The sequence below is a fragment of the Hetaerina americana genome, unplaced genomic scaffold (genome assembly GCF_022747635.1).
Source record: "Hetaerina americana unplaced genomic scaffold, ioHetAmer1.1.p SCAF_2, whole genome shotgun sequence".
NCBI classification, from domain to species: Eukaryota; Metazoa; Arthropoda; class Insecta; order Odonata; family Calopterygidae; genus Hetaerina; species Hetaerina americana.
The window spans coordinates 109805042-109949220 of record NW_027286763.1 but is presented as its reverse complement, the minus strand read 5'-3'; the positions used below and the strand labels follow the sequence as shown (position 1 = coordinate 109949220).

Here is a 144179-nt window from a genome sequence, read left to right as displayed (position 1 = left end):
GGCCAAGAAGTCCGACACGACAAGCGCGGTGTGAGACGGCGCATTGTCGTGATGCAGCCGCCAGATGTTTTTGATCGCTGGCCGGACGCGGGCGACTCGTTTTCGAAGCCTGTCGAGCACTCTGCTATCATCCGAACACTAAGACGACGATCAGAGTTCAGTACATCGCGAACCTTTCGCACATTTTCGTCGGTGAGTGTCGTTGATGGGCGTCCAGGCCGTGGTTCGTCGTCGACCTCTTCTCTGCCCTCCACGAACATCTTGTGCCACCGAAAGATCATGTTTCTGGACATGGCTGACTCCCCGTAAGCCTGGTTAATCATACCGACAGTTTCGGTAGACGATTTCCCAAGCTTTACCGCAAATTTGATGGAATAACGCTGCTCCAAAAACTTCGGCATCGCGTTCCGTGACGTGGGTCGAGCGTGGAGGTTCGCGTTAACAGAGCTCCTCACTACACCACAGCTCAGAGCCGACTGCCTTTTTCAGCGTCGCTTGCCAACATACCCCCCTCAAATCGCAGCCCGTCAGAGCGGTGCTGGTCGCGCCTGGAGCAGCGGGAAAAAATCAGTACACTTATTTTCCGGACGAACCCTGTATACACGAAGGTCACTCTCACAACTTGGACCAGTCGAACGACTCACTTTTTACCACTTTCCTCTTGAAAATTTGTTTGTTTCCGTTTGAATTAATCTTTCCTCGGGGGGAATGGAAATAGATTTGGCACAATGGAAGCAATTTATTTAACTTAAGTCATTCTCGGCGTTTTTCTCTCGCTGGAAAAGAACTGCCAAAATTTAGGCACTCGTGTCAGACCACAGTGAGAATGAATCCTTATCTATCTTTTCCCGCAAACTTGGCTTTCGGTTACGCTATTAATTAAATGAAAAGCGGAAGTTTCTACTTCATAGTAATGCAATATTCCAACTATTAATATGGGTAATATTTTATGCCAGGGGATAATTTGTCCACTCCAGAACAGGCTCTGTTTCAAGTGTCTCTAGTGCTTAAATTTCCCTTTTTAGGGAACGTCTTGAGGTTCAATTGGAATACCATTTGTTTGTTCTATGAGAAATAGCGAGTAAATACAGGTTTAATATGCATGGTGCATTGGTTCATGTTTTGGATCAGTCGAATTTCCCTGAAATTTCTGTCAAATAGTAAATAATGGAGAATGTAGACCGAATTTTTTTAGTAGAGAAAGTATACCCGGGGTATTTTGATTAAATGGCGTCAATTTCACTCCTTAAGAGCAAATGAGTGCATACCTCAAGTGGTCATCAGTTGCCCTCCAGTCCTTTCCCAGCCCGTCAACATAAGAGATTCAGCAAAAGTGTCATCATTTTAGTGATATGCTGTCGTTAAGCATGAACTCCTCAAATATTACAGCTATTGTTAACCTGGAAGACGTTTTGATGTTCTCTGCGGGAAATTTTACGCTTTTAAATGTATGTGTGACTAACGTATGAATTAAAAAAAATTACTTCGCGTTTGGAGGAAACCTACATGGACACGTTGGAAATGCCCACTGATTGCTCTATTAGGAAACATGAAGAATGTCAATAAATCATCAGTTGGGGATCGAAATGGCTTACGTAGAGTTTTCTCGCCGAGAGGGTCCGGGCTCAAATCCTGGAACCAAAAAGTATATTTCAGTGGTATCCTGATCCCTACTCGAGGTGCTTTGAGGTATGGAGAGCACCTTGAGTGAGTACGCCGTACGTCGGATGGGACGTTAAACTGCGCGTGACCCCTTGGCGCCTTTCGTCAACAAGAGTAGGCCAATGCCGACGCCGGGTTTCTCTCCACCCTTCCTCCTTTCCCAACCATCCCTAATTGCGCAAATGACCTCAGCTGTCGGCGCTTCCGATAGCAAACTACAACTACAATGATCAGTTAAAACATTGAAGCACGAAAGCAAATGAATTGTATAATATTATGAAACAAATTTCATGGCTTGTTTTAGCCGTAGGATTTACATAATTTTCATGCAGTGACTTCCTTGGAATGTGCATTGAAGTTATTGATCACAGTGTAACGTTAGCCTGGGAATTATGTGCACTTAAGATTTTTTTAAAAATTTTAATTAACAAAGTTTAAATTTGCCTGTTCGTCTTAAGTTTTTTAATTGCCCCTTGGGAATTTTAATGCATACACTCCGGATGTGTGTCGACAGGGAACTGCTTAATGTAAGCTAATATCCTTGAGCGGCGGCGACTCCATGCTTACTCGAAGGAATGTTTTTCATTAGCATTTCGTCATCGCTTGAATCGCCACTCGGAACGTTTTTCTTTTCACGTTTACACTGAAAAGCATGATTATCCTCGTGCGGAAGAAGTCCGAATGTCTGGAAATAAGAATATTTCGCAAGGTGGGGTGGATAAGAAGCATCATTTAACGCGCGACCTTGATGCAAATTCCACCAGATTATGCATTGATTACCTCGTATTTGCATTGCTTTATATTTACATTTACAAACTTGCACTTATTACATCCATGCTCACGAAGCAATATGTCGAATTAGTGGGCAGGATGATTTCGAAACGTTGATCGCCGAAACGGTGACCTCATTCCAATTGAAGTAGGACTTTCAAAACATTCCTCTCCCCATTTTGTCCTGCAGTGCTTCTCCTGGCGAAATACTTCCTGTAGTACCCACCATTGTTTTAATTTATCTTGTTTCGTCTTTTTCTTCCCCTCTTCTGAACTTCCCTCCACGGTCGGAGAATTCCATCCGATCCTAAATCCAATAACGCAATAGGTATCGACATATTTTTCCCCTCACCACCTGACGTAAATGTTTTACGAGTTTCACCCACCTAGTTCCCGGAGAAATTTTGCATGAAATTGTTCGGAATGCCTTCCGTCAGAAAGCAGGAGGAGGGGGTGGGGGTGGGGAGGGCAGAGGAAGGAGGGAGGGAGGGACGGTCCCGAAACCCTAAAAACAGATGACGTCTGTTATGGATAGATAAGGGAAATTTGGATCTTAATGGGGTGTATGATAAGTTGCTCCGGTGCTTTCGGAGAAGCCCGCATGCCATTGGCTGTACAGTCCACCAATGGGAAACGACTGATTCGGCACCCTCTCTATCCCCCGCCCGTGTGGTGCAAGCCGTTTAAGGCCCTCCGCGCCCCCAGAGGCAGAAGTGGGGGGTGTGAGGGGAGGAGAGGGCATTTCCATTTGAGCAGCGATCGTTTTTTAAGATCGATGACCGAGGATCGACCCGAGGCCCACTGGCCTTGGAACTGGTGTCGCCCTCGGCTTCCGCATTTCCCGTTGCCCACGCCACTCACCCACCGCTACCTGCACCTCTCCTCATTCCTTCCAGCAGCCGCAGAGGGCTCTGCGATCCCGCTGTTTAAATGGCGATCAATTCTCGCTCACAGAGTAACTGTCAACACAATTCAATGGTATTGTATCTCATGGTAAACGCATCAGTGTCAACCGATTTATCACCGGGCTCAAATAGATGTATTTTATTGCAAATATAAGACGAAGATAGGGCTTTGCTTCATGTAAATGACGAATTTTTAAAATTCTGTTTGTGGGAAATATTGAAGTGCGGACATCTGGAATTGTTGTACGCGTACGACGTGTGTTCAGAAAATGTCGGGCATTTTTAAATTTCGCGGTTTTTGAGAGTCCGATTGTCTAAATTTTTTTATCCTGTTGTTATACATGCCCCTAAATTATGATAAAATTTTCAGCTGCGTCCATTGTTTATGCTTTGTCTTTGGCGGCCGCCTCTAAGGTTATACGTGTTTTTATGAGCTCGGCGATTTTCGTTTGTTAAAATAAATGGACCAAAGAATTTGCATCCAATTTGCGTAAAAAATGAAATAAAGTGAAACAAAGGGTGTGATGAAATAATAAAAAAGGCATATGCAGAATCTGCTAGTATGAGTAAAACAAGAATTTACGAGTGGTATTATAACCGTTTCCAAGATGGCCGTGAAGGCGTTGAAGATGACGAACGGACGCCCAAGCACATCAACAACCGATGAAAACGTGAAAGAAAAAGCGAAAGAAATGTTTATGAATTGATCGCCGAATCACAATAATCAGAGAAGTCGCCGATCGCATGTTGGCACGTATATCGATTGGCTCATGCCATGAAATATTTTCGAATATTTTGGGTATGAAACGCGTGACAGCAAAATTTGTTCCAAAATTATTGAATTTTGAACAACAAATACATCGGCGAATGGAAGTTATTCAATGGAGTCACAAAATTGGAATGGAGTCACAACGACGATGCAGAATTACTGAATTACTGTTATAACAGGTGACGAAAAATGGCTTTACGGATATGACGTCGAAACTAAGGCTTGATGCAAATTCTTTGATCAATTTTTTTTAACAAACGAAAATCACCGATCTCAAAAAACACGTCTAACCTCAGAGGCGGCCGCCATAGACAAAGTATGAGCAATGAAGACAGCTGAAAATTTTATCATAATTTAGGGGCATGTATAACAAATGATAAAAAAAGTTGACAATCGGACTCTCAAAAACCGCGAAATTTAAAAATTCCCGTTATTTTCTGAAAACACCTCATATTTCTTTTGCCAATTGCACAGTCGCTAATATAACTTGCGTGGTCTTAGCATCCCTGAGTGTTTAATTGCCAATTGTGGGAAAATAAAGCATTTTAAGGTACGGACATCTAGGATAGCAGTGTTTTTTTTGACAATCACGCATCTGCTCAGTTCATCTTCGGATCCCTTGGTTTCCAGGGTAAGCATACAAATTCGATAGGAGGGGGGGGGTGGGAAGGTGGTTGGGGCGAAGGGGGGAGAGGGGGGGTGGGAAGGTGGTTGGGGCGAAGGGGGGAGAGGGGGGGTGGGAAGGTGGTTGGGGCGAAGGGGGGAGGGGGGGGGAGTAGGACGGAGTTATATCCCAGCTTCAAGTCGCACGTTACCAAAAGGAAGGGCAGTCTGGACGTACCATTTTGATGGACGCCGTGCCACATTGAAAAGGTGCTCTCATTACGACCCTGAATGGGAACCAGAAGACGATTGAAATGAATCCATCCACTCGGAATCGAACCTTGCCCTTCTGCTGCCTGGGGATACACTTGAGATAACTTCCTCTCCGATGGGATTCCGAATTTCAGGGATTAATCTCCCCTTAACTCGCACCAAATGGCGTCCTACTTCCCCGACCAGTTCTATTCATTTCCCATTCGTCCCTGGCCGGATTCTCGGCCTCTCCACATCCTCAACGGTGAGATGCATTGGCTAGAAGTGATACGTCTTCCTATCGCATTGCGGGCTCTCCTAAGCCCTCCAAGTAATTAAATGAACCCGTTTACTTTGGGATATTTTTTTTGCCCAATCATCTTCTCTGGATCTGGATATTTTAAGTTTGCGCATTGAATGGCAACCCCGAAATTCTAGTTCAAACTCATCGCCTGAAAATTGTTGAGAGTTTTTTTCCCCCTCCCATTCGTGTCGACGGAGAATCGAGTTCCTTCGAGAGGCATTCCGAGCGGAAGCTTTTCGAGCATTCATTTACTACCATGCATTCTCTTTGGTATTATTTTACGGGCATCCTACATTTCTGCATAATGTATTTTCGAAGTAATTTTAATCAGGCTTTTCATCATGGCGCAACTTATATCTCAGAAATTAACTAGATGCATTACGATCTATGAACAATTAAATGTGCACTGCATACCATACCAAACTCCTATTCCCTTTCTGGCGGCAACCCTCCTCTCCTTAACATCGATGTTCACTCTATTGATACGCCCTAATTGTATAAATAAATAATCTTATATATATATATAATATTTATAAACTTATAATATATGATATATATATATATATATATATATATATATATATATATATATATATATATATATATATATATATATATATATATATATATATGAGATTTCATCAAAGAAATACGGAAGTGTTGAATAAAAAACTCGGACTGCAACAAACAATGTAGTTACACATTAAAAGAAACTGACACGTTGTTTCTTGATAATTTCGACGGAAGTTAGCTCCGTCTTTCTATGGAGAAGTGAGTACTATCGTTTCTTTCGAGGAAGACGGAGCTAACTTCCGTCGAAATTATCAAGAAACAACGTGTCAGTTTCTTTTAATGTGTAACTACATTGTTTGTTGCAGTCCGAGTTTTTTATTCAACACTTCCGTATTACTTTGATGAAATCTCATATATATATATATATATATATATATATATATATATATATATATATATATATATATAACATAACACAAATAGAAAAGAATAGACACATATAAAAGAACACTTACACGGTAAATTGTTCTTTTATATGTGTCTATTCTTTTCTATTTGTGTTATGTTGTGTCAGCCAATTATTGTGCCGCTCGTATGAGTTTTTCCGTACAATCGTTATATATATATATATATATATATATATATATATATATATATATATATATATATATATATAAATATATATATATCTCGATGATTTCGTCGAAGTAACACGGAAGTGTTGAAGGAAAAAAAACTTGGACGGCAAAAAACACTATAAGAGCACATAAAAAGAACACTCGCACGTCTTCTGAAGAAGACAGAGCTAAATTCCGTCGAAATTATTGAAATATATCGAGCGAGTGTTCTTTTTATGTGTTCTTATAGTGTTTGTCGCCGTCCAAGATTTTATATCTATATCATTACAAGGTAATCTACCAGTTAAGGTAGGTTTTTGGATGGACACAACTACCAAATAAATATTTTGTGACTCCTAACACAACAGAAAATCCCGCATCCTACTCTACATCAGGTCCCTCTTCATCTCTGAGCACTTTCTTCCTCCCTTCATCCCGTCCAACATCCCTATCCTGTTCCTTCCCTTTCCTCATTTGCCTAACATTCTCCCCTCTATTACAGTCTTCACCATCCCACTGCCGGTCAATACCCCCTTCATGCACTTTTCCTGCCTCCATAGCATTTCTCCCAACAAACCCCTCTCTTCGCCCACCATACCAAGTACTTCTTCATTTATATTCTTCTAAACGAAAAGAAAAAAAACAAACTTTTATGCAGTTAATACATTTATACATGTATATTATATGTACTTATATACTATATGCATGTTATATATTCATATGTACTATAAATTATGTGGGTCGCGGTAGTCTAGGGGGTAGAGCGTTGGACTGGAGGGTCCCGGGTTCGATGCCCGGGCAAGGCACTCTGGGCACCTGCAGCTCCACCCAAGTTATGTGATTTTTCGGGCACCAGATCTTCCTGGGAAACCATAACCGGCACAGGGCAAGGAACTGGCCCCCCTACCCTGTGGATGTGTGAATTTTCACACGCCGTATAGGGCTTAGTACTGGGTGATCTCTACCATCACCTACCAAAACGATCTTCGGGTTAATTACCGTGTTTATGGTTTTTTTTATTATAAATGATGTACGTGTGTATGTATATATATATGTATATGAGTATATATGTATATAATTATATATATTATATATATATATATGTATATGAGTATATAGGTATATATATATATATATTATATATATATTATATATATATTATATATATATTATATATATATATATTATATATATATAATATATATATATTTGTTTATATATATATATATATATATATATATATATATATATATATATAATATATGTATTAAATGCATAAAAGTTTATCTGTTTTTCTCTTTTCGTTTGGGAAAAACGTTTAGGGTTTTCGTAGCTTCTATTTATTGCGTTACCATGTGAAAATTTCGAATCATGCGCAATGCCACATTATTTGTGGATTAATCACATCCATTCCTTTCCTAAATACGGCAGCAAAAATACTGTCTCAGCAGATGAGTTTCCCATCGTCTAAATTACTCTTCGTGAGCACGAAAATAATGAAACCTTCTGTTATGTAGCGTTGGAAGGGGAGATATTGCTGCTACTCTCTTCGTCCCTTGGCTCTCGAATTGATTAATTAGGCGAAATCCTATTTAGGACGTCAAGTCGCCGGTGAAGAGTAGACCTACGATTGTTTGAGTTATCCGGGAGATATTTTTTTGCTGGCTAGACATTATTTTCCCTTAGTGGCAATCCAATATGAGGATTTTACCTTTATTCACATCTCGTGTGCTGTATAATTTATTGATTATGTATATTTATTTTTGTGTGGCTATATACAGATATTTCGAGTTGGGAATTCAAAAATACTCACGGGTGACCTGAATGGAGCTTTTATACTTTTCGTTGCTATTTTTTTATGTTATATCATGGTACACCAGAAGGGAGACAGAGACTCTATAAATTTTTAGCGATATCTCAAAAGACAAAAATCAAAACATTAATGCGGCGTTTGTCTTGGCATTCGTTTCTGCTGGTATTTTTTTTGCGTATTCCATCGCGTCACAGATCTGTGACGGGAACTCAGCCATTACTACTGATGTTATCTCGGCCGAAAATACCATTTAATCGCTTGGTCACTATATCTGCGGCGTTTCGTGATCGGCACATCCGGTACTACGTATCTACTTAGCTCACGGGAGTCGCAAAATTTCGTCGCCAGAAAAAAAAGTCAATCGATACATAGGGATGGAGATTGGAATCGCATACCCCGGTGGTAGATAAAAATTTTGGCTCGTGGGAACACAGGGGGAATACTGGGGGGCGTGCTTCGAACCCAGGCCGGGCGTAATGCGAGAATGGGATCTATTTCTAGGGGAACGTAGGGAGCTTGTTTCTCCTGGCGGTTGTCTCTCTCGTTATCCCTTCGCGGAGTTGATTTCTTGGGCGGCCAGTACTCCCTTCACTCTTTCCCCAAGCCTTGCTTTCAACTGCTGTTATCTGCGAGAAGGGGAACTCAAAAGAAATAATAAACCGATTATAGTTTTAATACTCATTTAGAACATGTATTGCGATATTTCATATAATGTGGTGGAACAATTTCATAATGACTGGAAAAAAGAAACTAGCGGAGTTTTCATGTCTTAATATTGTAGAATAATAGTTTTTTATATATTTCTGTAGAAAATTACATTCAAAATGGGAAATGGGTGCATTTAGCATCGTCGTATTAAGTTGGTTGACGATAAACTTGGTTATTGTAATTTCCACTTAGAAGGGATCTGTTAGTTGACGCTATATAGTCGTGAATTCCCTGTTCTATATCAATGTTAACATGTCCGTTTTTTATGTTTATGAAAAATAACATGTTTTATATCATGGCTAAGTAGATGATCCTTATCGCCTTAACGCATCGCGGCATTTTATTACCTCGTTGAAGAATCCATTCACTCGATTGAAAATGTTTTTGACGTGTTTTCACGCAACAGTTTATGTGGGGTATTAACGATACAAAATCAAATATACCAAAATCTAGTCATCCCGATTTTTTTATGCGCGAAATAACGTTCATTGAGTGTTGTATTGTAAGAGAACGATTTCATTGAAAGGGTATACTATATGTTTACATTTTGGTCTTATCATTTTGTGAGCCGTTTCGGTGAAATGTTTCCAGCTGAACGGGAAAAGACTCCAAGCGAAAATTTCTCCGTTGTTCTGCTAAAGCGATAAGTAAAAGCCTTCGCGTTTGATCGGATCCCACCATTCCCCTCTATATTTCTCTATTCTCAGGGAGTGAGACTTCCCGAGTCTTGCGTCATTGCATTCAATCGATGCCAGTGCCATCAACTTAAAACGACCAACGACGTTTTGTCACGGCGCTATCGTAGGAGTGCCAAAAATCTTTCAAATTATCGCGAATTATCTGAAGGAATTTGTAAATTTTCTTGTCAGTGCCCAAAAAGAGACAGTTTATAAAAACTTCAAACAGTGGGAGGTATTACTATTACAAATGGATACACTATCTTCAAGTGTAATCTTTGATCCTAATGTATGAAGTTCATGCTTTTGCATTTTTGTGCTGGAACCATGTCGTACAAAATCTATTCTATTATACTACCCTAAAATCCTCCACCAGAGGTGTGTGGCGAGGAGTTTATTGGGCATTAGGGTAATTGACTTTATCATACAGAGGAGGAAATGGTTAACATTTTATTCTCAATTATTTCGAGTGATTTTCGCGTTTTTTTAACTGTTTTAATCACCAATTAGGATTCCTCAAATAGGTCTTCCTGGTGGCTCATTACCCCTTAAATTCTCACCACGTCGTCTCATTTATGAAGTCGTGCCTGTGATCTTCGTGCATTCAGAGACTTCAACTTTAAGAGTTTCAATAATCGTCTTTCTCTCTCTGTTCTCCACGAACTAATGTCAACGAAAAGACCATCAATGTTCTGTTCAAAAACATAATGCGAATAATCCTTCTCCTCAGAGTCGGAGTTGAGTTGCAGAGCTTCGACTTCGGTGTTTTGGGTCTAGCTGGTCAAAGTGGTGGGGTCATGAGAAGAAGAACTGCGTTGGTTAAGGAAACTCTCAAAAGGAGGAGGGAATTGATGGGAGGGACGTTGAGTAATGATCTTGAGAAAAGTCTCTTTAAAACTTTGATATGGAGCGTGGTTTTGCACGTTGCTCTACTTGGTCGTTGAGTTTAGACGATGAGCGTAGATTTGAGGCTTTTGAAATGTACGTGTGTCGAGAAAGATGGAGAAGGCGAATGAATTGTTAAGCATTGTGGGTGAGGTGAGGGTATTGTTTGGGAGAAATCCTAAGGAGACGGGAAAGATGGATGGAGAGAGCATTCTGGTTGACGTTTGGACATTGTAAATTATGATATAGGGGAGTGCGTAAGGCAAGCGTGGGGTCTGAGGTAGGCATGTTGGAGGGAATGAAAAGGGGACGTGTGCAGAATTGAAGTAGGAATGCCGAATGTGTTTTTTTTGTCACGATATCCAAAAAAATGTATCGTTGTACCGTAGTGTAGTCCGTGTCCTTCCAGGATCTACTTTAAACGGTGTAATACCAATAATAATCCTTCTTCACAAGATTCCAAATGTTCGACGTGCATTCCAGTTGAGGTTTTACTAACGCGAAACAATACCTTCCCTAAAATTGGTCATTCGAGTGTTTCTTTTGGCTTTGACTGTCAAATGGTCGTCAACCATTGCGGAGTTTCTATGTTTCTCGCTCAGTAATATTATTATCGTCACACAGACTCGATCAATTCCTGCCAATAATATTGGTCGAAAATACCGTACCTACAATAAAACTTGAATATTATAAACAATCATTCAATAAGAGCTTTCAATGGAACTAATGGCAATTCTGGACTTGTCATCAGCCTGGGGTTATTAAGTAAATTGCATAGATAAATGTTTGTTATTGCATGCTCTTCTTTTCCATATTCATGCATTGTCGAATATCACGTTAAACTTCTCTTCTCCGTAATTATAAAATAAAATTGACGGAAAGGAAATCAAAGGAAGAGGGGCTCGCCATATTAAAAGAGGGGAGGAGATCGTTGGGGTAGCAGGAAAAGTGTCTGTAGAAGATAACGAGAGACCGTGGCATACTATTGAAGGAGACTCACATGGGGTAAAATAATGGGTAATCGAGATACGGGGAGGGAAAAAAATGAATTGAACGCCGGCCGACGTGAATTGATGGAATCTCTGAATGACGTGGAAGAGACTGCGTCATCGTGGAATGTTACAAGGAGGTGTAGTAGTTTCCAGCATCTGGAAAACATGAGACATTTTGATTTTATAGGGAGGTGGGAAGTATGCGGAGTCAGACTAATGTTTACTGTAATCGAGAGAGGTAGTAGTAAATTCTATCGGAGGCGAACGACAGCTAGGCTATTAGCGAAATTAGGGATGGTTGGGAAAGTAGGAAGGGTGGAGAGAAACCAGGCGTCGGCATTGGCCTTCTCTTTACGAAAGGCGCCAAGGGGTCACGCGCAGTTTAACGTCCCATCCGACGGACGTCGTACTCACTCAAAGTGCCCTCCACAAAGCACATCAAGTAGGGATCGTGATACCACTGAAAAATATTTGTTGTCTCCAGGATTTGAAGCCGGGCCCTCTCGGTGGGAAGCCTGTACGTTAGCCATCGCACCATCCCGATCCCTCTTGATTGAGGGTTTAGCGGAATGTGGTGTGAGGTTGTGAGCGGCGCTCAAGAAGTGTTTAACTCTTCTCGTCCATCAAAACCCAGAGTTGAACGGTTGACTAAGTACCATTAATCGTAGCTTAGTTAAGGAGGATGTCGGTGAAATATTACCATCTCCATTTCACGCTCCATCCAAACCCGTTTTCGACGCTTTCGAGGTAGCTACGAGGTCATGTCCGAGTTCCCGGATTGTCTCGGTCCTCTTCGAGATAGGTCTTTCGTTTTCTTCTCCCCCGGAAATAAGTTAAGAGTCGGCGGATTTTCGTAGCCCATCCGAGCGAGCGAGCATTTTGCCCTCCGCCGTGTCGAACACGCTCGCAGCGCCCTCGCGATTGGACGTTGCTTCTCCCCCTTGTCTCGCGCGCCCTCACCCCGACCTCCCGAGTTCAATCAGGACCTCCACTTTTAGGATTCCCAGGAGCACCATCCGGTCGGCATAACCCGCCCCGCATCCGAGGTCAAATGCGCACCATAGGATGGGAAGGGGACGACATCTCCACGCGAGAGGAGCGAACGCACGAGGAGGGAGGAGGAATCGGTGACGCGGACGCCAAAGCGAAGAATATACACGCAAGTATATGCTGATCCGGACAAAGTACAAGGATGCCAAGCAGACAAAGTAAGGAACGAGGAAGTAAATATATAGAAGAGCAGAAGAGAAAAGAGGACCATATGGAGAACTCTACGGCAAAGAAGAAATAGATGGATTGGACACACATTGAGGCACAATGGATTGATTAGGAATATAATAGAAAGAAAAATAGAAGGGGAGATTCGACGAGTAAGACCAAGAGACATGTAGATAGGACAAATTAAGAAGGATGTAAAACAGAGAAGGTATCAGGGATTAAGGGAATTGACATAAAATGGAGAGGAATTGAGGGCCGCATTAGACCAATCCTAGGATTGAAATAATGATGCTGATGAATTGCTAGGGAGAAATTGCTGGGAAAAAGTTTGGCTTAAATAAGTTTATGATTCAAAGATTTCTGAATTCTAAACCGTCCGTTAGGTAACTCCTAAATCATGATGGAGGATAAAACATCGGGTATTTTACTTTGACTAATTCCCTTTGAGCGATTACTTTTTTATGCGTCTCTGATCGATTCTCGCCAGTTCGAGCGTTGATCTGGAACCAGTGAGTGAGTCCCGGCCTTCATTCTTATCGGAAGTGACGATAAACTGACGAGCGGACAAAGAAATGGTGCCCTGTGTGTGCTCTTGCCTAGACAATGGGGAATGTGTTCTCTAGCGATGTGTATTTAGCGGTCAACTTCAACCCCGTTTAGGCATCGCGGGGGCCTTTGTTTGCGTCACATATCCTCCCCCATATTTTTAACTTATTCTTTTTGCCCCAGTCATTAGGAATCTGTGATTAATGTGTAGAACGCTATTGCGACTGACCCATGGCACAAAAACGACCCGTTTGCCAGTTAGAAGTAGAGCATTCTTGAACGATTGTCCAATTCGACGCACTCGTGTGCAATTTTTCGTAATGATTGAGAACTCTCTCTCACTAGCTCAAACGCCTCCCTTGTTTCTCGACCTTATTTTGTACGTTTCTTAAGCAATCATCTATTTCTCATACGTAAACATAATGGTTTCTGTTTGACCTCAGTGGATGAAGGAAGACATTTTTCGAAAAGTCGATGCCAGCAAACGGTTTTTCCGGGACCCTGTTCCCATTGGTTGACTTCTCGCGCGGAATCAATGCGGTCTATTGTGGCGATTGTGCGGTTTCCGTGTACGGTCGAAGATATGAATTATTCAGGTCAACATTTCATGAAATCTATAATTTTTTTCAAATAACTGCATTCGTATGCCAATTAAGAGACGCATATTTCACTGATGTTCATTAAAACTATTGCTCCTTTTCGTATAACAATTTATGCTTCGGAGTAATGCACTTTGAATAGCAATAAGAGTAATCACTCCAATTAATGTGGACGGCATCACAAGTACCATAGTTTCTTGAAGACGTATTATATCTCTTGGGTTGGTGAAGGCATCTCTGCGGGCATGTGGTTCTCTCCAAGAGCAGGCTGATAATTCAATGACGTCACGACAACCGCAGCGCACAGCAGCTCATGAAGAGGCGCCCATTGTATTCTAAGAATGCCGCGAACTATCAATGTGTATATTTGTCAAATATTTCATTTCGTAAGGGCTCAAATTGCCATTCCATTCGATTATATGTTTGATATTTCCAACCCAAAAACACCATGCCGTGAGTACACGAGAACTGTTCACCAAAGGGTGGTCGCACTTTAATTACAATACTTTCTCGATGGCGTTTCCTCGAAGACAACTTTTAAGTTTCGGACCATTATCATTCGAGCAACTCTTTATCATTTCTCTCCCTGCAATTCCCCGTGGATGGTACGTTACAGGGGGTCGTTGAGAAAATGTCGTAAGATACTCGTTGTATTTACTGATTATCTCTTCTGAGTGGTTATATGTATTTAATCGTTCAGCCCCAATTTATTAATACCAACCTTTAAATGTTTTGGGGGTAAAAACTGTTTCTGATTGGTACATTCAGACATTTTTTTGGTTTTAGAGGTTTTATTTCTTGAGATAAAGGCAAAGTATTTTTGTATATTTTCATTGCATTTCTTCCGTATATTTGGTTTGTTTGATATTGCTACATCGATTAAGTTTGTTTATTTTATTTTATTTGTCAATTAAAGTAATTCCTAGTTTATTATCTGGGATATATTTGTTTGTCAGAATGTGTCTATTCCAGTATAGTTTTGTTTTTTGATTCTCCTGTACTATTTCTGGGTTTTAGACCATGTAACCCCTATAAATCTTCTGTCAATTTATATTTTTTTACAAGTTCAAGATGTAATTGTTTACTTACGATATTGTCGTTTCTCTGGGTTTACTCGTTCGTAGCCAAGTTACTGCATCCACTTGTGATATGATCTATTGTTTCCTTTTGTGTCTAGAATTTCCTGCAGTTATCATATAAATTTTTTCATTACGTATTGGATTTACTTCGTTTTTTGTCCTGTATTGCATTGCTATTATATATCTCTCCGTTTCTGCATAAAACTGCCCTGTTGTAAGATGTATATTGGATAATAAGAATAATAATAATTATTTTTGTAATTATTTTTATATGCGTGGTACAATAATCCTTGATTTGACTGCAGTATTAAGCCAGCGGCAGCCGTTGCAAGTTTAAGCATGTTCAGTTCGCCAACGGCAACATTTGAGGTAGCACGCGATACACTCCACCGAAATGTTTATTTCGCCAGAATAAATCGCCGACCGATGTCCATGCACTTGCCGATACAGCATGCACACGAAGAGTCTCTTATTCTCTATATGACGGCGAGAAGTTGGATTTAAGTGCCTAAACATGGGAGACAATGGAAAAAGTGGGTGTACTTGGAACTCTGGTCACTGCTCTTACGGAAGTAAATATTAACACTTCTGTTGCTATTGTGGGAGAATATCTTCGAATGGCGATAAAAGCGCTGCCCGAAATATTGGAAATTTCATCGGGTGGCGCCCAAACGTTGGGAACAGACAAATTGCGCCCGCAGACGACAGTTTGATGATGCCAAGGTGACGCACCGCCGCACAGCGCAATTGTTTTCACCGAATGTCTCGCGAAAATCAATGGGGAATGTATTCCTCAGCCCATATACGTATAGACCAGACCTGTTAGACCCTTGCGACGTTTCTTCTTCCCCAATGTGAATAAATACCTTGAGAAGTGTTTTTAATTATAAGAAACAGGGAACTGAACATGCGTCGACTTGCAACGGCTCTCTTGGACACAATAATCAAGTCAAATCAATGAAAATCATATCACTCACATACAACACGTCGTGCGAAAAATATAACAAAATTAAATTAATGTGCGGTGATTAATGTAAGTTATGCGAAGAGCAAATTTTATGATCACTTAATTGAACAATACCCGTTCATACTTAAAGTGGAGTTAAATCGGAAAAACGAATGTTCATGTGATCGATATGTGCGCTGAGAAGCGCTCGCTGCTCAGCAAAAATATTGCCAGTGGAATTCTGTGGCGAAGGTTTGACATTCCAGCGAGCGATATTTTATGCCTCAGATGTGCGCTATTAAGTGTCGACTGTTTGGCGAAGCGTTATGGTGCACACAAGCAGTACGAATCATTTTGAAAGGCAGCCATTGGGTCCCAATGAAACATTAGCGGATGACTCCGTTAAAAGTTACTGTTGTGGCATCTTCCGCAGTTTCTTTGGAAATTAGCCATTGGGTTATTTTTCACCCGTGCGGGACCACCGGAAACACCCAATTCAAGTTCGAGGTGCAATCCTTTTTTTTAATTAAAGTCACTACCAGAGTCAAAGTATCTCCACATCCCGTCCGTGGCAACCCCAATTTATACGAGGTGTGCCCGAAATACTATCCGACCTGCATTGTTCATATCTCCGTATTGGTGCTATTCTTCATGGCCATCCGAGCCGTGTAGCATCCTTCGAAGTAGTCCCCATTTGATTGAACCACCCGCTCCCAGCGGTGCTTCCACATCTTAAAGCAGTCCTCGAACGCAGATTTTGGAATGGCCTTCAGCTCGCCCGTTACATTACTCTAAATCGTCGACCCGCTTTCCTTTGAGCGCCATTTCCAATTTCGGGAACATCCAAAAGTTGCAGGGAGCTATGTCGGGACTGTACGGAGGCTGGCGAAGCTGTGCAATCTACTGTGTTTCACCATAAATTGCTGCAAAAGGTTCGATGAATGCGCTGGAGTGTTATCGTGGTGAAGAAGCCAGTCACCAATTGACCAGAGACGCAAGGTGTCCGGCCGGTAACTGCGGCATTCAGGGAGTTCGTGTGGGAATATTGGTTACGCTCATACCCCGTAGAGCCAGCACGAGCGCTCTGGCGCGAAAATATGAACGCCGGTCGGATACTTTTCGGACTCACCTCGTACCTATGACGGTTTCGTTTTTTTTTATTTTCTCTTCCGCCCAATAGAAAAAATGGTAAAATTTTGTTCCCGCTCATTTTGTTTTTAATATTTTATAAACCATGGGAAATCATAAACTGTGGTATTTAGGGTTTTTCCTGTCGGTGGTGAAAAAAAATACACTCTTTTCTAAGTTAATTTATCTAATTCGTCTCGAAGTTACGTTGTCACTTCACGAAAGACTGACGCAGAGTTGAATATTATTATTTAAAGTTACACAGACTTTGAAGGTATTGCAATAATCATGCGGAAAATGCTGTAAAACTCTCTCAGAAAACAGAGATAAGAAAGTTTTAGGGCTACATGCAGCACCAAGGAAGCTTTAAGTAAATTATTTGTCAAGATAAATTTTATTTTCGTGTATAACGCACCTTTGGAGAATTCATACGAAGAGTGGGTACTTATGGTGGTTAGGCGTCGTCAATTATTCTGCCTGACATACATTTTATGTTCTGCGTCGGCCATAGATTTCTATCGGACACGTAAAAGTACACGTAACTTGCCGGAAAAAAATATACCTCTACCTTACTGTTACAGAGGACGAAATTTCAAGAACTTTGGTAGTAGTAGTAGTTTTTAGGGGAGGCGACCGACTGCTGTGGTCGTTTGCGCCATAGGGGATGGACAGGAAAGGATGAAGGGTGGAGAGAAACCCGGCGTCGGCATTAGCCTACTCTTTACGGAAGGCGCCAAGGGGTCCACAGCTTAACGTCCCATCCGACGGACGGCGCACTGACTCAAAGTGCCCTCCACAAAGTACCTCAAGTAGGGATCGAGATATCTCTGAAAAATATTCAACACCGCCGGGATTTGAACCCGCGCACTCTGGGTGGGAAGCCAGTACGTTAGCCCCCGCACCATCTCCATCCCCAAGAACTTTGGTTTTACCGTCTTTTATTCCTTAATACCTCCTAAGTTTCATGCATTATACCATTTTAAACCAGCTCTTGACGATTTGAGAAAAACACGAGGAATCGCTGAAAATATTGGTTGACTTAGGTCAGTTTTAATGCTTTAAACTAAGGTTAATTTCCCGTTCGCCGTTAAAAATTCGTTCTCTAATCCTCTTATGCCTTTGAGCTAGAAAGAGTACGTATTAAACGTCAGTTCACCAGGACTCATCCGCATCTAGAAAACACCTCGCAAGCCGCGTGTGACGGGGGGCCCCGTACGCGCTGTTAAGCCAGAATAATAGAGTCCAAAAAAAGAAAGTCATGAACCCAGGAAAAAATAAAGTCAAAAAATTTCATGCACGCATATTTAAAACTCTATCTATTTACGAGGGTAGGCTGAAAACTAATGCACACATGCCGGTAGACCACAAACAAAATGACCCTCATAAACACTCCTGGTGGCATGTGGAAGTAACATTCCCCCTCAACAAGCATACGCAAGTTTGATGTCGTTTAATTCATTCAGTGTATTATGAGAAGCGGAAGTATGGAGACGTGTTCTATTGCTATGTCAACGCGAGTTAAATAGCGTGCTATTACTGAGATTAATCGTCGTTTAAACGCTGTTTATGGTGACGATGCTGTTGATAGGTCTACTGTCAATTTACGGGTAGTAACATTTCGTGGTTGCGAGCCTGGAAAAGCCATAACTGTTGATGAAACACGCAGTGGACGTCCGATCACTGACACAGACGATAAACATCGCAAACTAATCGAATATTTGATTCAAAATGAACGGCGAATCGCTCAAAAGCTTAACGGAAACCATATTGGAATAAACAAGGAACGTGTCGGCCTTATTATTGATCAATTGACAACGCTCGCCCGCACACGTCGCGCGCAACTGGAGAGGCTTTGCGAAACCTGAAATTTGAACCGATTCCACACCCTCCTTATTCCCCCGATCTTCTGCCTTGCGTTTTTTCTTTTTTTTCCTCAACTCAATAGACACCTCAAGGGTAATCATTACACCTCGGACGATGAGGTGAAGGCAGCTGTCAAGTCCTGGATTCGAGAAAAGTCAGAAGAGTTTTTCAGTGACGGAATGAAAGAACTTGTTACACGTTGGGAGAAGTGTGTTAGCCTTAATACGGTGACTATGTCGAAAAATAAATATATATGATTTAGAAACTTAAGAATTGTACTTTGATGTACTCTTTTTGCCCGATCTTGCTATTTGTTTCTGTTCCAGCTCTACAAGCATGTCTGCATTACTTTTCAGCCTACCCTCATATCAATATCTATTTGCTCATATATGTACACAACCTCAGACACATATACATGCGGTTTTTCAATTGAATGCGAAGTGAATAAGATGATTACTTTGCGTATGATGAGAGTAGTCTTCAAGGGTAAATTCCACCGGGTCAACTATCGACGTTTCGCCGGCTGCCCTGCTGTCCTCTTTTGGGCTCACAACCCCTTAGTGTCTCGAATTCTCGAGGACGTTGGTTACTTCTCATACCAGAATGTGCTACGCCCTTCATATTTTCCCATCCTGTGAATTTATGTCTCGAAAAACTGCAAATTAGTGGGTTGCATGATTTTTAAGTGAGGCTACTCCTTCCTTCTGGCAAACTCAATGGGGCGAGAGTGATAAGGACCACCTCAATGTCGTCGCCGCTTAACTCTGAAGATGTGTTTCTTCGCAGAGGGTCGTCGCAGTCGCCTTTCAGATGCGGCGAGTTACCTGGGGGAAAGGGGCCGTGTCGTCAAGGGGAAAAACAGAACAACGTCATTTATGAACGACACGTTAGCCTCAGCATAGACTTTGATGTGGATTGTAGCATGACTTGATTCAGTATGGAATTTGAAGATGAATTCCTGAGCGGAGGCTTTTGAGATGTGCAGTCAGAGAAGAGTGAAGAAAATGAGCAAGGCAGTGGAGATGAAGGCAGAAGGAAGTGTTGGCGGAATGCGAGAGGGATTGGATGGAGGAGATAGTTGAACGCAGTTCAAATGATGTAGGCTGTTATGCTGTCAATAATAATTTTTAATACTCCAAAGGACATAAGTCCTTGGGAGCATTGTCCAGCATATCAACATGAATCAAAGTGCAAATGTCTCTATTGCATACAAAAGGAAAGAGGGAATCGGTTGCAGGAATGAGTATTCATTCGTTCCTTCGAGACCACAACATTGGTAAACGTAATTTGCGACCCATCAGAATCATTATCATTTCCTGAATTCATTTGCATAAATTGCTATATAATCAAAATGTGAGATCACATTTAGAAACTGTAATGGCTGGTGACCAGAGACCCTCTGCCGCACGCCATAGCGGCGGATTAGATGCGTAGATAATATGCAAATAGTGTGGAGTGTTACTAGTCTGGCGGTTCGAGCATTCGGCTCTCCGTCCGGATTCGAATCCGGGTGACGACTCCGGTCACTCCCTTTCTCCTCGCAAGCGGTGCGATTTTTCGGATACTTCCTGAGAAAGGATCTCGTCCCCACCCACCCCCTCCCTCCAACCCTGTTAGTTTTTGCATTCCGCTCGCTCACTCTCGAGAATTGTTCGAGCTCCGCACATCCAACCATCCGGTCTCCGGTCGATGACTTTGGTCGTCTACATATATGCTACGATAATTGCATAATTTACGAAGAGCGTGGATTCCATCTTAATATGATAGATCTGCCAATGGAGAATCAAAACGTGTGGGGGTGTGAGACATGTCGAGGGTGAAATATAAATAATGATGATGGGCGATTAAAAGAAAATATGAATGCCTTATCACGTGCGAGGTTTCCATGAAAAAGTGTCGTTAATATCGATTGAAGTGAATCGACTCGAATCGTATCATAGGTTTGAAATCTTAATAAATCCCCCAAGATCGAGTGAGGGCCGTGCCATTTCTTCCGGAGGTGAGTGTGTGTTGGGGGGGGGAAGAGAAGAAGGAAACGTGCGAAGTGGATTTTCCCAAAAGATGGAGAGAAAGCAAATTGGACATTTCCCCTCGAGGATCGTTTCGATTAGCAACGGGATTGGAATAAACCTCTCAAATCCGAATCTCATCCGAAACATCTCGGCGTCGAAAGTGATCCCATAATCGTGGGGGGAGGATATTTAACTTCGAAAGTGCATTAAAAGAATCGGATATCGATTGCAAACCCCCATGATGCTCGAGTGTCTAGTTATCACTTGAAATTAACGAATTTCTAATGGAAATTGGATTTTATGGGTCGTAGACTTGAGGAGGGTGAGGATTCTGCGCCGACGGAGGGGTAATATTCAGTAGAAATACGGAGTATTCAACCATGTATACTGTCCAACAATTTAACCCTTGCTGCCCGTATTTAAAAGCAGCATCAATTGAAAAGATCACCTTCGTCCGAGCATTACAAATACCAATCGTCTTGTAGATGTCCATGATTTCACGGAGAAACTCTAGTCTCTCCGTGCGTTTGGCGCCTTTATGAGAAAACTTCGTTATTTTTAGCGATCCCGCCTTGAAACATTTTCGATTCCACGACATCCGTGACGGTGGAGAGAATCCGATATTCGGTCTGGTTTCAACAGTAAAACGGAATACATGAAATGGACGGGCCACTTGGATATGACGAATTGATTTTTTTAAATAGGGATAATATTGATTTGAATTCCGACGCCGCCTTTTGAGTGAAAATTTAGAATTCGACGACGAGAAAAAGAATGGTATCCACAAAAGACTATTTCCACTGTCACTGCTCAAACCTTCGCAAAGCGCTGATATTTTCCTCGGATTCAGAGGCAGATTCCACTTGAACTCAAGCCAAGAGAGCCGCTCATTCTTGTCGAACCTATTTGCAGAGAATTTTCACCGAGTGCAATGGATCGGGCGAGGGTTTTACTTTCGTAAAAAAATCCTCACTCGACGAATCAAATTGCAGACCTAATCCGACCTAAGACCCAAGTGGCGTACGTTGATTTATTCCCTCGCCGGCATTCCCCTCTTTTTCCCTCCCGGGATTCGTGAGCTCACTCGTCCCCATGCATTGGCATGTTTGGCTTTCAAAGGTCTACTATGCGACACGCACGAGACGGCGAAGGGGCCTTGAATATGATGCAGGAAAGCATTTGAATGTGTATTGCATGGCGGTAGAAGGCATCAAATACAACACGCAAAGTCTGGCGCAAAAAATAACTGGAATAAATCTGGGGGGAAGACATTGTATTGCAGGTCAAAGTACGAATTGTTAAAATTCTTCAGAACTGTACCCTTTTATATGGACACACCAATGTCAGCACTTCTGCCACGCTTCTGGTACGCTTCCTAGAAGGCGTCGCCGGGAATGTCGTTCAGGCACCTCGCCACGGCCTCTTTGGCATAATCCAGTGGTCCGAAACGGTACTCAAAGGGGTCGTACTCAAAGGCCCATGTCCCGTCACCAGTAACCACCTATTCTAAAAAATTCGGCTCACTTTCACCGTGGTCCAAGAGGTCCAAGGCAGAGATTGTGACACAAGCAGGGGCCCTCTGACAGCACCTTGGGGGCCATCTTGGCACATATCATTCTCATGGCTAAATCTTCTGTGAGAATGTAATGCACTGTGGTTTCCTGAATATTGCACTCTTCTGCTATCACATCCTGACCCTGGGGGGGGGGGGGTCAATTAGAATCGAGCATGTGTCGCACTTTTTGCACGTTTTCATCACATTGTGTTGTTTATGGATGTGTCCAGGGCCGTCAGCCTCCTCTCTAGCCTCCCGGGACATCCTATGCTGAAGCACTAAACCATCACTTGGGACATTTCTTCATCTCCATAAGCATCCTTAATCATGGTCATCGTCTCCTAACCCTATTTTCCAAGCTCAATGTATATTGCTATCGCTCCATGGAAAGTGGCTTCGTGAATTCGTGGCGGGACCGTCGAACAGGGGTCCATTTTAGCTGCAATCCGCGCCCTGTTAATGGACGTGGGTCTCGTTGCTTTCGCAAGATCTCCCATTGCCTTTCCCACCATATAAAGACCCCACTCCAGCCATCTGAATTGGTGGCCATCAATCATTCCACTTATTTATGGGACAGACCAATATGATATGAGACAATCAAGCATGGCGTGGATAAATAAAAGAACGGCAGAAACAACTAATGACGTGAAATATGGTTGCCAGATCGATGCCATTGCATAGGTATTTGATGTGCCATCATTGGCGCTGGTCTGCCGGTTAAGGTGGGTGGGTTGTAGATGGCCTCAGAGACGAAGGGTCGCTGCATTAATCGCCGCCAAACGCGATGCTTCACCTGTTCATGCTAGCAGCCCAATTACCGCCGCGAACTATATTGCACCTTGAAATCCTTTCTACCTCCCTACATTCCGTCCAAAATGCTTGTTATTCTCCTCCCTCCTGCTCTTCCTCCCCATCTTACATTCTCCCTTCTATTACTCATCTTCAAGATTTCCTCCTCTCGGCCTCTCCATTTCTCCTGCTTTCTTCCTCATTTGTAATGCCTTCTTTTCTCCTTCTCCCGCCATTCCTAACATTATTCCGATTGATTTAATGTTTTCTACATTTTTATGCTTAATTATTCCCACACAGTCTTCCAACCCATGTTTCAGAAGTCTCTAGTCTACGTATACATATCCTCTTTCCCAAACGACCAAGTTTCGAAGGCATAAAAACTACTCCTCAATGGTGTCAAATGTGACTCGTCATTTAATCAGCAATTCACTCGTGGTATTCTCGTCGACATCTCCCTCCTCTTTGCACGCGATTTTCTTCAATGCTTCTCTTGGTGTTCTTAATATTTCACCAATCTTCGTGTAGCGCACTTTTTGAACAAGTCAAGACAACCCTTCCAATTCCTCTAATTAAAGTTCCCTCCAACTTTACATTTTAAACTAGCTTTCTAATTTCTCAAGAATCTCATTTCCAAAGAAACTGCGGGGGATGCCGCAACAGTAACTTTTAACGGAGTCATCCGCTAATGTGCATTTCAATGCAACAATGAATGATTTTTACACTCTAAAATTGTTGCATTGAAATGCACATTAGCGGATGACTCCGTTAAAAGTTACTGTTGCGGCATCTCCCGCAGTTTCTTTGGAATTTGTCAAAGTGAAAACACCATAAGTGTTTAAAGTTGGCTTTAACCTCGTGGACTGTGGCGCCTCGCGCACGACTACGAATGCATGTGACATGGTATGTACGGCATTTCGTCACAACATCTTGTTCCTTTAAAAACCCCTAAAATTTCAGAGTTTAAGAGGACGGCTCGATAGTTTAACTGGCTAAAGCCCTCGACCGGGCATTGAGGGATCCGGGTTCGAATCCCGGTCAAGGCGAATTATTTTTACACTCTGAAATCGTTGCATTGAATCTCATTTCCGTTCGGTGAACATCATCAAGTATGAATGTTGACATTTGAACCATAATACGAATTTCAAATGTTGCATTTCATTATTCTCTTATTTCACTTGGGCAATTAAGAAGGCATAAATTAAACGTAAGCCTTTGTTCGCACATCGTTATGTTGGTTTATGTTCTGTGCATCATTATGTTGGCAGATATATGTGCACTGGAACTCTCGCGGTGGTAAAACTATCATGGCATTTAGAGAAAGTGATTTCCCCTTTTCCGCAGAAAATTCAAGCATGGTTATTTCGACCCTCTGGAAACTCTTTCGGGACGCCCACGTGTGTCGGCAATCTCTGTGTTAGGGTTGGTCGTAAAAATCGAAAGCTCGACGGTTAGATGGTGGTGATGGACGAATTTGACGTTCGCTTGCAATAAAAAAAAATGCCATGTCAATGTAAGTGTATCGATCGACATCTTTTATTCCTTCGTATTTGAAAGTCATGAAAATTCATGCAAATATGATAATGTTATGATTTTTCAGGAAACGTCACCTTTCTGATGAAAAATGTGACCAAGAATGATAAAATAATCAATATTTTATGGTAAAAAAATAATAATAATACGCCTGAAAATTGTTTCAAAAAATTAAAAGAGAGGCCAACAAAGACAGGTGACTCAGGAGAACACGAGCCGAAAGACGAAAATCTTAATTTTGCCCAATCATATCAAGCCATTAGCGAAGTAACAGCGGAGAATTACCAATAAATTGAGAATCTGAAATGAGTGCAGTTTAATGGTGTGTTCAAAAACACAAAGTATTGGTGAAGCGATGGACTTGTCAGTCATCAATGTTCCATCGCAAAGCTCTCTTCCACTCCCACGCGTCCTATTCTGCGTTTGGATGACCCGTCGTGTCAAATTTCCAAAGCCAAACGCGCGCGCGATTCCCGAGAGGCGTCGTGAGCAAACATAATTTAAACTAAAATTATTCGTGGTTTGTTTTAGCTCTTAGATTTGATTACAATGTGTTTTGTCGTGATAATTTTAACTTTCCATTTTTTTCTACGTCTGCCGTTTAAGTCTTTCGCCTCTATTTTAACAGTTTCTAGAATGATGCGGAAGTCAAAATGCGTAGAAACATTTTCCCTATCAGTGAGTTTGATCCCATTTTTGCTGTATCGCTCATCATTTATTTTTTTACTCTATACGAATACAAAGAAGTATGTTTGTTAAATAAAAATTAAAATGGAATAATACTCTTCTTTTTACTAATCAATCGGTCGTCATTAGAATCTTGGCTCTCATTTCATAAAAGACAAAATTTTCGCCATAGCTTCCGGAGCTTATGAATGTTATATATTTTGGGAAAAAAATTACCGGCAAAATTTTAAAAAATTTTCCCTGGAAAACTTGGAATGTCCTGGAATGCTGTCCTTAGTTTGCTGTGGCCACACTCCGCCCATCACTCACTCCACGCACCCGCCTCAGAGCGATAAGCGGAGGTCGACGTCTCGCCGTAGAACACGGGGTGACCACGGCCTGTCGGCCGGCGCGCCAAGCAAAACTTGGGCGTCCGATTTCCTCTTTCCCCTTCCCGCCTATTCGGCCGCGGGTGAGTCGGCGGTGCAGGAAGGGAGACCTCGCGTTTGTTTCGTCCGTGCCTGGCGCCGGCCTAACCGCCCTCGATTACGGCGAGGCAATTGATCCCCCTTCGCCCCCCCCACTCTCGAACGTGATTGACGGTTGTCGTTCGATTCGTCGCATAAACCCACATTTATGGATCTACATCCACGGCATGAGCCGAGAGCGCGTAGCGGAGGACGTGGGGCGGGGGGGGGGGGGGGACGTACCATCCTATACGTCGTATGTTATTATGCGTAGCATTGGCTTGCTTGTGGAAGGGAATGAAGTGCTTTTTTATTCCATTCGTTGGCCAGCTCGATCTTGATTTTGTTTCAATCGCGAATAGTGTGAGGGAAGAAGTGCTTAAAGTTCTCGTTGATTGGATCGCGTCCTCTTATTTTACCCAATTGCGCGTTTTACGCTCCATGCCGCCCACAAAGGCGGCATGCAGAAGTATTGATTCTAAGAAGACCAGCCGTTAGCGTAATTCATAGCACATCAAACAAGAAAATTTCGTGTTCATGAACGTTTATTTCTCCGTCGTTGCGATCAAGAATCGTGCGAGGGGACAATGAATTTGTTGTATCGGTTTGTCCGAAATCCAATATCATTCAGCTCTCCATTGCGATTTCGTTGACCCATGTGATTTTGCCCTCTGATCATTCTTCCTGTGTCAGAATTGCAGGCATTGCGATTCACCCGTAGCCACTGGCTTAAGTCGTTCATATTGACCGGTGCCAATTATTCTTTCGATGTCACGCAGTTAAACTCGAGAAAGCCTGACTTTGCGAAAACTCTTTTTTTTGCGATTTGCACTCTTGGTGCCAAAAGGAAACTCCCTTCCTCATGTATCCATTAACCCCATCTCTCCATTTTCGTTCCCTTCATTGTTTTCAAAGACAGGGAATTTCTTTTAAATCAATCCGATTCCTAAATTATTCGCGAATATCTAGTTAACTTGCTAAAGGATAGTTCGTTTAATCGCTAGTAAGCAATCCTCATCGTGGATTATAATGCTGGCCGGCTTCTGCGTTGACCTTTCGACTCCCTGGGATTTTAGGTGAAGATGTTGGCCGCATCAAGCGTTCCATCTTTCAAACTGCAAGCGCAAATTCCGCTATTTAAGTCAGAATAACTTGTAGTTCAAAATAAAAATCTCCGCAGCCATCAAAGCGGAGCTTGACTTAAAGATGAGGGTCGTAGCTCGCCTCTTACTAAGGCGAGTGAACACGCAGAATAGGAGGGAAGTTCTTTTCCCGCCGCTGGGTATATCTCTAGCCCAGAAAAATCATTTAAAAATTAAAATTGCGTGTTCATATCGTTTAGCTGTTAGAGGCTTGCCCTATTTGTTTTTTTTAGTATTTTAATAATTTTTCTATGAGTAAACGAATGTACTTTGAGTAAAGAAATATTTAATTTCGACCTTCTTTTAAAGAGAAAGATATGCAAAGCTTTTTTCATATCTCTAAGAATTATAAATCAAAGTAATTTTCATAAATTAGTGCTTAAGAAAGATGGGGAAGCTAAACTACTACAATGCACCTCTGTAAACTATATTAAAATAATTTATGCATGATAGAAATGCGATGCAATAAGATAAGTAGGCATTTCGTTATATTTTCATGAATATAGCATCAAAAAAATTGTTGGTAAAAATATTAACAAATTCTCTATTCTCTGTTTCGGTTGTATTAAGTGTTTTGCAATTTTTTTATTTCGCCATGCGTCTAAATGGAAGAAAAATCCATTTCCGGCTTGACCGTTTATTTTTTACGTAGAGCAGGTCGTATTATTTTCCAGGTTACTGCTGCACTGGATTGTTTACGACTCTCGCGGGAAGGAGCTCATAAATAAAGAGAATCTTGACTAGTTTTCGTCGCAGGTAGAGAGATGTAGTATACTTAGTAATAGTAAGCGTTCTTTGGTGCGTAATTTATTAATTTGAACCAGTGCATTCACCTCGTCGAATTTTAAAGATTACATTAACTTTGCGAAGCATTATTTGATTGTGTCGAATCAAAGTTGTAGGTGTATGAATAAAAGTGGCTACGTGTTTGCGTATTCGTCGAGTAATTGGAGTTGCCAAATGTATTTTTCCGTAATTCGCTTAGTGATCTAAAATTATGCCATCAAGTTGTTACTTCATTGGGATTCCTGATACCTGATATACGTACCATTTCGTATTTAACCCACAAATCTATTATGCAAGAATATTTTACGAGCGATGTATTTCTTCGAGTTGTATTGTTATTCTATTTGTATCGCATGTCAGCAATTAGTGTCAATATGTGCAAAGATGAATTTTTTTAAAAATATGAGTTCGTTCAATCGTGGGCAATTATGTTGAATCGATTCCATTGAAATGCAAAAACTTGGAAATCCTGCGAAAAGATTCGTGGTTTCGAAGTTCAACATTATCGTCATCGAAACCTGCGTTGTGGTAAATTAACTCTTTATGTGGGATAACCAAGGGCTCGTGTTACCGTTCATTGAAAACCAATCAGCCTGAATTATTCATTGCATGTACATATAAGTGCGCTAAGTGAAAATCTAAGTTTAATGTTAGGCTCCAAGTTAAAAGTTAAAATTAGAGGTAAATAAAACTAAGGCAGATAGAACAGTTCATCTGCCATCTTGAAAATGTATTGGACAAAGATGGTCAAAGTAATGGAGACATTAGAAGATATCAAGAAGAATCATACCGAGAGCGTTAAGCAAAGACGTTTTCTCAAATGGGAGGGAATTGTTGACTGGGACGCTGGGTTAAGGATGCTAAGAAATGACTCGTTAAAACTTTGACTCGAAGCATGGTTTTTTACAGCGCCGATATATGGTCTTTGAAGCAAAATGAAAGGCGTGGATTGGAAGATTTTTGAGTTGCGGGCATGGAGAAGGATGAAAAAGATGAAATTAATGGAAAGGAACCACCCAGAGGGCCCGGGTTCAAATCCCGGCGGTGTTGAATATTTTTCAGAGGTATCTCGATCCCTACTTGAGGTGCTTAGTGGGGAGGGCACTTTGAGTGAGTACGCCGTCCGTCGGATGGGACGTTAAGCTGCGGACCCCTTGGCGCCTTTCGTAAAGAGTAGGCTAATGCCGACGCCGGGTTTCTCTCCACCCTTCATCCTTTCATGTCCATCCCCTATGGCGCAAATGACCTCAACAGTCGGTCCCCTCCCCTAAATACTACTACTATGGAAAGGAAGGCAAACGAAATGGTGCCAGCCGTGGTTGGGGAGGGAAGAGGCTTGTCGGGGGAAATCCAAAGGGGGCAGGAGAGTTGGATGTGGAGCATTCTCACAAGGGGAAATGGAATGTGGAAGATTGTGATAGAGAGGAGAGGGGTAGGAATAGCAGCAGGGTAGGAGTAATAGGATGTTGGACGAAGTGAAGGGAGGAAGGAAGGGATGGAGGAAGTATGTATTGTTTATTTTTAAGACGAAGCTAAGAAATGTAGCAATGTTCTGTCTGTCTCCAACCCACCTTGAACGGTAGAACACGAATTAATTCATACCATGGCGTGGATTCGAGTCACGCCACGAACAATTGGTGCACGAGTGATGATTTGCTCCCTGGGGCACCTGGTCAAAAACAAAGATGACCCATCAGGGTCGCAAACGCGTGCCACCGATAGACATAATTCAGCCTGGAAAGAAGAAAAAAGTATAGCGTATCAAAAAATTAAATTGAATTGAGTGTGATTTGAAAGTTTCGCATACAATTAATATTCGCTGCACTTATGTGAAGCTAAACTAAGCTCTCGTGCATTTTGGATATAATACGTATCTGGTATATATTGGTGCTGAAGTTTGTCGATTGAATCCTACCCGAGGTGTCTTTGCCGAGTGGGGAAAGACTCATAAAATTAAGGAATGCCCCGACCTAATGTTTCTCATACGTGCATTAGTTTACATTTTTTGACTTTTTTTTACATATAGGAATCAGCAGGTTTCCGCTGCTCCTCATTTGTTTGCGTCCCATCCCTTTCCATCACTCGATGGAAGACCGTCGAATGCAATGCAGAAGAATCACGGGAAGCCGGACTACAACGTGACCATTCTCGGGGGTTCTCTGATTTTTCCATATATGTACGTTATTTTTACTTTTATGGACTGGGAAAAATGATGGATATACTGTTCTCGGTGGTATTATTGCAACTTAAATGGGGACTAGCGCTCGGAAAATCTATCCGGGACCGGCAGTGCGGATTTTCATCAAAGAAAAAGAAGGCTGCGTTGGACACGCAAGGTGTTCGGGGATTGCGGAGCGCGTGCTCGACCGCCACTGCAATGTAAACGAAACTTTTAATCAGCGTGAACTTGATTGATGAGTATGTTGAAGAAAATAGGAATAGATTGGAGGGAAATGGAGGCTAATCCGCAACCTGTACATGTCTCAGAGTGCTCAGGTGCGGGTGGGAAACGGGGAGTCCAGATGGGCAGTGTTAGGAAGAGGTGTAAGGCAGGGTTGCCCATTATCACCGTTGCTGTTCAACCTGTATGCAGAGGAAATGATTAAAGAGGCATGGGAAGAACTCGAGGTAGGAATGAAAGTGGGCGGGGAATTAGTAAAATCAGTTAGGTTCGCTGATGACCAAGCTTTAGTTTGTCAGTCAGCCAAGGGGCTGCAAGCATTGCTGAGTGAATTGGAAATTCAGTGCGACAGGTATGGGATGAAAATCAATATTAATAAAACAAGGGTTATGCGATTTTCTAGAAAGGAAAAGGCTGAGCTAAACATTAAAATAGGAGGGCAAAAACTAGAGCAGGTAGAACAGTTTACATATCTCGGTAGTGTTTTGGACCAACACGGTCAAAGTAGTAGGGACGTAAGGAGGAGAATTGCGCTAGGCAAAGAGGCTTTCACAAGGAGGAGGGAGTTGATGACAGGGACTTTGAATAAGGATGTTAAGAAAATACTCGTATAAACTTTGATATGGAGCGTAGCTATGTACGGCGCGGAAACGTGGTCATTGAAGCAGGAGGATAGACGTACATTGGAGGCTTTTGAAATGTGGGTGTGGAGAAGAATGGAGAAGGTGAAATAGACAGAGAAGAAAACAAATGAGGAAGTACTTGGTATGGTGGGCGAAGAGAGGGGATTGTTGGAAGAAATCCTATGCAGGCAGGAAAAGTGGATGAAGGGGGTGTTCCCCGGCAGTGGGATGTTGAAGACTGTAATAGAGGGGAGAATGTTAGGTAAATGAGGAAAGGGAAGGAACAGGATAGGAATGTTGGATTGGATGAAGGGAGGAAGGAAGTACTCAGAGATGAAGAGGGACCTGATGTAGAGTAGGATGCAGGTTTTTTTGTTTTGTTAGGAGTAATAAAATATTTAATGGTAGTTGCGTCCATCCAAAAACCTAACTTAACCGGTAGATTACCTTAAAAAATATTATACAGGGTTCGTCCGGAAAATAAGTGTACTGAGCTCAGGAAAAAAAATTTATTACACTTTTACATATCTTAAGCTAATATTCCTCAAAATAGGACCCTTGTGAGTCGATACACTTGTTCCAGCGGCGTTCCCATTCCTAGAACGCTCCCGCGAAGGCATCATCGGGAACCTCTCGAAGACTCGTCGTCGACCTCTTCTCTGCCCTCCACGAACATCTTGTGCCACCGAAAGATCATGTTTCTGGACATGGCTGACTCCCCGTAAGCCTGGTTAATCATACCGACAGTTTCGGTAGACGATTTCCCAAGCTTTACCGCAAATTTGATGGAATAACGCTGCTCCAAAAACTTCGGCATCGCGTTCCGTGACGTGGGTCGAGCGTGGAGGTTCGCGTTGACAGAGCTCCTCACTACACCACGGCTCAGAGCCGACTGCCTTTTTCAGCGTCGCTTGCCAACATACCCCCCTCCAATCGCAGCCCGTCAGAGCGGTGCTGGGCACGCCTGGAGCGGCGCGCCCAGCCCAGGAGTCAGTACACTTATTTTTCGGACGAACCCTGTACATGCATGTATATATATATATATATATATATATATATATATATATATATATATTATATATATATATATATATAAAGTATATGGTGTATCGGTTGACTCTACAATGATATACACACACATATACATACATATATATATATATATATATATACACACCCAAACACGCACAATTATATATATATATAAGTATATGGTGTATCGGTTGACTCTACAATGATATACACACACATATACATACATATATATATATATATATATATATATACACACCCAAACACGCACAATTATATATATACATATATATATATATATATATATATATATATAAGTATATATGTACTAAATTCTGTCTAAAATAATTTTATTGCGCTCACATCCGTGGATTCTTGCCGAGGGCGCACCCTATGTTAATAATACAAATGCAGGATTTGACCTCTGTCCTCTGGGAGGGGTGGTCGGTCGCCAGAACAATCAGCCTTTTCCTCCGAAATTCATAAGATTTTTGTCAGATGGCGCCATTCAGCGGTAGAGTTGAATTTGGATGCGAGCAACAATACGGCGCGGAGAAAAGTCAGTAACCCCTTCGCTGCGGACTTCTCTTCTCACCCTCCTCGCCCCTCCCCCCCTATCCTCCTCTCACCCTCGCCGCCTCCCCTCCCGCAAACCCTGACCCCGCCCATGACATTGCGGTGTGACGTTGACCCGTGAAATAAGGACTCAAAAGAACGGGCTCCTTTGCCAGCTATTCATCAATCCCGCCACTGTGCATCCCGGACAAATGCGCGTCCGATGATGAGGAGACGGTCGCTCGACGGAGGCGTCTTGAAGGAAGGCCTTCGCTGAATGACGGCCCCTCCCTAGGAAATTGGCGAAAAATATAATCGGCGTGATTGCTAGTCTCCGAGCCGCTTAGTGATAATCCCGGCGTGTGGTCTTTGGCGAAACCGCGTCGTTATGGGCATTCAATTCCATTTTCTCGGAGTCTCGAGCCCGAAGGATAACGCCAAACCCTCCTCCCTTATTCTCCCCGAGGCGATGGGTTTTTGTTTCGCGACCTTTGTGTCCGCGTCACGTACTTCGGGGTCCCCTCTTCCCCTGACCTCAACCGTGGCCTTGGTTTGGTCTGCTCTGCGCGGCGAAAATTAGCCTCCTTCCCCCTTCCCCCCCCCCCCGGCATGGGAAAGGTTAGTGCCACAAGGGGTGGGGCGGGGCGGGAAGGGGAGTAGGGACGAGGTGTTGTTGGCCGGTTTCCTATCTTCACAACCAGCGGGAAATGCCTTCGGGGCTTTCTCGATCATCCATCATTCGCCCTTACGTGGGAACCGCCTCTACTGGTCTCTCAGATGGACCTCTTCGCCTGCCTGTCATTGAACCGTGTCTTGCTTGGCAGCGCCCGACGGATGTCGTAGGGCGAATTTTTCGCATTTCCAACCCCGTAGGAGTGTAACACCGGCATTCGTCGTAAGCATTCCCATTCTGTTGAGTGAGGAAAATGCCGAATGACATAACATTTTAAGAGATCCCCCGGCGGAAATCATTCGTCCGTACTCAGGACGTTCTTCCGTCCACTTTTGAAAACTCGTGAATGATTATACTGTCCACAGTCTCATGAATTGATCTCTTTCTTTCTTCTCTCTCTCCAACAAAAAAAGGGAAAAATTATCGAGTCGATCAAAGATCGGATTAGAGCATTTCGCAAGCAATATGAATGTCGAATACCCTTTTGCGTCAGTTCGTTGGCGTAGCGGTCGAAGGCCAGGTCCCGCAGGCTTCTCCCTAGATCTTTGGCCCACGTCCAGGTGTGTTAGTGGCACAGTCCACTTGACTTCATACTTCATAGCCGCCTCCTTCGATATCCCCGAGAGCCTTGTTACTTCAGGGTGCATCGTCATTTCGCGCCTTGGCCACCCCGTCAATTTACCCCACCTAATAACAACACCTCGTCGTCAATGACAGGGTGCAATTGACGACAAAGGGGCCTATGACCTTTGGGGACGGATAAGGGTTGTGCGGGTGTGTGTGTATATATGTATATATTTATTTATATAATATATATTTATTTGTGTATATATATATATATATATATATATATATTTATAAGAACACACACGATATTTCTTAATAATTTCAACGGAAGTTAGCTCCGTCTTCTTCAGAAGAAACAGTAGTACTGCTACGCTACTGTTTAGTACTTCTGTTTCTTCCGAGGAAGACAGCTAAATTGACTATATAGATATATATATATATATATATATATATATATATATATATATATATATATATATACATAGATGTGGGTCGCCGTAGTCCAGGGGGTAGAGCGTTGGACTACTGACCGGAGGGGCCCGGGTTCGATACCCGGGCAAGTCTCCGGGCACCTGCAGCTCCACCCAAGCTATGTAATTTTTCGGGTACCAAATCTTTCTGGGAAACCAAAACCGGCACAGGGAAAGGAACTGGCCCCCCTACCCTGCTAGTGTGTGAATTTCACACGCCGTCGGGCTTAGTACTGGGTGAACTCTAATATCACCTGCCAAACCGACCTTCTGGTTGATTACTGTGTTTATGGGTATATATATATATATATATATATATATATATATATATATATATATATATATATGGACCTTTGGGGGGGAGGGGGAGGCGAGCATCCTTCCTCTCCAGAGAGAGCAAGGGAGAGAAAGAGCACTTGAGACCAGCCATCTAGAGCTCGGTATATGCATGTGTGTGTGTGTTTTTTTCACGTTTTAATCGTATTCTTAATGGCATTTATGATACAAAGAGCGTCATGTACGTGCTGTCGGAGTAGTTCCGTAATGAAGATTGAGCTCCTAGGATCGCGTGGGGCTCAGTGGGAGGAGTCATCACGCGAGACGAGCCTCCTCGCGGCACTATGTAGGTTAACAGCTCACCCTCACACGATGCATTAACACCTTCTCCATGTCCGGGCATTGCACCCCCACCCAAAAGGTCCCCCCCACCCTTATCCCGCTCCATTTTACCTGCACCCCCCCCCTCCAATGGACGTATCTTGTGCATTCCATTTTGGAAATTGCGTTCAGCGCCGGGTGTGTTCGGGTCGGAGGGCAGGCGGCGTTTTTCAAGAGTGTCCCCTCCTCCCCTTTGGATGTGTCGCGGGGGCGGGGGAGTCCCCTTCCGCTCCCCTCTATCCCCTCCTCAGGCATCCCCCTCTCTGCGGGGTGGATGACCACACTTGGGATTATGTCCTCCGGGAAGATGCGCGGCCCCTGCGACCGATGCCTTTTTGACCCTTCAAGTGATCCTTCTGATGCGCAGGGATCGTGCCGTTGGCTTGCCGTCTCAGTCGCTGATATTGGCTCAATTCGGGTCGAAGGAGATCTTCGATACGATACGTAATTCTACTGTTTTAGACGCGATGGCCGTCTGTCCCACTCCATACGTGTGCACTTCTTAAATTTATTACTCTAGATATTATCCTTTATTGTTCTGTATCATATTTCGCTTCCATTATTGGAAAATATGAAGTATATTTGCTTTTAACTGGTCGAAATACATGTCACCGACCTGAAGAGTCGTATTTGATCCTTTAATCTGACATGTACCCAGTACTCAATTGTTATGTATAAAATCATGGATCTCTTTCTTGAAATGGAGCGAAATTGGTACCGTTGTAGTCCAGCATAAACTGTGTTTCATCCTAGTTATAATTGATCTCGGTTTTCCCCCAGACCATTCGCATTAAACAATTACTTCCGTTGCTTTAACTTTCGTTGAATAACACAAGTGAGAGCGCCTGATTGAATTCCGCCTCGACATTGTCACTGGAATCGATAGATTCTTCAATGAATTAATTCTGCAACGCGTAATACAAAATGGCAGATGTATCACAAAATGTCCGATTCAACAATCAATTGTTTCATTGTAGATAATTGTGCTTATCTCTGCATAAATATGTCAGAGTATATTTCTGTGCTTGGGTGTTTGAGGCCTCATGGTCAATCGTGGTTGGCTCATTTTTTCTTGTTTCCGAGTTGTTTGGTATGAATCAATCAACCAAGTGTCTTATCGTGCGAAGACAGTTACTCCCAAATGACCATTCTCTTGAGAAGCTCATGTTTTCAAAATTTTATTTTTTTAATCGCTGACCTATATCAATGCCCGCGTATGAAATTTTAGTACTCTTACGTTTATTTCAGGTTTGTGAAAATCATCGCCTTAGCAGCTTAGCTCTTCAAATAAGCCATAAATGTTGCTCAGATGAACCCTCAGGAAAGTTTTGCGGAAGTCTTCACATCGAACCGAGGAACTCAACCCTGAAATAATTGCACCATCGCACGATATTCAAGAGTAAATAAATGTATCCGAGCGTTTGTGAGAACCAAATTCATGATACGCGAGCATTTTGGCGATTTATCATCTCTCTTCTCTCGACAGCTCGCCCTTTCAATGCCTCTCCTTGATGAAATACTTCCCTGGATGTCTTCTGGTGGACTTCTGTGCATCGTCATTTGATTATCCTGGTACGGCATTCGTTAAACGTGAAACGGGATATTTAAAAATTTTTGAGGATATTAAATTTAACCCGTGAATCTAAAACGATGGAACTGCGCGGACGTGACACTAATTTTTCATCCGAGTACTTTGCGTAATTTTTCCAACTGAGGGGAACAGCGCAGCGTCTCTCGAGGAACAGACACGTCTCACTGCGACTCACAGCCGTAGTAGCCCCAGAATATAATGGACAGGAGCGCCTTTTGTTTCGTATCCATATTTTACGACGATATTTTCTCCCCTGAACGTCCTAAACGATCCCGTGTTATTCATTTATTTCTTTTATTTTTTTTTGAATTTTTTACATGTCTCAATACTTCGTTCCGCGAGTCGGAGGGAAAGCTCTAAATCCCGCCCGTAGCAACAACACGCCCTCCTCCTCTTCATCTTCATCCTCCTCGTCCTCTCCCTCATCTCGAGAAAGCGGAGAGGAGCTCTCTCGGGTCGAGATCGGTGGTGCTCCTTCCTATGCGTACATTTCGTCTCATTTCCTCTCCCTTTTGATTGGTCCTCCCGTGGACTTCGTCGGAGGAGGGGAAGGAGGAGGAGAAGGAGGGAGGAGAGGTGGGGGTGGTGGAGTGTGACATGCGGTGCGCGGGGTGGTTTTGGGGGTGGGGGAAGGATAGTGTGGGGCGGGCAGGTTGCGGAGTCGGCGCTTTACCTGTGCGATTCGTACCCTTGGCGCCGCCCCCCTTTCCTTCTCCCCCACACCCCCGATAGACGTGTCCTCCGTCTCTCCCTCTCCGCTCCTCCCTCCCCCGCGCACCAACGCCACTCACTCTCCGCTTTCCACTTCTCTTTCACCCCTTTCCCTTTTTCGCGGACCACGTGACTCCCTCGTGCTGCATTGCGGGAGGAGTTTTGAACGCAAGGGCTGGGAGGGAGATGTAGGGGGAGGTGAGCCGTCCGCAGCCGGAGTAGGCCCCGGGGGAGGGGAAGGGAAGGAGAGGGGTTGCACCGAGGAGAGGGAGGAGGGATCGACTGGAGGAATGCCTCTCTCACCCCACACCCCGCCCCCCTTCCCTCCCCCAATCCACCCAGCCTGCGTGCACTACATATACCTCCGGGCGCACCGAAAATAATGATAACAACGCCCGCCCACCGCCGCCGCTGTGTTCTAGGAGTGAGGCGGGGTGAGTTTTTTTTCACGGGAGAGAGAGAGAGGGGGGCGGGCGTGATCGATAGCGGTGTATGTGTGTGTGTGTGTGTGTGTGGCTCTTTCGTTCCACGCGATCGGGAAACAACGACGAAGGTCTCGCGAATTACGTCTCGTGGCTGTGGACCCGAGTGCGGCGGATCTTGATTTGCTTCCTCTTCCACGGCGCTCTCCACCTCGAGAGCTATCCCTCTCCCCCCCCCCCCGCGGGAAGAGGTGGTGGCATCGCCCTCACTCCCTTCGTTGCGTCCCGCCGCCGAGGACGGACGCTCCCTCTCTCGCGTTCTCTCGGGAGTGCGACGGTGAATAATCCATCACACACGCCGACGCCTCCTTCCTCCCCCCCCGCCCCGGGCCGAGCACGCACCGCGAGGGGGAGGAGGAAGGGGGGAGGGGTCGGAAGAGAGAGGGGTTTGACCCCCGTCGCCGGACACCCGAGGGAGGAGCAAACGGGTTTCGGCCTCTCTATCTCCCCGCGCGAGCCATGCAAGAAGTTCCGCCGCCGTTCGCCGTCGCGGGCCCGCCAGCCGGCTCGGCTTCGGATGCACGCCTCACGCTTCGGACGCTCTCCTCCTCCTAACTCCAGCTGGTCCTCCTTTCGCCCCATTCTTTTGTTTTCTCCCCCGCCTGAGTGGGGGGAGGGGGATCGGGGGCGGGGTTTGGAGGCGTTAGAGAGTGAGGGTGGGGTGGAGTGGGGTGGGGGTTGCCGGTTGCGCGACACACTGCTGGTCGAGAGTCACCCCTTCTCGGATGCCATCGCCTCGCGCTTCCAGCGACTCCTTTGCCGAGGTACGTTTTTCATGAATCCCTTCCCGCTGCCGTTTATGCGAGACAAAAAAAAGGCGCAGTAATGCTTCATTGTTCAGGGGATGTCTCGGGTTTGCCACCCGACTGCGGTTTTCCATGAATGGATCAGCTGTGGACTGTCTCTCCCTGCATTGATTTTCTTCCTCGACGAGGGTGAAATTTTCAGAGCATTCGTCGGGTGATAACTCGGCCGGGATCCGTCTGGGCTGCCGGTGTATTCCTTCTCGATCAAATTCTCTTTCGTTTCGTTCGTATGGTTGTGCGTTCGACTCGAGTCTGGGTGCGTGTTCATCGTCCCCCCCCCCCGTCTCTCTCTCCTGCCGCCGACATTCCTCCGTGGCATTGCGATTATTTCGCGCAGGAAAGCGTTGTGTCGCATGTTTTTGCCGTCTAGTCTTAAAGATGTGGAAGAGAGCACTTGTGTGCGCTTGAAAGTCGTTGTGGGAAAATTAGAATGGCAACTTGAGCTAGGGTTTTCAGACGTCACGGACGTTTACTGGTTGTTGGGGGGCAGTGGTCGGATTATTTGCTCCGCAGCATTCGTAGCAGTACTCTTTTCATCGAATCGTTTCCTCGAGTTGTGTCGTTCGTTAAATTCTCTCGAATCACTTTCGGGTGCAACGAAAAAGAAACCCTTTCAAAAGTGACCACCAAGGGGAAGATCCATCCTTTCAGCAGGTAATGTTTTTTGAACGAAATTGTTTTCTGTTTTTTGACCATTTCTCTTGTTTCCTTAACTTTCCATTACTAATCCTTCTTGACTTTCAGTATCTTCTTTAATTCAATTCGCGTTGTCCCATGAATGTGCGTCAATTTTTTTCGTCTTAAACTTTTCACTTTCTCATGATCGCATTTGTATGTTCAGTTAGGCCTAAGTTAATCCTGATATCGTGTTAGTGATTATGGAAACGTAGCACTACTCCTTTGCTCGTAATTAGCTTCTTCATAAAAGCCATAAGTTCAATTCTTTTGCAAATATTTAACTAGATGTATTAGTGCGTATGCATTGGATTACTCTAAAACTTTGTGAAGTGGTAACTGCGACGTTTAAAACTTCAACAACACTTCACTTTAAACATCAAGTCGAATTGACGAGTAGTATTGAAGTGCTTCAATCCTCTCAACAATGTTTTTCCTACGCTCATCGTCAACGGTGGAATGGAATTCTCAAAGGAAAACAGCTGATTTCAGAGAAAGAGTTGAGTTAAATTGATGAAAAATCATCTGAAATCTAATTATGTTACTCGTCTATTAGATTGGGAAGGGAGTGGAACCTTCTCCGAGCACAATCAGAAAAGGTAAGAGAGTGCGATTTTAAAAGTTGCATCTGGCTAACTTGTGTTCTCAAGCGTCGAAATTTCACGAGGAGTCAACGCTTCGTGAAATGCTTAGCCCTCGTTTTAGCCCCGCGCAGTATTGATGTTATTCTGAGACGTCCTTGCTTTAAGTTTACGTCGGATACGTACATATGTACGTCATCCCTGGAAAAGCGGAGAGGATTGAGGAAAATATTGCGTCCAGAAGAAGACATGTTTTGAGTTGTGTATCACAGTATTTATAGCACAAGCGAGAAAAATAAAGCTGGGAAATATTTTATTTATTGCCCTTTTAGCTATGTTATTACCATTTGGATTATTGCATGGATAATTTTTGCGGGGATAGTGTGCAGTAATGAGTTCGAGCCATGCTTCCATGCCTGAGACACACTGTGTTCCACTTAAGACTCATATCCTTAGCAGATCGATTCGAATGTTCTCAATTGCTCTTCGAGCATACATATCCGTTGGCTCGCGTTCTCGGCTTCCTTCTCGCACGGTGAACAGCAGCCTCTGTGTCAAATAACTGCAGTTTTGCTGAATTCTCGTCCGCCAAAAAAAAAAAATCGGGTATATTCCATCGTTTGCATGATCGGTAACGGTGAGAGCGATTCCGTCAACTTGGAACTTTTCTGGTAACTATATATATATATATATATATATATATATATATATATATATATATATATATATATATATATATATATATATATATATATAAAATATATACATTTATTTATTTATATATATATATATATGTATATATAAGGCAATCATTAGCCCGGAACTGCAGTGCACCAAAATGTATCTACGCTCCTATGGTTGGCACTTAAAGATTGAGAGGTTCCTTTGGTATTTAAATCCTTTCAGGGTTTTTGGGTGTGCGAATATTTCCGAATTTATGTTCGATTTTCCAAGGAGTCCAGTGCCGGAGTTTTGCCTAGAAAAAAAAAAATATATATATATATATATATATATATATATATATATATATGAGATGATTACAAAGATGGATGAGCGGCGAAAATGGAAGAATATAAATACAGAATTAGGCAAAATGAAGTACAAAGAATTGAACAATAAATTGAGGCGGGCAACAAATAAGGCAAAAGACGCATGGTGGAAGACGCAGTGCGAGGATATGGAAAGTCTCCAGAGGAAGGGCGAAATCGGTGCGCTGTACAGCAAAGTTAAATCGTTATCGGGAAGTAAGAAAGGAAGAGCTATGCTAATAGTTAGAGATAAGGCGGGTAAGGTAATAGTTGACGCAGGAAAGATCCAAGAGAGATGGAAGGAGTATATAGAAGAACTGTATAGTAAAGAACTCAGACCAACACAGTTAGACATTGAAAAAGAAAATGACGTAGAGGAAGACAGCTTAGGTCCAGGCATACTAGACAATGAGATAAAAAGGGCATTAAAGGAGATGAAACTAAATAAGGCCGTGGGGGTAGATAACATTCCCGTGGAACTTTTAAAATGCTTAGGAAAATGTGGGAGGAAGAGGCTATATGGGCTGATCCGTAGCATTTATGAGGAGGGAATCGGGCCGGAAGACTTTGTGAGAGCAGTTTTAGTTCCGATTCCGAAAAAGGTAAAGGCCACGTCATGTGAGGACTATAGGACAATTAGTTTGATATCCCACGCAGCTAAAGTTGTTCTCAGGATCATAAACAAACGGATAGAGAGTAGGGCAATGATTACTTAGGGGATGATCAGTTTGGGTTTAGGAAGGGGAGAGGTACGCGTGATGCCATTGCAGTAATGAGGTTATTAATCGAGAGGAATATAGAACACAACCAGGAGGTATTTGCCTGTTTCGTAGATTTCGAAAAAGCGTTTGATAGAGTGAATTGGGAAAAACTAATGAGTATATTGCAGAAAATAGGAATAGATTGGAGGGAAAGGAGGCTAATCCGCAACCTGTACATGTCTCAGACTGCTCAGGTGCGGGTGGGAAACGGGGAGTCAGGATGGGCAGTGTTAGGAAAGGGTGTAAGGCAGGGTTGCCCATTATCACCGTTGCTGTTCAACCTGTATGCAGAGGAAATGATCAAAGAGGCATGGGAAGAACTAGAGGTAGGAATGAAAGTGGGCGGGGAATTCGTAAAATCAGTTAGGTTTGCTGATGACCAAGCTTTAGTTTGTCAGTCAGCCAAGGGGCTGCAAGCATTGCTGAGTGAATTGGAAATTCAGTGCGACAGGTATGGGATGAAAATCAATATTAATAAAACAAGGGTTATGCGATTTTCTAGAAAGGAAAAGGCTGAGCTAAACATTAAAATAGGAGGGCAAAAACTAGAGCAGGTAGAACAGTTTATGTATCTCGGTAGTGTTTTGGACCAACACGGTCAAAGTAGTAGGGACGTAAGGAGAAGAATTGCGCTAGGCAAAGAGGCTTTCACGAGGAGGAGGGAGTTGATGACGGGGACTTTGAGTAAGGATGTTAAGAAAAGACTCGTAAAAACTTTGATATGGAGCGTAGCTATGTACGGCGCGGAAACGTGGTCATTGAAGCAGGAGGATAGACGTAGACTGGAGGCTTTTGAAATGTGGGTGTGGAGAAGAATGGAGAAGGTGAAATGGACAGAGAAGAAAACAAATGAGGAAGTACTTGGTATGGTGGGCGAAGAGAGGGGTTTGTTGGGAGCAATCCTATGGAGGCAGGAAAAGTGGATGAAGGGGGTGTTGACCGGCAGTGGGATGTTGAAGACTGTGATAGAGGGTAGAATGTTGGGCAAAAGAGGAAAGGGAAGGAACAGGATAGGGATGTTTGACGGGATGAAGGGAGGAAGAAAGTCCTCAGAGATGAAGAGGGACCTGGTGTAGAGTAGAATTTAGGGTTGTGTTTTGTTAGTAGTCACAAAATATTTGTTTGGTAGTTGTGTCCATCGAAAAACCTACCTTAACCGGTAGATAACCTTAAAATATATATATATATTATACACACACACACACACATGTATATATATATATATATATATATATATATATATATATATATATATATATATATATATATATATATATATATATATATATATAAAATATATATGAAAGGATTGAATCGCCCCGATCAACGCGAAGGGTTGATTACGTGTGGCCAAGAGATTGATGAAACGGAATACAGAATTTGGCGTGTTGAGGCGACGGGATCCGAAATTTAAAAATTTATTTTTTTTGTCCTTAGTCACGCTTTTCGCAGTGTAGCGTTATTTTCACCGGTCTACCTATGTCGTTCGGTTAACTCTAACTTTTCCGGCTGATCTAACAGATATGCCAATAGGAGGTAGCCAATCAATGCCGTCTTGGGACCATGCGGAATAGATAAATCAACTCCAAAAATAAATTTCCGCATTGATTTAATCCTCGGAAACTTGTGCTGATTCAGGCTTTAAATTCTTGGAAAAAAATCATGTTACCTTTCCTCCTCGACAATTAATGAGTTATAACCTTCATTTACGACTCTGTAGCTTAAATGTGGGACTGCGGAATTGCGTACGATTTTGCTGATTATCAAGACATATCCGGGAAATACGTTTAGTGAAAAAATCGTTGTGATTGGACTTATCAAAGTTTCCTACATATAAGCCATTGGTTAACCCGTGTCTTTAGCTCCCGAAAGCACGGGGTGAATAGGGTGTGCACGATCCATGTGGTGAATGCAAAGGTGAATTGTAGTTCAGTGCTGACAGGGACTAATGGCCCCTCTTTGAATTGGTAGGCGAAACCTGTGTCGTTAAGGAAATTGACCACCGGTCAGATCGATAATAGTGATAGGAATGCCTCTGCGCCAAACAAAATTTGTGGCCACAAGTAAAGGTGGAGAAATAAAATTATACCCTACGCTAATTGACGTAATTAATGGATCTACATCTACATCTACATCTACTCAATACCCCGCAAGCCGCCGCAAGGGCGTGTGGCGGGGGGTGCTAGGACACCACCCATAATTTAGAAAAGAAAAATAATTAAAAAAAAAAATCGCATGCAATAACGACAAAATCATATATAAAAAAAAAACATGGCATACATTCATGCATGAACACTTACACCCCACACACATGCAAACACTCAAACTACCAACTAACATACACATGCACCTGAAAGTATACCTAACATCTCTATAGTGTTTAATTTTGTTCCGACTTGTAAATTCAAAGTTTTTAATATTTCTAAAGTGACTTCGGTTTCTTGCTATTATGATTACTGATTGTTCGGGGAAAGAATGAGTATTTGTACCTATCTGTCTTGGAATCTATCTCCCTTAGTTTATCTTTGTGGTCTGATCGACCTAAGTAGTGTGGGGCCATTATAATTCCTTCAGTGTCATATTTAAACTCGTTTGTTCTGAACCTTTCTAAAAGTCTAAGCCTCGCTTGTTCTCTCCGCACTTCAAGTGGTTCCCAGCCTAAATCCCCTAAGAGACCTGTCACACTTGTGTTTTTATCATAACAATTTTTAACAAATCTAGCGGATTTTCTCTGGACTTTATCTAATTCTTTTTGCCAAATTTTCTCCCACGGATCCCAAATACTTGCGGCATATTCCAAATGAGGTCTAACTAGAGCAAAATAACACCTCTCTTTAACTTTTTCATTACATTTCCCCACCACCCGTTTTATGAAGCCAAGTTTCTTTAAAGCTGATCCGCATATTGTCCTGATATGTGCTCCCCATGAAAGGCGTGGTGTTAGAACAACCCCCAAATATTTAACTTGATTTGCCGTAGTCAATACGGAACCCTCTATTTTGTAGTTTATATCCTGTTCCTCGCTTCCTTTATTCCAAAATTTCAAAACTGCACATTTATCTATATTAAGTGTTAATCCCCATTTATTGCACCATCCCGAGATATTGTCTAAGTCTCTAGAGAGTAGCTCGCGATCTAGTTGGCTCCTTATTTCCCTGTATATCACCGTGTCGTCAGCAAATAACCTTAGATTGCTACTAACGTGTGTGCTTAAGTCATTTATGTATATTAAGAACAGAAGAGGCCCTATTACACTTCCCTGGGGGACGCCCGAAGTAACATCTCTCTCCGTTGAGCACAACCCATCTATGACTACTATTTGTTTGCGGTTTGACAAGAAGTCCCTAATCCAATTAATTATTTTCTCATTGATCCCATAGTATTTAAGTTTGTGTAACAATTTATTGTGTGGGACTTTGTCGAAGGCTTTTTTGAAATCCAGGAATACTGCATCGACTTGGGTGTTGTTTTCTCCCGATCTAAGTATATCGTGAATGAAGAGACCAAGTTGTGTTTCGCAAGATCTGCTTTTCCTAAATCCGTGCTGGTTGTGGATTAGTATTTTCCTACTATCAAGAAATTTCATAATGTTAGTGACAATAACGTGTTCCAATATTTTACAAGAGATCGATGTTAAAGAAATGGGTCGGTAATTTGTTGGTTTATCCCTATCGCCGCCTTTATAGATGGGAGTTATATGGGCTAGCTTCCAGTCGCGAGGCACTGAGCCTTCTTCTATCGATTTTAGAAAAACAATATGTAAAAATGGGGCAATGTCGTCAGCTAATTCCTTTAATATTCTAGCAGGTATTTCTTCCGGACCAGGTGCCTTGTGTGCTTTGATACTACGGAGCAGATGTACTATTCCCTGCTTGGTCAGTGTAAGATCGCTCATGTGTTCCCCGGGTGGGTGTGGAGGATCGTTTGGTGCGTTTGTGTTTTTGTTGTAGACGCTCTGGAAAAAATGGTTTAAAATATTTGCCTTTTTCACGCTATCTGTAATGATTTCTCCATTTTCCGTCTTCAAAGAGTGAACAGTGGGACGTTTACCCTGTATTTCCCTAACATAGGACCAGAATGACTTTGGATTTTCCTCAAGATATTCGCTTAGCATTTTAGATTTAAAAGAGTGTAGTGCTGTGCGCATAATACTTTTCGTCTTACTACGACATTCTTTTAGTTGCTGTTTGGATGTATTCATATAAACGATATCGTCAATTTTTAAACTCTTTTTAAAATTTCACTGTAGCTTTCTTTGCCTTCTTAATGCGATCTGACTCCCCCGTTGTACCATCTAGGTTCCTAACTGTCGCATTTAAGTTTGGACGGGATGTACGTCTTCAATTCTTCGCGTAAAATATTTAAGAAATAATTCCAAGTGTTCTCTATATTGGTTGTCAGGGTTTTTGTCTTGTATTCTGGTAATTTTATCTTTAAATATTCTCCTCGTCCGTTAAAATTTGGCTTGTTGTATAGGTATCTTTTACGCTTTTCTTTGTTTATTTTGACGAACTTAGTTTTTAACTCTACTAGAATAGCCTCTTGGCCACTGATTCCGTCTATTATTTCAATGTTAGTAATGATTTCGGGCATAGAAGTCGCAAAGATGTCTAGTATGCTTTGGCCCCGTGTTGGTGATTTAACTATTTGTTCTAAGGAGTGTTTTGTGAATATATGAAGGAGTTCTTGGCATGAATCTCTGTTTTTGGCAGATTTTCCCACGCAGTAGTTTTCCCAGTCAATTGACGGTAGATTTGTGTCACCAGCGATTATAGTAATACTGTTGCTTTGTCTGCTGCTGATAGTGGATATTTGTTCGTCGAGCTTGTGTAGGACATCTGTGTTAGAATCTGGGGGTCTATAAAATGAACACACGTATAGGCTTCTGCCGTTGTAGTCCTTAATGTTGCACCAAACGCTTTCTATGTCATCTACGTCGCATTCATATCGTTGGCTACTAAGATGTGACTTTACTGCAATGAATACTCCCCCACCCAACCTATTTGGTCTGTCCCTTCTGTAAATTGTGAAGCCGTTTGGAAAAACCTCATTGTTTGCTATATCTCCCGTGAGCCAACTTTCTGTTCCAACTACTATGTCTGCGTTTGTACTGACAAAAATATGTTCAATATCCGATATTTTGTTTCTAATGCTACGGCAATTTAATGTTATAATTTTAATATGGCTAATAACTTCTTGTTTTTCGGTTTTATGTACGCTAACAAAACTGTTTTGAGACGATTCGTGGTGAACAGAGACAAAAGAATTACATTCACTTGCATTGCTATCTGTTATGTATGTAGAGGCACCAATTTTATTAAATTTACGTGGGTTATATGTTGTTTTAACGCAAGTGCTTGTTTGTTCAATATTTTTGGGGATTTGAGAGGCATTACCTGAACTGAATTGACAAAAAGCGCTGGATTCTACTTTATTTTTCCCAATATATGACCTACGCTCTTGCCTACCAGCTATGCTAAACCCTCGACACGTGTTCGTGTAACCTACGCGCTACCAACTGCGATGCCTCGGCAGTATAATGGACCCCGGAGCGATTAAGGGGTACCCGACACGATGAGAGGACGGGCCTCAGATCAACGAAGTCCGCTCCGATTCCCCGGCAAAATCCCAGCAATCTCTCATTTAAACCCTCAATGCGGCTCCAAACGAGCCTTCCGCGGTCTGAACGCGGCACAATACTACATATACTTAATTTAATTGGGACCTTAAACTCTGCCTCGACTCGTTTCACCTCCGAGTGCATCTCCTTAAAGGAGCGCAGGATCTCTTCAGATCCATGTTCCGAGGCGTCGTTTGTCCCGACATGAGCCACAATGCGTAGCTTGGAGCAGCCCGTATTACTGACGGCCGCCTTCACCGCCAGCGTCGCCTGGGGTACCCTGGATGGATCCTTTTGATAAAGGTTTTAAAGAGTAAGATGTAGATGTCGGAAGGAGTGTATGCTGGAATTTCTTTCTCGGCGCGGGAACGCATTTTTAATTTGTCGTCCTTAAAACTCGCGACTCGACTGCCGCAAGAGAGAGTTTCCAACTAATGAACATGCGTAATTCCCACTCCTCCCGGCGCCGTGTTTTACATTCCACGCTATGCCCACGCACGACTCCGCGATCTAATATTTAAATCACCGCGATTAGCGCGCAATTAATTCCCACGCGTTGAAGTAAATTCCACTCCACTCTCACCTCGTCTCCAAACATCCCTGCACCCTTCCTCGGGCAAGGGGACATTAAAGGGTGTTTACGCATCCAGGGTCAGCAGGAGAGCGTGGTTACTGGGGGAAGAAGGTGGGGAAATCTCCGGTAATGTCCGATCATGAGTTTAGGGGTGGTCACCGGCTTGAGAGGGACGAGCGTTAGAAAGGATATCGTATGTAGTTAAAAAAAACAACAGAATATTTATTTGTTGAGGAATTTGTAAACTTGACCGTGTTTTTCTTATATATTCGATGTTTTCAGGTTTAACTTTGTGGAAATCCATTATCCCTGAAGTGAAAAATACCAATGTATCTTTCCACTTAATTTTCTATTGATTCTACGACTAGCTTCGACGCATCGTCGGTGTCAGGTGCCTGAGGATGACGCCGACAATGCGTCGAAACTACTAAAAAAGTAAGTGGGAAGATACATTACTATTTTACACTTCAGGGATAATGGATTTCCACAAAGTTAAACCTGAAAACATCTATTCGGAATGGAAAATAATAATCAAGGATCCGGAATTCACGAGGGCAAACCAGCACTCGGCGCCTACCTGCGCGTGTATCTGATATAAGTAAAATATTTTCAGTTTGTCACTAACTGTCGAGACTGAAGAGCCGTCGTGATTGTAAAAATACTTCTGTAATATCCTGTAAATAACGATTGTTTGTTTATAAAAGTTATTTTTTTTAATTGAAGTAGAAAATTCATTGGAAAATCATTAAGCACAATATTCCGAAAAAACTCATCTCTATCGCGGAATTTTATTCAGATACAAATTAGAATTGCTGTGGAATACCCAGAATTTTTGAGGCAATGAGAACAAGAAAATGAACGGCATGACTTTTGTTTAACTTCACCAATAAACGGAGCCAAACTTCATTCCCGGATTCCATTCTCATGGACACATGAATGTTGTGTTCGGGAGCGAGTGACAATTCTGCCAGCAATGAGGCAGACCTTTCGAATATCCCAGACAGTATCAAATGCCTAGACTATAGATCAATTGCATCGTGTGTGAACAATAGTGAAAATAAGATGAATTTTTGACGTGGAAAAAAGGTTTTCTTTTATTGTAATTCCATATAGTGAAGATGTGTGGTATTTAATTTAATTTTTTTTAAACATTTTTTTCTTCGCTCGGGCCTTCAACCAAACACAGCAAACATTCCACTTCCGGACTCCCTCGTGTGGATGTTGACTCACCATGTCGATGGGTGGTTTTTCCCTCGTGAACACCTTAGAAGTGCCCGCCACCACTTGCGCAGAACTTGGTGAGTGCTACGTGCTTGTAGAGTTTGAAGAGATTCGGCTATTCTCGTCTGATGCATCCCATCGAGTTTACCAAAAAAATCGTTTCCCAAGTCATACATTCCCATTCGTACCATACCTACTCAATAAGCTTGACGGGTCAGTTGATTGTATATATATATTCATTCACATGGGTATATATATATATATATATATATATATATATATATATATATATATACACACATATATATATATGAAAGGGAAAGGGATAGGAACACATAGAAAGGACGAACACGAGAGGTGGGGAAGGCGGAATCGAACTGACCACGAGCGTAAAAACATTTTCTTGACCGGGACTTGAACACCGGATCTTTCCACTTTCCGGGAGGATGCTCTAACCGCTTGAGCTATCGAGGGAACGTAATTTACCATGAGATCTCTTAGTCTTATTTGTCACCAAGTGCCCCGATTCTTTGGCCAAGAGATGGCGTCAGGGGGCTGTTTCACCAACCAAAGGAGACGGTCAAGGATTTCTACGCTCATGATCTGTTCGATTCCGCCTTCCTCACCTCTCCTAGTCGCACGAAGCCAAGTCAGGACTGTAAGGAGGCTGGGGGACCACCGGGGGTGGTGCTCGGGCCAGGAAGTTGGTAACGATGAAGGACGTGTGGCTGGGGTTATTGTCATGGTGGATCTTGACCGCGTCTTAGATGTCAGCCCTCACGCGCGTGACCCGGATGTTCAATATCTTGATCACCTCCTTCAGGTAAAAGGCTGAGTACGGTTTCTCCCTGCGATAGAAACTCAAAATTAAGGATTCCTCGGACGTCAAAGAAGACAATGAGCATCGTATTCATGCGAGACTTGCTCATTCACGCTTTCTTGGTGAGGGGGGATGACTTTGTGTGCCACTCGCTGCCCTGCCTTTTCGATTCTGGGTCGTACTCAAACATCTAGGATTTGTCTCTGGTTACGACAGAGTTAAGAAAGTCCGGTTCATTTTGAATCAAATCCAACAATTCTTGACTGCGCGAAACTCAGAAGTTTTTTTATGATCTTACATCAACACTTTCGGCACAAGCTTCACGCAGACCTTGCGCATTTCCATATCATCGGTCACTAAGCAATGTACCGAAAATGTGGACATGTGCCAGGGTGTCAGCAATTTGCTGGATGCTCAATCGAGGGTCGGAACGCAAAACTTCACCCAGGCGATTCTTGTTGGGCGTCCAGAACGGTGTTCGTCGGCGACCTACTCCCCCCTTGCCCTCCTTGAACGCCTTGTCCCATCTCTCGGACTGTGACCTTGAGATGCAGTCGTCCTTGAAGGCCTCTTGAAGCATCTGGAATGTTCTGGTTTCATTCTTTTCAAGTTGCACAGAAAACCTAATGGCGTATCGCCGTTCAAACGAACGTCGTGTCACAAAGTCGAAAAACACACTTCACGCTCGTCTTTCAGCTCAGACTGCTCGAAGCAAACTGGCGACCAGTGGCGTTGAAAGGGCAGATCCCACTCCACATTTGCCAACCAGTTTTACCGAACTGCCATGGATAGTTGCGGCAAAATAAAATAATGCGCATTACTTCCATAATGGACATGTATTTATCATTTGGACGGCACCGTAAAACATAAAAATATTAATAAAAAGACACTCTCATTTCAGTAAGTTCAACCTTTCGGCCTTCTCTGAGGCCTTCTTCAGGTCACTGCAAGGTTTCGGGCGCAGGGAATCATATGTATGTGTATGTATGTATGTATGTATATATATATATATATATATATATATATATATATATATATATATATATATATATATATATATATATATATATATGTATATATGTATGTATGTATATATGTATGTATATATGTATGTATGTATATATATATATATATATATATATATATATATATATATATATATATATATAAAAATGATATAATCATATATATTTGGCGAAGGGTTAATATAAGCTATAGTTCCACTTTTGTGTAGGTGATTAATAACCGACATGTGACACTGATATAGTGTCTTGGGCGAAATGGGAAACCAAACACAATATATTTGTCAAGTGGGTGGACGCCGAACGAAAAAGGATACTCTCTCTCTTTTAACACTTGCTGTTTTTGGACTCAGCTTGCCCTTAAATTGCTCAGCGTTACTCAATGGCTTTCGTGGTACAGGCAAGAGGTATTACAGCCACTCCCAATCTTCTCAAATTCAAGATCCAAATGCTCTAAATACTTAAATATAAGACTAAGAATAAGATGATAGGAAAACTCCTTAAATTATATCTATTATTTTATACGATAACAGGTATTTATAATTTAATTAAGGCGTAATTTTACTTGGCTCAAAATTTGTTCGAATTATTTCTGTCTTCAATCGTGGATGGTTATTTTCGGTGCGAAGTTGAAATCGAACTGTTTGTGAAAATGTTTGCGTCGTGATGGTCGTTCTGAATGCCAATATTCAGAGGGATGTTTTTTTTTTGAGGAAAAATGAAGTGCTTAGTCTTTAATGCTTGGTAATTTTTTCATGAATTGTGCTTAGATTAAAAAAAGGCGAGGATGACTTTAGCGTGAAAACTGGTCTGCCACAATCGTGTCCGTTTGTGTCACGTGAAATCACTTTATTTCTCGCCATTATCAAGTCTTTAGGCGTGCTAAATTTTAAGGAATCTAGAACGCGTTCTCAAGTTTTCTGCCTGTCGAGGGCAAACTACAAATTAGCGCCGCCCAGTGCTTGTTGGTTCGTCGTTTTCGGCCGCCTCTAAGTAGGCGCCTGGGAGCGGGGCGAGTCCCAATTCGCCCACCGTCTTCCCTCGCCACTACGTAAATCTTTAATGAAGAGAACTTCGTTACGCCTCTCTTGGATATGGAAATAGCAAGTCCTTGGGCGCAGTAACGTGTGGAAATTAATACTCTAGCGGTGAATTCCAGGACAACTTATAAAAATTGGCATTATTTCATTAAGTTGATCTTAAAAGCACACCTACCAATTCGCCATTTACCGTTCTTCGGTGCCAGGCAGATTATCTTAGTTAACATGCCGTAATTACATCGAGGACGCGCTTCGTGTGTCAATTTTTAGGGAAAAAATTTCCCCCAGTACCACTTGGCATAGTTTGCGTCGGTTTGTCGACAGAAATGTTCGCTCAGGTTATTCCAAATCCCAAAACTAATGTTTCAGCGTTCATAATTTAGCTTTCAGCTCAATTCAAATTTTTTTTCTCTTCAAAATATTCAAACATATTCCCTAACTTGGAAGTTGAACTTGTGGGAACAGTTTTCGTCATCCCAATTAAATTGATTAGATCCTCGAGAAATAAGAAGGCTGAGTCACCCGTCAAAGAAGTAGAGCTAAGATATAGGCGGGCTCATTTTATAGGTGGTGTTTTGTTTTTGAGGGGGGGCATAGTTTGAACGGCAGAGGAAGAATGCTTTGATGGAGAAAGGAATTCGGAAAGAGAGCGGTAAAATTAAAATTCAAAATTGGTAACAAGGACTGCAAGAGAAAGGCTTTGATGGGGAGCGCAGTGTTGCACAGTTCCGAAACTTGGTCCTCGTTGAAAGGGAATGGGAAAGTTATCGCAAGGTATTTGAGCTTTGGAATGCAGAAGTGTGGAGACAATAAAATGGATGTCAAAGGGAAACCAGCGGAGGAGTGTTGGTAAGGGAAGAGGGGCAGTTGTTGTGGAAATTCAAATAAGAAAGCGAACGGGCTATTTAGATGCTAAAAAGTTTACGATGAAAGGAAGATTGAACGCTTAAGAGGGAGACGAATACGAGGAATTGTGGATGACGCGAAAAGAATTAAGAAGCACGTGGGGCCTGGGGGATAAAATTTGGAAAGGAAAAAGAAATTTGAAGCCGGACGTTAGATTTATCAAGTTTATCATGATTTATCAAGAAGACACGTGGTGCAATATCTTTTGGTGTCCCTCCAAAACCTCCCTCTAATCGGAAGGTGGCTACGTGTAATTGACATTTATTTTTGTTTGAAAAAGAAGTGGTTAGTAAAATCCGACTCGCAAAATTGGAACTGCATCAAGTCCCTAAATTTAACACTAATTAATCCTTAACTTTATAGTGTTGACTCTCGTTTATTAATGTAAAATGATCAAGGAAATCGTTACGAAGTTCTTTCGAAAAATTTCCCTTCAAACATCTCCTCACATTAAATCAAAGATGGTGGCATAATCGTCTATTAATTAGAGGAAATTCATCCAGAAGTTGCGCGCGTTTTCGAGTTAGTCTGGGATACTGTGTTAGTCATGGTCGTTAATTTGATCAACGACTGTGAATTCTCGAATGGAGTTTTCGACGAGGCGTGAGAACCCATTCGCGGACAAAGAACGTGCGAAAAAATCTAAATAGTTAATATCAATCGCAAGAGTCTCACGATTAGTGGAAGGGTGCGTAGTTTTACTTCGATTCCATAACACCTGATGACTTAAAGGAAAAGTAAACGTTTTGAGGACAAATGCTCGTCGCGCGGACAATCGATGAATTTCATTCTGTGACCGTATTAATTTCCCATTGGTTGGACATGCGGTTTGGCCTGGCGTAGTCCTTTCTATGAAGTCATGGCTCTCTTGGTGTCCCGGCGGTTAAATGGAGTCCGCGGTGTTGGCGACCAACTGAGTTCATCGTCACGCTCTTACTATTGCATTTGTTTGAGTGGTCGGTTGGTAATTTAGGATAAAACTGGTGTTGGAGGCACAGTCTCCTAAGATGAATATATATATGTATATATATATATTAATATATATATATTAATAATTAATATATATATATATATAGAAAGATATATATATATATATATATATATATATATATATATATATATATATATAGAAAGATATATATATATATATATATATATATATATATATATAGAAAGATATATATATATATATATATATATATATATATATATATAGAAAGATATATATATATATATATATATAGAAAGATATATATCTTTCTCTCTGCTACATTTGTAATATTGAATATTTACTGAACATGGTATGGCTTTAACCAAATGAAAAGCAATTATGACTCGAGGACATCTGTAAGACCGTTACTTTACTGTGTAATTTAGGATGCATTTGATTCTACTGTTGTGGTAACGTAATTACAGAATTGCTGTTTCATGAAGAATTGAAAGAGGCTTGATTTTAACAGAAATTAAGATTTGATGGAAATTAAGGCTCATGATTGAAAGACTAATTTTCGAAGTAGCAGGTAGAATGCATCAATACGGAGGCAAGTGTACGGAAAATCAACCAATCATAGACATGAACAATTACGAGTTGTCTTCGGCACGAGCGTTCACAACTAATGAACATAATTTCCACTCCGCCCCTCGTGCTTATAAAAAATAAAAACCATGAGTTTCTATTTTTTATAACTATATCGCGCTAAAATGTGAAATAATACGCGATCCGAGTTTCAATGATTTCGCATAATCACATGGTGTTGAAGGAAATAAACATCACAATCATCTACAACTACATAATACCCCGCAAGCCGCCGCAAGGGCGTGTGGCGGGGGGTGCTAGGTCACCACCCTTTAAAAGGGAACATAACCACTTGGAAAATCAACACATACATGCATAATTATACCCACAGTGGAGCATACTGTAAATTCATGCAAAAATCCTTTTATTCGACATAGTGCACATTAGTAAATATTGTGCTAGAAAGGTGGACAAAGAATATTTTAAAGATCGAGTCTCGCCAAGTAAAAGTAGGTTAAAGTTCTGTGGGTCGGATTTGGAGCAACTGTTCATGTGTATGAAATATTGTCGTGATATTTTAATCTTTGGATACTTTATAGGTTACAGATATAGGTCAATTTTTTTTACGATTGTTTTATTAAATTTGTATAAATCTGAAGCGGAGTGATTCCGCGAAATCTGTTAGGTAACTTTAAATGTGTCGGTGGCTCGCTGGCGAAGGGTTCGAACCCTGCACACGATCGCCTCGACCTTGTCTTTCGTGCGATGGTTTGAGTCTTTCGCGGATTCCTTTGCCGAGAGACTTCGCTCGGATTGCCAGGCCTGAAATCGCTCGTCCCTCAGCCCGGACTTACAAATGTGGTATTCATTTGTGACGACAGGGACACACCATTAAAGGTAGCTCGAAAAATCCAGCGAGAAATCGGCTCGAGCGTAATGTCCCCACTCCTGGATTCCTTGAGCATCCCCTCACTCATTATCCGACGTCGAGTGGAACTGCTCCTACGCCGGCGGACGTGGGCGAAACGTTTGCTGCTCAGGGTGTTGAACCCAGACCCCCGTGCACACTTTTTTTCGCTCCGGAAGGCTGTGTTGATTCTCCGGTTACCGAGATAATTCGGGAAGGGAAAGTTGGCAGTGGGAGGTACGCACCCCGTCTTTCCGCACCCCCCTATCCCCCTTCCCTTCCCACCTCTTTGCCTCATCCCCCTCTCCCCCCGCCATCGGCCCCGAAGTTTCCGCGCTCGTGACAAAGTCATGTTCCCTTCCCCAAATCTATGACAACTGTAAACTTCTTTTTTCATCTCAGCCTCCCCTCCTCAAAAGCACTTCTTAAGCGATCTTGCCACGCCATTAATGATCACTTATAGCCCAGTCATGACGGCATAAAAAAAATGCTCTCCATGATATCGTTTCCGCTGAGCGCAGTTGCCCTGCGGCACCTGGCGTCTTCTTCTTGTCTACCAATCCAGTCGGTAAATTTTTCGGAGGAAATTTCTTGCGTAAAAATCAATTCCCTCGTTTTGCTTAGTCACAGCTGCACGATTTTTTTTGGTCACCTAATTGCTAAGTAAGATGGAAAAGTGCAAGAAATGTATATATTTGCAGTACGAAGCGTAGTCCCCTTCCACGCACTATCGCGTATCTCGTAGATATACAGGCAGCGTGATAAAAAATATAATAAATTGTATTAATAGGAGTTTTGATAGAAAACAATGCTGATGTTCCAAATTAAAGAACCATTTAGTTGCAAAGGTCTAGGACCAACACAAGGTCATTAGCGCCATTGTAGGGATAGGTGGATAATTGGGTCATGTTTAGGGTCGTGTTGATCAGACGTTTAAGGAATGGACGAAGGGTGCAGGGAAACCCGGCGTCGACATTAGCCTATGCGTAAAGATGAGTGGCGAGGTATCCACACACAAGGGTCCCACAGTAGTAGTACTAGTTTTAGGGGAGGCGACCGACAGCTAAGGTCATTTGCGCCATTAGGGATGGTTCTATTCCCACTTGTTAATACATAACTTGCTCTCTGTAAACCCTCCATTATCGCGCGTTTATTTTGTTTCGCGGTGAGTGTTCGCGCAGATGGCGCTAGTTGGGTCTGAGCACTAGGCGGCCGTTTGAAAGATGAAGGCACTCGCCGTGGGTTAGTCCGTGGAGACGAGTCGACTCTCTGGCAGGACTGCACCGGGCCCGGAATTCCTCTTCTTTACGACGCCAGCAGGTAAGCCAGCATCACCGTTCTTCGTCGCACGTTCGACCATTTTCCCTCGCTTTCGTTCTGGCCAATAGGAATCAGTGCCGTGTGCGAACAACAATGATTAAGTTTCCTTGTTGGTATTGTTGATAACTTGATTTTCGGCACCGAAAGTGAGTTTATACGGTATTCGTAAATTTGCACACGATAGTATGGTTTCATCATGCATATCTCGTGATATGCGCGGCCTAAATCGAGTATATTGTGTGAGGCTTTTGATGGAACGATGCAAGACAGCGCAGTCAGCATGATGGGGACATGGGGTCTACACCGAGAGGTTAAGAACGGGGTTTCCGAAGCCTAGTGTAATTTGAGATCGGTGACTGGCGCCACCTGCGAGAGGATGAAAATCAAAGTGTACAAGTCCACCATTAGATAGATAATGATGTGTTGTGCTTATGATAATGGGTAGCTGAAAATTCCCACGAAAAGGCATTGCGAGTACATTCAAAGACGGACGGAGAATGAGAAAGATCGCCAGTTGAGGTGGTGTGGATATGTTTCAAGACTGAGAAGTATAACCACGTTGGGAAAAAAGGTGACGAATCTGTGTATGGAAAGAGGAAGTCCGAGGGAAACACGGCTGTAGTGTGCTGAAGGAGGAGGATATGTTGGACTGCGGTGTCGGAAAGGACGTGGCGTCGGAATGAACAAGTTGGAGGCGGAAAAATATTCGGTCAGCTGACCCCAGCATGTGATCGAGAATGAAACTAGGAAGAGGAATGCCACGAGGCATGCGGGGTGCAATGGAACTCCCATTTCAGAGAGGATTCACTTAATTGGCAAGTCAAAGTTACACATTCCACTAATCCACTCGTTCTGATATGAAAATAATATTATGGTTCGTCGTTTCTTTATTAATCTACGCATCAAGCGAGAAAACAAAGTTTCGTAATTATTTCTCGATACGACCTCACGTATACGTCATCATTCCTGTTTGAGACTGACTATGCAAATCAAATGATTAAAACGTAACAGGGAAGCAGTATATTTTGTTGATTTTTCGGATGGTTTTAAGCTTTTCCAACGTTAAAAAGTGCAAATTTCGGTCACACTTCAATTAACGGCGTGGAGAAACATCACGTACCTAATTCTATTGCGTCGGATTGGAGAGCATATTTACAGCATGCTCTACTCCATGCTTCAGTATGTGAGCATTACATATACATCTACTTGATACCCTGCAAGCCGCTGCAAGGGCGTATGGCGGGGGGTGTTAGGACACCACCCGTACTTATGAAAGAAAAAAACTGCATGCGAAAGCCACAAATTTATACCATCCACAAACAAAACATGGCATACATTGATGCAAGAACACTTGCACCCCACACACATACAAATACTCAAACTACGAACTAACTACATGAAAACTCAAAGCCTTCAGGATGTCCAGATGTAATAAAATAATCAACCTGGTGAAGTGTAATGTTTAGATACTCATTCTGCTTCTTAACTTTGTTTGCCGGTGTTTTCCGCGACTGGAAATCATCGAGCACCAAATATCGTCGAATGTCAAAGGTTTCAAAATTAAAGGCGGTCCATTTTAATTTGAAATGTCCGTCCTATTTGGCGTTATCTGTTTCGAAGGATTTCTTTTTCGGAGGAAAAAGCAGAGTGAGGCCGAGTCTTATCTATTTTTTTTTGAGATCCCAAGTCCGGAGGTCACAAGTTGACTGATGTACTCTTTCATTATCGCGTCCATATGTTTATCTATTCGGGACAACATTCGGTTTAATGAGTTGTAAACTAATAGCTCGAATGCTGCTCAAACAGTTTATGAATCGGGACTATGTATATGTGGGTGTGTGTGTGTGTGTATTATATATATATATATATACACATACATATATACATATATGTATGTATATATATATATATATATATATACATATATATATATATATATACATATATATATATATGTATGTATACATATATATATACATATATATATATATATATATATATATATATATATATATAGTACAATACACAGTAACACATAATATAGAAACACAAAAAAAGAGAACACTCACACGTATTTTCTTGATATTTCGACGGAAACAATCCGTCGAAACTGACTTGGTAGTCATTACTTCTATATCTTCAGAGGAAGACGGATTGTTTCCGTCGAAATATCAAGAAAATACGTGTGAGTGTTCTCTTTTTTTGTGTTTCTATATTATGTGTTACTGTGTATTGTACTATTCGGCACTTACGTGTTACGTCTATGAAAGCATATATATATATATATATATATATATATATATATATATATATATATATATATATATATATACACATATACATATATATATATATATATATACACATATATACATATATATATATATACACATATACATATATATATATATATATATATATATATATATATATATATATATATATATATATATATATATACATCCGGTTCGTCCGGAAAATAAGTGTACTGATTTTTTCCCGCCGCTCCAGGCGCGCCCAGCACCGCTCTGACGGGCTGCGATTGGAGGGGGGTATGTTGGCAAGCGACGCTGAAAAAGGCAGTCGGCTCTGAGCTGTGGTGTAGTGAGGAGCTCTGTTAACGCGAACCTCCACGCTCGACCCACGTCACGGAACGCGATGCCGAAGTTTTTGGAGCAGCGTTATTCCATCAAATTTGCGGTAAAGCTTTGGAAATCGTCTACCGAAACTGTCGGTATGATTAACCAGGCTTACGGGGAGTCAGCCATGTCCAGAAACATGATCTTTCGGTGGCACAAGATGTTCGTGGAGGGCAGAGAAGAGGTCGACGACGAACCACGGCCTGGACGCCCATCAACGACACTCGCCGACGAAAATGTGCGAAAAGTTCGCGATGTGCTGAACTCTGGTCGTCGTCTTAGTGTTCGGATGATAGCAGAGCAGTGTAATCTTCGAAAACGAGTCGCCCGCGTCCGGCCAGCGATCAAAAACATCTGGCGGCTGCATCACGACAATGCGCCGTCTCACACCGCGCTTGTCGTGTCGGACTTCTTGGCCAAGGACGGCGTGGCAACGCTGCCGCACCCGCCCTACAGCCTGGACTTGTCACCACCGGACTTCTTTCTGTTCCCGAAGATAAAGAGGAGTTTGAAAGGAACGCGATACGGGACTTTGGACGCCGTCAAAGAGGCCGTGACGACGTGTCTTCGAGAGGTTCCGGATGATGCCTTCGCGGGAGCGTTCCAGGAATGGGAACGCCGCTGGAACAAGTGTATCGACTCACAAGGGTCCTATTTTGAGGAATATTAGCTTAAGATATGTAAAAGTGTAATAATTTTTTTTTCCTGAGCTCAGTACACTTATTTTCCGGACGAACCCTGTATTATCACTCCGCACAGGTTTAAAGCATCCTAGGTGGAAATGAAAAATTAAAAAAAACTACCTCATCTCAAGATAGTTTTCACCACCCAACTTTTTTTACTCGAATAAACTTGGAAGAGCCATCTCTTCATCTTTTACAAGTTTTAAAAAAATGTATCAAGATCGATACATCAGATATAATTTGTGCCCTATATCCAAGAACTGGCCAAAGAAGAAGGACTGCTACAATCACCATCCTTTGCACATTCTCTCGAGACCCAATCGTTCTTCATTATCTCTTCCCTATTTTATCGCATTCTTACTCCCTAACTATCGTATTTCGACGACTTCTGAAAATATCTTTTTTTTGAAATAAACGTTTTGAGTTTGTAGGTGGTTAGTTTATATGGAGTCACGATGAATGGTGACCTGTTTTATTTTTGGCGAAGTTCCTCACATTTAAACGCGTTGCAGCGAAATTTTAATTGATTTTTTTGGAAACGTACGCGATTCGATCTAAAGATGTAAACGGGTAATACAGGGTTCGTCCGGAAAATAAGTGTGCTGAGCTCAGGAAAAAAAAATTATTACACTTTTACATATCTTAAGCTAATATTCCTCAAATAGGACCCTTGTGAGTCGATACACTTGTTCCAGCGGCGTTCCCATTCCTGGAACGCTCCCGCGAAGGCATCATCGGGAACCTCTCGAAGACTCGTCGTCGACCTCTTCTCTGCCCTCCACGAACATCTTGTGCCACCGAAAGATCATGTTTCTGGACATGGCTGACTCCCCGTAAGCCTGGTTAATCATACCGACAGTTTCGGTAGACGATTTCCCAAGCTTTACCGCAAATTCGATGGAATAACGCTGCTCCAAAAACTTCGGCATCGCGTTCCGTGACGTGGGTCGAGCGTGGAGGTTCGCGTTAACAGAGCTCCTCACTACACCACAGCTCAGAGCCGACTGCCTTTTTCAGCGTCGCTTGCCAACATACCCCCCTCCAATCGCAGCCCATCAGAGCGGTGCTGGGCGCGCCTGGAGCGGCGCGCCCAGCCCAGGAGTCAGTACACTTGTTTTCCGGACGAACCCTGTATGTGACGCGGGGTCGTTCAACGCCGGGCAAATTAACGAATTCTCCGCGTGAGAAATCCCACTTTCACTCTCGGTCGCGATTCCTTCCTCTGCTCCAAATTTAAGTTATTCTTAATTTTTAGCTACAATTGATGTGTAAATAATCCAATTGATGCAGATAATGATAACTATAGGTACATGCACTACTGCGCTATCTAAGTGAAATATTCTTCTCAAAGCATAAGTGAGTAGCAGTAGTTATTGACGAGGACAATAATTAGGGTTAGATGAGATAAATGACATCATGCGTACTAAATAGGCCACTCGGTTTGAAAAAAGAAACAAAAAACAACATTCCCCCTATCGCGGTCAGAATTCAGTATTCTGATCCCTTATCGTTCGTGGGAAAAATGATGTCTTAAATATATCTCGTCTAAATTGTCTCTCTCTCTAATTTCATTTATATGAAACGTGCAGGTATCTCTTACCATAGTACGATGGGGTAATTAATACATCTTTAACATCACTGCAAAAGAGACATTCTTCCAATTAATGTGCAAGTGATTTAGTCTGTAAGTTAACTTTCCCTCAGGAAGTGATTCCCAAACTAGTTCATTTGATAATTTTGATACGCTGCTCAGTTTATCATAACAACTTCAAACAAATCCACCTCCTCTACGCTGGACGCGATCCAATCCGGTGATAAATCCAACTTCATGAGGATCCCATTTACCAGTAGCATCTTCTAAATGAGGCGTATTTAGCGAAAACTTGAATTTCTCTTTAAACTTTCTCATCACATATCCCCAATACTCTTCCAATAAATCCTAATTTTTTCACTTACATATACATCTGCTTAATACCCCGCAAGCCACCGCAAGGGCGTGTGGCGGGGGGTGTTAGGGCATCACTCGTAATTAAGAAAAAGCCGCAAAATTTATATAATCCACAAACATAACATGGTATGCATTCATGCAAAAACCCTTACAACCCACACTCATGCAAACTCTCTTGCTACGAACTAAAATACACATGCATATACAAATATACCTGGTGTCTTTGCAATTTTTAATTTTGTTCGTACTTGTAAATTAAATGTTTTTTGATGTTTCTAAAGTGACTTCGGTTTCTTACTATTATGATTTCTGATTGTTCGGGGAAAGAATGAGTATTTGTATCTGTGCTGGAATCTATCTCCCTTATTTTATCTCTGTGGTCAGTTCTACTTATAGTATATTGTTGGGCCATCATAATTCCTTTAGTGCCATCGTTAAACTCGTTTGTTCTGAACCTTTCTAAAAATCTATCTAGACTTATTACCAGAATATGTTTTACCCAGGAGAGGTCGTGAGTAAGGGTGACGCCTGTGCATTTAATCGAGTCTACACTTTCTATTTCGGTGTACCCAATACAGTAGGCGTTCGATAGGGAACTACTCCTGATCCAAAAATTCATCTCCACGCATTTTTTAAAAGTTTAATTCTAAAATGCCATCCATCGAGCCAAATTTGTACTGTAATTAAACCGTCCTCTGAATTACTGCTCCTTGTGTTCAAATGACCTTTCGTGAACTGCGTCAATTTTTTTGTCATTACATTGCCAACGCAGGGCGCGAGTTATCTTGACGTATCTACGAGGATTGGAACCGTTTCATTCGTCCTTGGCAAGGGACAAGGCCAACTGCGTCTCTCCTGGGGCATGATCGATATCAAATACTATGTTTTCGAGACGCGGCAAATGGTCGAAATCCACCCCCAGCGCGCGAGGGTGCCCTGGGACTTTTCCTTGCCAGCTGGCCAATCCGTCTCCTCGGGATCTCCCCCTGGGATTGAAGGGCGGTCCTGTGCGTAAGTATGTTTACTTGGCTGACGCGGCCCGTATCTACATTGAAATATCTCGCGGGAGGGGATTGAATGACAGACGTAATTCATGTGACTCAATAATGTGCGTCGAGATGTTATTTTTCGAGTATTCATCTTGTCTCGGGAGTGACTTTGTCTTCTTTATTTGGCGAAGTATTCGGCATTACTGCATTCGCACTGGGTGGGATGGACGGGGACTTAATGGACGGCACGAATGATCATTCCGCGTGAGAAATCCCGCCTTAACTCTCGGTCGGTCGCGATTCCATCGTCCGCTCCGAAGTTCGCCGGAATTCCGCGCATGTGCGCTGCGGCGTGTTTGCTTTATTTATCGTGACTGGAACGCTCCAGACTCTTTATGACTCATACACTGTTCATTTTAATTCAGGAATAAAAAAAATAAAAAGTTAATGGGCGCAAGCTTGGATCGGTGTTAATATGAAAGATGGTTAGCGTCACAATTGCCTAAAACTTTCTCGTCTCTTGACGACAATGATGGCGGGCATAGGGAAAAAGGTGGAGTTCTTTCTAGAAGTATTAAGGTTAAGGATTTAACCAGCATTTTGGTGTCTCAAGTGGTGGACGATTCTTTCTTCCTGGTCATTAGTGGTCTAAACTGAGGGATGGTAAACTTTTGCTTGATAGTCTCCGATTCCCAGTTTTTTTTCTGTCGTAAAGATGGTAAAATGAATAATGTCATTCGGCACATCATTTTCCCTCGGCTATCGCTCCCAGTTGCGAAATCGGATTCCGTGCAAAAAAATCCCTCCCGACACTCAGTGAGAAATGAGAAACTAATGATAAACAGATCACACGTTTGCGATGTTTACGTACGGAGATCAACGCGCAAACGTCGCGCGTTCCTCGGAAATATGTGTTGTTGCCATGGAACACGGAAGCACCCCCCCCCTTCTCCTCCCCCATCCCTTCCTCCCTCCCCACCCCTCCCATTCCTCCCTCGGAAGCGTGGTCGATGCCCGATGACGCAATCGTTCCCTGTGACGTCACCTTCCAACATGGCCGAGCACCAACACAAATATCGACACAGGCAGTCTCCTCATCTGTGGTTGGTGGCACCTTTGGCATCTACTAATGCTCGTGCCACGCGGAAACCTTTCAATGAGTCGCGTCTAACTCCCAACTGCATTAGTGTCAACTATATAAAACCGAAAAAGCTAAACGTGCAGTCAAAACGTTTTAGTCTCCGTCATCTTTTACCGTGGACTCGCAAATAGTACGTAATGTGATTTCTCCTTCCTGTGCATCGAAAAGATTTTTAATTAATTCACGGTACTCTTTTTTATCGGTCATGGACGTAGAGACATTGGACGCAAAAAATTATACGCGAGCAAAGTAGTTAGTATTTCTATTTGTTCATCTACACTTCACACTATAAATTCTGCTCTCATAGCGCATGAGAGAAAATAATTGGATGTTTTTTATGGCAGTCGTACTGCACATTGCATAATATATTTAAAAAAAAAGCAAAGTACTCGTGGATTGCCGAATGTGTCTAATAGTAATAATCCGGTTTGATATTTTCAGAAAATATGACGACAGAAATCGTTTCATTACAAGTCATTTGAAACCCATTTGTGTCGGAGTTAGTAGTTTTTATGACTATAATAATAATAATTATGCATTTAATGCGCCCAGGCTCTCTCGGTTGCGTGTGTGCCATGGACGTGAGGACCGACGCACACGGGACAAGTGCCTCAAGCCCCGGTCGGCGAATGGAAACCCAACTGGGGTTAGCGACGCTCAGGATTAGCTAGGCGAGGACATAACCCCGCAATTGCCGCAAGCGTTCTATGACTCAGAACCGTTTTTAGATGTGCGAACACTACGGGCCAGGTTTATCTAAAGAATTCAAATCAATTTTTTCTCTTGTGACAAGTCAAAGGATTTTTCATACAAAAAAATGACCAGGAAATGTGTAGCGAAATGCGACCGCTCGCGCAGACCGCCGTTCTTCTGAGCCTCCCGTTGAAAAAGAGAACGCGCTCTGGTGACTCACGACTCACTCAACTCTGGGGTACGACGTGTGGAGTTTCCGACCATCGCGAGGTAGGACGGTACAACGGAGCATTTCGGAGGAGTAGTTCCAAAGTCTAATCAAACCCCTCCTAATCTCCTCTCCTAAACTAAGTCGGAACGAATTACTATGACCGCGGTCTCGTCTCTTGAAGTCGAAAGACCTGCGATAATCCTCCAAATTTTAATGCCAATTGACTCACGCGTACCCGCAAAAGAAACCTCTGTGGAACGAACTCGAAATACAAAGCGGAACATGTATTCAAATTACTGTTATCTCTTGTTAAAATTCAAATGGCGTCGACTATTCTTCTTCATATATTGGCGAGCTCTTATTTATCGGCAAAAAGGTTTTGTATATCAATGTGAAAAATTATCTTTGACTAATATTTCTATTTATCAATCAGTGATTATTTTTACTGGGAACTCTTATTCGACATTGAGATATCATAGTTTTGAAATGAGAACTCGGGTGGATACGAAGCCGATAATATTGAATTTGTCGTACTTACATGTTTTTGAAGCGTCTTGAGAGCCAGCCATTTTCCCCTGGCTTGATTTTTCGACTTCGGTCCATTTCTTGGCCGCTGTGAGACCCTCGAAGCCGAATTATACGAGGGTCATCCGGAAAGTAGTACCCGTTCGTGAAATAAAGACACAAAAGTAAATATTAACAAACATAAAAAATTTTATTTGAAAGAGGATACTTTAAACTACTTCTCAACATAATCTCCAAGCAAATTAAGGCATTTGTCATAACGTGTGACAAGTTTCTGTATTCCTGCTGCATAGTCCTTCGCCGCCAGCTCATTGAGATACGCGAGGGACCCATCTTGCACAAATTTTTGCATAATGCAGATGGTGTTTAACAATTTCATGAACAATTGTTCGAGAAACATTGGGAAAATGCTCACAGATGTCATCAATTGTGACGCGCCGATCGTTCCTCACGAATTCGTCAACTGAGCTCACCAGTTGGTCTGTAATGACAGACGGTCTCTCCGAACGCTCATCGTCGTGTGTGTTCCCCCTCCCCATGTTGAAGTTGCGACACCACCGCCGAACAGACGACTCGTCCATTACATTGTCTCCATACACCTCCTTTAATTGGCGATGAATATCACATGGGCGAACGTTTCTTGCATTGAGGAATTTAATCACTGCCCTCACTTCACAACTGGCGGCGTTCTCAATTTTTTTAAACATTGTAAACAATCACAGAAACAACACAGGCAATGCTAGCGTCACGCAACTTGGCTCAGAGAAGGCAGACAAGCCACTGAAGCTATCTGACCTCGTCCAGCGGCTACTCGCGTCGTCAGCACTTCATGCGGCACGAACGGGTACTACTTTCCGGATGACCCTCGTATAATTTACCTCGGCCAAAGTATGAATTTGTGAAAGATCCTTTGTGGTCCCGCGATCCGAAGATCTATTGTGTCCTCAGAATGGCGAGTTAAGCTGCGCAATCTTATATCTAGTTCATCGACAACATCCCTCCGTGACTTAATGAAAGAAAATCACGAGAGAGTCCCTTAGGAAATCCTTTCAAACTCCAAATGACAAAATGGCATGGTCAAAGATGGATACGGTGACTTTGTGCATTCATGAGTGCGAAATATTGTCATGTTGCTATTTTTTTAAACGATGATGGAGGGTATATAGAAAATCATATAAGTTAACCTAGTTTTATTCCTTATTCTGTTGTAAAAGGCTTCAAAAGTTTGATTTGATAGAAAATTATCCCTACTTACTTCTCACTCTTTGAGTATTTCACAGCATATTTTGATATGGTTCTTTAAATGTAGAAATAATGTTTCTTTTGTAAAAACATTTATTATTGCCTTTTAGTTCATAACTTTTTTGCATTCTCTATGGTTTCGATTTCCACTGCCAATACTAACAAAACCGAGTGCCTGTTCTGTCGTTTCAAATGTTATAAATCGAATTAGACAGTTCAGACGGTGTGCCCCCGGATTCAATAAAGTCCTCTGGAGATCGAGGCTCGTCTTCAGGGAAACTTAAGATGGATCTCGTTTTCTTTGATCAATTAACAATAGATTTGTGAGTAGGACTTGTAATCAATACGATTGAACAAACTATTAGTTTGCAAGAATTTTTTTATTTGAATGGGAACATTGCCTCGCTGTTCGCGGCAAAATATGAGTCATGCATCTAATCCGAAGTCATTTTTAAGTATGACCTCTTATGTCAATGACCTTAATGACTCTTATGACCAATTATGACATTAACCAAGCCTTGCCCTTCGTGGAATGGGGTATTTTTTCAACAAATACAAATAATATAATTGAATACAAATACAAATAATATAATTGAATACAAATACAAATAATATAATTATTTGTATTTGTTGCAAAAATACCCCATTCCACGAAGGGCAAGGCTTGGTTAATGTCATAATTTGTTGAAATTGAATGTGTCGTTCGTTATACGTCTTTTGAGTTTTAAAATCTGATCATTTTAGAGCTGTAATCATTATTTATTCAAGCGTAATAAAATATTATAAATGAACTGGATGTTTTTCCTCCAATTCCCCTCTCTCGTATTTATTTATTTTGTGTGAGCGGTGCAAAGCCTTTATTCTTTGCGTGAAATTGGCATGGATGCGACGGAAGGAAAACGTATTCGTCTCCTCATTAATTGAACCGGCTGAATTCCCGTTTATTAAGTGTTCCAATAATTGCTTCCACCGTTCTAATTGCGAACCCTTTAATTTATTGAAATTACCTTTTTCCATTCTTAGGTAGGTTTTTTCATCTAATTACCTCTTTGTGTTTTGGTGCTTAATTTTTTTTTAAAGGCTTTTTGGACTAATTAATTCCCAAGCATAAGACTCCCTGGTATAAAACCTATTCACTCGGGCCAGGCTACTTATTTGTCCTGCTTCCCAATTTCTGGATGTTCTCATCTCTTTCTTGTTTTGCTATTTTATATTTTTCTTTGTCCTTTTCCCAGGCTCGGAGCGTCCGATGTTTTACTCCGAATTTCATTTGAACAAGAAGCACTCTCGGGCGAAACTCGGATGGCAAATCTTTTTATCTTAAATAGCTTAAGAAAACGAACTTTCTTTCCCACCGCTTTCGTAATTATATTTCATCAAGGTCATGAAGACATTGCGAAACCATTGCCGAGTGAACTGAATAGTTCCAATTGTCAGTATTTTGCGGCTCCCATTTGAGTTCAGCGTACAACATTCGAGTTGTGCTATGGGAGGTTTTGAAGTAGCATGACGAATCTTTTTTTATCATCCAAATTATTGCTTAGTTATCTTCCCCATCGAGAAGTAGCGTCACTTGTTCGAAAAACGGGTTATGTAACCAAAGAGAAATTTCTACCATTTCATGAACTAAGCACGTGCATTAAACTGTAAGATTAGTAGACATAACTCATACCCATATATAAATATATATATATATATATATATATATATATATATATATATATATATATATATATATATATATATACATGCACGTGCATAATTGGCATGATTTAACGCGCACCGGTTTGAATTCAATCTGATAAGTCTAGAATTCCTGTAAGGTTGTCATCCCAGGAGAAGTCCAGAAAAGTTTGGCGGAGTGGAAAAATACTTAGGCATGAAAGAGTCACCGCCATAATAAGATCTCCTAAAAGAAAGCTATCAAGCCGTGCCGTGGCATGTATTGTGGTGCGCAGTCATTCCAGCGGGTGAAAGATGGCGGATTCATGGAGAAAATTCACGATGAAAAATTACTTGACTCTACCGGGTAAAAGAACCAAAATTTGTTTGGTCATTAATTTTCAAGAAAATAAAGTCGAGCAAGAGGAAGTGGTAGTCGTGAGTAGTAGAGAGAAGTGGTTAGAGCGCTAGACTGCTGACCCGAGGGTCCGAGTTCTATTCCGGGTGATACTCTGGGAAACCTTCAGCTTCACCCAAGAATTGTGATTTTTCGGGCGCCTGATCTTCCTCACAGGATGCATAGCAAAAGGCACTGGGCTCCCTAAACCCGTTTAATGTGTGAATTTCACATGCCTTTGGGACAAGCATCAAGTGAACCCTAACCTCTCATCTATCAAACCACTGCTTCAGGTTGATTGCTTTAGTTTTTAAAATGATTATTATAATTGTATCAAGTCTAGTGTAGAGGTAGATTTTGCTAAGACCGTGAAAAGTGGGGTGGAAGCCCTTTTTAGAGTTTCCTAGCAACTGTCTCATTTTGATCGAAATTGAATCTTGAAGACGATATTTCTAAATTTTAAATTACCCTTAGGGTCGTCAATCATTGTTAAATGTAAATGACTTCGCTAAACTAATGTATTAACAATGCATAATTCAGGTATGCCTCTCATTATTTCCAATGCCATAGTAGGTAGTACAACGAGGCTTGAAATATGTCGAGAAAAACGTACCAAATCTAACATTTAATGCCGAAATTATATTACAAGTAACACTGATAAAGCAAGACAATTTTTTAACGAATATTCTGTACCCTGTAACGTGAAAGAATACCATTTCATCATATTTTTAAATACGTTCTCATAGATTTTGTCAAAGGATTGAAATTATCGCATGAGTAAAAAAAATGTGGTTTCCCAAAAGATTAAATGTTTCCATTCCATTTGCCCAAATTTGCTCCAAGGCATATCCAATTAGGTCAGGAGAAACATTCTCGAAGCCACGGCACCTCCAACTTTCTAATTATCTTTCTCCTTTCTTTGACGAATTGTTTTCTTTCCATCACTGTTGCTCAAATGGGCCGCTTTGTTTTGTTTCTCGGGTGTGTTGTTCCAAATGGAGTTTGTTTTTTTTACGGGGGAAATTCGACGTCATGATGGAACTCGACTTTCATGTATTTCCATGGAATGACCTCTGGCTCAATTTCGTGATTCATTTTAGAAGTAATATACGAGTCGTACCAAAATCAATACATTTCTCTGTTCGTCAACTCGTAGTATTCATCGCTGAAGATAAAACGGGCCGCATTTTTATGAAAGCCTTTAGAACTGATATTTGTAATGACTTCCTTTTTTATGTCTTTGTTTTGTATAGTTTTCAGTTTGTTGGAGCTATATTGTGCCCATTATGTGATATCATTCGCAAAGGAAATGAGTTTCCAAGGTAGACAGCATCCACGAGTGAACCCCAGTTTGATCTTTTTGAGTTTTCACTTGGAAATTTTTAGGCTAACGCTCGTAATTATGGAAGTATCATGATTTATGAAATAACTGAGGGGTTCCATTGAAAAACGATGACTCTGAATACTGAAAATTAGGAGCACACAAAAACTGAAATGTAGACAAATAATTTAGGAAAGATTTCCGCGTGAGAGTTGGTAGATTCTGCGCTGTGGCGTCACGGAACTATAACGTGAGAGAGACTTTTTTTTTTGTTTAACGTGTGCCTGTCTTTTACCCACGCCGTCCTTAAATCCTGCGACTGTGAGCGGCCGCCAGAAATACCACGACAAGGGGAAACTTCATCGATTCTCTCGAATTGACGCAGAATAATATATTTTTAAATTTCAAATCTCGAAATTCCTGCACGACATTATTTCTTTGACTGTTTTCCATGCATGTATCAAATTTTGACTGCAGTCTTAATGAAGATATTCTCTTGTATATTCCCCTCTCCCATGTCGCTCTGTCACGCATTTCTTTCTCCTTCAACCTTTTGCCTCCTTTCGGTTTTTTTTTCACGTCACAACTCTTATGTCCACGTCCCACATCCTCCTCGTGTTAATTGTGGCGATCGCTCGGGAACCTTCATTTGTTTCAACCGATTAACTCAACTAAAATTGCGAGAACGTCATCCTATTAAAAACATAATTTTTCGAATTAGAGTATTTTATTTAGAAAATTTAAATTTATGAGATGTACAGGTTGTACTGATAGCATGGGGGTTCCCTGAGGAGCGTTTTTTCGTCTCATCACTTAAAAGAAACTCATCATTAGGAAAGCATTGTGGCAGGAATTCGCTCGAGTTGGCGGCGTGTTGCTGGCGGATTGAAAATATCGATGCGCCGTCGGTTAGGGGTGAATGGGTGTTGTTTGTCTAAGACCTCCTCCGAACTATTCGACCATAACAAAACGTTATTGCATGACGTGTGCTGTAGGTCTGAAGACCACCGGGTATCCCAGATGTTTTCCTAGTTGTGGGCTTAGTTTCGCGTGATTGAAACCAAAATGACTGGAGCTATTTCGTAGTCTATGAAGTTAGGGCATGGGCACAAAAATAATAAGTTTAACCTAAGTTTTACTTTCTGCAAGAATGACTCTTTGTCTGCCCTAACTTTCAATCCAATTATTTTTCCAAGTGTACACCGATTTTGACATTAATGTTCACAATTGACGATTGTCAAAACCGAATTCAGTATAATTTTGGTCCTTCAGGACGCGTATGAAAGAATAATGAGATAATGTTAGACTCCCGAAACGTCTACCTAGGTCCCATATCCTTCTCTGACATTCCGCTCTCCCATGTGGGATATGATGCTGCCACTAAGTTTCGCCTGATGTCGATCCAATAGCTTCATCATCCCCGCCTTACACTGCTTAAAAACCTGCCATTTTCTTTCAGTTTTCAAATTTGCATCATCATCATTACCGGCCTCACTGATTGCCTACTGATCGCCGCGCGTATTGTACACTATGTTTCGGAAACTCCATTCCGGTCACTTGTTTTATTAGCCTATGTTTATATATCAAAGCGTTGAGACAGCAACGTCAATTCATCAAGTTGAAAACTAATCGCCTAATGGCATTTATCATTGGTCGACGGTGGCCATATTTAATAGCGATAATCGTCCCTCTGTGTGCAACGGATTCTATTGAATGATAGCCAAGTTTTTTTTTCTGGTCAGTGTCAGTAATACAGCATGACCTATCTATTTACCCCTTTCTCGCAATTCTTCATTGACCTGGAAAATGTTTAGCGGTTAAGTTTTGTCAGCGATAATCTGGCTGAAGGTAACAATTTGTGTTTCGAGTTATCGCCAAATAGGCGTGATTGTAATGCTACAAACCCATGCGGGGAAATCAATCTTATTTGTTTTTAAATGCGCGGTGACTTGAGTCTTGTGGCCCATGGATCAGGTTTTCGCGGAATCGCACTTAAATAGGTTGACCAATGTGAAACGGGGAAAACAACCAGACAATTCCTACCTAGCGTGAAAGGAAAGAATGAAGATTAACTTTAAAACTTACAAAGGTATTACGAAAATTTTAACAGGACACGGGGAGTTTAGATCATACCTCAAGAAAATAGGGGAAAAAAAGGAGGGGACGTGTGAATGCATGATGGAGGAAGACACGGCAATACACAAAGAGTCCTTTATCGCCCAATTTATTATGCCGAGGAAAGACGTGGACTGGAAGCTATCCTCGGATATTTGCATTATGTCCAACAAATTAGGGAATATCTTCACGAGGAACCAATTAGGAAAATATTGGATAGATTTATCAACAAAAGATAAAGTGGGAACGGGGAGGCCGACGGAAAGGAAGGTATGTAACTCATATATATTGTAAAAAAATAATGAAATTGTATCGGGAGTTTAAAAATAAGGTACCCCAAAAAATTGAAACAATAAATTGCCCGATTCTAATCGAACGGGCCATTTCATTATTATTATTATTATTATTATTTATTAAAGAGGTTCACGGTTAACATTTGAGACGAACCGATGCGCGAAAAACGGTTACTCCGCGATTTGTGAACGGCTTAAAATAGGTTGGCTGAAAAATCACTGAGAAGTACCAAAAAAATTTGATAGATTTTTTCTAATTCTGTTAATTCTGCTTTCGCCGAAAGGAGGGATTCGATGATAAGGGAGATAAGTGAAGATGTAAAGTAAATGTTAATAGAAACTTAAATATGGAGCTTAGCTTTGTGTTTGTGGGGGCTCGAGGCATGAGATGAGGGCGAATTGGAGAATTTTTAGGCGCGGGTGTTGAGGAGGATGGGAAACGGGAGAAGAAGTGGTTAGGAGAAGTTAATCCTAAGGCTTCCGCGACGTCTATTTGATGAATTCCTTCTTCTTTCTGGAATTTCCTCGGGAAGACGCCTCCAGGACTGGGGGCGAAAAACTTGTCCATCAACTCACCTACACGACGGAGATTCCCGAAAGAAGAATGAATTCATGGTTAGGAGAAGGTTCTTAAAAATAATGATAAAACATCTTCATTGCAGCGAGATTAGGAATGCTGGAAAAGCGAGGCAGATAGAGGGAGGGAAAGAATTGATGGAATTAAGGGAGATTTGACTGAGTATGCAGATCTAAGAAACGATTCAAGTAACGTTTAATATAGTTTTTGAAGATAGTCGTGTTAGGAAGGGATTAGAAGTGCAGTAATGTTTAAAGCCCAGATCCTTCGAAATCCTACCCTAACCCAGTGTACTACTGCTAATAATAATAATGTTTAAGTAAACAAATAACTAAAAAATTGGGAACGGGAACCGTGTGTGACTTGCGATACATTTTTTGTTCGATATCGAATATCTACTTCAGCCCGTTCCCTACTTAATTACGGAAATAATCGATAGCGCCGAAAGTGGTAGTTAACATTTGAGTACCGTGGGCCACTTCAAGGGCTTTCTGAAGTCCCTACTGGTGAGCTCAATTAAGGCTTCAAAGTCAATTTCGCAAAGACGATGTTGACTTTACGAGAAGTCACTAAATGTAAAATATTATTAAATCGTTATGTCGTCGCTCTTTAATGCGGGTAGAGAGAATCCAATCAACTTCACTTCAATGATCATCCCAGCTTCTACGATAGCAGCAGTGAATACGCCTGGCGCTTATTCGCTTTCTCGTCTGCGGGCCAGATTGAAGACTTTGGTGGGCCGATCATTCCGGCTGAAGTGATCATTACGACTTGACTCATTGAACCCGAAACATTTTAAGAGGATTTTATATATAAATATATATATATATATATATATATATATATATATATATATATATATATATATATATATATATATATATATTTTTATATATATATATATATATATATATATATATATATATATATATATAATGTATAACACTTAGTACTAGTGGACACAGACAAAAACACAGAAACACACAAAAAAGAGACTCACTATTTTTCGAATTTTCGGTGGTCACGACCACCGAAAATTCGAAAAATAGTGAGTCTCTTTTTTGTGTGTTTCTGTGTTTTTGTCTGTGTCCACTAGTACTAAGTGTTATACATTATTATTCACGTCCGTGAGACTTTCATAAAGTATTATATATATATATATATATATATATATATATATATATATATATATATATATTTGAAATGTGTCTTCTGGGTATGGGGAGGTGAGTAAGCAACCTCTCGTTTTCCTCGCATTTCCTTTCTTTCGCTTTTTCTCTCTCACGAATATGCTTTCTTCCCTGCGACATACACTGCAAGGAACTGGTGGGCGAATAGACATTCGCATCGACTTTTCCCATGTTTCAATCGTCTTTGGGATTAGTGACCGCCTGGATGAGTGCACCTAAATGTTGAGGAGACGAATAGTTTTGCTTTTGCATTATTTATTTTGACAACTTTTTTAAAGCAAATAATGTAAGCCCTCGACTTTTAATATGTACAATTAGCATAGAATTTAATTAGTATAATTGATATTATTAATATTGGAATACTTAAAAAACTTATTTTTGATCTACTTATTACATTTACTACTTTTAATTATTTACTTTGCTTAGAAAAATCTGTCACGAAACTCATTCATTTGAAAACAAGAAATTTAAATGAATGCTAAGTACGCGTTCGACGTAATAACAAAATTCTAACCTCTGAATATTCTCCGTGAAGAAAACATTTCGCTCGAAAAGAATTCGAAGCCGATCTTTTTTTTACGGACGTGTCCAATTGCTGTCCCGCTTGACCGATGACTGACTGGTGTTGACGGTGGTTCAGGTTCCCATTCGCGTCAAATGACTTTCGCGAGAAATTTCCGCACATTAACAGCGCAATTTAATGGACACAGTTCCTCACGGAAATTCTCGTGGAGTCATGGGTAAATGGGTCACCGCGCTTTAATCGACACGTGCGAGTGTGGTGACGTGATCAAGCGTTATTTGCATCATGTGATTGGGTTTTGAAGCGTTTGCGACGTGCTGAACATAAAACGTGAACGTCTACTACAGGGTTCGTCCGGAAAATAAGTGTACTGAGCTCAGGAAAAAAAATGTATTACACTTTTACATATCTTAAGCTAATATTCCTCAAAATAGGACCCTTGTGAGTCGATACACTTGTTCCAGCGGCGTTCCCATTCCTGGAGCGCTCCCGCGAAGGCATCATCGGGAACCTCTCGAAGACACGTCGTCACGGCCTCTTTGACGGCGTCCAAAGTCCCGTATCGAGTTCCTTTCAAACTCCTCTTTATCTTCGAGAACAGAAAGAAGTCCGGTGGTGCCAAGTCCGGGCTGTAGGGCGGGTGCGGCAGCGTTGCCACGCCGTTCTTGGCCAAGAAGTCCGACACGACAAGCGCGGTGTGAGACGGCGCATTGTCGTGATGCAGCCGCCAGATGTTTTTGATCGCTGGCCGGACGCGGGCGACTCGTTTTCGAAGATTACACTGCTCTGCTATCATCCGAACACTAAGACGACGATCAGAGTTCAGTACATCGCGAACTTTTCGCACATTTTCGTCGGTGAGTGTCGTTGATGGGCGTCCAGGCCGTGGTTCGTTGTCGACCTCTTCTCTGCCCTCCACGAACATCTTGTGCCACCGAAAGATCATGTTTCTGGACATGGCTGACTCCCCGTAAGCCTGTTTAATCATACCGAGTTTCGGTAGACGATTTCCCAAGCTTTACCGCAAATTTGATGGAATAACGCTGCTCCAAAAACTTCGGCATCGCGTTCCGTGACGTGGGTCGAGCGTGGAGGTTCGCGTTAACAGAGCTCCTCACTACACCACAGCTCAGAGCCGACTGCCTTTTTCAGCGTCGCTTGCCAACATACCCCCCTCCAATCGCAGCCCGTCAGAGCGGTGCTGGGCGCGCCTGGAGCGGCGGGAAAAAATCAGTACCCTTATTTTCCGGACGAACCCTGTATTTATAACACCGCCGTTCACCCTTTCAAAAAGTCACATCATCTCAGTAAAGTGACCCGTCACTTTTATCCCTCACTGTTATCGAACCGGAACGTCATTTTGGAGATGCTGGCTCGAATATCTTCAGTGATACCAAATAAAAATAAATCGTGTTCAAATCCCTCGCATATTAACTTGCACTCCTCCATGACTTTCGCGCGCTGATCTCCTCGACATTTTTTCCCTTGCAGGAGATATTGGTTTCCCCACCCCCTTCAATCGGCATCACTTTTCATTTTGCGTGCGAACGTGCGCCGAAATCCGTTGAAATGTCGTTCCCCCCTCGTGCGGGGTGGGACCTCCTACCTCGCGGATTTCGATTGCATTTGCACGCAAATGCAATAATGGATTTCCGCCACTCTCTTGCTCGTTTTTAATTTCACACGCCATAGATATCCTTTTGCCCGCCCTCTTATATCCATGCGAATCGGGAATGGTCCACGACCGCGCTCCCTCTTCAGCGCATGCGGCAGTGTTAATGCCACCGTCGTCACCTCGGTCGCTTGCGTCGACGACTCCGAACGAATGAATGAATGCGGCCTCGTCTCCCCTCTTAGATGCCAATCTTTATTACGAGCCGATATGGCGGCCCGAGCGACCAACCACCCTTCCATTAAACTCGTGTCGTCGTCAACATGTCTCCCACGCGTCCATGGAAATGTCTTCTCGTCATTTTCGCCCGCGTCGTGAAGCCCCCCCCCCATTCTCACCCGGAGCCATTTCCCCCCTTCGTTATGATGCGATGGTTCCGATATCAGTGTAATGTCGCAGCGAATTGCAGGAGTTCAGCTGTAAGATGACTCGCTCGCGAAGCCCAGTCCATTTAATAAATCACGTAGTCATAGTGAACCCTGAGGGAGTGGAGATTCCAGTGAGAGTGTGGCGCGAGTCTCGAGGCACCGTTCAGCGTTTCAGACGACCGTCGTGAGATGATCTCGAAGCGCTGTCGACGACCCCCTCTGTCGGAGGAGATTTGAGGGGTAATGGTCCTGGTCACGGAGAAGTGCTGAAACGCGGCTGAATCATGTCTTCCAGTTCTACTCCGACACAGTTCGTTCCATCGACAACGGAGTACTCTAACCTTCGGTCAATGAGAAATGAGAAAGATCGATGGATCTTGAGGACCCGTGAGTGAATGGGAGTATCCGCGTGCGGGCGTTTCGAAGGTGACGCATTTGAGTGGGCTGTTGGATTGGCTGTGGTGTGAGGGAGGGCCCGGGTGGCTCTTGAGGCTGTCTACATGTCGACTGACTCTGAACCATAACTCAGACCGTGAAGACACGCATTCCCTACTCGGAAGGTTTCTGTTTGGTTCTGGATTCTGTCGCGTCGTGGTCTTACATGTATGCTACCGTCGTGGTACATATACATATATTCCCTCTATTTCCTCATGCACCTGGCACCCCGCTATTCACCAAAAACCGCGTGGAAAGGGGGCGACCGAACACCATTCATGCAAAATTCCTACTCATATATTACGAGTATTACATGGTTAGCAGCTATTATTCCTATGCCTACACAAAGAGGACAAAAAATCACATCAAAAGAGGGCTGGCGCGCATACAATTTAGGCACTTATTACTGGTTAGTATTCTACGCATTACACAAAGAGGACAAAAAAGTACTTCAAAAGAGGGCTGGCGCACATACAATTTAGGCACTTATTACTGGTTAGTATTCTACGCATTCCGGACGGACAATTCACAAATGGAATAGGCTTAATGCACATTCGCCTACACCCCACCTATTACAAGAGACGCACGGCGGGGGGCGTTGGGACGCCAGACTTGGAGAACGTTTTGTGGGAATTAAATCTAGTATGCCCCTATTTTCGACGGCGCGTACCTATTGTTTTCTTTGAACTATTTCTCCCTATAATTTTTGTCAAAATAAATTATGTTGATAAATATGATCGTGTACTTGTTAGGAATTAAACGTTATTATAAGAAAACTGTTTCAATTTTCCACACCCCAGTTAGGTAAAGGGTATTTTTTTTACAAGGAACTAGTTTAATTTGTGGGCTCTGTTTTAAATTGTAGTCCTAAAGACCTAAATAATAAACTTTCTTCGCTCTACTTTTCCATACGTCCTCGAGTTTAAAGGCTATATGTGTTGCTTTCAATGTAGAAATTAGCTTGACTATCATTTCTAAAGCACTCACCTTCCTATTAAATTTCCCGCTCCAGAGAAAACAGCCTCTCTACAGTTCGTATCTTTCTTGGTTTATTGCTTAGTTCTACCGTATCGCGGACCACTACCCATATTCCGGGATGGCCCTGGCGAGAAAATTATGCATGACGTAGTCTTTCAACTTTGCGACGAGATTCCTCGCGATATAATTCAAACCTTTGTGAGTTCTTGTCACAAATATTTCCATAGCCTTCCTTTGATAAGCGAATTCCTGGGTATTTGTATTCACATAATTCTTCCAGCTCTCTTTCCCTTCAGTAGTAATAATAATAGTATATTGGGGTGAGATTGCAACTCAAGAATTACCACTAAGTCCCACCTCAAAGTTGCATATGATAACGTTCGTTATTTACTCTATATATTGAATTTCCATAGCATAAATGAAAGCAATGATAATGCGAGAATTAATACCGCGAGAAATGCTAAATGTTTATGCCTAAAAAAGGGATTTGTATGCGTGAATTTAAACGAATAATGATTTTAGAAGCATATCCTCCACGAAATGGTCCTGCATTACGGAATTGTCCGAGAAAAAAATCTTATAAGATTAAGAAAATTAACTTTTTTTCCCACTTCAATCCAAAAAAAAAAGAATAAGTTTAAACCTTTTTTTACTGTCATGTGTATTTTTTGCTGCTAACTTCCCACGATGTCAGTGTGCCCGTGTTGACCGCAGAGCCACAACCAGTCTCTTTAAAATTATATTCCTGCGATCATTTATTGTGATGACTACCGCGAATACTCCCGACCCGCCGGACTCTCATTCCCGGGCCAATCAGTTTACTAGATTTATTCGGGTACGTGAGCCTCTCTGCATATTCATACATCCTGCTGTGCTGTGCGCTCAACCGCCAAAGTTATTTGCTCCTTTCTGGGCGAGTGGGAAAAAAGCGCAACTGAGGACGGCAACTGCTTAGAGAAGGAATCGTGGCGTTTTTAGTAAAAGAGCTAATCTATGGGTCTCCACCCAATGGACCACCAATCACATTAAAAGCGTTCACCGCGCGAATCCACTTGTAGCCGAGAAGCAAATGTTATTGAGTATCGCCATTCCTGGAAGCGAACCAGAGATATCGCCTGGGGAAGCTCAAGTTAGTCAGTCAGTCAACCTCAGTACGGATACCATTCTTCGAGCAATCCAAAAATCTCCGTGAGTGAGTTTTTTACGTCTCACGAGGCATGCGAAGGACATGATTCGAAATGACTTCGCGAAAAAAGACTGTTTCGCGTGCCTATGCAGCCTCACGTAATTATTTCACTTGCAACTCTGAATGAATTCACAAAAATAGCACAAATCGTGTTAAGGATGAAGATTTTTTTATCGAGATGTTTCATGCAAGTAAAATTATTTCACCTTTCATCTTGATACGTTTCCTTAGTGTTTGAATTAAATAAAAGCCTCTCTTTGGTACCTATGGAAACATTTTTGGTTTTGAGGAGTGACGTAATTAGTCATCGCCGTCCAACCAGTCACTTTTCACTGTCCCGACTATTTTAGAGTCAGAAGAAATAAATATCAAAAACTATGAAAAATTAGGAATAAAATTAGGGATAAAAATTTTTTAGGGAAAAACATTTGATCTATAGTAAGCGAATAAAGATCTTCTAAAGTCTTGCTAAAATGCGTCCCGTCTAATATCGGCAGTAACGTGTTACCTTCATGTACATCTACTTAATACCCCGCAAGGGCGTGTGGCGGGGGGTGTTAGGGCATCACCCGTAATTAAGAAAGAAAAACCGCATGCAAAAGCCACAAATTTATGCAATCCACAAACAAAACATGGTATGCATCCATGCCAAAACCTTCTACACCCCAAATGCATGCAAACACACAAACTACCAACTAACATACACATGCACCTACAAATATACCTAACATCTTTACAGTGTTTAGTTTTGTTCCGACTTGTAAATTAAATGTTTTTAATATTTCTAAAGTGACTTCGGTTTCTTACTATTGTGATTCCTGATTGTTCGGGGAAAGAATGAGTATTTGTATCTATCTTTACTAGAATCTATCTCCCTTTGTGGTCTGATCTACCTAAGTAGTGTGGGGCCATTATAATTCCTTTAGTGTCATCGTTAAACTCGTTTGTCCTGAATCTTACTAGAAGTCTAAGTCTCGCTTGTTCTCTCCGCACTTCAAGTGGTTCCCAGCCTTAATCCCCTAAGAGACCTGTCACACTTGTGTTCTTATCATAACAATTTTTAACAAATCTAGCGGATTTTCTCTGATCTTTATCTAATTCTTTTTGCCAAATTTTCTCACAAGGATCCCAAATACTTGCAGCAAATTCCAGATGAGGTCTAATTAGAGCAAAATGACACCTCTTTTAAACTTTCTCATTACATTTCCCCACCACCCGTTTTATGAAGCTGAGTCTCTTTAAAGCGGATCCGCATATTGTCCTCAAATGTGCTCCCCTTGGAATGCGTGGCATTAGAACAACCCCCAAAATATTGAACTCGATTGGCCGTAGTTAGTACTGAACCCTCCATTTCATACCTACCTTCTGGAAGATATCAATGGAATTTTAGTTGGACGCCGACCTTAGCACGCCGAGTAACAAGTACACAGCAAAATCATAAGTTACTGAACCTCCATAGAATCGTTTTATGACGTATTATTAATATAATTATTTTTTGTTGACAGAAGGAGGTATTCTAGAAACATTCCATCTCGAGACTCGTGGAAAATAATCGTTTTCTTTGTCATCAGAATGGCTGGAGACTCTGGAAGGGGGTGGTCCTCTTATCCACATTCTCTTTCTCGAGTGCTACCATTTCAATTTCTCAGTAACATTATGATTTTGTTAATTCCTTTCCTTTTCTCGAATGAGTTTCTTTCCGCAGTATTATATTCTTTGTGCTTAAATAACTTAACCAGAAGTTTCGACGCACTGCGACATCATCGTCAATATAAGGTACTACTATCTCGGATGGAGGAGGTGACGCAGTGCGCCTGAACATGTCAGGAAGAAATATATTTTAATGCCATAAATATATGTATATATAAATAGTACATTACACAGAAACAAACAATATAGAAACACAAAAAAAGGATCACTCACGCGTTATTTCTTGATAATTTCGACGGAATTCTACTCCGTCTTCATCGGAATATGGAGAAGTAATGCATTGCTTAAATAAAAAAAATTATTACTTAATGAATTAAAAATTAAATTGCTTAATGCATTACTTCTCTATCTTCCGATGAAGACGGAGTAGAATTCCGACGAAATTATCAAGAAATAACGCGTGAGTGATCCTTTTTTTGTGTTTCTATTTTGTTTGCTGCTGTGTAATGTACTATTCGGCACTTCCGTGTTACGTCTACGAAAGCATATACATATATATATATATATATTTATATATATATATATATATATATATATATATATATATATATATATACTCATATATACAGAAACAGATATAAGGAAAAGGGATAGGAACACATATAAAGGACGAACACAATAGAGGTGGGGAAGGCGGAATCGAACGGATCACAAGAGTAAAAATATTTCCTCAACCGGGACTCGAACACCGGATCTTTCCACTTGCCGGGCGGATGCTCTTAACCAATTGAGCTATCGAGGATAGTCAATTTACCCTGAGATCCGTGGGTCTAATATGTCGCCAAGCGCCCCGATTCTATCAGCTTGGCGACATATTAGACCCACGGATCTCAGGGTAAATTGACTATCCTCGATAGCTCAATTGGTTAAGAGCATCCGCCCGGCAAGTGGAAAGATCCGGTGTTCGAGCCCCGGTTGAGGAAATATTTTTACTCTTATGATCCGTTCGATTCCGCCTTCCCCACCTCTATTGTGTTCGTCCTTTATATGTGTTCCTATCCCTTTTCCTTATATCTGTTTCTGTATATATGAGTATTTATTCGCCGTTTGGCGGGATTTCGTGTTTGAATGTGTATTTGGCCAATGTGGCTCATCTCTTTCTTCTGGCTATGCGTGCCACGAAACGCACTGTTCCTTTCCTGTATAATGTTGTATGAATTCTAACCCACTGTCCTTTCCTTTCCTTGTGTATTGTCTATTTCTCCTTTGGTGGGTGAAACAGCCCCCTGACGCCATCTCTTGGCTGAAAGAATCGGGGCGCTTGGCGACATATTAGACCCACGGATCTCAGGGTAAATTGACTATCCTCGATAGCTCAAGTGGTTAAGAGCATCCGCCCGGCAAGTGGAAAGATCCGGTGTTCGAGTCCCGGTTGAGGAAATATTTTTACTCTTGTGATCCGTTCGATTCCGCCTTCCCCACCTCTATTGTGTTCGTCCTTTATATGTGTTCCTATCCCTTTTCCTTATATCTGTTTCTGTATATATGAGTATTTATTCGCCGTTTGGCGGGATTTCGTGTTTGAATGTATATATATATATATATATATATATATATATATATATATATATATATATATATATATATATATTCTAGCGGTGGAATGAATTTTCTAAAAAAATACTCTTAGCGTTATTGCATCTTAATGTTGCAATACAATGAAAAATATTGATTTGGTAGCACCGCTGAAATTTTATTAGAGCTGCACTCGTGTTTTTCTAGAATCTGACGCTACCTGAAGCTGACGTGGCACGTCAAAATTTGATGCGTGTTTTAATAGATTCATATTTTTTTACATAATTTATTGCATTTATATTTACCAATATACCATTTTAAATTATAAAATGAATCGATGCCACAAACTTATTCCCGAAAAAGTTAATTTTGTCTGAGAAAGCAAGATGTCCGAGGTGGTAGTTGGGAGAGGGCCTTCTTACGATGACACTGCACTTCTCTAATACTTACTATCGCCGATTCCCAATGCTCTGCCCCTTGAAGACATCTCTGTTAAAGAGCTCCGCATGTTACGCATTTCACCTCTTTACGTCGATGGCGCTCTTTCAAGTGCGATTATCTAAAATTTTGTCGGCCTTAAACGTGACTCTTCTTTAGCTTCCACGGAAAGATGTACATTTTGGAATTTTTCACTGGGGTAGGTGCGCATGCCGACAGTCAGAGGCAGTCGCTTGTGATTGATTAACTCATTGTTTTCCTTGGAGATGGCTCTTCACGAGGATTCTCTCACCTCCTCGCTTCAGTATTTGCGAAAAACCGTCCATTTTACGATTGACAAACAATTAATTTCCTCGTTTATGTATTATGTACGTAAAATTAAAATAATCGCATAGTTTTCCATCGATACCCTGGATTAGGTTTTGTTAAAACTAAAAACAAGCACCTTGCTTCATAATGGATATATCTAACGTACCTGTCTCCTCTGTAAAGGATTAAACCAGATGGCAGGAAGGGGTGGCGGGGAAAGGTAGAAAATTGAGTTTATTAACAAAATTATTGAGACGCAAGCACACACTCGAAATTCATTCGTGAAAAAATGTATGTTCTCATCTATGGTATACCTATTATGTATCCATCTATTGTACCAATTCTGACGGAAATTTAAAACCATTTAAGCGAATTTGCGAAAATTCTGGAAGAACCGGACAATTGAAAACCATACGCTGCGCCTTTTTTGGCTTGAGGTAGGCCATCATCATCCGTGCGTTTCTGTTTTACTTCATGTCTTGTGTTCCAGCTGCGCCGAATCCGTCTCTGCGCACGTCAGGGAACATTTTTGAATACCAAACAAAGGAAAGAGATTTTTAAAACCTTATTTCCAAGAAACTTATGTTGTTATAGGTATAAAAAAATGTTTCCTTACCCATATTGGATGATTTGATTCCACGAATGAAAATATTTTACCAAACATGCCTTAAAAATTCCACTGATATTTGGTTATATTTTGAGCGAGTGATAGGGACGCTATTTTAGTATGTAGAACCTTTCAAAGTGAGCATTTTGACGAGACAGACTCAACATGAAGGTTTGAAATATTCCTTTGTCGGGTGAACTTCCCGCGGGTGTTCGTCCGCCTGGCGTATTTAATCGGAGTGCATTCTCATCCAGATATACAGGGTTCGTCCGGAAAATAAGTGTACTGAGCTCAGGAAAAAAAAATTATTACACTTTTACATATCTTAAGCTAATATTCCTCAAATAGGACCCTTGTGAGTCGATACACTTGTTCCAGCGGCGTTCCCATTCCTGGAACGCTCCCGCGAAGGCATCATCGGGAACCTCTCGAAGACTCGTCGTCGACCTCTTCTCTGCCCTCCACGAACATCTTGTGCCACCGAAAGATTATGTTTCTGGACATGGCTGACTCTCCGTAAGCCTGATTAATCATACCGACAGTTTCGGTAGACGATTTCCCAAGCTTTACCGCAAATTTGATGGAATAACGCTGCTTCGGCATCGCGTTCCGTGACGTGGGTCGAGCGTGGAGGTTCGCGTTAACAGAGCTCCTCACTACACCACAGCTCAGAGCCGACTGCCTTTTTCAGCGTCGCTTGCCAACATACCCCCCTCCAATCGCAGCCCATCAGAGCGGTGCTGGGCGCGCCTGGAGCGGCGCGCCCAGCCCAGGAGTCAGTACACTTATTTTCCGGACGAACCCTGTAACTTTCAGCTATTTGATGGGTTCCAAGTGCGTCATGCATAGTGCATGTAGGTTTGCTTACGCGAATCCGACGTATTATCCTTAGCAGTTAGCGTCTACTAGGGTTCCAAGTAGGTTTCTAACCCCTCCCCAAGTGTCATCTATTTGCTTTTGAGTTGCCGCATTGGACATTAAAAAGACTCACGGGAACGCGGTAAGGCGCATCCCCTTTTCAGAGGGGTATATTCAAGGAAAAAAGGTTGTTGCAGTTTGTGAGAAAGCACGCCTTTTCCAGTTTATTTGTCGGCCCCGACGAATACCATGCAAAAGAACAGCGGTGAAAACGACGTCCCACGTCCGAAGGAAAAGGTATATTGGAAGAAAAGGGCTCTCTATCTCTCTCTCTCTCTCTCTCTCTGTGAGAGAAACTACATAAGCCGCAAGAAGTCAGCGCACCTTTTCAATTGAATTGCATCTTGATTTCTTACTCTATTCGCCGGTGATAGCAGGCACAGTAACATAGTTTGAGTAAATTCTAATATTCATGCGTAGGTTTAGTAAGTGCTGATCCCGTGGGGTAAAGTTAACCCACAGTGTTGAGCGTCCGGGATGCCTTCAGTCTGCAGAAAGCCCGCCTCACCTTCGCGTATCTTTGGAGGCGGTTTTTGAGGTGTTATTTTGGAAAAAAAGAGGCAGTGTGTCATGTGTCGTCAAATACGTTAATTATTTCTATGGGCTAATGAGATAATTCATATTCCTCCGGGTGATTGAAGAGGCATCTACTTCTACTCAATTCTCCGCAAGCCGCCGCAATGGCGTGTGGCGGGGGGTGTTAGGTCACCGCCCTTAAACTTGAATAAAACCACATGCAAACCCAAATCATGTTACCCCTGCACACATATATTAGTTTTTTCATACACTCGACATACCTTGATCAAACACGAAAGAAAGTAATTACATGCTACAATATTTAATAACAGGATATGTGCATTCAAATCATGCTGTAGGACTGTTAAAAAGATGGGTCTATTAAATAAAAAGAATGGCATGCAGGGATAAACATGCAAGATATCAACAAATCAATGCACCACCGGTTCTAATTATCTCCTACGTTATATCTAATATCTACGGCTATCGTTGTCGTGTCTATTATGATATCTAATGATGCGAGGAAAAAAACGACATTTTAAATTATCTGTTCTGCATCCACGTGTTTATGCGTTTTCTCTTTGAATAATGGTGCGTTTCGCCTTAATCATGACAAGTCAGTTAAATTGACCCTTGAATGGTAACAAAGGTGGAAAAACACCCCAGGGCGGGTTGAAATCTCGCGCCAAACGAAAACGGCTTACGTTTGCGACTCGGGATATATACCGTAATTCACGTTAATAAATGTGACACGTGATTCTAAATAAAAAGCGAAAAAAAAAACCCAATGGCCCCATAGACCAAAAAGCCCCATAGTCATAATGGATGTGGGATACGAATTTTTGACAATTGTCACCCCCACTTCAACAGAATAGGGTGATCCAAAATGTTGGTTTGATATTTGATGGTGAAGCTGAACTAATATGTCCGGCGTGTGAAGTTCACGCGTCAGGTTTGCGGGTCAGTCCCTTGTTGATCTGTGCTGCAGCCTGGCGGTTTCTTGGTGAGATACGACACACAAAAACACATAGCTTGGATCACCCGGTATTGGCCCCTCCGGTCAGTAGACTAGAGTTCATAATCTTCGGGACTACTATGCTCACGGTACATGTCCTAACACCCCCCGCCACACGCCCTTGCGTGTGGCGGGGGGTGTTAGGTATCTCCCTTATTTTATCTTTGTGGTCTGATCTACCTAAGTAGTGTGCGGCCATTATAATTCCTTCAGTGTCATAGTTAAACTCGTTTGTTCTGAACCTTTCTAAAAGTCCAAGCCTTGCTTGTTCTCTCCGCACTTCAAGTGGTTCCCAGCCTAAATCCAATAAGAAACCTGTCACACTTGTGTTCTTATCATAACATTTTTAACGAATCTAGCGGATTTTCTCTGGACTTTCTCTCATTCTTTTTGCCAAATTTTCTCCCAAGGATCCCAAATACTTGCGGCGTATTCCAAATGAGGTCTAACTAGTGCAAAATAACACCTCTCTTTAACTTTTTCATCACATTTCCCCACCACCCGTTTTATGAAGCCAAGTTTCTTTAAAGCTGATCCGCATATTGTCCTGATATGTGCTCCCCATGAAAGGCGTGGTGTTAGAACAACCCCCAAATATTTAACTTGATTTGCCGTAGTCAATACTGAACCCTCTATTTTGTAGTTTATATCCTGTTCCTTGCTTCCTTTGTTCCAAAATTTCAAAACTGCGCATTTATCAATATTAAGTGTTAATCCCCATTTATTGCACCATTCCGAGATATTGTCTAAGTCTCTAGAGAATAGCTCGCGATCTAGTTGGCTTCTTATTTCCCTGTACACCACCGTGTCGTCAGCAAATAACCTCAGATTGCTACCAACGTGTGTGCTTAAGTCATTAATGTATATTAAGAACAGAAGAGGCCCGATTACACTTCCCTGGGGGACGTCCGAAGTTACATCTCTATCCGTTGAGCACAACCCATCTACAGGTATGACTACTATTTGTTTGCGGTTTGACAAGAAGTCTCTAATCCAATTAATTATTTTCTCTAACAATTTATTGTGTGGGACTTGGTCGAAGGCTTTTTTGAAATCCAGGAATACTGCGTCGACTTGTGTGTTGTTTTCTCCCGATCTAAGTATATCGTGAATGAAGAGACCAAGTTGTGTTTCGCAAGATCTGCTTTTCCTAAATCCGTGCTGGTTGTAAATTAGTATTTTCCTACTTTCAAGAAATCTCATAATGTTAGTGACAATAATGTGTTCCAATATTTTACAAGAGATCGATGTTTAAGTAATGGGTCGGTAATTGGTTGGTTTATCCCTATCGCCGCCTTTATAGATGGGAGTTATATGGGCTAGCTACCAGTCGCGAGGCACTGAGCCTTCTTCTATCGATTTTAGAAAAACAATATGTAAAAATGGGGCAATGTCTTCAGCTAATTCCTTTAATATTCTAGCAGGTATTTCTTCCGGACCAGGTGCCTTGTGTGCTTTGATACTACGGAGCAGATGTACTACTCCCTGCTTGGTCAGTGTAAGATTGCTCATGTGTTCCCCGGGTGGGTGTGGAGGATCGTTTGGTGCGTTTGTGTTTTTATTGTAGACGCTCTGGAAAAAATGGTTTAAAATATTTGCCTTTTTCACGCTATCTGTAATGATTTCTCCATTTTCCGTCTTCAAAGAATGAACAGTAGGACGTTTACCCTGTATTTCCCTAACATAGGACCAGAATGACTTTGGATTTTCCTCAAGATATTCGCTTAGCATTTTAGATTTAAAAGAGTGTAGTGCTGTGCGCATAATACTTTTCGTCTTACTACGACATTCTTTTAGTTGCTGTTTGGATGTATTCATATAAACGATATCGTCAATTTTTAAACTCTTTTTAAAATTTCACTGTAGCTTTCTTTGCCTTCTTAATGCGATCTGACTCCCCCGTTGTACCATCTAGGTTCCTAACTGTCGCATTTAAGTTTGGACGGGATGTACGTCTTCAATTCTTCGCGTAAAATATTTAAGAAATAATTCCAAGTGTTCTCTATATTGGTTGTCAGGGTTTTTGTCTTGTATTCTGGTAATTTTATCTTTAAATATTCTCCTCGTCCGTTAAAATTTGGCTTGTTGTATAGGTATCTTTTATGCTTTTCTTTGTTTATTTTGACGAACTTAGTTTTTAACTCTACTAGAATAGCCTCTTGGCCACTGATTCCGTCTATTATTTCAATGTTAGTAATGATTTCGGGCATAGAAGTCGCAAAGATGTCTAGTATGCTTTGGCCCCGTGTTGGTGATATAACAATTTGTTCTAAGGAGTGTTTTGTGAATATATGAAGGAGTTCTTGGCATGAATCTTTGTTTTTGGCAGATTTTCCTACGCAGTAGTTGTCCCAGTCAATTGATGGTAGATTTGTGTCACCAGCGATTTTAGTAATACTGTTGCTTTGTCTTTTCTGATAGCGGATATTTGTTCGTCGAGCTTGTGTAGGACATCTGTGTTAGAATCTGGGGGCCTATAAAATGAACACACGAATAGGCTTCTGCCGTTGTAGTCCTTAATGTTGCACCAAACGCTTTCTATGTCATCTACGTCGCATTCATATCGTTGGCTACTAAGATGTGACTTTACTGCAATGAATACTCCCCCACCCAACCTATTTGGTCAGTCCCTTCTGTAAATTGTGAAACCGTTCGGAAAAACCTCATTGTTTGCTATATCTCCCGTGAGCCAACTTTCCGTTCCAACTACTATGTCTGCGATTGTAGTGACAAAAATATGTTCAATATCCGATATTTTGTTTCTAATGCTACGGCAGTTTAATATTATAATTTTAATTTGGCTAATAACTTCTTGTTTTTCGGTTTTATGTACGCTAACAAAACTGTTTTGAGACGATTCGTGGTTAACAGAGACAAAAGAATGAAATTCACTTGCATTGCTATCTGTTATGTATTTAGAGGCACCAATTTTATTAAATTTAGGTGGGTTATATGCTGTTTTAACGAAAGTGTTTGTTTGTTCAATTTTTTTGGGGATTTGAGAGTCATAACCTGATTTGAATTGATAAAAAGCGCTGGATTCTACTTTAATTATCCCAATATATGACCTACGCTCTTGCCTACCAGCTATGCTAAATCCCTCGAAACGTGTTTGTTCGCTCTCCTTTCCTTTATCCAACCACTGCTTTCTCTAAGGATCCTTATTCTTCAACGAAATCACAATTTTTTTTTTTTAACTTTTGCTTGCAAAACTGCACATTCAGCGATTAGTTTTATTTTTTTCAATTCGAGCCTAGAAGTGCGTTTTTTTTGTGCAAGTGGGCCCCGCGGCGGCCGGTCCCGCCAGCCAAGGGAGGCGCGCCATCGCCGGCGAACGAGGCCATGCGATCAAAGTTAATGTCGAGTCGGTGTTAAGTTTCGTCGCGATACGTGCTGCTTGCATGGAAACCTTGTCATCTAAGACTAGTCATGAAAACCCAGCTCCGATTCCTCACGTGACTTATCCTCGTCAACAATTGTTTCGTGAAATTAGGAGTGAGTGTCGTTCAAAGAGTGTCACTCTGGTTTGAAGAAGTAGCTTTGAAATTTAAAAATTTAACGGAAATTAGTCTGATGCGAAGGGCTTGGAAAATTTCATTTCCACGAAACTGTCGCTGGAAAATGTCTTGATAATCTATTTGATGGTATGATGGATATCCGTACAAAAAAGTGGAGAGTTTCAAAAGCAAAAATCTATAAGCGGTGAGTTTATAGGAGAAATTCGCTTTGCATAATTTGTGGAATGACATCGCATGAGAAACATTTTAATGCAAACTTACTACAATTTTTTTTAAAGATGGCCGATAAAATCGATACAAATATGAAAATGACCCCGAGGTCAGGGTCACTTCCGATGGGTCGATTTTTGCCGAAAAAAACTTGTATCAGTATATCGCATTTGATTAGAAATGTTTATACAAATTCGTGTCGTTCAGTTCGTCAGTTTTTAGCTGTGGCAAACAGCGAAGTCCAATAGCGTGCAATGCTCACGCGAACAATCCATTATGGTGAAAACGACCCGATTATGTTCATCTACATCTACATCTACATAATACCCCGCAAGCCGCCGCAAGGGCGTGTGGCGGGGGGTGTTAGGTCACCAACCGTAAAAACGAAAGATACCACATGCAAAAAACAACACGGAAAATTACACCCCAGCAGCGCACACACTCATGCAAAACTCCCTCCATCCAATACTCATGCAAACACATACACCGCAAAACAACAAAAAACTGCACCCCAGGATACAGCACGAAAGCCATCCTAAAACACGCAAGCCAGGACACAACAAGCAAGAATGTGAAACATCACTACCACATGAAAATGCACCACAAAACACTCAACCCCCCAAAGAGACAGTAAAAGGAAGGGAATTCGACCCAACGTTGCAGGTAGCAGGAATTTCCCCCCGCCGGGAGGGAAGAGGGACTGAAAGGGAAACTTAAAAACAGATGAACAGAACACGAATGATATCATGCGGAAAGAATGGGTTATTATAACAAAACACATAAGGTTAGTGGAGGAGCATGCATTTAAGTAGAACTAATTATTTTTTAGACACTGAGGGTGGCAAGTGGAATTTTTACTATCTATAATCCTACAGTTGCTATCCCGTATTGTCCGTGGGAAGAAGGAGTCCTTGAGTCGGCTAGTCCTGGCATCTATTTCCCGAATTTTATATGCATGATCCAAGCGACCAATGTATGTAGGAGTACGAATAATCTGCGAGACCTCGGTGCTGAAACATGCGGATCTGAATTTATTTAATAATTTCAGTCTTGCATTGAATCGTCTCTCTTCTAATGATTCCCACCCCAAATCCATGAGCATTTCGGTAACGCTTTGCGTTTTATCGTAGGAATTTTTTACAAAACGGGCTGCCCGGCGTTGAACCTTCTCGATTTCCCGAATGAGACCTTTTTCACTCGGGTCCCACACGCTGCATGCGTATTCTAAATGAGGCCTTACAAGAGCGTGGTAACAACGTTCCTTGACCTTTGAGTCACTTTTGCCGACAATGCGTCTAATGAATCCCAATTTTTTATTTGCTTGACCGCAGACTTTACGTATGTGAGTCCCCCAAGTTAAGTCTTTAGTGAATGTGACACCTAGGTATTTTACCGTATCAACTACTGCTAGGTCACCTCCAGCTAATTTGTAAGCAAATCCCGTTGATCTTTTAAAGAAATTTACCACTGAACATTTATTATAATTTAGAGTCAATCCCCAGTTAGACCACCATTTAGTAATGCAATCTAAATCCTGCGCTAGAATAAAACGATCCTCATCCCCAGATATCTCCCGATAGATCACCGTGTCATCCGCGAACATCCTAATTTTACTTTTCACTTCGCGGTTCAAATCGTTAACAAAAATCAAGAAAAGCAACGGCCCGATCACACTTCCCTGAGGTACCCCCGACGTGACTCGAACGCTGTCGGAACTAGCGCCATCAAGGACTACCCTCTGTTCCCGCTCTGAAAGAAAATCTTTAACCCAACTTATAGCGCCCTTGTTTATACCCGCGACCTTTAATTTATGAATGAGTTTACGATGTGGGACCTTATCAAATGCCTTTTGAAAATCTAAGAAGATGGCATCCACTTGCCTACCTCTCTCACCAGATACAAGTAAATCATGTGTAAATAATCCTAATTGGGTTTCGCAGGAGCGGGTTTTCCTGAATCCGTGTTGATTGTCAATTAAAAAGTTAATATTGTCAAGGTGTATCATTATTGAACTGACAATTATGTGCTCTAAGATTTTACAACAGATAGAAGTGAGAGATATAGGTCTGTAATTACTGGGATCCTCCCTGTCACCACTTTTAAAAATAGGCGTTATTTGCGCGGTTTTCCAAATCTTAGGTACTTTGCACTCTGTGAGGGATTTGTTAAATATAAATTCAAGGTACGGGGCAATGTTTGGAGCTAAATGTTTTATCACCCTAGCTGGTATATTTTCGGGACCCGGGGATTTGTTGGGTTTAATCTCATTAAGTAATTTTAGAATTCCTTGTTGGTCCACTGTTATTTTTTCCATGGGTGGAGTATGTATTGTTTCTTGGAGATATGCGGTGGCAACATCATTCGAGAAAACGCTTTGGAAGAATGAATTTAAGATGTTAGCTTTAACCTCGCTGTCTGTATGAATTACATTGCTACAATCCCTTAAGCAAGCCACGGTTTGTTTACTCCCATTTACTTCCCTAACATATGACCAGAAAGCTTTGGGGTCAGTGTCCAAGTGCTCGCCAAGTACTTTACGTTTAAATTCCAGTAAGGCGCTACGTAATTGTTTTTTGGTTTCAATTTTAGAGGATCTATATGTGTCCCATAATTGTGTATTCTCAGGAGATGATGTGTTCACGCCTGCCCTCTTTACCCTAGAGTGTAGCATTCTCTGCTTTCGAAGGGCTTTTCTAACGTCTTTATTGTACCACCTGGGGTCGCGATTTGCTTTAACGTATTTTATAGGTATGAAATCTACGATTCCTTTTTGCATGATATTGACAAATTCTGTCCAAGTTTCTTCCACGTTGGCATGACTTAAGCGGGTTTTGAACTCGGGTAGTGAAGAGTTTAATTGATTGGCAAAAGATTCAAAGTCTGCTTTATGGTAATTATAAATTTTTCTTTTTGGTTTAAGAATCTTTTTTATTGCTATGTCCAAATGGACATTAATTGCTTTATGGTCACTCAAGCCCTCATCAGTTGATACACTAATAATACGTTCCGGCGTGTTTGTAAGAAATAGATCCAATATGTTCTTTCCACGGGTGGGCATGCGTACTGCTTGATGGAGGGAGTTTCTTTGAACCAATTTTATCATGGAATTGCAAGATTCGCGATCGCGGGTCCCAGATTTAACGATATTGCTGTCCCAATGTATACCAGGGAGGTTAAAGTCGCCACCAATTATGTTTATGCTGTTATTATATTTACGTGTAAACTTGTAAATTTGATCGTTGAGGGTGTGAAGTGTTTTCAAATCTGAGTCTGGAGGTCTGTAGAAAGAGCATAAATTTATGTTGGGTTGATTGGTCCGTAGTAAGGTGCACCAAACACTTTCTATGTTATTATTTTCAAATGAAACTTGCCTGCTTTCAAAATGACTTTTAACTGCCACGAAAACCCCTCCTCCGGGTCTTGTATCTCTATCGTGTCGGTAAACTTTGAAATCTATTGGGAAAATTTCTTGGTCATTAATATCATTGCACAGCCAACTCTCTGTGCCTAATACTATATCAGCGGAATGAGTTTGGATTATGTGTTCTAGATCCGCTGATTTGTTCTTGAGGCTTCTGCAATTTATAACAAGTATAGTTAAGTTATTTTGATGTTGAATAACGTCCTTATTAGTGTCTGACTGTAATTTAGGACGCCTTTGTGGGGAAGTGCGTGTCACATGTCTTTCTAAATCATTGCCAGTGTTGTCAATGACTTTTATATTTTTATTAATAATATTATACGCGCTATCCCCAGATGTTATTGACCCACTAAGTGACCTGCTCTCTATCCTAAAAATGAGTAACATGAGTAACTCAAAACATGCAATTTCTGTTGAAATCCTGTTGAAGGAAGGAAGGAAGTGAAAATACGAATATTTTCATATCCCGTTATGATTTATCATAAACTGTAATTTTACCAAACTGAATTGGATAAGCTCATTGAAAAGTGTCATTGAGGTGTAAACCCCATCCAGGAAAGCAGTAGTGGTATGTTTTGAGTGATTCCATGGAAGATGTCGGAGATTCGTAGGAACGGTCGCTTCTCTCCCACCGCCCGAATCCGTGCTTCTTCCCTTCGGATTAGAGCGAGGCAATGCGGAGGCCCGTGCGTAAGGGTGCGCGTGTGTCATCGTGGTGATGACTCCCCCCAAAAATGCTTCTTAGCGACGACCCTTTCCCTCCCGCTCTCAAAAGAGAAAGGAAAGGCTCGAGTGGCCATCAACTCACTCATCCCTCCGCATACATACCATTGTAGCATATTCCTCCGTGCAGCCCAGTTATTCTTGTTCTTATCTTTATTGGGTCTTCTTTTTTGGGGGGGGGGGGGAGATAGCGTCTTCCCGGGCTAGTGACTGTCCAAGGAGTGGTTGGTGATCTTGCATCACAGCGCTACGTGATTCCTCGAAGACTTGCACCACTCAAGTGAAGAATGGAAATATTTCATGCGTTAAAGAAATCTTTGCTGCTCCAATCAATGCGTATTTTCTAATGCCAGGGAACTGGTTCGGTACGTACTCATTCCAAACAAAACTGTGCGGTATTTCATTTGCTAAATACACATTTATCCTTATCTCGTTTTACAATCCCAGAATGGGCGACATTTAACGGTGGAGGTGTTAAGTCAGTTTTTAACCTTCCCAATCCTCCGCAGACAAAAACTGAATACATTTACATAATATCCCGCAAGCCGCCGCTGGGGCGTTTGGCGGGGGGTGTTAGGCTACCAACCGCAAAAGAAAATTAAACCACATGCAAAACTGACTCCCACAGAGGCGTATATATATGTATATAACGTGTGGGTGTTCTTTTTAGGTGTTCTTATAATGTTTGTTGCTGTCCAAGTTTTTTATTCAACACTTCCGTGTTACTTCGACGAAATCATATATATCCCTCCCCGGACTACCACCTTGGCGTGGTGGAAGGTCTTGTGTGTTCCGATGGCCCCTAGAGCTGTGCTGGCGGGAGTAATAATAATTGCTCCTGGTAGGGTCACCCATGCCAGAGAGGTCGAAGGTTAGGAGCCAGACGAAAGGTAATCCACGCAGCGTCTGTTCCTCAGTGAGGCGGCTGCTATGGCGTCTGACCCCAGTGGGGCGGCCGGTAAGTGATGGTGTCACGTTAAAAACACTATTGAGGAAGGCAACGGGAAACCACATTCTCATAAAATAATGAATTCTTGCTCCACGGCTGAAATACGCACATGCCACAATGTAGGGTCTAGGGAATGGGATTGGTATCCCTGATGCCAATATGTACTTCCGCCCCTGCTGTCTCATGCATGGGAATCGTAGTGTGATGAATCACTTTCGGCAAGCCCGCTAAACGGAGTATCGTGACAATGGCATGAAGTATGGGGTAAAGGTAAAGGGGCAGGTACGTAGACAGTGCATTGATTCGGCCTGCCCATCGATATGCACCTCATCGAATCCTTACGAGCATGTCCCCCTCCATTCTAGTTTCGGTTCGTCTCTACGGCTGGAGGCAATTATCAGTTGTTGGGCAACCAAGATGGGTGAGCGATCGTGCGCCCGTAGTTTGCCATAGCTCCCGGAAGAGTGCGCGCGCTCTTCCTCTCGCACTCGCCGATACGTTTTCTCCCGAAGATGACCCTTGCAAATCTTTACAGGAGAGTGATGTGATTCAGAGGACCTAACCACTAGAGGGAGGCGGCCATGTCGCTCGCAATGGCCGGGGGAGGAGGGGGCCAGGGGTCCTCGACGGGCGTGTCCAAGGGCCACCGGAGGCAGGAGTCCATGTACGCTATGACGGGGCTGTATGGGGAGGGGGAGGCGGCGGAGGCGGCGGCGGCCATGGCGCACTCATCCTCCTGCGGGGAGATTGGGCGCCCAGGACACAGCCGGAACCCATCCGACCGGTAAGTGCGACAGCCATGCTGCAGAGCGCCTTCATGCTTGAAGACCAGCTCCCCCAATCACCGTATTCCTCCTCTACTTGGATCAGGGTCTGCTGCCCTTCGATTTCACACTCTGTGTGTCCAGCAAATCTATGTCTGAAATATTTAATGGTAAAAAAGAAACTTTACACTTCCACAATAAAGATTTAATATTTCACGACCAAGGTGTCGATGCTGCGCATCCTAATCAGACCTGATGATGATGCACAGCATCGACACCTTGGTCGTGAAATATTCAATCTTTATTGTGGAAGTGTAAATGTTATCTTTTACCCTCATAATGAAGGAATTCCACATAACCAAACCTGAAACTGTTATATTAATGTTTGAAATATTTAAATGATTCGAACTCGGCGGGAAGTAATGTGTGTGTTCTCTTTTGGGTCCACCTCGCGTATTTTGATGACAATGATATCGCAATTCAAAGCTCGTTTTTTTGTTTCATTTTACCGCCTTCTTAAGTAAAACTTTTTATTGATACAGGGTTCGTCCGGAAAATAAGTGTACTGAGCTCAGGAAAAAAAATTTATTACACTTTTACATATCTTAAGCTAATATTCCTCAAAATAGGACCCTTGTGAGTCGATACACTTGTTCCAGCGGCGTTCCCATTCCTGGAACGCTCCCGCGAAGGCATCATCGGGAACCTCTCGAAGACTCGTCGTCGACCTCTTCTCTGCCCTCCACGAACATCTTGTGCCACCGAAAGATCATGTTTCTGGACATGGCTGACTCCCCGTAAGCCTGGTTAATCATACCGACAGTTTCGGTAGACGATTTCCCAAGCTTTACCGCAAATTTGATGGAATAACGCTGCTTCGGCATCGCGTTCCGTGACGTGGGTCGAGCGTGGAGGTTCGCGTTAACAGAGCTCCTCACTACACCACAGCTCAGAGCCGACTGCCTTTTTCAGCGTCGCTTGCCAACATACCCCCCTCCAATCGCAGCCCGTCAGAGCGGTGCTGGGCGCGCCTGGAGCGGCGCGCCCAGCCCAGGAGTCAGTACACTTATTTTCCGGACGAACCCTGTACTTCATCGTTTTCAAATTTTGAATGCACGGCTATACTTTACAATTTTTGCAGCCTGATTTCTTCCGAAAATGCAGAAATAATCGGCAGAAAGTGATTTCTCAGTAGTAAAGGTTTATGGTGATATCTACTCCTTTCAGTTTCTCGTGTGCATAAGAGAGGGTATTTGAAGCAGGAAAAAATTGCTTGCCCCAGCAATTAACAAAATTCAATCATGATGATTTCAATGCATGTTGTGGGTGTGAATGTTATCTGACGGCTTGATTTCTTTGCTGTCCAGGAGTGAGAAAGCATCTTTGGCAGCCTCAATGCCTCCGCTGCAGCCCTCAGCCCTATCCGCTCCATCTGCTGCTCTCATGGTAGTTGTGGTTGGGGAAGACAGCTTGCCTGGTGACTGTGGAATTCTCAGGTGCAGGCCTCCTTGTCTTCAAAGGTTTGCTGGAATTAAGGTGCGTTTCTCCATCATTGAAAGTTAATGGAATTGTTTCCTGAATAATTAGGGGTAATGTTATTGTGCATTGAAGTTGAATTGTGTGCTTGATTTTTCCTTGAGTTTTCAATAAGAAAAAAAAACTGGAAATCATTTTTGTGGATGCTATTGAAGTAATGGAAATTGCTAAGTGAAGGCAAAAGAGAATGGAGATAGTTCGTCGACTTCCCTTGCATGCAGTATGTAACCTTGCAATATGTAGAATCTTCAAATTGCTCAAGCTTAATTTGCAGGATAAGATGTGAAAATGTGATAAGATGTGTGGAAATGTGAGGGCTGTAAATCCATGAAACACGTACACAGTTAATCCCTCGGCAACCTACGTATGTATTTCAGCATGGTGTGCTATCTTACGGAAGGGTAGTATTAATATTTATTATGGAGGATACATTTCATCATGGTTATCAATCAATGATAACAAAAAAAGACAAAGGATTCATAACTATCCACAGGTACAGGCACATATTCAACACCGGCCTTTGAATGTCTCAGTAATTACTATTGGTGGACTTTTGTGCAATTAGACCTACAGAAGGTATTATCTTGGCAGCAGAAGGTGATGATATTTTTCATAAAAGTAGTTTAATTAGCGTAAGAAATCTGTGCTATTTTTTTAAATATGGCAATAGTCAGTGACAGTGTGAGATCTCCTTTCCCTGTGGGTCATACATCAGTCAAACATTTGGCATTCTATTCTCTTCATTTTTCTCTCCCTCTCACTCCTCTTCCTTATCTCTCTTTCTTTTAACGCACTCTCTGTTTATCCCCCATCTTCTTTCTCTCCCCCCCCCCCCTGAAACTTGTTTCTTCTCCTGCTCGCTGTACAACCTCTTGTTGTTTGGTAGCTGTTATTTATTCACTCGGGCCATCTTATATTTATCATTCTCTGGCAAAAACCACATTTTGGCATATCTCTAAATTATTTATATATTCATGTTATTCGATTAATTAGACAATTTAGTTTGCCAAGAATTATTCCTCCCGCTAATGTGTGTTTTTCTGGGCGTACATGTTTTTAAATTGAATAGTGAGTTGAACTTAGATGCTCATGATTCAGCGGGCCATCCATCAATAGTTACTAATGAATGGTTTTTAGGAAACAATTACCTTTGTTACCAATAGTGGAAATGCTTATGTGTGCATGTAGTTTTGTTTCGTAAAAGTACAGAAAGGAATTTTCTCTGTTGATTCTTTACAGGATGATTTGTTGCATGATAACGATCGTTATACCATGAATCTAGAAAGAGGGTTCTCAGCAAGGAAGCAATTCCCCCCTTGGCAGAATTTCAGGGGAGGGAGGGAAATTAAGACCAGCAGAGTGTAATCATGAACATCATCAGTATTTCAATCTTAAGATCCATTCATTGCAGTCCTCTCTTCTTTTCTAGCCAATGTTCATTCCTTCATCCCCTGATAGCTTCTCTGTTTATTCTCTCATTAATTTGCCCTATGTACTTGTCTCTTGGTCACCCCTTAAGCATTCTCTTCTATTATGTTTCTAACTAATCTATTCATGCCTAAAGGTGTGTCCAATCCATCTATAGTTCTCCCTTGCCATTGAGTTCTCCATGAGGTCCTTTCCTCTTGTGCTCTTCTATATATACTATCTCATATCCCACTTTGTCTGTCCATTTAATCTTCAGCTATTTCCTCTCCAGCACTATGTTTCAAAGGCCTCCATTCTTTTTTGCCAATCCCTCTTCCAATGTTCCATGTCTCTAATACGTAGAGTGCCATGCTCCACACGAATGTTTTGGCAAACTGCTTCCTTGTTCACAACCTCAATTTCTTTGAGCATAGTAGTTGCATCTTCTTTATGAACACCACCTTAGATTGAGATATTCTTTAATTGATGTTGATCAAAATTCTTCCTACCCAAGCTGCACTGCTGCCCAGATAGATGAAGGATTACAGTGTGTGACGTCTTGTCGTAGTTTGCTTATAATTTTAACATTTTGAATGTATTTTTGTCACATTTGATCAAGTTTAGTGAATGTGGCAGATTGAAATTAACATAAACCTGGTATTGGAGTGCACCATTTGAGTTAGGCTATGTATCTTGAGAGGGAGGGACTGATATTATTGACTATGATGTATGACTGAGCAAAAGAGATTGAGAGCCAACGGTCTAGATTCATCGGTGCATACTAACTCAATATACCAGGCGGATGAATTTTTTCATATGGTATGGCACGAGAAAAAGTGTAATGTTTTATACATCAAGTAGCAGTAGTATGTGTATAATTAAAAGTAGTAGTTTATGTTTAATTACATGTATATTAAGGCATGAGAGTGCATACTGCAGGAATAAGTTGTTGCCTCTGCTTTAGGACATGAGAATGACTTAATGTCAAATTGTGATGCTTTCATTAGCCCAGAATAAACATTGCTGGTTTTTATGCATTTGTCAAACTGTAATTAGTTTAATGCACACATTTTTAGTTTTACCTGCATATTACTGTAATCTGTAGCTCCATCTGTAGCTCATAAGACAGTCATTCACTCCAAAATGGAAACAGGGAAACTGAAGAATTTTAAAAACTGTATGCAAACCAATGGGTGGTGGGAAATATATACCCTCTTCTTGAATAATTGTTTGTCTCTATGTTAAATAAAATTCTCTTTTTCCTATTTCAGGTCTTTGTTCTCCTGCTCTCGTTCCTGGTTACACTGCAGCAAGCCCTCTCTTCTGGATACATAAACTCTGTCATTACTACCATTGAGAAAAGATTTGAGATCCCATCCTCTCTCTCTGGCCTCGTTGCATCTTCATATGAAATTGGAAATGTCATTACAGTCATCTTTGTATCCTACCTTGGGTCTCGCCGGCATATCCCAGTTTGGATTGCTGTTGGTAAGTTGTGCAACATGAAGTATTTCTTTTGCTTGATATTTTAAAATGTATGATTTATTTTTACGAATAAATTTTTTAGATGAGTACCTGTGTAATACCACACCACAGCTGGGTACTTGCTGAGTCATTTGCCACATGAAAATTTCAGATCATTTCATTTTTATCATTTTGACATGATTTTGAAGTGAGATAGTTGATATTCGAGCATGTTTCAAGTATGAATTTCCAAGTTAATTGATAATAATTCATAATTCTATATTGCTGTAATATGGGCAGCATCTTATCGGGATAAATTCATCAGTGGTCACCTGAGTTAGTTGCTTTCTTCCTGAATCCTCTCCAAAACAATGCATTATTTAACCTATAACCCTTTTCTCAAAGCTGCAAGATCTTACATTATTTAGCCTTAACACAAGTATTAAAACACTTATTACTTGTCTACATTTTCAAGGAATTACTAAGCTTTATATTAATTTAATGGCTGCTTCTACAGGTCTCTCATAATGGTTTAGCGTATTGGATGAATCACCAATATTTAAAATATTTGTGCGCTCGGTATTCTTTTCCAATCAACTCAATAAAGTTTCCATTGAAAAATTAAGCTTAGAATGGTTATAATCTTATCTCACAAATAGATGCTATCCTGTTTCTCTTATTTTCAATGGTGATAAAATTTCTTCCTACTTAAAAATCATGATTGAAGAGGTGTCACCCAAGGCTTTATCCATGACCCTAATTTGTTTCTATTGTGTATCAATGATCTTCCTCACTATTTTCCTCCCACCACCGATATTAATCCAGTCTTAGATGTGGATGATTCAAATTTCAATATTACTTCAACTCGTCATGTTTCATTTAAATCTAATGTTAACTTTTTTCTCAGAAATTATCCAAATAATGCAATAATAACTGTTCCAACCCCATGTCAATATATCACATCTGATCTACTTTTTCAATGTTTCTATGAAAACCTTCAATGTAGCTGTTTATCTCGATAGAGAAAGAATACCCCAAGTAGATCACTCTACATTCCTCGGCATAACCATTGATATTCGTGTACCTTGGGAAATGCATACTAACTCCTTAACTAAGCTACTTAGCTCCATCTGGTTCCTCGTCAGATCTATCTGATTCACTGTTTTGCTAGAAGTTGTACCATCCCTGTTCTGTGGAGAATTTCATGTCTATCTACTGTATAGCATTCTACATGTGCGTCCTTCACCACTCACCTTGAACATTATTAAAATTCAAAATAAGCGCATACTGAGGGAGGATTGCGGGTCTCTGGTTTGGAGCCAAAAGGAAGGCATAAACCAGAGACTCGCAATTCTACGCAGACATAGGAGCCTCCTTCGTCAACCTAAGGCCAACCCTCCAATTGTGGAGGACTCCCCTGAACCGATCTGGGGTCCATTACACAGCGGAAGGGGCGAGTAAGCTAGCGGATAGGACACTCTCTACCACTGTAGGCCTTTTTTAGGATAGAGGGCAGGTCATTTAGTGGGTCAGTAACATTTGGGGCTAGCGCAGATCATATGATTAATTGACACATAAAAGTAACTGACAACCCTGGCATTGATATAGAAAGACATTTGACATGCACTTCTCATCAAATACGTCCTAAATTACAGTCAGACACAAACATGAGCGTAAATAAAAATAATTAACTATCCTTGTAATAAATTGGAGAAGATTCAAAAATAAAACAGCAGATCTCGAGCACAAAATCCAAAGTTATTCCGCTGATATACAGCACAGAGTAATACCTTGCCTGTGTAATGATATCAACAGCTAAGAAATTTTCCCAATAGATTTCACAGTTTACTGACATGATAGAGGCACAGGACTTAGAGGAGTTTTCATGGCAGTGAAAATTAATTTTGGAAGCAGACAATTTATATTTGAAAATAATAACATAGAAAGTGTTTGGTGCACCTTACTGCGATCTAATCAACACAAAACCAATTTATGCTCTTTCTATAGACCTCCAGACTCAGGTTTTAAAACACTTCATACCCTCAATGAACAAATATACAAGTAACACGTAAAAATAAGAACAGTATCCACATATTTGGTAGTGACTTTAACCTCCCTGGTATCGATTGGGACAGCAACAGCATTAAATCTGGGACCCGCGATCGCTAATTTTGTAATTCCATGATAAAATTGGTTCAAAGAAACTCCCTCCATCAAGGAAGTAAGCCACCCATGGAAAGAACATATTGAACCTATTTCTTATGAACACACCGAAACGAATTATTGGTGTATCAACTGGCGAGGGCTTGAGTGACCATAAATCAGTTAATCTTAACTTGGACGTAGAAATAAAAAAGATTGTTAAACCAAAAAGAAAATTTATAATTACCACAAAGCAGACTTTGAAACTTCTGCCCTTGTTAAAAAAGCCCTTTGAAAGCTAAGAATGTTACACTCTAGGGTAAAGAAAGCAGGTGTGAACACATCATCCTTGGAGGATAAACATTTATGGGAAAAATATAGAGTCTCTAAAATTGAAACCAAAACACAATTACACGGCGCCTTACAAGACTTTAAACGTTAAGTGCTTTGCGAGTATTTGGACACTGACCCCAAAGCTTTCTGGTTATGTGTTAGGGAAGTAAAAGGGGTTAAGCAAACTGTGGCTTGCTTAAGGGATTGTAACAATATCATTCATACTGACAGAGCGGGTAAACCTAACATTTAAATACATTCTTCCAAAGCATTTTCATGAACGATGTTGCCAATGTTGTTTATTAAACAAATTGTTGGCAGAAGTTTCTCCAAGGTCAAGGAACGTTATTACCACGCTCTTGTGAGGCCTCATTCGGAAATTGAGAAGGTTCAATGCCGGGCAGCCCGTTTTGTTGAAAATTCTTACGATAAAACGCAAAGCGTCACCAAAATGCTCATGGATTTGGGGTGGGAATCATTGGAAGAGAGACGATTCAATGCAAGATTGAAATTACTAAATAAATCCAGATCCGCATGTTTCAGCACCAAGGTCTCACAAATTATTCATACTCCTACATGCATTGATTGCTTGGATCATGCATATAAAATTTGGGAAATAGATGCCAGAACTAGCCAACTCGAGGACTCCTTCTTCCCACGGACAATACGGGATAGCAACTGCAGGGTAATAGATAGCAAAAATTCCACTTGCCACCCTCAGCGTCTAGTGAATAATTAGTTCTACTCAATTGCATGCACTTTCACTGACTTCGTGTGTTTTGTTGTCAAAACCCTTCCCCCATGACCTCATTAGAATACCATTAAATTATATACGCCATTAAATATGTATCTTAAGAGTATTTCTTGCTCTGCTTCGTCTGTTTTTCTGCTCCAAAACTTGTCTCTCTCCGTGGGGGGGACCCTTCCGCTACCTGCAGTATTGGGTAATATTCCCTACCTGTGTCCTTGGGGGAGGAGATCATTGTATGTTCCATGTCCATGTGGTTGTGGAATTTCACCTTCCTACTTTTCAAATTCTAGTCTGCACGTTATTGGATAAATTTCTTCTGGCATCCTAAGGTGCAATTATTTGATGGATGATAGTATATGTATTTTCTTGCATGTTAGTTGAAAGGATTTTTGCATGAATGTAGGAACGCCACTGTGGGTATAGTTTTGCATATATGTGTTGATTTTGTATGTGGTTTTGTCCCTTTTTGCGGGTGGTGACCTAACACCCCCTGCCACATGCCCTTGCAGCGGCTTGCAGGGTATTATGTAGATGTTACGAGGCAACAAGGTGATTTTCATGACTATTTTATTCATATCAGAAAAGCTTTTGTGATCTGAAGCATATTGGTCTCCAGTTATTTAGAAATATATCTAAGTAGCTTAGAGTCTCCATGATCACCTCTTTGTATAATTGAAGGATAAAGCCTTTTTAAAATCCAAATATTTGTACTCAATTTAAGAATATCTTTCTACTTAAAGCCATCATTATTTTGAAATAGTATTCTTACAACATCAAATTGTATTGTTTCAGTAATTAACTTTTGTACCAATCCTTGACGTTCCTTATATCTGCACTTAAATTCATAATCTTTGAAAATAGACATATTAATATTTTATTTACTTTACAAAATCTGTTAAGTAATTTTGAGTCATCCAAGCCAAGCAGGAAGCCTGGCACAATGCTCTTTGCCCTTCCCTTGGAAATCAAATGATCTCCTACTATTAGGCCTTGTTATATATACCTGTAATGTCTCCTTAAATCGAATTGTTTTGTAATGTAAACATTAAATTAATTTGGATATTACCAACAAATCCGACTTCGTAAACAGAAGATTGTTCATTATTGAATGCAAATATTGTAACCCCAGTAACATCTGTCCGTCAGTTATAGTGAGTAGTTTTGAATTCAACTTGCAGTCATTAAACTGAGTTTTGACCTTAACCAGAGGTTAAAGTTGACTTTCAGTTTAACAGGACATTATAAAACCTGTTCTTAGCTGGCTCTGGTGGCTGATGGCAAATTAACACTGATTAACTGTTCTTTTGACAGGTTCTGTAATAATGGGAATAGGGTCAATGGTCTTCATGATCCCTCACTTTGTCGCTGAGCCACACTCGGGTGATGACCCTGCCTCAGGTGCTAATTCCACTTCGGACAACATCTGCAGGATAGTAGCGTCAATTCGTGAGCAGGACATGGGTCTCGGTCGCCTTGGTTCAGGTGAGGTTCAAATATATCTGCTTGTCAGATAGAGAATGGTTTCTGTTCACATGGTCTTATTTAAAAACATGAGTGAAAAAAATTAAATGACAATTACAAATATTCAGCCTCTGTTGACATTATGAACTATGGAATACTAGAATTTCTTGCCATGATTCAAGAAAAAAATTATGTTTTCTTTCTGACATATTTTTTACCATGTTTACATGGATTATTACCATGGAACTACAAAATAATGTATGTACCTATCGGACCATTCCATATGACTTGTGTGAAACTTTGCATCCACTCCTTAGTTGTGTGCATCAAATCTATTTGGAAAAATACCCTCTGCATTAAAAAAGTACCACTCCGCACTGTACTCCACTTTTTGCATATTTGACCAGATCCTGCTTTGGGAATTTTTTGCTATGATCTTCATTTTGGTGGTGGAATTTTCCAGAAACATTTTTTTATCCTCCGCAAGGTTTTGAGTCTGTAGTGGCTTTAGAACAGAGTACAAATGGCAGGGTTAACTGGTTTATTGTTGAAGTTATATTTTGATGAACCAATTCATAAAGAAATCTTCCCTTCCAGCTAATGTCAGACACTCGGACATCCCGGGGAGGCAATGAGAAGAAATGCATGTGGCATTAGGAATTTTTGTCATTATAAACATCGTACACAAACCCTCGCTGAAAAATCATTTCAGCAACGATCCCTTTCTTGACATATTATTGTATCCCAAACAGATTCTTGAGATTGTTTCAGCATTTTTACTTTTTTGCCAATAATGGTGATGAAAAAACTTTGTAAAATTTATCATAGAATTAGTATACCAAGGAAATATTCACTGAAAGCAAATTAAATTTTCATTGGAGGATTAATAGATAGTAAGCAGTTTTAGGTTTGGAATGAACCACATTTTCAAACAAAACATTTTGAAATATTATGTATTTATTTATTTTATATATTTATTATTCATTGGCTTAAAACCTTTAATTGTTCTCATAAGGCTTGTTTCAATCTAACTCCTATATGAATATTTGGTGCATACTATTATGTACTAAAATTATGGCTGCCCTTATTATTTAAGGCTCTGCGTTCTGGCTTTCAAACACTAAAGATATCCCCAGTTTTGCACTAGCCTCCCATTATGCCATAAATGTTGTACGTAACCTTAAGCAAAGCAGGAAAAATACACCTATATTTGTGAGAAGCAGAGTATTGCCAAAGTGAAACCATGGCACATGAAAGCACTTCTGTCATGGTAAACATAACACAGTAATGAACTCTAACTTCGGCTTGGTAGGTGATGGTAGAGTTCATTCAGTATTAAGCCCGACGGCATGTGAAATTTACACATCAGGGTGGGGGGGCCAGTTCCTTAATACCCTGTGCCATTTATGGTTTCCCAGGAAGATCTGGTACCCGAAAAATCACATAGGTTGGGTGGAGCTGCAGGTGGCCAAAGAGTCTTGCCCGGGAATCAAGCCTGAGCCCTTCGGTCAGTAGTCCATAGATTTTCCATGATAAAAAATTCTAACAAAGAACATGCAAGCGAGCGATGTTTATAGACTGAATATGTAGTTAAATGTGGTTTTGGGAGATTAGACCATACAGACCAAGAACTTATATTCCATTCAGCAAGGAGAAGGGTGTGCAAATGCCATGTGAAACTCTTCAGAACGGTTTTTTATATCACGGCCCAAAATACATGCATTAAATTTTTATTCAAAATATGAAATCTTCATCAGACTTCTCCACATTCTTGTCTGCAATCCATTTGCTATCTACTGTCCTTATTACTTAGGTAAGGTAGGTAAGGTAAGTTACCGGTTAAGGTAGGGTTTTGGATGGACGCAACTATCAAACAAATATTTTGTTACTCCTAACACAACACAAAATCCAGTATCCTACTCTACATCAGGTCCCTCTTCATCTCTGAGTACTTCCTTCCTCCCTTCATCCCATCCAACATCCCCATCCTGTTCCTTACCTTTCCTCATTTGTCTAACATTCTCCCCTCTTTTACAGTTTTCAACATCCCACTGCCGGTCAATACCCCCTTCAGCCACTTTTCCTGCCTCCATAGCATTTCTCCCAACAAACCCCTCTCTTCGCCCACCATACCAAGTACTTCCTCGTTTGTTTTCTTCTCTGTCCATTTCACCTTCTCCATTCTTCTCCACACCGACATTTCAAAAGCCTCCAGTCTATGTCTATCCTCCTGCTTCAATGACCATGATTCCGCACCATACATAGCTACGCTCCATATCAAAGTTTTTACGAGTCTTTTCTTAACATCCTTACTCAAAGTCCCTGTCATCAACTCCCTCCTCCTTGTGAAAGCCTCTTTGCCTAGTGCAATTCTTCTCCTTACATGCCTACTATTTAGACCGTGTTGGTCCAAAACTCTTCCGAGATACGTAAACTGTTCTACCTGCTCTAGTTTTTGCCCTCCTATTTTAATGTTTAGCTTAGCCTTTTTCTCTCTAGAAAATCGCATTACCTTTGATTTTCATCCCATACCTGTCGCATTGAATTTCCAATTCACTCAGCAATGTTTGCAACCCCTTGGCTGACTGGCAAACTAAAGCTTGGTCATCAGCGAACCTAACTGATTTTACTAATTCCCCGCCCACTTTCATTCCTACCTCCAGCTCTTCCCATGCCTCTTTAATCATTTCCCATGCATACAGGTTGAATAGCAACGGTGATAATGGGCAATCCTGCCTTACGCCTCTTCCCATAACTGCCCATCTGGACTCCCCGTTCCCCACTCGCACCTGAGCAGTCTGAGACATGTACAGGTTGCGGATTAGCCTCCTTTCCCTCCAATCTATTCCTATTTTCTTCGATATACTCATTAGTTTTTCCCGATTCACTCTATCAAACGCTTTTTCGAAATCTACGAAACAGGCAAATACCTCCTGGTTGTATTCTATATTCCTCTCAATTAATAATCTCATTGTTGCAATGGCATCACACATACCTCTCCCCTTCCTAAATCCAAACTGCTCATCCCATAAGTAATCATTTGCCCTACTCTCTATCCTTTTGTTTATGATCCTGAGAACAACTTTAGCTGCGTGGGATATTTAACTTATTGTCCTGTAGTCCTCACATGATGTAGCCTTTACCTTTTTCGGAATAGGAACTAAAACTGATCTCACAAAGTCTTCCGGCCAGATTCCTTCCTCATAGATACTACGAATCAGCCCGTATAGCCTCTTCCTCCCACACTTTCCTAAGCATTTCAATAGTTCCGCAGGAATGTTAGCAACCCCCACGGCCTTATTTAGTTTCATCTCCCTTAGTGCACTTTCTATCTCATCGTTGAGTATGCCTGGACCTAAGCTATCTTCCTCTACGTCATGTTCCTTTTCTATGTCTAACTTTGTTGGTCAAAGTTCTTTACTATACAGTTCTTCAATGTATTCTTTCCATCTCTCTTGGATCTTACTGTTCTTATGGCACAGCTGAAATTCTGATGTCTCAATAAAAATGCTCTCTTCATCAAATCTGTTCAGAAGCTGCTGGGGGATTAGGACGATGCAGTGACTAACATAATGGCTTCCCACCAAAAGGGCCCGAGTCCAAATCCTGGATATGGCAGATATTTTTCAGTGGTACCCTGATCCCTACTTGAGGTGCTTTGTGGTGGAGGGCACTTTGAATGAGTACGCAATCCGTCGAATGAGACGTTAAAATATTTTACCCATTGACATCTTTTTTTAAGAGTAGGCTAATGCTGACACCAGGTTTCTCTCTACCCTTTCTCATTTCCCATGCATCCCAAATGCATTCTGCAAATGACCTCTGTTGTTGGTTGCCTCCATTATAAACTACTCATACTAAAGTTGCGGCTCCTAAGGATTGAGGGACAACCATTGATTTCCTAGAATACTACCTTGATCAAAATGTTCCCGGAATAACCACCGTGTGGCGCTCCCATCGTTCCGATTTGAGTTCTGTTTTTTTTGTTAAATTGGTACATCTGTTGTTGATATTCCCTTTAAATCTTAGTGTCATAACTTGACATTTGCAACAGTTACGTAGCCAAGAGTACATCTATCTCTGTGTGTGTTGGCGATTTTTTACAATTTCAGAAATGGATTTAAATTTGCAACAACGAACTTGTATTAAATTTTGCGTAAAAAACGGATTTAGTGGCGCACGGACGTTGGAAATGTTGGAAAAGTGTTTCGGCAACGATTCTCTAAAAAAAACGGTCGTTTACCAGTGGCACGAGCGGTTCAGAAGTGGTCGTGAGTCAATCGAAGATGATGAACGCAGTGGCAGACCATCGACATCGAAAGTCGGTGAAAAAATTGATAAAGTAAAAGAAATGTTGGTCAATAACCGCAAATTAACCATCAGAGAAATAGCGGAGGACTTGAACATTGCCTATGGATCCGCCCAAGACATTGTGGTTAATGATTTGGGTTTCCGTCGTGTAGCATGCCAAAAGACCTCAATTTCATGCAAAAAAGAGACCGTGTTGACGTCGCAAAAGACATGATTTGCGAGGCTGAATCCGATCCCACATTCATCAAAAGGATCATTACTGGAGACGAGACGTGGGTTTATGAGTACGACACGCAATCCAGACATCAGGCAAGTGAATGGCGTTCACCAAATGAGCCGAGACCAAAAAAACCACGTCGTTTTCAGTCAAAAAAGAAGGCAATGCTGACGGTTTTCATGGATTACAACGGTGTAGTGCATCATGAATTTTTGCCAGAAGGCCAGACAGTAAACAAAGAGTATTATTTGGGCGTTATGAGACGTTTGCGTGAAGCAATTCGCCGAAAGAGACCAGAAATGTGGGCAGAAAACTCGTGGATTTTGCACCATGATAACGCACCGTCGCACAGTGCTATCATTATTCGTAATTTTTTGACGAAAAATGCAACAAATACCATCCAACAGCCACCGAATTCACCTGATTTGGCTCCCTGTGACTTCTTTCTGTTCAATCGAGTTAAAAAACCATTACGGGGAACGCGTTTTAGCAGCCGAGAGGAAGTAATGGAAAAATCGCAGGAAGCACTGATGGACATGCCGAAAACCGAATATAAAAAATGTTTCGAGGATTGGATCAAGCGCTGGCATAAGTGTGTTGCAGTCGATGGGGATTACTTTGAAGGGGACAATATAGATTTAGATGAATAAACTTGTATTTTTAATTTTCTGAATAAATTCCGGGAAATTTTTGATCAAGGTAGTACTTCATCCTGAGAAACACTTCATTGTGAAAGATCTTTCTGACGTGAAAAAATGAAACAATTGCGGAGTTGGGAAAATATTTCTGCATGCATGAAAAAACTAAAAAGGTTTGAACTAAAGTTTTAAAAAGACTGAGCGTATTTCCTCTGTGAAAGTGTAATTAACAAACAGCTGTATAATTGTTGCATCAAAACTTGATAATTCTTAAGCCAAATAAAAAGTAAGGTTTTGAAAATAAAAATGCAATTCCATATTCAGAAACATTTTGTAGGTTTAAATATTGCCTGGAGCGTTAAAAGAGACTTGAGATTTTTACAACCTCACAATATAATATTATTTTAAGCATTTTAGTAACTACAATGCAACAATATCAGAGAGTAAAAATAATTTTCCATGACCAAGATTCGAACCAGGATCCCTTTATGTCCAGCCGAGTGCTTCAGCCAGTTAAGCTACCAAGGCATCCTCTTATACCCTGAGATTTTGGGGTGCCGAATATCCCAAAATCTCAGGAGTCATGGCGAATGATTTTTACACTCTAACATTGTTGCATTTTAATGCACATTTAAAGGTAGTACTCCGTTAAAAGTTATTGTCACAAAATCTCCTGAAGTTTCTTGGAAATTTGGTAACTGTTTTGAATTTGGTAGAATATGAAAGTAAGTTGTTCTTACCTCATACCTAATGTGACAAGACATTGGTCTGAAAGCAGGGAGGATGAAAAACGATTAATTTTTGCCGTATTAATTTTTTTATTAATTATTTGATTAATCATTCTCATTGAAAATGTTTTAACGTTATATTTTTTCAGGCCTTTCGTCTCCTCCCTTAGCACCTCCCAACAATCTCCATTCTCGAGGAGATAACTGCATACAAGGATCTCCATCGACAGCTGGTCCTGTCATCCTCTTCCTTGTTGCACAGCTGCTTCTAGGCTGTGGAGGCTCGCCACTTTTTACTTTGGGGACTACTTACATTGATGACCATGTTCGTCCTGAATCAGCCTCACTCTACATTGGTAATTTGTTTCTGAATCTTAATTAAGCCTCAGAAAAGAGATCTATGAATGATTGTATCAATTAATGATGATGGTAATTAAATAAACATTTATTTTTAACTGAATATTATTTTTAATATATCATTCCAAAAGTATCATGCTCACACGAATGAGTAAAATGATCTAGTTGAAATTTAAGTTTCATGGTAATTGCTCAAATATCATTGGTACGTCAAAGGGTTTCATATGGTAAATCAAATATAATCAAAGATGGAATCAAATCATGTCATAGAACCAGTCTCATTTTGACCATAATGTGAATTTTTATCAATAACGAATAGCGCTATTGTTAAATTTTCATAGCTTGGCCTCACCAGTTGTAATTTGGTTAAAATACCATTGAAATTCATTGCACTGTAAAATTTTAAGTCATACAGTATTCACCTGGCTCAAAGGCATTTAAAAGTGCAGAGCTGAAATCATATTTCATACAATTAAGATGTTATTTCAACATGCTAAGGCAAGGTGGAAAAGTAAACCTAATATGTGCTTGCCTGCACATTTTCTAATTTCTTATATTTTTAGGTTGTCAAATGATGAACTAAAAGTATTTTGGAGGAAAAAATGAAATGAATAATGTATTTAACTTGTATGTAATTAAATACTTATAAAACTTGAAGTAGTAGTCCACTCTTCAATGGTAAAAATGTAAATCTTGAGTGCTCTTATACCTGTATTTGAAATTTGCATTTTTAGATTTTCATAGTTTGATCGTAATAGTCTCTGTTAATTATCTATGTATTTTGGAAACAGTCCGCAAGGAGATATTCTTAAGCTTTTGATAGTTGTCTTGAAGAAACTTTTGTAGTTAATGTTGTGAACCAAACATAAATATGAAGATTGAGTGCATAGTATGAAAGATTATGTTGATTAGGTTCATCATAAACATTTTATGAATTTTGTATTCTAGGTTGCATGTACAGCATGGCAGCTTTTGGGCCTGTTTGTGGATTTCTCCTGGGTGCATATTTGCTTTCTTTCCACATGGACTCCTTCTCTAGTGAACCTATCACAATAGGTGAGTCAAATCCTGTTAGTCAACTTGAATGATGTATTTTTCATCTATTTTTTTGAACATTGCTATGTGTTTGTTTTGAGCAAGTCTTCTAAAATGGAGAATAACTTTATTTAGTGAAAGTTATTTTGTGAATGAAGTGATATATATGATTACGAGCCAGTTATATTGAAGTGTCAATAGTTTAGGGTAGTACACACGTTCCAACATAAGGATTTTGTTCTATGAATTTTAATCCACTTCAGTTGGGAATCAAAGAATAGGTGATAAAGTTTAATGGAGTGAATAAGCCAGCAGGAAACATGGGCCCTCATACAGTATGTACCCGCTCTATGATGGAAAACAACAAAATTATTTCATTTTAGAATGCACGTAGTGAAGCATACTTATATACCATCAAATGTGTATGCTTTCCCTGTTGTAGATTATACCACAGGCAATTAATTTAGATACTCCATACTTGCGTATTAACTTGTGTATAGCACATACCCACATCGAATTCAAACCCTGTAAAAATAATAAAGGACCCAAGTTTAAATATTTGAGTTTGATAAAGATTATGTTTCCATTATAGTGAATATTAATAGGAGCATTCATAATACGTAACATAGAATTTTACATGTTTGAGAGTATTATCATATCAGCAATGACTTAATAATAATACTATCACATGTGGCAGTGGAATTGTAAAATCATTCACATAGTCCTTTCCATTTAGAAATCACTCTGTGATTGAAGAACTTATCTACAATTTAGTAAAATCCAACTCTCTAAGTTTAATGCAGTAGAATGCATGAAAAATTTTGAGAAGAGCTTTTCTTACCGACCTTTGATCGTAGTCACGTGCATAGTGTAAAGGACGGTAACCTTTTCATCTGTTATTTTAGGATCAAGGTGTATTTTGGGGTATCATTAAACATAGTCAGTCTTATACCTTGGGAGACTCAATTTGTAGGAACAGGGAGGAAAAGCATCAAGGACGTGATGCAATCCTAAGAGAAGGGGGACTTTCTAACTTTGAAAATGCTGACCTTTTGACATGCTCATTTGAGGATCACTTTACAAGCCTACATCAAGGGAGGGCTGTGAAGATGAAACTGGACTATTAAACATCAGTGGAATAATGTATTACTTCTGGAAGCTGCTTGTTTGAGAAGCTGGGATGCTTGTGAGATGTATTATTATATGGTTTTCTACAGATTACGTACGTTTTCGCTAGACACAGCCCACACCACAGTACAATGACACAGGCCCCTGCCTCTCATAACAAACCAAAATCTGATAACCAACACTACAATTGTGAGATGGATGTAGAGCATTTGGGAATTCGGATGGTGCTTTGGCAGAGGGAGGGTTCGAATACCAGAGGCGGTAGATATTTTTCAGCTGTATCCTGATCGCTACTTGAGGTGCTTTGTGGAGGCCCTTTGAGTGAGTATGCCATCTGGGATGTTAAGCTGCAGACCCCTTGGCGCATTTTGTTGAGAGTAGGCTAATGCTGCTGCTGGGTGTCCCTCCACCCTTAATCCTTTCCTATCCATCCCTAATGGTGCATATGACCTCAGCTGTCAGTTGCCTCCCATAAATACTACTGCTATGTAGAGCATTTATTCAGATGACTGAAGAGGGATAAGGATAGTTGTGGATAGACTTTCCCCTGGGCTGTTTCCCACACTGTTATTCCACCAAGTGAGCAATCAATCCATGTGAATGGACTCACGTGGAGTAGGGGCAGATTATGCAGCATTTTGAACGATTGGTGATACACCTGCTTATTTAGGGTACCTAATTTGCCAGCCTCAGTGGCGGCCGGGTAACATCCTCGCCTACTAACCCAGAGGTCCAAGGTCCAATTCCTAGCTAGATGGTTTTTCTTCTACCTAGGGCTTGGGTGTTTTTCATTGTCTTTCATATAATATTTAGGGGTTAGGCGGAAGGAGGGACTATAAAGTCTAAATCTTGCCCCAATAAAGTTCTTAAATAACTAATTAAATGATTTAGGGGAATCACTAGAAAGATAATCTCCACTTTCCTCTGAAGTACAAAATCAGATTCAGTTTGTGCAGGTTATTATTTACAGCAACTGGTTGTAACGTTTATTCTAATAAAAAGTACAAATTTACTCTTATTGCTGGACAGAGAAATGGACATTTATCCTCTAACCATATTCTTCAGATGGTTCTTCCATATTATTGGGCAAAATCTGCCCTGAGAAACACTAAATGTAATGTTGTACTACATGAGGGTAAATTTGGAATGTGAGTGCAAGTGCTCTGTCTTTTAACAGTGATACATTATCACTATCACGGGGAAAATTGAGGAGTCCTCCTTGTACCTTGGATCCTAAACAATAAATTAATTACCTGTCATTTCATTGCAATACATTATATTAAATATAGCATTTCCCAAGCATTGAACTTTTCTGTGAAGGCAATGTGTGAATATTTTTGTGTATAATACTGTTCTAAAATTTTCACTCCTATGTCTATTCCTTGCATATAATGACATCAATCAAGGTGTAGGCATGTTCTGAAGAGGTCTGAGGGTATCAAATTAGCCAACAATTTTTAAGTACCTAATTATAATTTCATTGCAATAACTTAATGAAATGTCAACATTTCTCATGTTTTGTTCATGAGAAATGTGATATCTCAATGGCTATATATGGTTGTAAATGTTTGGTTCTCTAAGAATATTTGTGTACCAAACCTTTTCCCTCATTTCCGTGGAAAATGATGATTGATAAATAAATAATTCTCTTCCACAGATCCTGGTGATCGCAGATGGGTTGGAATGTGGTGGGGAGGATTCCTGCTTTGTGGGTTGTTGCTGGTGCTTGTCTCGGTGCCATTCTTTGCCTTTCCAAAGACGCTGCACAGGGAAAAGGAGCGTATTCGATTGATGGAGAAGGCTCGAAGGCCACCCATCCCCCACCACCCCACGTCAACCGTGGGCCAGCCGCCTCAGACCTCTCACAGGTTTCCAGCAACGTACGCCTCGTCCCCTCCTTCCTTGGCTGCCTCCCCTCCCCCCCTCTCCCCCAACCCTCCCCCTCCGCCCCCACCTCCCCTCTCCGCCACACAGCGAGCTTCCTCCCTGACATCTGCCGCACCCTCGATTGGGACCCCACGAACTATCGTGCGGGAACCAGTTGTTGCCATGCAGAAAGGGGACAGTGGCTATGGGAAGGATATTAAAGGTGAGGGTCGTGGAAAAATAGACTTCAGAGCTCTGGTCTCATTCAATTTATTAAATTCATAGAGTAATCTTGTAATTTTCATGTGTAATCAAATGTAAATCATGACTCTCTCTCAGTTACTAGGTGGCATGGGTCTATGATTCAATGAAGTCGTTTTCACATTTATTTGCTATAATATCTTGATATTTTTGCTTGTAATTTACTAGCATTTTGCCATGCAATAACTATTTCAAGTGTAAAAATCATTCCCCCTAACTATGATCCTGGTCAGGGTGAATGACTTTACCCTTGAAATCAAATGTTGCGTTGTAATGCACATTAGTGAACGACTCTGTTAAAAGTTACCGTTGTCATATCTCTTGCAGTTTCTTTGAATTAGAGATTTTGCTCTTTTTTTGCAATAGAACACTATACATTATAACATTCTCGTAGCCTTGCCAAGCTTTCTATTCTGTATGTGTACAATGGCTTGGACATGAATATTTCAAATATGCACAATGTTTATCCTTGTAAGAGTGCAATAGTCTGAGATTTTCATAGACTGATTTTGGGTTCATTTTGTAAGTACTGCTTCATGTTATCTCTTGAGTTGCAGATATTCCTCGCTCCATGTGGCGCTTGGTGTGCAATCCTGTGTATGTTGTCACCTGTCTGGGTGCATGCATGGAGCTTATAATTGTATCAGGATTTGTTGTCTTCCTTCCAAAATACCTTGAGACACAATTTAGCCTGGGAAAAAGCCAGGCTAGTGTCTTCACAGGTAAGCAAAATATTAATATCTATCGTTTTTAGATCAAACTATTTAAGCTCAGGACCAGGTTACTTTTTGATAAGCTGATAAATATGGATATGTAGTCTTCCTACCCCAGTTAGCTGTACTTTTTTATGGTCTTGGGATTTTTTCTCAAAGAGAGAGTGTTCCCTCCTGTGTACAGCATGTTACATGCACATGACTCAGAGTTAGTTGCACCTTCACTTTGGAACATTGAAAGGTGACCTCTTTTAGGTTCAGATCCAATAAACTTTAAGCGTATGTTATCTTTACTTCTGCTTGTTGATGATGTTAGCCATCAGTCACTTATATTCAATTATTTGTTTGTGTTTCATCAAATATAAAAGTGAATGATACGTGAAGTACGAATCAGTGATGGACAGTATTAAACACCGCCAATGACTTGAGAGGCATGGATTCAATGATATCATGTGTTAAAAACATTTTTCTGAAATTTATCTCTTTAATGATGCCATTTTTCAGTACTACCCCTCTTTAGAGTCTTTTTGTCACCGTGGTGTTTGAAAAATCAGGATGGCTTATCCAATTTGGAGGGACAGAGATGAGGCGCATAGTCTTAAATTCAACCATTAACTAAAGTTGTTTCAATGTGTAATCTGAGCAATTTAGGAGCATGGCTGTATCAAGATGTTTTGATACATCCATATCATAGCATCATGCAACGGAGGTGAATAACCTTCATTCATATCTTTAATAACATAAACACTCTTTTCAACCCTTTGGTATCAGTAAAATAAATTAGAAGTTCCTGTATATGATAGTGAGTTAATTTCATGTCATTGAATCTTTTAATTTATAGATGTTAAATATAAAACTTTTTACATGGCTGTAGGATTCATTCATGAATGGGCAGATTCTGGGAATATTGATAATGGTTCCTATTTTATTTCTAATGTGTGTACTGTTATATTTAACTGAGTAATTACTTCTCCCAACTTTAGGAAAATTGACAAAATTAAAAGATTGAATCTCTACATTATTGGCATTGGGGACATGAAAAAAGGATGATAGCTGATACATGTACCTATAAAATTTTTGTAACACATTAAAGCTACCCGTTTTAATAAAGACACAATGTGAAAGTAATTCATCATGTTATGTTGATATCTTAATTCAGCCATGTGTTACATAGTTACCTAAATTTTCACTCAATTTGATATGAACTGCCATCAGTAGGGAGATGGCCCAAATAATCATTGAATCAGTGTTATTGACATCTAATGCTTTCCCACATTTGAAAATATACCTATTTAGTTTTGTGGTAATGTTTAAGACGTGATGGAAATATGCACATAAAATGACTGCCTAATAATGGTTGACATTTGTTGTTTTAGGTTTTTGCATTAAGTTATATTTATTTTTAGAAACATCATTGTGATTGATATGGCATGATGAAAGTAAGACCATTTTTATCAGAAGTGCCCAATTTTTTTGGCAGTGGTAAATCATTCATGAACAGTCAGAGATATAAAATTGCCCAGAAAATGCTGAAGTTTTCTTGAGTTTTCTGTCTGGGAGTAGACTATCACAGTTCTCACCTCTCTACATTTTACGTGTTCATCACCACCATGAATGTCATAGTTACTGAATGTTTGGGTTGAAACATATTCATTGCCATACCTTTTATAGTTCTATAAATCATTCTTTGATCTCTTCCCTCCCTAGTTGTTCTAGCTACAAGAGAATTGTATTGTTTCCTCTAAGCTTTTATGGCGAATATAAACACTAAGGAATTCAGTGTTCCAAACAAAATTTCAGAACTTTTTTCAGGTAACATTTCTTCCAGAAAATGAATTAGCATCTCCGTTTAAAGCTCTCACAAATGTGAACACCATTGATAAATTTTTTCAATGCAATATTATCGATTCATGAAATAACAATATACCTGTTTAGGTAATCCTTTTAACTTAACTATCAAACCAGTTGAATAGATTAAGTATATGAACAACATTTGCAGCTAAATCCTTACTATTCGTGTACGGTTTTATAAATCAAAGCTCTGAATGCTCCAAATTGAAAGAAATATGAAGCTGCTGTGAAATATCAATGCCCTGGTTCTGGTCATGAACTTGGAGAAGTGTGTTATATAAATATAATTAGTAAATAGATACAGAAAACCTAAAAATGCAATCACCCCCTCCTTAAAGGGCATGACTTTGTTTTTTTCAGGGTATATTTTGTAATATAGTTTTTTATTTTATATTTTCTATCCCTTTACATAGGTAGTATTGCCATTCCTGGAGCATGCATTGGAATTTTTATGGGTGGATGTTTGCTGAAAAGATTGGAACTGAGGCCAAAGGGTGCTGTCCAATTTGTTTTAGTGTCAAACTCCATTTGCCTTGCTTGTTACACACTCCTTTTCTTTCTTGGCTGTGACAATGTGAAGATGGCAGGAACTACTATTCCATACTTTAACAGGTACTACACACTTTGGAGGGCATTTTTAGTCATTGATATATTATTTTGTATCTTGCATTAAGATGTTTGACTTTTCCATTAGAGAATTATTTCTAACGTGTGATCACCAATGATTAAGTTTCATAAAAATTACTTCAATATAGCATAACTATGTTTATGCAAGGATAAATATCTTGTATACTTATTTATTTATGAAGAGTAAAAATGCCATCATGGAAAGAATGGATCGTCAATGTTATTGATTTTAAGGAAGATTTTTTTCACTCTGATATTAAATAATTAAAATTAATTTTATTTTCATTTTGAATATCTCTCTTATTGATTTGTGGATACTTTGACTTTGAAATTTTCATTTGTGGTATTGCTTAAGCTTATTTGAATTTGTTTTGATTATGTGCTACTTTCTTGTCAACAGTTCAGGGAAATCTTTGGAACCCTTCCAAGTCAACTTAACTGCAGCGTGCAACTTTGGATGTGAGTGTCGTATGACTGACGTAGAGCCTGTCTGTGGTAACAATGGCCTCACCTACTTCTCTCCGTGTCATGCCGGCTGCACTGCCCTTTCGTCTCGGTCAAATTACACCAACTGTGCCTGTAAGTGATCAAATTCCATAGTGTACGCTGTAAGACATCACTTCTTAATAGTGCTGTCGAAATAATCTGTAGCATTACAAAATGGGTCGTAAAAGAGGAACAACCTTGCCCAGGGATCAGGTATCCCTTGCTCTCCCTATGGATCATGTTTTCACCTATATTTGTGCCCATCCATTCGCTCTTTTCCATCTCAATCTCTCCTAAGAACCACAAGTTTCCTCCCACTTGTCTTTCCTATGAATTTGCATGGGCACTTGATTTGAAAGAATACAAAATTTCTTCCCCTTGCTGCCAGTAGGCTATAACATAGCTGTTACAATGTAAATGTGATCACAGAGGGAGAGGCATGGGAAGGATGGCATGTAATATTAGCAATATTATTATTTATAATAATGGTATGATTTATTCATTAATTATTCACAGTACATGGAGCTTATCACACGTCTGGAGAACACTTAACATAAATAGTATACCACATATGCTTGAAACAAACATGGCAATTATCATAGTTGTAAACATCATGATATATATGTGATTTCCACATTTTTCGGGCTGCGTCCGCGTATGTCGTTTAAAAGTACAACAGTTTCGCCAGCTATCCTGCTGGCGTCCTCAGGTCAAGGAGCTGTTGTACTTTTAAACGACATACGCGGACGCAGCCCGAAAAATGTGGAAATCACCTACTCATCGCCGCGGAAACCTTCGAACGAACATCATGATATATACATTCTGAATTGAGTCAAAAGTTTATCAGTCAGTATTCATATATACACTGAAGTGGATTTTTGTTCTTGCAAATAATATTTTTCACTTATGCAACTCTGTGAAAATAAAATCTTTGATGTGTTTTAGTACAAGTACATCCTCAAGTAAATTTTTTTATTTGTCTGACAATCGAGTAATTAAGAGGCACATACACCTTACCACAAGATATCCATGTCACTGGGAGAGGGTATAATATTTGTAATGGATTTTGTGTCTGGCTCTAGTTTGGTAGTTGTGGCAAAATGCATTTATTCATGAATCCCTGGAATTCTTCTTAGCAAATATAGCACAATTAAATGTGCCCAAATACAAGAGGGTTAGATTTTTTAAAGTTTGAAAATGAGTTGATGAAAGACAGATGGGGAAAAGGGGGATGGTGAGACCGAAAGCATGAAGGATGAGTTTTGAGGGGGAATTGAGAGGTTTCACTGAATGTTAAGTTGGTGAAAGAAAAATAGTAACAGGCAACTTGAATGGATGGAGATAGTTATTTAGCTATTATGGGAGGTGAACCAACAGCCAGGGTCATTTTTTGCCGTTAGTAAGCGGTGGGTAATTTAGAAGTGGTAGGAAAATCCACCATTGGCATGAGCCTACTCTTAGCAACAGATGCCAAGGGGTCACACAATTGAATGGCCCATCCAACACATGGCATACTCATTGAAAGTACTCTCCGTATAGCACCCCAAGTAGGAATCGGGATACCATTGAAAAATTTTGATAACTCTGGGATTTGAACCCAAGCCCTCAGGATAAGAAGCCATTACATTAACTACTGCACCATCCCAAGGTGTGGATGTTGGAAGGAATGTTGCTGTAAAGTTGGTAGGGTAATTTTATAACAATAATAATTCGGCTTCATTCGGGTAAGATTGAGACTGTGGCCATCCCTTCTTCCATCTAAGCCGTCATCAAATACATTCAATGAAAATGTAATTGCATTTGAGAGCTAAATAATACAAAGAAGAACTAGATAGTGACAATCAATTTACATTGAATATACAAGAGTACAAAGAGTGTTGAAAGATTTGCAAAATTGTGGGAGAAATGTAAGGAATAAGGTAAGAAATTTTATGACCCAAGAGTAAATAAAATGGGGAAAAAACTTGTTGACCAGGTGTGCAGTAAGAGGGTTATTCTTCCTAATTGCAATTATTAAGCTTAAATTGATTAATTTTCATCTACGGTGAATGGGTGGTTCTGAGAGCTTGATTGAATTTGGTTGTGTATGATTGAAAACGGTGTGTTAGTGAGGAATATGAGGGCAATGAGTGGCACTGAGTGACCATGGTTCAGTAGTTTTTCAAAATTAGATTGCAGGAGGAAGTGGGTGACACTGAAGATTAGAGCACAAAAGCCATTGAGAGTAAATGTAAGAAATGAAAGTTTAAAAACATGTGAATATGGTGTGGATGCATGGTTAAGCAATAAGCTGAAATGGAATTGCGTGGAATTGGAATAATATATTACGAACGGAAATTGGAGTGATGCTTGGGGAAGCTCGGAAGGAGTGATTGTCGAGTGTGTTGACGGTGTGTGTGAAAGAGGTGAAGTGAGGAAATTGAAGAGTGACGGTGCCTGGGAAAAGGAAGAAGTGGACGGTTCTGCACAAGATATAAATGAAAAAAGAATGCAACAATTTCAGAGCGTAAAAATCATTTGCCTTGACTGGGACTCGAACCCAGATCCCTCAATATCCGGTCGAGTGCTTTAGCCACTTAAGCTACCGAGGCGTCCTCTTAAACTCTGAAATTTTGGGGCTTTTAAAGGAACTAGATCTTATGACGAATGTATGGTATTTCGTCATAACATCTAGTTCCTTTAAAAGCCCCAAAATTTCAGAGTTTAAGAGGACGCCTCGGTAGCTTAAGTGGCTAAAGCACTCGACCGGATATTGAGGGATCTGGGTTCGAGTCCCAGTCAAGGCGAATGATTTTTACGCTCTGAAATTGTTGCATTGAAATGCACATTAGCGGATGACTCCGTTAAAAGTTACTGTTGCGGCATCTCCCGCAGTTTCTTTGGAATGAAAAAAGAATGTTAAAAGGTGATTGCTGTTAAAATTAAGGAAACTTGGTCTACGTTTTTACCATGCTAAAGGGTATGAATAAAAAATGTCGTGAAAGAAATAATACATATGGCAGATACAGAAAAATTCCAGAGTGGTTGTGAAGGAAATGAATAGTTGCTTGGAAATGGTTGAAAAGAAAGACATCCTATCACCCTGGCTACACCATCGCTGTGGTTCCGCGAGATTTACAGGGAGTCCTGCTTGCCTTGTGACATAGAAAATGAAATTGAGGCTAAATTTGTGTAAAATGAAAGTAGTTATGTCTGACAAGGAGGATGGGAAGAATGATTGCTTAGCAAGTGTATGTATCAAAGTTATCAAAAAAATGTATAATTTTTTTGTACCATGGAAGAAGGGTTGCAAAAGACTGTAGGATGGATTGAGAATGCTTTTTAGTGGTTTTTTAAGTAGTTTTTGTAGTGCTTATATATAAAAATGAATGTTTGCTCAAGGCAGCAAAAATGGTATTGTGCTATAAGGGAGGGCAATTGGATATGACAGGATGAGCATAAATATTGACTAATTGCAGTGTTTATCGTGCACTTGATGAATGTTCACCGTAAAAACAGAAGAGACTGGGTGTGAAATGACTGGGCCACCTAATAATGTGGATTGGATGCATTGTATTAGGGGACAGAGAAGTGTGCTATGCCGAATTGGTAATCTGGATAGATGAGTGTTAGATTTACATATAGTGTCATATTGTGTGTGAGAGATGAGTAAATGGTTTGAGAGGAAGTGGTTGAATAAGAAAATCATGGGTAAATGTGGCCAGGGATACTCTCAATCAAGATAAGGAATATTAGAAATCTCGGGAACAGAAGGACATGCATCAGACAATTTTGATAATGAAAGAGGTTAGAAAAGTTTTCAGGGATATGAATGTGTGGAAGAAATTAATGAAAGGGTTGCAGAAGGTCTTCGCAAATGTTTCCTGTTAAAAAATAAAATCAATTTTTTTTGGTTTTGCCTACCTTGAAAGGGAGCAGTGTGAAAGGTATTTAACTTATGTATGTAATTAACACTGACCATGCAGGGAACGATTATTTTATCCTTGCAAATATTTAATGCCATAATTCAGCCTAAATGTGAATAATAATTGAGATGGGTTGATGCAATGATCATAAGCATAATGAATTTGAAAATTGGTTCAATTTTGTTACCATGTCTGCTTAAGTCTTGTTAAAACTAAGAGAAAAAAATTCTTCAGGTTCTTGCCAAAGAGATTTCATTTATGAATTTTTTAATTTAAGGTGTGCCACCCCTACCATAGTAAAATGGGCACTTATTCTGGGAGTAGAGAGTTAGTCATAATCTGTGTTGTAATGGATGATGAACAGAAGAAATGCTTTTACAGAGAGCAGAGTTTTTCATGTTCCAACCTTACATTTGGATAATATGTAAAAACAACTGTATGTATCCCTAGAGGGAGCAGATTTTATCTCTGGTGGGAGATAATTGAAAATTTTGATGGTCTCATGATAGGGACTCTTATTATAAATAGTAGAAGAGTGGCAGGATAAATGTACATCAACACTCTTTTGAGTATTATGCCCATGTACTTGAGTATCTGTGCTTTGTTGTCTCCTATTATCCATAGTATACATGCATGAGTAATAAATATACAGACAAGGTAAAGAGAGAATTTTCAAATCTTTAAAATAAGGCTTGCAAGTTGGCCATGCGGGTAGTTTTGCTCTATACCTGATACATAATTTTTGCATTATACAAACTCTATGGAAGCCAGGTGATGCTCTCCATAAAATAATTCCGTTGCTCATATGTGACTAAAAGTTGCTGTAGTGAACCATTTTTAGTATATTTAAATCTGCTATGTTTTGTAAGATTTTTTAGAATAAATCCACTTTTTGCCAAAGTAGAAATTGGGTCATTGGTATGGATCCCCCCAGTATAACCTAGTTAATCATCAGTTACTCTTGTCCAAATTAGGACACTATGGCATCAGAGGTATCCCTTATAACTGGATCAAATCTTACCTCAGCGCAAGGCACCAACAGGTTATTTTGTTAAAGAACGGTACTAATTTTACTTCTCCTAGTAAAGAAGTTACATTAGGTGTACCCCAAGGCTCAGTCTTGGGCCCTATCCTATTTTTACTTTACATTAATGACTTACCAAAAGTTCCAGGAGCCGAGCCAATTTTATATGCTGATGACACTAACGTAATTGTATCAGCACCATCGTTAAACAACTTGACCTTGACAGCAGCTAGAGTTTCCGAACTTCTTTGTGAATGGTGTTCACAAAATTCTCTGAAACTCAACCCTGACAAGTCTGGACTCATATACTTCTCTAATAAAAATAAAGCCCCTGCTTCATTGGCCATAGACCTAGGGGGAACGTGTGTACCCCAAATTTCTAGATCCAAGTTTTTGGGAGTTGTTATAAATAAAAATGTATCATGGGATGAACACATATGCAATCTTCGTAGCAGGTTAAATTCCATTTGCTTTCTTATTAGAAGTATTAGGAAATCTGTAAGCCTTGATATCTTACTTTCAATTTATTACGGAGAATTTTATTCTTTAATTATCTATAGTATTCTGTTCTGGGGTTCTTCCCCTCATTCTGATTCAATTTTTAAAGCTCAAAAATGTTTAATACGATTAATATGCAATGCTCCCTACAATGCACCTTGTCTTTCCTTCTTCAAAAGGTTAAATATTCTGACTGTTCCATGTATTTACATTTATGTCGTATGCATTTTCGCTAAAAGTAATATATCCAATTATATGACAAATGACAACGTTCATTGTCACCAAACCAGAGCCTGCAGAGACCTGCATCAAACTTATTGCAGGACTTTAAATACATCCCTGGGGCCTAAATCAATGGGCCTCCTTGCACTGAACAGGCTCCCTTACGATTTTAAGTACGTAAAGGATCCAGTCCTGTTCAAAAAGAAATTAATATCATTTTTAAGGAAAGAACAGTTTTATTCTGTAATGGAATTCATGGAGAAAAAATAACCATACTGAATATGGAATATATTTTATGCAAAAATTATTATTGTGTCATGCTTTTCTGAATTTCATCATTGTTTAACATCTATATGTACATATGACGTGTCCTATACACTTATCTGATGTATCTATTACACTGTGTCAGTGTCTTCTGGGCAAATAAAGATTATTATTATTATTATTATAACCAGTAGCTTGCCCGTTAAATATTGATGCAGGTGGTTAGCATTGTTCTCTGTGGGTTGTGAGGATGAAATTTCTGCTATAAATCAAGCTCATCTATCAAAGTGTTGAACATGTCATCACGCAAATGTGTGTGGTGAAAATGTACTTTTTGTCACCGACTACTGGTTACTGGTTAGCCACTTTGAAGTTTGGAGTGAAGATTTCAAGTGATTTATGGAAATGAAAAGAATCGTTAGAGAAAAGAGGAGCTTACCCTCCTTCTTCTCCAAGCTCTCAAATCTCCTTGTTGTCCATATATCCCCTCCCCTCATTGGCTATTCAAGTGGTGGTGTAGACTTCTGCTATGTTTTTTCATGCATCACTGCAATGTTGATGGCTCTCCTCCACACTGGTTATCTTCATTTCCATAGCTGCAGGATCTAAAACTGCAATGTCATACACCTAAGAAAGTATCCTGAGCAGAGTGATCAATGCTGGTTTCTGCCATGAAAATTGATGCATACAATGAATCTCAAAAAAGTTAAAAATAAGTTTTATCAATATCTTTCTCTGTGACCTTAAAATTTACCCTAAAGGAACAGTTTTTTAATATAACTTTCTATGTAGGCCCGTTTTTGTGATTTTTCATTCTATCTATTTGTTAGTTAATGTGAATGCTATCTTAACTTGGAGATTTATGACAAATCCAGTTTTATAAACAAAATAACATTTGTTTGTGAGCTGTTTGAACTTAACTTGTGGTGATAAAATTGAGTTTTGCCTTAACTGGAGGTTAAAGTCAACCTTCAGTTTAATGAGTCATCATTAAACTTGGTCTTAGTGCATTCATACCAAGCCAACCTATATGCTAGTTATTCCAAAATAAAATGGAAAGACATCCATCACGATGATTGGGATTTAGACATGCAACCATGGTGCCTCTGTCAAAGCCAAGAGTGAGCGTTTCTGTCTGGAAAGGCTCTATCTCTTTATTTAAGTTTCATGGTACATTTGAAGATGTTTTCATAAAATGGAAAAATAAGCTTTTCCAATTTTTTCATGACTCTTATTCAAGAATCATTATTATCAAGTATTTATTTAATTGGATAGTTCGTGTTTTCCGTATTTGAGCAAAAAAAGTTCATAGCTCCATCTCTGGGAAAGATCTAGAATTATGATCGGTAAGATTCCATTCATTCAGTTGTGAATGGTAATTGGTAGTGGTGTTTAACTTTCTATGCATTAAGCTCCGTTAATTTCATCTTTTCAGGTATTCATGGAAACTTCACCAGCATTGTGGCTAGTGCATCAACAGCAGCAGGGATTGGTGTCGTTGGGGAAATTGGGAATCCTTTAAACGTTGGCGGCGCTAGAGCAACAGCAGGAGAATTTGCGGAGGTCACAGTTGTTCCCGTTGCCACGGCAGGGCCTTGCAACTCACCATGTCGGACCATATTCCCATTCCTCATTCTCCTCTTCTTCATGACATTCATAGTTGCCATAACGCAGATGCCCCTTCTGATGATTGTACTGAGGTAAGTGCTTGCAAAAAAAAACACACTGTGAACATTTTTCACTATGAAATAAGTGATTTGTAAAAGTGACTGCACGAGGTGAAAATTGTGGAAAAAATTTGTGTCTGTGGGCAGATTTTTGTTTGTTACGTACAAAGAAGTGAGAAAATTGTATGAAATGTCCGTGAAAATTGCAAGAGCTATTGCCGACAGTGAAAACCAAGTGTCGCAGGTAATATTTTTCAAAGGATCTATGCATTAGATCTATGTATTAGCTTCATGTAGTATCCTCTCCTCGGGAATTTCGTGAGACCTTTGTGTTGTCTGTGCATTTTTACGTATGACTCGGGTGGAAAATTTCCTTGCGCCCTTTCGTTTAGTGCTAGTGTGCTGGTGGCATTCACAGATTATTTCATTGGGGTTATTTTTTGCAACTTTCAAATCAATGTAGTCTCCCATTTTCAACTAACTGTTTCCCCAATGTCATACATCTGTAGGGATCCATTTCCTTTTCCATTACTTTACTGTGCTATGTGAAATACCTGCATAGCTTTATCAAGAGCTAGTCCTTTTAGTTTGAACCAATAAGGTGACATTATTTCTTATGCTATCAATGGTACTGAGCCTACTAGACAACCTGATTGTACTTCTTCTGCTCAAGGTCTGATTATTGTATTATTCTATTAAACATACAATGGATTTCCATGAGTTACGAGTCTGATACAGTAGCTGTGTTCATTTTTAGCTTCACCTATGATGGATTCAACAAATTCACGACATAGATACTTCCCCATCAGATGTATTAGAAACATGGTTTGGATCAGTAGTGGATCTAGAAAGCCTTTAAGGGAACCCATTTTCATGTAAAAACAAAAATAGTGTTTCAACCATTTTTTACATTGAAAGCGGAAAATGTTTTTTTTTCAACTAATGGCACTAATTTAGGGACCACAATGCATCCTGCAGAAGATTAGGGGATAAAGGGTATTTGAAATTATTGCATTTCCCGGCCCATAAGATGCACTTCTTTTTGCTCCAAAACGTGCCCTAAAGTCATCGTGGGTCTTGGTATATGGTTATATTTTCGAAGTACAATGAAATGTGCAAACTAATTCACCAGAAAAGTTACTTGCTAGTAAGTATTTTTTCCCACATCAGGCTGCCTTTATTAGAAACTTTGATAAAAGCCTTGTCTTGAGCCAATAGTAAATATTAGATTTTCAAAATCTCCTTGAAAGTACTTCCTAAAAAATTCCAAAATAAATCACGAGGGCCGAACCTCAGTTAACACATTGTATCTCTCCTGATTAATTCAGATTAAAAAACTTCATGTTCATGTGCTCCTAAATGTTCCAAGCTTGAGAAGCATGGTAAGAACTGGATAATAAATCACAGGAAGAACAGCATTACTGTTAAAACAAAAATGATTTTAATTGAAGTGAAAACATTATTGATCGGTATTTCTGTTGCCAATTTTTCTGTGAAAACGTTGAGGAGTGAGTGATTCATGAAGAGGAATGAACTGTGCTGTTATGCCACAACTAAAATATCACAAATCCTTATTCGACTTAATCCTTGTCAATGCTTGTAACACATCGGCTGACTGACAAATTAAAGCTTAGTCAACAGCAAGCCTAACTGACTTTATTGATTGTCTATGGACTTTCATTCATATCTCCACATCTTCCCATGCCTCTTTAATCATTTCCTCCACATATACGTTAAACAGCACCGGTAATAATGGATAACCCTACCATGCACCTCTTTGTAACACTGCCCCTCACTCATACCTGAGCAGTCTTGAGACATATATAGGTTGTGGATAAGTCTCCTATCCCTAAAATATACTTTCTATTTTCTGTAACATATTCATCTATCTGGCATGGGTGACCCTACGAGGGGAAATTATCATTGCTCCCACCAGCTTAGCTCTAGGGGTCATTGGAATATACAAACCCTTCCACAATGTCAAAATGACCCCTTTATGAATTAAGATCAAAGGCCATGAGATGGTTCTCATTTGTAAAGTTAGAGTTATAAAAATAGAGGCAGACTCTTGCAACGTTTTATTGAAGGATGTGATGCCTTTTTCAGAAAAATACATCATGCAAAAATCTAAATTATCAAAATATTTCCTTCGTTATATAATTGCCCATATTAGTCATTGAATCAAAATTTTGTTTTAGTAAGAAGAATAAGTTATGGAAGCTCCTAATTACAATATTGTAACATTTAATGAATCCATGGATACGAATTGGAATCCATGAGTTGCTCCTTCATGAATCTGGCGTTGAAATAAAAAGTATGGCGGAAACTAATGAGATAGAAATCATTAAGAAGTCTTATCAAGGGATATTAATTAACAGAGAATTAATATCTGATTTGTGGTGTACTTTGTTGAAAAAGAATTCCTTCTGTGCCAAAATCATATTAACTAATTCAGAAGTAGGTGGACAGTGTTTAAATTCCTGTAAGATATTTGGGGATCAAAATAAACTTAGCTGAGCACATGTCCAGCATCCAAGTTATCCCTATTTGGACTGTGGGATGAGGGAAATTTGCAGGAGAGGGCTGGGTGGAATATAGTATGCTGAGTTGTCTAAATATGCACACTAGTAGCTGTGTTATTCCATGGAAACTTTTCCAACTGGCCCCTATAAGCAAATGGGTGAATGTCTTCATTTTGCTGAGCAAAATGAAGTTGTTTGTGCAATTTATTGATCAATGTGCTAGTAGCATGGATGTTAATTCATGTTTTTGTGCAATTGGAAAATCAGTAGGGTGTTAATATTTTCGAAAAAAACAGATAATTCAGTGGCAGCCCTCTCCCTCTCTCTCTATTCTCTCTCCTTGGAAATTTCATATTCCATGATAAGGCTCCTCTTCATCTATGGTATGATGGTTATATTTTTTTAATGCTATAATTTTTATTTTTACCAACGAAGTAAGAATAAAGACTCATATCATATTCCAAAAATTCATTTGAACTTCAAAACCCAATCACAGATAGGAATTAATGCTGGACAGCCACAGTAAATTCATATAGAAAAAGACAGTTTGATTACCTCAACTTGTGATTATTCTCATTCCCTTACTTGCAACTTGGTCTGGTTCCAAAAAAATCAGTTTAGATATAGGGTGTTTATTGAACTTTTTAGTACTTATAATGAGATGAGATCGTTTTATGCAATACTCTTCATACCTTCTCTTACTACTAATTTGTAGGTACTAGCGTTTATGTTTGCTTATATCTAATTCACAGACCCTATTTGAATGTTATAGCTTGTGCCTACAACAGCAGAATATGTGAGATATCTTGTGTGAAACTAGAGTGAATTTCAAATTCACTGAATCCTTGAAACTTGACTTAATGTACCAAATTATAATTTTGAATTTTTTACTCTATATCTACATAATACCCTGCAAACCCCCACTAGGGTTGGGGGTGTTTGGTCACAAGCTATGCATGCACAATTACTACACCACTACACAGACATCAGTTTGATTATGCACCCGAGCTAAGTTATTCAAGTGAAAGTACTACAAGCAAGTACACTTATATGCAAAAATATTCAACTAAATGATCATTTAAAAAAGGATATATTCATATCACTAGGGAACAATGTTATAAAAATGGGTCTATTTGAAATGCACACAGGATATCTACAAAATGTATAAATTACCATTACTTAACTATCCCCTTTTTGCCTGCAATCATATCTTGGTGTCTAATCAATGAGGAAAAAATGACATTTTCAATCTATCCATTCTACAATAAATCTTCCTGATTTTATGTTGGTGATCTCATCTACCATAGTAAGTTGGGGCCTGTAATATGTCCGTAACATACTCAGATAAGTAACTTGCCTCAAACGTACGCTGTAAATTCGACCTTTGAGTCTAGGTCAACTGGTGGCTCCCATCCTAATTCTTCCAATAGTGTGGTGACACTGCTACCTTGTTTATAACAACTTTTCACAAACCTAGCAGCTCTACATTGCACTCGATCTAGTTCTGAAGCTGAGTCTATTTCGTGAGGATCCCATCTGAGATGCTAGAGAGATAAAAGGACAACTGTCTGCAAATCGAGGATTCTCGTGGCTCTAGTACCCGTTGCACTGACACCCTGAGTCTTCCTCTCCCCAACTTATTCCCTCTCTTTCATGTTCAGTACTGTTTCAAATTTGCAATATCCCCTTAAGCCTCTCTGACTAAGCCATTAACTCACTTTTCCGAGATGTATTTGAAATATGTTAATGAGGATATGAAAATTATATCAATTTATACATATGGCCTATTGGCAGCATTTTGGTGCATCCCTACACCACTTATGTATAAACTGACATAGGAAAAACCCAGCACAATGGCTGCTTGAAATATTGCAAAAGGGCACAAATATTGTTGTATAAAATATAATATAGAAAGCAGTGCCACAATCTTCAGTCCTCTTGTGACCAACTGGAACGTTACGCTACCTTGGAGTCAATGCTTTCACGTCCCTCATACTGACCAGGAATCCCACCTAGTGTCAACACCACGTGACCTGAACCAGGCTCTTGGATAGGTGATTCCTTCCTTTAGATGAGAAGGAGACGGGCACCTGGATGTCACATAAGTTTTGTAAAGATTTTCACTATCCCATTCATAAGTTTTGCTCTTAAGCACTTTTGGATTCTGTTTGTCCATGTGATAACTTTGCAGATTTTTTTGCCATTTTCTCATGGCCCAGAGATTTATTTGTAACTGCCTATTGAATCAAAATATACTCAAGTGTTTGTTAATAAATTATTTTTTCAAATAAGTATCTTCAGTGCTTGCCTGATTATTTGAAGTATTTGGTTCAGGGAGGACATTGTCAGCAAGTCATGAAAGAAAAATTCCTAAAATGCTTCAATCCAAGAGAGCTGTATTGGTTGGATTTTGGTTCGAATCTATCTTGCCTTTTCCACTGTGTAAGCTGGAATACAGCTGGTCGTTTCCAGTGTGACAAATGGAGCTGGGCCAGATTGCAGCTGAGCCTTTTTTATGAACTCAGGATTGTTTCCCAGTTTCCTAATTCAGCTCTGTCACAGCATTCACAAAAAGCTTGTTAGCTGGAATGGAACAAGAATTTCATTCTTTGCCATTTATTCAGTGCTCTGTTTCTCAAGGTTGCACACAAGTTGATTCTCAAGTCCTCTGAAAACAGCCATAATTTTAATGTAGAACTTTCAAATGAACATACTTAATAATGTAGAAAAGTAATAAGTACTGCATCATTTCTTTCCATCAGCAAACTCCATATTCGCTGACTACAAAAATTTGTAAACTAATTTTTATCTCTGAGAAATGGGACCCAGATCATATGACCAGGTTGATTGCCAGCTGGATTCAGGCCTGCCTTGTTCATATGGATGCCATCAGCCAAAATCAGGCTGGAATATAGCCTGCCATACATGGGAATGCGGAAAAAATATGCATTTTTACTTGCTGTGTATTTGAAGTCATTTTATCGATAGAATATTCATCATCTTGCAATAGAAAACTGTTTTACTTCTTAAAAAAAGCTTCTCTGAGCTCATCATACAAAATGTGATGTAAATATATGTGATACAATTTAATCAATTCAAACAATTAAAATGGTAGATGAATTTAATCAATTCATAAAATTATATTTTTCTGCCATTTCAGAATACAATTACATATAATAATGAATCGATTTTTCCTTCTCAGGTCTGTGAGCGAAGAAGAAAGATCGTTTGCTTTGGGAATGCAGTTTGTGATCTTTCGCCTTTTTGGGTACATCCCAGCACCAATTCTATTTGGCAATTTAATTGATTCCACATGCATTCTCTGGAAGAGCACGTGTGGAGAGAAAGGAGGGCGCTGTCTACTGTATGACATCGAGCAGTTCAGATTTAGGTTTGTGTGACAATTATTTCCATATTAACGATGCATTAACAACTGAAAACCACAGTTATCAACCTAAAGGTATGCTAACGACTCTACAATTGCAAATTGTGGTAAAATGGATTATTTTTGTGGAAAATATTAAGTTTACGCATTTCTCAAAATGGCAAATGCAAAACTTGCATTTACAACCGGCAATAAACAGACTGGCTGTAATTATATAATAATTATATGATGATTAAACTGTGGGCTGATTGATTTACACATGCAAAATTTTTGGTGTGGTTACCTTATACCCTTGAGTGGCATTGCAAAAAATAGCAATTGTGATGAGAAAATAAATGAAGCTGTCTTGATGCATCCTCAGGTACTCGAAACTAGTTGTACCGAATGAAAATTTAGTGAAAAGATGCTTTGGTACTTTTACTGCAGTGATAATGGATTTCCACCAATTTAAGCCTGGAAACATCGAATAATACTCTTATTCTTAGTTTGTGAATATTGAATTTCAATTTGAAATTCATTTAAGGGAGACAATGTGAACAGAATGTTGGTTATGTCTATATAGATATTATACTGCTTTATTTGATTGGAAATTCTTGAACTCCTCATCACAGAGGCAATGGAATTCAATAAATCAATCAACAATTGGTATGTAATTTTATAATTGCTTGATCCATGACCTTTATTTCAATCAATTATTGGCACCTGCAGCAGCCATTCTCCTCTAGTCCATTAAATGCCCTTTAACCTTTCTTTCCTGATATACTCTTGTAATTTCCTTTAATATTTCTTCCCTGTTCTTTCTTTTGTTCCCCTGTTCTCTTTGTTGTCCTCCCCTATATTATTTCCTCAGTTATGCTACATTGCCATGTACAAATTCTTACTTCTCAAGAGGTTCCTTAGTAATTTTTGCATTTTCTTTTTTATTATGAAGCAAAAAAATATGTATGTAATGTACGTGTAAGCCTCTCTCAAGTAGGTCTCTCACTAGGATAGGCCTTGCATGATAGGCCATGTCACATTTACAGATTATCATTCCTGGCAAAAAAATATATTTTTCAATAGGCTAAATGAAAATCGAAGGGCACCAAGAATGCTTTGCACCTCAAAGTGAGGGCCCATGTGACATGCCATTCTCCTTTCCCGAACTTCTTTACCCTCAAATTCCTCCTCCAACACCATTCACCAACTAAATATCCACATATGCCACGGTTACCCCTTGACACCCACCTTCCCCACTCCACTTCACTATAAGGGCTGAACTTCATGTATTTCCTACTTGATGACATTACTCTGTAATGACACCAAGGTCATGAAATACATAATTTCGTGTGGAGAAACAGTTCTGTTCCGTAAAATATAGATGGTTATGAAGCAGTTCATAAAATCATATTTAAGAAGTCACAAGCAGGTCACAAGGTTCCCAGAGATTTGAAAACAACTGACATAACACCAGCATTTAAAAACGGTGACAAGGAGGTGCCGAGTGATAACAGACCTATTTCCTTCGCATCCATTTCATGCAAGATCATGGAATGTATAGTTGCTAGTTTGATGGCGAGACACCTTGATAGTCAGGAGTTTTTGATGAGAAATCAGCACTGTTTCCAAAAGGGTGGATCCTGCACGACAGAACTTGTGCTTTTTGTTCATGATATTCTTATTTCAGGAGGGAGCAATGCTCCAGTGGACGTAGTTTTTCTAGATTTTGCCACACACCCTAACGGGTGTGTGGCTTGCAGGGTGCTAAAATATTTTTAAAAATATCTAAAGTTTCTTAAATTATTTTTCATTTTGTCTAATTGTGAATCATTGTTTTCCTTTGCCCCTAGATATGTTGGAATATGTGCTGGAATAAAATTGTTGGCTTTGGCACTGTTCCTTATTGATTGGTGGTTGGTGCGAAGGCGTAGGCACTTAGAAGAAACAGGGGCCATTACTGTTGGAGAATTGGTTGGATCCATTATAAGTCTGGATAAAAGTAAGTGTTTCATTCAATCAAGGATCTATTAATATTTTGACTAGATGACTTTTTTTATGGAATTGAAACTGCGACATGTTGCTTCCCATGTGCAATATTTTATAAGACTTTTAAGTTACTTCTTGTCTCTCATTAATTGTAGAGTTGTTCTTGCCTTGGTGGATACAATTTTGAAATGTATCCACCTGAATGTTTAGTGTTAAAAATATATATCAGTGCTTCTCAAGCTTTTGATCTTCAGACTGCTGCTAGAATGCTCCAGGACTTAGAGACCACCTAATGCAATTCATAAACACACCTACTCCACCTCCACTGTTTCCAATGATCATCAATAATGAATGTTGAACACTAATGTTTTTTGAATATATGACTGAAATGCATGATGAAGTGAATTAACGGTCAGATTTAATTTAAATTTAGACTCAAACTACCTAATTTATTGTTAGATGAGATGCACTTTTGTTCCCGGGAACCTACTTCAAAAATTTATACTGTGTTTTTAACTCTCAAAATAAACAACAACTATTTCATTGTAATTTATTCTTTGTTTTGTTTTAACTCTTATTTCTATTTCCTGGATAATGAAATGGACTCATTGAGAACTTTATTCACTCAACCATCTCACTATAGTGATAATTTCATTGTATTCTCACTCATGCTGCTCCATGGCCTCATGTAAACCTGAGTGTATTATTTGAATATCTACCTTTGTATGTATTTGGCTAGGAGTAAATGAACTAACTTTACAGTTTCCTTGTAAATTGTTTTTGTTCACGACCGTGGATTCATAACAGGGCTACATAATCTGTAGATGTAGCCTTTGTACAAAACCATGTTTATGAACGATAAATATTCATGTGGAAACTGCAAGGGTAGTTTGTTTGCTTCTACCATGAAGGATTTCCACCGTTTCCAAAGTTTTTTCTGAGGCAGTGTCGTGTTTGGCTACCTGATACACTTTCTGCTTTGCTTGTCTCAATTTCTTCTACCCGTCCTATCAACATCCTTTTCCTTTAGTTGATTGCAGTGCTATCTGTATCTTCATTTGTTATGTGCAAGAACTCTGGTTAGCTTTTATTGCCTTATTGGCCCATGATGGGCCAAAAAGATATTTTCCTGAGGTACTTTAAGGAGCTCGATTCTTGTCAGTTGGAGCAAAAAATTGTGGTACTAGTTGGGCAAATTTTCATTAACAAATTCAAAACTGGGCTTATGTTCAAAACAAACTCCTTTCCTATTGAATTGCAATTAAGATCCCAATATTCTATGCTTTTATTTCTGATGTAAAAACTCCTAAAAATCTATAGCATTGTTAGGCTTCATTTCTCGCCAGATCACTTTTCTCTTTCATGAACCAAATGGTTACTTAAAATAAACCTTGACAACTGAATAATAGTATGCTTCAGGAGGATGTATCATGTTAAGATGATGTACTGTAACGTATATGCCTGGTGTGAATGACATTTGAGCATTCACTTTAGGCACAAGTTTGCATGCTGAAATCGAAATGAGAATGTGATTCAGTACATTGTAATTCACATTCTAACGTTGATTATTAACTGACGTGGTTGGCTGTGGGCAACATTAATGAGTTCACTGCCGATTTTCAGTCTTTGAAGAACACGTACCAACCTTGCCGTTACGGATTGGAAGCTTGGACCCTTGCCTCCCAACCTCATCTCTCACCTCGCCTCCTGAAAATATTGCTGAGATACAAGAAGGGAATGAGAGCCGGGAAGAAGAGGGTGCTGAGCTTGAGCCGTTAGATGCTGATCCCTGAGGTGTAGAAGAGTTGGTCCTCTCTCCGGAGACGATCCAGACTTCTTAGCCTGTGCCCTTCCAAACACGTCCACGATCAAAGTTGCTTCCATGGATAACTCCTATTTGCCAATTTTATAATTGGGTCAAATGCCTTCAATGCAGCCACTGCACGACACAAGACACTTGATCTTTGGGTTTGTAAATTACCAAATATAATTTGGCTTAGATTTACACCCATGCAATTGCATTGTCAGGAAGAAATGAATTGCATAAAAAGCTGTGAAATAGTTGTTAGTTGCCAAATTTGAGGATTATTTGGTGAAACTGTGTGATTGAATAGTGCCCTGCTTGAACCAAATCTTGCAGTTATGACGAACTGGGTATGGTCCATTTCCCATGGTGTTACTGTTCCTTCTAATCATGAATGAACTCAGGAAGTGTTAATTGCCACTCCATCCTTGCCTGTGGTAAATGCAGTTATTCAGATAAAATAGCTTGTAATGGAGGATTGACCGTGACAGAAAGGGGTAAATTTTTATACCTTTGTCTTAAATTTGTTAATTTACTGATTGTTAATCATACAAAACACTATTCTTAGTGCATTATTACTGGTGCTGGAAAGGATTGGTGCTGACAGAATTTTGTTGAGGATGCATATCTTGAAATTTAAAAGAAATAATTGCTAGCAGGTTGTACTTCCCTTATTAATTCCTGTAAATACTTGCGGGCACATCATTGAATTTTTTTTCAATGAGGCCAATTCCCCACTCGTCTGAGTTGACGATTATCTGATGGGTAACTTTAGTGGCTGAAAAATAGAAAATATAATAGAAATGATCATTAGATTGACTGATGTGTAAAATTTAGAATAATCTGTCACCCTATTTATGACATTTGTACAATTGGCTTATATAGCGGCTGATCTCAATTTTATCACCATATGGATTTCTCTTGCCCCGTAGAATACTAACTCGAGACATGGCCTAAGAACAAGCATTCGAAACTATTTGTTTTTAATGTTAGCTTGATTATTTGAAGGGTCTGATAATGCCAGCTTAAATTGGGATCTGCCTTGTCTCATTGTCTTAAGACATTATTTCTAGGGCACTCTGAACGAGTTGCCCTAATGATAATGTGGATTAAAAAAATCCTTGTGTATGTTTACATGTACATGCACTTTAACACCATTTGTCTTTCATAACATACATATTTTTAATAATGCTAGGGAATATTATTCTCTTTTTAAGCAAAAGTTACCGATTGAAGTGATAAATGAGGTATAAATACCTATTATCTTTTGGTTTTGAATAAAACTTTATTTAGGAGTGATTGTGATTGTCAAGTGTTTGATTTTATATATGGGATGGAGTTATTATAAGAAAGGTAACTTCGTGAATCACAGTATTATACTTACATAAAATCTGATTTTGTGTCATGAATTCCTACATTTTATGTATTATAATCGGAATGCACATGCTGTACTTGCACACAATTGAGTGTTGAAAAGAGTCCACAGATTGTAATTATTTCGTGGCAACCAGTCGGCTCACATTACTACATGGTTGCTTATCACAAATGCTTTGATGGCAGCACAACAGCACAAGCATTTTCATCACCTCCAGAAGTGATAGGAAGAGGAAGTGATCATAAAATTAAGAATATATTTTTAATACGTTACTGAAGAATTGTTGGCTAACTTATTAGCCTGTTGTTATATGGCAAAAATATTACTTTTATTTTTCCTTGTAAATGAATAAACTCAGAAAAAATTGTAAAATATTTGAGAACTCTATATATTCCACTGAAATGGTTAAAACCTCCCTGAGGAAGAAAACTAATTAATTGTTTACAAAACAGCATACACCATGTCATTTTGTTTTCATCTCAAAATTAGATATCAAGAGTTTTATATCAAGCATTGAGAAAAAGCAATTATTATGGTATTCTTTTGGAGATAAAGCTGTTTGGAGTAATTGTAAAATACTCTATGGGCAAAAAGTTGAAATCTTGGAAAAGTGTGAGTTAATACTGAAGATAGGGACCAAGTGCAGTATTATAAGACTTTTATTTTAACAAAAAAAAACAATATCACAGTTGTATGATTTTTGACTTATTTAATCCAAGATTTGCTGAAATTTGGATATAAATATAATGCAACAGAAAATTTTACGACTTATTGTAAGTTATGATTTCTAACTGAGTACGGAAACTAATTTGTTTTAAAATAAAATTGATAGATTTATTAAAGTTGATCATGAATGCACCCCTTTGACAATCATGATCTGAAAAAGATTCAGATATCTAGTGTGCATTTCAGTTTGTAAGTTGTGTGCATACAGTCTTTATTGCCCAATTACTCTACTATTTCGTTCTGTTATTTGTCCGATGGAACACCTTTTTACAAATTGTTTTATGGCATGACAAGGTTAAGGACTATGCAGTGTTTAGTCAATATCATAAATTGTGATTTTTCGAAATGCATAATAGTCATATCTTTTGCACAAACATTATTTTGTAGTGTGTCAATGTTTAAATGAGGTATTTTGCAGCATTTTTAGTGCAGCACCTTACGGTTAAAAAAATTATGCAATAATAATCGGTGAACATTAATTATTCACGATAGATACATATATTTTAAGATGAAAAGAAATTTCTGTACTCTTGTATTAGAATAAACAGTGTGAACAACATTTTCTAGGAAGTTCTCATATTTAAAGACACAAAAATGATCTTGGATTAGTTGTTGCATCATCTTTTATTGTTATAATTAGGTAGCGTTTTCATGCAAGCTGTAATGACTGTGTTTCAGAATGTATTAATATTTGTTCAAGTTAATGATATAAGGTTTTTTTTTTAACCCTGTACTCTGAAAATGTTTCAGCAATATATTACAAATTTCCTTTTTTCAATTACAATTGATGTATCAAATTGACATTTTCCAGCCATTTAATGAAAATGAGCTGCCATTAATAATTGGCTCTAGACTTAATTTGAGGTTAACTTAAAACACAGGTAAAACTGAATCCTCTTCTAGTCAATTTTTGACAAAGGAAAGACTGATAAAGCCCAGGAATAAAAATTTAATGAATAGAACTAACATAGTTGACATATCTACATAGGACATTTACTATGTGCATTGAAATTATTTTAAAATATAAGTGGATGTTATTCAACACTGTTAACACTGGCACTATTGGCTATGTAATGACATTTTTTATTGGCTGCAATACACCTAATTTGAAAAGGGTTGAAAAATATATCATTCAAGCTTTATTTTAAAAGTGCTTCTGGTCTGCCATTAAAAACTCAATTGATCTCATGTACCACAATCAGTGTTGTAACAATTGGTGTGCCATGCACCTTAATGCAGGGGCGTAGTGAGGATGGAGAAAGGATGGGAAGTTGATTGTAAATAATGTCAATTTAGCAAGCACCCTGGGGTTCAAAACTGCTGCTGGGCTTGTAAAATCAGTCTGTGTTCTTTGGGTGACAGGGAATCGCACTACGTCACCGCACTAATGCCATGGAGACCCAATGTTTATGGCCTATCAGAACGGTCATATAACATTTTGGGCTCAGTTTTCCACATTTACACTCCAGCCTAAGAAATGCTAGTTGCATCACTGAACTTATTGTTAGTTAGTCATTCGTAAAGAGTTCTTAGTTGTATTTATGTATAAATGGAATTCATGCTTGTGTAAACTTTAATCTGCCTTTATGAATTCCTCCTTATCAATATTTATATATACAATATTGTTGGCAGGTACTAATGCAAAATTTTAAGTGATATGAATTGCAATGCACAGGATATTTGTAAAATGCATTAGGATTGTTACTTGGCATAATATCAATAAAAAAAGACTTTTCTTAAAATAAGGAACTCTGTTGTTTGTGTTTTTATTGACATATACCAAAAAATGGAGTCTTACCGTATGGTTTGCTACTCAAACTCATATCCTGGAAACCGACTTAAGAACACCGAGAGAATTTCCCTCTCCACACACCAATGGAATTCCTTTAAATATATGTCAATGTCTACAGTATATTCTGCCATTCCACTTCTTCCAATTTTGGGGAGAGACTGTTTCCTGGCATCTAGTGAGCATAACCGCATGGCAGTAATTCATGATCAATTAAAAATCACATTTTTAGAGCAACAACCCAATGGTTTTTTTCACATTTTTAGGATAAGTTTTCTTTGTATTGAATTGAAGTTTCATAAAAAAAACCATAAACACAGTATTCAACCCTAAGGTTGGTTTGGTAGGTGATGATAGAGTTCACCCAGTACTAAGCCCTATACGGCGTGTGAAATTCACACATCAGGGTAGGGGGGCCAGTTCCTTTCCCTGTGCCGGGTATGGTTTCCCAGGAAGATTTGGTACCCGAATAATCACTTTAGCTTGGGTGGAGCTGCAGCCACCCAGAGAGGCTTGCCTGGGAATCAAACCTGGGCCCTCCGCTCAGTAGTCTAACACTCTAGCCCAGAACTACGGCAACCCACTGAAGTTTCATAGTTATTTATTTTCCATGAATTAGTTTTTGAATTTAACTGAACAAGCATTTGATAAGATATGCATTATCTCTTGGGTGTGATAGACTACTGGTCATGTTGCATTCTTCTCACACATTTGATTTGAATGTGGTGATATAAGAGGAGGTTTTCAAGACCTTACAAGACTGTATTTATGGCTAGTAGAAAGAATTCTGACCATTAAAATATTTTTACTCAATCAATATTGGTGATTATTGTGAACATGCCTTTAGTTTAAGGGACTTAATTTTTATATTTTGGGATAAACTATGAAAAATCAGTGATTTTTTAACTAGTGACTCACCAAATGTGTTGAAAACATTTAGGGTACTAGCATATGCTGATTGAACCTAGTGGTATCATTGAAGTTTCATTGAGCACAGCTGTATGATTTTAATGGTGGTTTCTTCAAATAACATCATTTTCCCAGGGTTTATAGTAGCAGGAGCAATATAATTTTTAATTTCAAAACATACAATGACACTCCATTGAAGGACATTAGGTACAGAGCTGAGAAAGTGAAAGACCTTGAGAATTACCGCTTATATTTCAGAGTATTTCCCAGGAAATTTTTTAGTTTCTTCAAGCCAATCAAAATGTGTATTTTTTACACTCACTTCATGCATAATTAGTTAACTGAATCTCTCAGCTAACCAATTTTAATTCACCATATTACCTGTAAAAAATTAAGTGGCTCTGCTTTACTGAGAACAGTCCATTTGAAGTTTAATCTTTCACTAAAACTCCTTTCAAAACATGTATGTTTATTCAATAAGCTATTTAATTTTTCTTGCTCCTTATTAATTTCCATTGTGAATTACAAGATTAAATTATGCTTGTTTTTTATTCCTTGAATTATATTTGACTCAAGGGCAAATATATTTTGGGATAAATGGAATACTCAAACTATATTCAATCCTCCTGACACTCGAAGATACACCAATGGCCTAGCAGTAATTTATCTATCTAATGAGCGTGATTATGTGAACTACTTTGACTTTGATTGACATACCTCGTACCACATATATTTCTCATTTTGTGAACAGAGCCATGATCCATATAAATAAATAAAATACGATTTGACTTGGAAGCTTTGGAATCAGTTTTAAAATTGATTATTAGATTTATATTTTGGGTTTTTGCATTTGCTTGCATCCTTGGTAATGTTGCACTTTCCATCATTCAGAAGTTTTCTTGATTAAATGTGAATGTGACTGGTTTCCAGCATGTATATGTAACATAATATCTTAAAGATGGTTGAGTAGATGCAAAACTGATTTTGGAGACCTTTGAATTTCAATATATATTCCCTCAAATATCAATACAACATGCATTATGCAATTTTATTGATTTTTAAAAATTTTTTCTAACTGTATAAAGAAGGGCCAAAAACCAAATATTTTCTTCTGATATTATGCACCTCGGAGAAATGATAAAGAGTCTACCACGGATATATTTTCTGTATTTTACTCATCCTACCAGAAGTATTTATGAACAAATTCAGTGCTGCAACATCATAAGCAGCATGTTGAACTGTATCAAGGAATTTGGATATAATTGCGATGCACTCATATTTAGTAATAGTTTTATTGGTAATACCCAGGAATACTTATCCTGATGTACCATTATTGAACTGGATTTTTTTTCTCCTTTCTGATCTTTATTGTATATTTGCTTGACGATGATGCAATTTTTTCGGCATGCCTCTAAGGATAACTCAAGGATACCTAGTTAGTGATGCACAACATTATACCCAAGGCAGAAATAAGTCACTGAACTTTGGATTAATCAGCAAGCACTGTTACCATCTAGATTGTTTCATTGAGTTTGTGTCCATATACAGATTGCATAAGGTGATTTATAGCGTCTTAGGTGATAACTGGTGAATTGCGAAGGAACTAGGTAACTGGGTCAGTTTTTTTGGGACAGATAACCAATCACTCACACTGATAACAGCACCAGGGAAATTAAATTGAATGTTTTGGTTTGCTAGTAATGTCATGTTTTTAATTTAATCTTAGGGAAAAGGTCAAGCATAGGTTTGCAGCTATTCATTTAAGATAAGGTAGCTACAGATGAGATGTTTGCTGCATGTAGGGGCTTGTATTACGGATGGATGAAAGGAAAATATTTGAGGCCCAATTTTATCTTCATTTCATCAAGGTTCAAGCGGGAGCTACTTCTTCGGCCAATTTAAATTGGTTTGTGACATTTTATTGATAAGCCTTTTGTCTAGAAATTGTTTTCTGTCCCAATAGCTATACCCCACAGGCAGACATTTTAGCAATTTTGCTGCACAACTGTGGTAATTTGGTAAATTTTCTCACCAAATTGATATTCTAAAATATGTATTTATAATGTTAGAAGAAACGAATCCGAGTTGAGTCGCCTATGTGAGTCCACTTTTACTCGAGTAAAAGGCTATACTCCACTTGGGATAACCTCTTAAAACACACACAAAGTCTCTTAATTGTTTACAGTGAGCTCCCTAAGCACATATTTCTGTTGATATGCATCTGGGTTGGTATATATAGAATAAAATCCATGAGCCAAATAACGTTTTTAGTTATACATTGACAATTGAAGCAGGCACTTGAACACAAGTTAAAGGTTATATCAGTGACAATTTTTCCCCGTCCTTTTGCTTAAGTTATATCAAAAGTAATGCAAGGGAGCAATGTCCACTGTGCCAGGCCCAAGAAGTGTGATGGCCTTATTCAAATTGAAGAAATGCAGTGTCCTCAGTTTGATAACACCATACAATCACATGGGGGGTAAGCCATCATCTTGTACGGATCAAAAATGTTTCAATGACATCTAGGCACTGAGAGCAAGCAGATTGCAGTTTTTTCCATAACACCCAGTGAAATGATTGGAATTCAATGCGCGTGCAATGATTCCATAATTACACAAATGTATGCTTTTAGGGCGCATTTTTATATTGAGCGTATTGAATCTTGCGTATCATAATGCATTCCGTTCAAATATATTTACTACATGAACAAATTGAGTGTTCAACAATAACTTTCAATGGTACAATCAACAGGCAGAAAACCTGCACTTCGTGTTTCAAAGTAGTTTTGGCGCTCAGAAAATATATAAATTGATCTGAATAATGAAATAGGTAATTTATATCGAGAAGTTTTAATTTACTTGACGTTAAAATAATATATCTTGCTATTATCTATGAATCACATCTTTAACTTCCTTAGCAGACGAAACATAATTGTTTTTTTTATTGATATTATGGACCAATGAGATTACTTATAGGAAAAAACATATCTGAACGTCATTTCCTCCTCGGCCATTTTGTCTCAGTTGTCAGAGGTGCTCTGTTCCGATTGAGA

General features: G+C 40.2%; 1 protein-coding gene and 2 non-coding genes across 3 annotated transcripts; 2 read left to right on the top strand and 1 right to left on the bottom strand.

The window, feature by feature from the left end:
* Positions 1-81523: 81523 nt before the first annotated feature.
* Positions 81524-81599, bottom strand: TRNAA-GGC (transfer RNA alanine (anticodon GGC)). Its single transcript has one exon. It is a non-coding gene; the product is annotated as a tRNA-Ala (tRNA).
* Positions 81600-81704: 105 nt separating this feature from the next.
* On the top strand, positions 81705-81780 carry TRNAA-GGC (transfer RNA alanine (anticodon GGC)). The gene has a single exon. It is a non-coding gene; the product is annotated as a tRNA-Ala (tRNA).
* A 13919-nt stretch (positions 81781-95699) lies between these two features.
* Positions 95700-140152, top strand: Oatp30B (Organic anion transporting polypeptide 30B). Its single transcript, XM_071585938.1, has 14 exons — positions 95700-95780; positions 97128-97296; positions 99975-100191; positions 104705-104875; positions 110898-111104; positions 112054-112161; positions 114926-115357; positions 115953-116117; positions 118373-118571; positions 118987-119165; positions 126421-126685; positions 132377-132565; positions 134389-134537; positions 136148-140152. The coding sequence occupies exons 1-14, from the start codon at positions 95716-95718 to the stop codon at positions 136315-136317; spliced, it is 2685 nt and encodes an 894-aa protein (XP_071442039.1). The 5' UTR covers positions 95700-95715; the 3' UTR covers positions 136318-140152.
* The last annotated feature ends 4027 nt before the right edge of the window (positions 140153-144179 follow it).

Bases quoted from the DNA above. Each gene is read 5' to 3' on its own strand.
- Oatp30B (XM_071585938.1), top strand. From the start codon at position 95,716: ATGGCGCACTCATCCTCCTGCGGGGAGATTGGGCGCCCAGGACACAGC. The intron at 95,781-97,127 runs GTAAGTGCGACA...TTTGCTGTCCAG, and splicing joins AGCCGGAACCCATCCGACCG to GAGTGAGAAAGCATCTTTGG. The intron at 112,162-114,925 runs GTGAGTCAAATC...TCTCTTCCACAG, and splicing joins TAGTGAACCTATCACAATAG to ATCCTGGTGATCGCAGATGG.